This window comes from Xenopus laevis, chromosome 9_10S (genome assembly GCF_017654675.1).
Source record: "Xenopus laevis strain J_2021 chromosome 9_10S, Xenopus_laevis_v10.1, whole genome shotgun sequence".
NCBI classification, from domain to species: Eukaryota; Metazoa; Chordata; class Amphibia; order Anura; family Pipidae; genus Xenopus; species Xenopus laevis.
This window is the reverse complement of record NC_054388.1, coordinates 41,654,891-41,758,578: the sequence shown is the minus strand read 5'-3', so window position 1 is coordinate 41,758,578 and position 103,688 is coordinate 41,654,891. Positions and strand designations below refer to the sequence as shown.

The following is a 103,688-nucleotide window of genomic DNA, read 5'->3' as shown; positions in this document are numbered from 1 at the left end:
CGCTCCCAAAATGGCGGCGCCCATGGCCGCCACGTGGGTAGCGGCGCCGGCCGCTACCCACGTGGCGGCCATGGGCGCCGCCATTTTGGGAGCGAACGCCGGCAGGGAAGGACGCGCCGCCCGGAGCTCCTGGACCTGCTCCGGGCGGCGTCACAGACAGTCCTGCTGGGGCCGGGTCACAGGGGGTCGCACTGCTGGGCATATCTACGGTATCTACGCCGGCAGGGAAGGACGCGCCGCCCGGAGAGTGGACACAGTGAACCGTCCTGCAGCTCTTTCACAGGGCCCCTGGCGGCCATTGTTAAAAGGTCCTAAAGCTTGATTCCAAGTTTGCCAGCAGCAGAGTGCTATCTGTGGAGCTGTACATGTACATATAAATTGCCTTGTCACTCCCCTTTCATTCTGTCATCAGAGGGCGGAGAACAATGCTGCCTGGCAAGTTCTTGCTGTTGTCAGATAGAAACATGCCAAGCTTGTGACTTATGGTGGGAGTCACAGGGAACTCCAACATTCAAATGTACTGGGTGCCAGTATGTGAGGTTCAATGGCTATTTATAACCTGGCCCACACTGATCCTTCTCAGGGTAAGCATATTTTTGCAGTGTCATGTTCCTGCTGATGGAATTATGGGGAGGCTCTTTTAAATAGTTTTAGATAGATTTCTATGCCATAAAACATGATTACACATTTACACATTCACATTTTGAAATCTGACATGGGGCCCCTAAGCTTATACACGAGTCAATACATTTTTCCAGTTTTCTTAGGTAAATTAGGTACCTCGGCTTATACACGGGTCGGCTTATACACGAGTATATACGGTATGATTACCCAATGGTACAAACTACTAGAAAATAGTGATGGGCGAATTTGCGGCGTTTCGCTTCGCCGAAACATTTGCGAAATTCACGAAATGGCGAAAAATTCGCGAAACTGTGAAATTTCGTGGGCGTTTCGCTAATTTATTCGCTGTCGGCGAATCGAGCAAATTCACCGCGAATTCGTGCCTGGCGAATAAATTCGCCCATCACTACTAGAAAAGTATATTATTATGAAAATGGTTTATTTACATGAAGCAGGATTTTACATATGAGCTGTTTTATGCAATATCTTTTTATAGAGACCTACATTGTTTGGGGGGTATAGTTTTCCTTTAATTTGGCACCCATAGAAAGCAGAGGTTGGCAGATCTTCTGAAGATCTTGAGTTTCTTTCTATGAAAGATCTCTAGGTCTATGCCAGCTCTTTGTGTTTGTAGGCCATGTTTACTCCATCTTTCCTTGCATACAGTATGTTCTAACCATGTTTTTTTTTTATGCAGTTTTTTGGGGGATTAGCGTGGGGTGTATCCCGGGGTGGTGGGCAGAGAAACAAAGGAGAATATTGCCAAAAGAAAGAGGAAACACTGTGTGGGCTACACTTTACTGTACCTTTCAAAACTCTCTCACACCGCTGGATTGTAACAGAGACAACCATCTGAACTGGATCTCAAGACTAAGGTGCAAATTCACTAACCGGCGAAGTGGCTAACACTAGCGAAAATTCGACAGCGTTACGTCATTTCGCCACTTTGCCAATTTACTAAAAGTCTCCCTGGCAAAAATTCGCTAGCGAAGTAAATAGACTAGCGCAACTTCGCAGCCTAATGCCAGGCGAAGTTGCACTCTGGCGAAGGGGCGAAATGACGAAAATTTACTATGTTTTTTTTCCTGAATGTTACCTCTTTTGCCAGAATTTACTTTGCCAGGTCAGGCCAGCGAAGTGCAAAAGAGAAGATAGGAGTTTGTAAAAAAAAAAGTTGAACATTTTTCTAAATCCCAGAAAACGCTGGCGTTTTTTACTTTTTATAGGGTGATAGGCTGAAAAAGATCGAAAAAACTTTTTAGGGTACCCTCTTTCCCCCTTCTTTTGTTAACATATGGCACCTAAATTATACTGTGGGCACATGTGTAGGGCATTAGAACACCTCTATATCATTTTATTAAGTTTCCCTGTGCTTGTGTAGTGTTATTTATTTGCTGCAGCATACACGTCCATTTGGTAACTTGAGTGCAACTTCGGATCTTCGTGAATTTGCGCAGCCCTGGCGAACCTACGCCTAGTGAAGTGTGGCGAAGTCAACTCTGGGGCAACTTCGAAGGTTAGTAAATTTGCCCCTAAGCAGAGCATCTCCTTGGTAAAGACACTGGAGGATTGGAAGTGGTGAACCAAAGCTCACATTTTTTATGCTTTTAAACACCCTGTCCATTCTTATGCATGCTAATCATTCTGCTCTGCTGTTTTCATCCCATCTCTTTTGTACATTCTGCCTTCCCCTTTGCCTCCACCATAGGGTTCATTTAAGAACTGAATTACAATTGTGAAAAATCTGAAAAAATAGTGAAAATCGGATGAAAATTTGCAAATGTGCCCACTGTTTATGAATGACCCTCAGTATGTTTTCAGTGCCAGTCCTATGATTGTGGTTGGATGTGATTTACAGTGCATATTTCTCAAGAAGGAAAAAAATACAAAATCCCTTTACTGCATGGCTTTATGGTATTTGTTCCATAGCTAAATATCTTTTTGTTGGACAAGCCCTTTGTTAGCAATGTTAATAACATAATTAGAAATATAAGAAAATTGAATATAATTTATTTATGTAGGTCTTTTTCTTTTCTTATAAATAACTTTTTCCGGCACGCACATTCCATCTGTAGAGGCAGGAATAAAAATCTTTTGTCCTTTCTCTTCCAATGTAGAGTTTCCAATTACAACTCAATATCTTATATACAAAATAGTTTGGCCCTATATCTTTATAACTGTAATAACAAAAACATTTAAAAAATAAACAGATTTCCAAATAGTATGTACAGTACGGACATCTCTTGAAATGATTTTGGCGATACGTGTGATAACAGTAAAAATTAGGCTAACCCGGCATCCTTTGCCATGCCATAAAAAATTCCCTTTGAATCTATAAGATTGGTCGGAGTGTCAAATTCCGCGATTTTCCCTTTGTCTAAAACGAGCACTCTGTAAGGAAGCAAAAAAAACAAAAAAAACAAGAAGATTTTGTTATAAAGATGGCAATGAAGTGTTCACATTTTTAATTACCCCTTTTTTTATGCAAGTTTGAGGGCAACTTAAAATAAAAAACAAACTTGCATACGATTAAAAACATTCTTGCCAATTCACCATTTAGTTTTAATATTAATATGATGGAGTGAGCCAACAGAACACCGAGAAAAAAACCAGGGGTTTTGGAGTCATTTTACTTACTATACATTTCACAACTTGAATGCAAAAGCATTCATGAATTTATTGCTAAAAGATGGATAGCACAAGCTTCTTTGTGATGTCAGATTGGAGCAACTGGGGCATTCAAGAACTAGATCAAGTATTCATGTAGTGGTGTGTTGGAGACTTCCACTATTCTAGGGAACACATCCAACCACAGGCATCTAAGCAGACAACCTTGCCTTCAAACATGAACCATTCATTGTGGCTAATAAAGAGATTTAGATAACAATGAGGCCTAAGGTTTGGCTTTCTGCAGGATAATGAATTTCGGTTATAGAAAGATGCAGAACAGAAAGTATCACATGTTTTTAAAACCCCTAAAAGAAATCTAAAGTAATCCTTTTCCCTTTTGAGAAATAGCAAAGCTTTTGCAGAACAGTAAATATTTAATAACAACTAATAAAATAATAACCTGGTATAATCCATGATGGTGTTGAGCCGGTGGGCGATGGTTAGCACAGTGCAGTCATCAAACTGAGTCCTAATAGTCATTTGTATGAGATCGTCCGTTTCCAAGTCGATAGCGGCTGTGGCTTCATCTAGGATAAGGATTCGGGTTTTGCGTAGAAGAGCCCTTGCCAAACACACCAGCTGTCTCTGCCCAACACTGCAAAAGAAAAGTGCAAGAGGATGTTGCATATTTTATATGCATCAACTTTATCTCCTACAAAGACATGGTTTCATGAGAATGAAGAAGACTACCGATACATACTTTGGGGAAACTAGTGGTGTGAACAGGTATGCAGTCATATCTAATATAAAGGGCTCTATAGATACTCATATCTATAGATACTCATGTGGATGGATACTTATGATACCCATGATGGATGAGTCAGTTTTATATCAAACTTGGTGGGATTATAGAAAGACAAGTCTAACTTGGAAAAAAATGTAAATCTGGGAGTCTATATAGATTCGCTAGTTCAGAATTTCATAAATCTGCACCCAAATTTAAAGCAAAGTTCATGCAACTGAGGTTTTAAGAACCCTAAACACAATGACAGCAGTGTGCAAAGTTAAAGAACATCTGCACCATGTTTTTTTTACCAAAATGAAACATTCCTTCCCAGAATTCCAGTATAATAATATGGGAGCAACATTTTGCACCGAAGAGAGAAGCAAAGACTAGAGCCAAAGGTATGCTAGTGCTTTAGGGTCATAATTGTGACGGACGGGGCAGCAATACCTAGTTGTTACAAATAGGTACTTTTTTTTATCACATATACAGTAATTCCATAACAAACCTCAGATTTTCTCCACCCTCCGAGCATTCAAACTCTAGTTGGGAAGGTTGTCCTGAAACAAATTTCTTCAGGTTTGACAGCTCCAGTGCCTTCCAGATCTCATCATCACTGTACTTGTTAAATGGATCGAGGTTCATTCTCAAAGTTCCAGAAAAGAGTACCGGGTCCTAAAATGTAGCAGGATATATTATACAAAGCAACCCTTTATTATGGATCTTCTCTGTCTTTATTGTTGATAAAATTCTAATTTAGAGCTTTTTTTCAGGAAAAAAAAAATCACAAAATCTCCTGAAAGTAACCTTCTCTAAGCAAGTCTAGGGTCTGCTGAATGCATGGCCTTATCTTGATATGGGTTTTTTTCAGAATTTAGAGGACTCCATGAGATATGGTATTGTTGTATCTTGTCGCTATCTAGTTAATTGCTTTGCATACTGTATATAGGGTTGTCTATATTGGTGTGCCTTACCTGAGGAATGATAGTAAGCATGGATCGAAGATCATGGAGACCGATCTCTGCTATATTCACACCGTCTATTTTAATGATTCCTTCTGCAGCTTCCAAAATCCTGAACAAACAAAGTGTCATTGAAGATTTCCCAGCTCCGGTTCTGCCAACAATTCCTACCTAAGATATGGTTTGAGACAAAAACGATTAAAAAAAAAAACCCAGATGGCTCATTTAATGACCCGTAGAAATTTAGAAAAGTGCAGGGTGCAATGTTTGAAAAATATGCTGGATTGCCCCAGATTTTTGCACTGTGCCCTGCACTTAGTAAAGAAGTGTTCTGCATCTCTCTGAGAAATATTATGGAATGTTTCTGTTGAAACTATGCCTATAAAATCCTATTTTCTATTGTCTCTATGCTGTCATGCCCGCTATGCTTTATGCAGCCTGCTTGCATGGGAATTAGGATGGTGGCACACGGCCAGCGACAAATCTATTCTTTGGGCAAATAATCTCCCAAAAATGCCTTCCCGCTGGCAAGAATTTTAATTGCCAGCGGAGTGGCATATGTCGTGCTTTGTTTTCTGAAGTCGCCCGAAGTTGCTTCATGCAGACTGCTTGTATGGGAATTAGGCTGGTGGCACACTGTAAGATTTGGGGGAGTTTAGTCACCCAGTGACAAATCTCCTCTTCTTCAGCAAACTAATCTCCTCAAATGCCTTCCCACGGCAAGAATTCGAATTGGCAGTGCGATGTTTCATTTTCTGGAGTCATCTGAAGTTGCTTCACAAGGAAATTTTGGCGACTTCGGAAATGCCATCCCGCATTCTTGCCGGCGGAAGGCATTTCGGGTAGATTAGTCGCCTGAAGAAGAGGAAGTTTGTTGCTGGCCGACTAATCTCCCCCGAATCTTACCGTGTGCCACCAGCCTAAAAGTGCCTGGGCCACCACCACAAAGCAAGAGGGAGTTGTTTATTCATTTGATTTGACCTGGAGATTAAAACTGAATGTCCCATTAAGGTGGAAATGTCTCTCTTATTCATAACATGCTCTACTTTACCTTTTCTCCTCCATTTACTTTGAGATGTAGGTTCTTGAGCACCAGATCCAGACCAGCTCTGTACCGTACTGAATAGTTTGTCAGTTCAACTTCCCCTTTGCTAGGCCAGTCCTCTGATGGTTTCTTATCTTCAATGTGCCAGGGTGCCTACAAATTAACCAGTTATTGCTTAGTGCAACTAAAACTGAACGAACCTGGGGGAGTGGGGTGTGATGTGTAGTGTAATATATGTACCTCAGTCTCGTTCTCTGCATATTCCTTTACTCTCTCCACAGCAACGATGTTGGTCTCCAGATCTGAAGTCATCCTCACCATCCAGTTTAGAGACATTGTTACCTACAGAGTAAATTGAATAAAACCATTAAGGATTAAAGCAGTCAAAATATTGTTCTGTGGCAATTTCAGTTGCATTTTCTGGGTTAATTTAATCTAATGCAAAGGGCATTTCACTGGGCCATGGTGATGAGCCCTAAAGAGCAATGTAACCAACATATTACAGAAAACTGGGCTAAATAGTAGCATTCCTTATTTCAGTTGCATCTTATGCAACTAGTGACTGTTAACTATTGTTTTAGGAATTAACAGAAAAAACAAGACATACCTGTAGCGCATAGGACACTGACAGCCCCACCAGGCCAGGGCTTAGGTGCTCCCTGCCAATCACTGCAAACAGGGCAGCAAACAGGACCACACAATTTCCAACAAACTCCACTCGGACACCCAGCCACCTGTGGAGATATAAGGTAAGAGCACAGGTCAGTTTATCCCCACTGCTACTATATGACCCATCTCTCCCTACTATACCTGCTATCCCACAGTCACACTCCCTTCCCAGAGACTATTATCCCACTGTTACTATAGGCACCATCTCTCCCTACTTTACCTGCTAGCCCACACTCACAGTCCATTCCCAGAGATTATTATCCACTGTTACTATAGGCACCATCTCCCCCTACTATGCCTGCTATCCCACAGTCACACTCCCTTCCCAGAGACTATTATCCCACTGTTACTATAGGCACCATCTCTCCCTACTATACCTGCTATCCCACAGTCACAGTCCCTTCCCAGAGACTATTATCCCACTGTTACTATAGGCACCATCTCTCCCTACTATACCTGCTAGCCCACAGTCACAGTTCATTCCCAGAGATTATTATCCACTGTTACTATAGGCACCATCTCCCCCTACTATACCTGCTATCCCACAGTCACAGTCCCTTCCCAGAGACTATTATCCCACTGTTACTATAGGCACTATCCCTCCCTACTATACCTGCTATACCACAGCCACAGTCCCTTCCCAGAGACTATTATCCCACTGTTACTATAGGCACCATCTCTCCCTACTATACCTGCTAGCCCACAGTCACAGTCCATTCCCAGAGATTATTATCCACTGTTACTATAGGCACCATCTCCCCCTACTATACCTGCTATCCCACAGTCACAGTCCCTTCCCAGAGACTATTATCCCACTGTTACTATAGGCACCATCTCTCCCTACTCTACCTGCTATCCCACAGCCACAGTCCCTTCCCAGAGATTATTATCCACTGTTACTATAGGCACCATCTCCCCCTACTATACCTGCTATCCCACAGTCACAGTCCCTTCCCAGAGACTATTATCCCACTGTTACTATAGGCACTATCTCTCCCTACTATACCTGCTATACCACAGCCACAGTCCCTTCCCAGAGACTATTATCCCACTGTTACTATAGGCACCATCTCTCCCTACTATACCTGCTAGCCCACAGTCACAGTCCATTCCCAGAGATTATTATCCACTGTTACTATAGGCACCATCTCCCCCTACTATACCTGCTATCCCACAGTCACAGTCCCTTCCCAGAGACTATTATCCCACTGTTACTATAGGCACTATCTCTCCCTACTATACCTGCTATACCACAGTCACAGTCCCTTCCCAGAGACTATTATCCCACTGTTACTATAGGCGCCATCTCTCCCTACTATACCTGCTATCCCACAGTCACACTCCCTTCCCAGAGACTATTATCCCACTGTTACTATAGGCACCATCTCTCCCTACTATACCTGCTAGCCCACAGTCACAGTTCATTCCCAGAGATTATTATCCACTGTTACTATAGGCACCATCTCCCCCTACTATACCTGCTATCCCACAGTCACAGTCCCTTCCCAGAGACTATTATCCCACTGTTACTATAGGCACTATCCCTCCCTACTATACCTGCTATACCACAGCCACAGTCCCTTCCCAGAGACTATTATCCCACTGTTACTATAGGCACCATCTCTCCCTACTATACCTGCTAGCCCACAGTCACAGTCCATTCCCAGAGATTATTATCCACTGTTACTATAGGCACCATCTCCCCCTACTATACCTGCTATCCCACAGTCACAGTCCCTTCCCAGAGACTATTATCCCACTGTTACTATAGGCACTATCTCTCCCTTCTATACCTGCTATAACACAGTCACAGTCCCTTCCCAGAGACTATTATCCCACTGTTACTATAGGCGCCATCTCTCCCTACTATACCTGCTATCCCACAGTCAAAGTCCCTTCCCAGAGACTATTATCCCACTGTTACTATAGGCACCATCTCTCCCTACTATACCTGCTATCCCACAGCCACAGTCCCTTCCCAGAGACTATTATCCCACTGTTACTATAGGCACCATCTCTCCCTACTATACCTGCTAGCCCTCACTCACAGTCCATTCCCAGAGATTATTATCCACTGTTACTATAGGCACCATCTCCCCCTACTATACCTGCTATCCCACAGTCACAGTCCCTTCCCAGAGACTATTATCCCACTATTACTATAGGCACCATCTCTCCCTACTATACCTGCTATCCCACAGTCACAGTCCCTTCCCAGAGACTATTATCCCACTGTTACTATAGGCACCATCTCTCCCTACTATACCTGCTAGCCCACAGTCACAGTCCCTTCCCAGAGATTATTATCCACTGTTACTATAGGCACCATCTCCCCCTACTATACCTGCTATCCCACAGTCACAGTCCCTTCCCAGAGACTATTATCCCACTGTTACTATAGGCACTATCTCTCCCTACTATACCTGCTATACCACAGCCACAGTCCCTTCCCAGAGACTATTATCCCACTGTTACTATAGGCACCATCTCTCCCTACTATACCTGCTAGCCCACAGTCACAGTCCATTCCCAGAGATTATTATCCACTGTTACTATAGGCACCATCTCCCCCTACTATACCTGCTATCCCACAGTCACAGTCCCTTCCCAGAGACTATTATCCCACTGTTACTATAGGCACTATCTCTCCCTACTATACCTGCTATACCACAGTCACAGTCCCTTCCCAGAGACTATTATCCCACTGTTACTATAGGCGCCATCTCTCCCTACTATACCTGCTATCCCACAGTCACACTCCCTTCCCAGAGACTATTATCCCACTTTTACTATAGGCACCATCTCCCCCTACTATACCTGCTATCCCACAGTCACAGTCCCTTCCCAGAGACTATTATCCCACTATTACTATAGGCACTATCTCTCCCTACTATACCTGCTATACCACAGTCACAGTCCCTTCCCAGAGACTATTATCCCACTGTTACTATAGGCACCATCTCTTCCTACTATACCTGCTATCCCACAGCCACAGTCCCTTCCCAGAGACTATTATCCCACTGTTACTATAGGCGCCATCTCTCCCTACTATACCTGCTATCCCACAGTCACACTCCCTTCCCAGAGACTATTATCCCACTGTTACTATAGGCACCATCTCTCCCTACTATACCTGCTATCCCACAGCCACAGTCCCTTCCCAGAGACTATTATCCCACTGTTACTATAGGCACCATCTCTCACTACTATACCTGCTATCCTACAGCCACTTTTTTAAACACAGCAATGTAGCACCCAACAAACAATAATCAACAACAATAATTATTATCCTTTAAGAATATATAGTGAAAAACAGCCAGGGGAGAAACTGCTTACAAATAGTACAGCTAATGGCTCTTAAGCTAAGAACTAAGTACTATACTGCAGAAACCCAAACTGAGCTAGTCCATTACTATAATTTAATTTTATCGGGAAACACTTAACGTAGAGATGATGACGAAGTACATAAAAAAACCATTACAGAGAGCTACAACCTTGGAAGATGTTACCCATGGAACACAAGGCAGCAGCACTACTTACTGAGCCACCATCCTTCTTTATTTATGCAGCCTCAACATGCTTACAGAGAGCAAACATGGGGAGAACATTCCAATTCATGCAACCAAATGGATGGGGAGCACTGTTGGTACCCTGTCTTCAACATGTTAATGATCTCATGTTAAAGAGTAGCAGAAAGATGTATCATCTATATATTGTACATATCTGAATATATAGATGTAACAGCGAATGGTAAGGCCCCCACAAATATTGTCCTGAAACTGCGTCAAAAATTCACTGCAACAAAAAAAATTTATTGCACGTCAAAATTGCTGCATGCATAAAGATTGTCACGCGTCATAATTATTCGGACGTCCATTGACTTTTATGCATTTCGACAAAATATTCGCCCATTGACTTCACTGTGTTTCTCAAATTTTTTCGTGGTGTCGCTAATTTTTGGGCGAAGCGAAACCGGACAGATTTGCCCATCACTAGCACTGGAATTAAAAATAGTGTTACACCTGTAAAAAACATTTCCATACATCAAAACATGGACTAAACAGGGGGTCTATCTACTTTATCTACTGCCTGGAGCACAATAAATTATAAAATCAAAGTTGTGTCAGGTGCCAGGGAATCATGGGAGTGAGTTACACAGCCAGACCAAAGAAGAGAACAGAATATTTTGATTCTAATATTTTGCAAAAGTTAATTGAGTGTGGCTTATCTGCATAATGAACCTGCTCAGCTTTCTTACCCAAGTTATTTTTAGAATCTTCAATTAGAAGACTACAGTTTCCAAATTAAAATAGTTTTTACGGCTAATGGCACATGGTTCTTTGAAGGCCACTCTTTTAAGCAGTCTAAAACACATAATTAACAGGTGCTGGTACAATCTTTATCGGGAGCTTTAATGCATTTGGATGATTTACAGATTTACAGAGGGTGATGGTGCATGGGCCACTTTGTCACTCCTGTGGGAAATCGCACTACCTGCATCTCAAAACACTGTTCTCGAGGGCGGAATGGCTTTTCCCCTTTCCCAAAATAAAAAGGTATTTTTCAGGTGATTTATCACAAAGTGCCATGTGTTCCGTCACCCAAAAGCACAAGGAATGTATGTATCTATGATAGTGTTATTTATTACATCATGTTGTAGTCAGTGCCTGATTGGTTCAAATTTGCTCAGGGACCTGGTATCATCGCAGTATAGCTATTTCTCTTATATAAGTCTTAAAATGGATAAAATGTGCTAATTATATTTAATTACTTGTCCCACAGACAAGATGAGAACTGCCTTGCCCAAGAACCAACATGGGGAGTGAGTCATTAACCACAATAAGATAATGGTTTACCTTTTGGAACATTATAAAAATCACACTCCGGGTGGGTAGAAATTCCCAACAGGCATTAGGGTAGTTGCAGAAAAAAGAGGAGCAGAGGAAAGATTTCTGGGATCCAGAGGGTAAGAAATACAGAAAGAAGCTACTGAGCAAATAAAGAAGAAAAGGGGAGAGTCAGAAGAAAGGGATCAAACTCACTTGCCACAACATAAATTCCTGTTAAATTCTTGTGTCATGCGAATAAAAAAACATGTAGAAAGACTGCCTTGACTAATATTCATACTGATATTGCTTGGGCCAGTTAAATATTATAATTATACTATATGTAGACAAGCAGGAGGCCATTATCCCAGGCTGTAGATTTTCTGTACATTTTCTACTTTATCTATGGCTACTTCTAGGTCTATCTGTAGGATTTGTTTATCCCATTAATACCTGCATATTTTGAAAGTCCCACATCTCTACACTGAATCGTAACAACCTACTATCCGCCCAAACGGCTACTTTGTCCAGACTGCCCAGCATGGATGATGCATCCAGTATGGCTCATATTACGCTCTATAATTCAATTTTGAGAATGTTTGCGTTATTATTATAGAGGGAGTAGCAGTTGTGGGGAGTTATAGGGCCTAGTAAGACACAGACTAAGTATAGTTAATATAATAAATGTATGTGTAGAGACCCTGAGATTTGGGTGTATTTATCTCAGGCATTCCTCTTTAGTATTTGGACACCTAAGGGTCCTTTAGTTAACTCAGGCAGCTATGTCCCTAGCTGGGTCCACACTAGTACCTGGGGATTGTCCACTAGATGGCACTGTTTGATAATATAAAAGGGTTTAGCACCATGCGGTCTGGGTCTGTCCTGGGACTTTGCCTCAGTGTGAGGTACTACAGGTCCAGGTCTGCCAGGAACGTTAGTTAAGTGTAAGATAGTGATAGTATTACAGTAATAGTCGCTCTAGGAGTGAAAGTCAGCACAGGGTAGCTAGTGAGCAGATGTGGCTCCAACGAGGAGAAATAGTGGGGTTAGGACCCCGTGGTATTTGAACCACTAGTGTAGGGACTACAGTGGGTGAGTTGAGGACCAGATAGGATACCAAGACCCAAGATCCCAGGCTGAATACAGTGGGTGAGGTGAGGATCAAGTCCGGTGCCAAGATACAAGACCTCAGGCTGAGAAACCCATGCCTTAATGCTTCACCAAAGGGATAGTGCCCAGTGAGAGTGGTATCTATTCCCCAAGTCTATTGTTGCTGTAACTTTGATATATATTGAATATTAGCCGTCTGCTGCACCTTGCCTCCCTGGAGGGAATACTACTGTTTGAAGCTACTCTATAATTACTGTGAACATCGAAGTGCTTGTGAACTACAACCTTGCCACTGTTCTCTGTTAATAAACAAGTTATAGTTTACTGCAAAGAAACTGTCTGGCTGAATATCCTGCTGCATTGATCTACTCCAGGTACCGGGAGTTGCACGGGTACACTGGGGGTCTGGGGCACACTACAAGCAGTGTTAGCCTGGTCACACACAGCCTTAATACACAGCAAAAGTACACTCAAGGGTGTGCTACATTTGGGGGCTCGTCCGGGATCATCTTTATTGAACTCATTGCTGTGTGAGAGAAAGTGTGACAGGCGCTGCAGTGCCGGACCAGAGAGGAAAAAGGCATCTGGGGCCTAGCGCAGCTTGCAGCCTGAATTCCGACCTCTCTAAATTACTGTTGCCTTGTGGAGGCAGAGGCTGATTGAAAAGCCTGTGATTAGACTGGTGGGGAGAGCCAATCCGGATTGTGTAAATTGGCGCCAGAGGAAAGGCGCGAAACTGTGGTGAGTGACGTGAGCCGAATAGACAGCCGTACCACCCTGTTTAGCCACCCCTCCCCGAGATCAGGAGGTGTGTTACCAACCAATGACAGTACGGGAAATTTTGGCGCCTAGTGGGAAGGAGTGGTCTGGCTGTTGGTGTCACGGCAGCCATCTTGGAAGGGCAGTGTGAGACCAGCTAGTGAGCGGAGCAGACGCAGTATCAGAGCTCTGTCTACGGTGTCATAGAGGCAAGTCGGAAGCCAAGATGTCGGATAGTGACCAAGCCAGTTACCGGTCACTGCCGGAGAGACCCACTGGAGTCATGCTGCTGGATGCCGGCTATCGCTATTTTTGGGCAGGACTGTTCGCGGCTGATATGACGGATGAGGGGGACCCTACCTTGGTTCCTATTTGTGGCGGCTGCAGCGCCGTGGTTTATGCGGAGTTGAAACAGATTGCCTCCGTATGCCCAAAGTGTCAACGACCTTGCTGGATCGGGCCGCTGCTGGACGAGTCAAAGTCAGGTACTCCCGGAGCAGTGATGGCCCTCCTGGCGACTAGAGTGAGAGATCGAGATGCTGGGCCGGAGAAGGAAAGCGACACCAAAGACCCGGTTGTGTCCAGGCCTAGCACTCCGGGCCCGACTGATCCGGTGCCATCCCCAGCCACAGGAGGAGATGGGAAGGTGAGCGGGGAATTGTCCGCACCCGAGCCCGGGTTAGCGGAAGTCCAGGCCAGGGCACCCCTAGTGAAACCCTAGCCACCAGCAAAGGGGAGGAAAGTGCCATTGCCCTACCCGCGCCACCCGCGCTTCCTATCTCACCCTCCACTCCTGTGAGCCAAACTCCAAAGGCTTTGCCCGCTACTACCCCCGCCTCTGCTGAAGTGCGGAAGCCAGCAGAAGGAGACTCTAATGCTCCCGTTAGCCAGAGAGTCCGGTTCAAGTTCGGGGTAGGTCCCCTAGGGCCCGGGGACCACGTGGCCGCTCTTCGACACGGGGGGTGTCCAGCGGAGGGACAAGTTCAGATGGGGGGATGCCTAAATCCACCCTGGCATATGTGGAATCCGGGCAGGAAGAGGTGCTGGCCCCGATATTCTACCTGAAGGGGTTAAAGGAAGGAAAAGTGCCCACGGGTGGTGTACCCCTTTCGGCCGAAGGGGGTAGTGTATATACAGGTGAACCGGCACCTGGCTGGGAGGAATATGAGGCGGAACCAGAGGAACAAGGAGGGGCGGCAGCAGAGCCTATGTTTAAACTTCCCCCAAGCTTCTGGGCCCCGCCGAAAGTCAGTCCTGAGGAGGAAAATAACTTTTGGGTGTTGCCTGGTAGGGCTGATCCCACCATATTCAAATCGGTGTCTCGCATCCAGAGAGTCATCAATTTCCGGGTGAACCGACTCTGGGGGTATTACATGCCATATGCCCCTCTTTGGGTATATGAGAGGGTGGAAAATGAGTTGGATGACTGGGTGGTGGAAGAAATCACCATGAAGGAGAAAATGCCCCCTAATATTCTGTTACACCCAGAAAGGCCCAAGAGAGTGCAGGCTTGGGAATATGTCCGCATGTTGGAGCAGGAATGGTGGTGGGGCCGCACCGTGCTGAAGCACGCAGTCCACAGCAGCGGCCGGTACAATCCTATCCCGAGGCTGTTCAGTGTGGAAGTCACTGGGGATCAAGGCCAGAAGGTGGAGAAGCCTCATGCCAGATATTACACGTCTTATGAGGATGTTAAACGGCGTTTCATGTACCTGGTGTAAGTCCTCAGGGTGATCAGGGACTGTAATAGAGTTCTGTGACCTTTGGTCCTGCCACACCCAGGAGGGTGCTGTTTTCTGTTGTGGGGGGAGGGTGAAGTAACCACCCCCAGCTAAAGTTAAAGTTGACCACTGGAGGTCTTTTTTGGTTGCACTTTGTTTATTGTTTCAAGTGACTTCAAGGAATGGAGCTGTATTTTTGTTATTAACCTCTGGGTTGAGACACTTCAAGTTGGGGAGGCTTCCCCTGGAGTCAGGACTCATAAAGAAAGGAGATTCAGGTTTGACCTGCAGCATGACTGAAACCATGTTGGACTCTGTAGTGGGTTCTTTATTTTAAGCCACTCTAGGGGTGAATCGCACCCACCTGGAAGGAGGACTTTGGCAAACAACCCAAAGACTGTAAATAGTTAAGGGACACTTGTCCCAAAATCCCAATTCCCTTTTTCCCTCCTAAGTGCATAAATAAAAGAAATGTGAATACACGATTTAAGTACAGTGTTGGTAATAGTAGGGTTAATCCCGAGGTAATAGGATTTAGGGCCACGGCCGTGGACCCAGTATGAGGTTGCATTTTAAGTATTGATACAGTGCTCAGGAAAAATGCATGTTTGCAATATTTTGTTTACGGGATCCATTGTACCATGGGCAGTCCTCTGGAGAGGCTGTTGAAGCGTGATGTACAAATAGTAAATGTTATTTAAAATGTGATTTATTGTGCACTTGAGAGTAACTGTTTAGTTTGTCAACGGGGACGTTGACGTTTCTAAGTGGGGGGAGAATGTAGAGACCCTGAGATTTGGGTGTATTTATCTCAGGCATTCCTCTTTAGTATTTGGACACCTAAGGGTCCTTTAGTTAACTCAGGCAGCTATGTCCCTAGCTGGGTCCACACTAGTACCTGGGGATTGTCCACTAGATGGCACTGTTTGATAATATAAAAGGGTTTAGCACCATGCGGTCTGGGTCTGTCCTGGGACTTTGCCTCAGTGTGAGGTACTACAGGTCCAGGTCTGCCAGGAACGTTAGTTAAGTGTAAGATAGTGATAGTATTACAGTAATAGTCGCTCTAGGAGTGAAAGTCAGCACAGGGTAGCTAGTGAGCAGATGTGGCTCCAACGAGGAGAAATAGTGGGGTTAGGACCCCGTGGTATTTGAACCACTAGTGTAGGGACTACAGTGGGTGAGTTGAGGACCAGATAGGATACCAAGACCCAAGATCCCAGGCTGAATACAGTGGGTGAGGTGAGGATCAAGTCCGGTGCCAAGACACAAGACCTCAGGCTGAGAAACCCATGCCTTAGTGCTTCACCAAAGGGATAGTGCCCAGTGAGAGTGGTAACTATTCCCCAAGTCTATTGTTGCTGTAACTTTGATATATATTGAATATTAGCCGTCTGCTGCACCTTGCCTCCCTGGAGGGAATACTACTGTTTGAAGCTACTCTATAATTACTGTGAACATCGAAGTGCTTGTGAACTACAACCTTGCCACTGTTCTCTGTTAATAAACAAGTTATAGTTTACTGCAAAGAAACTGTCTGGCTGAATATCCTGCTGCATTGATCTACTCCAGGTACCGGGAGTTGCAGGGAGTTGCACGGGTACACTGGGGGTCTGGGGCACACTACAAGCAGTGTTAGCCTGGTCACACACAGCCTTAATACACAGCAAAAGTACACTCAAGGGTGTGCTACATTTGTTTGTAAAAATGTCCTATCCTATTTTGATCTGAAGGGTGTTGCTGGTTGAGCAGTTAGTAGTTCACTGTTCAGAGTGCTGTGAAAGAGCAGAAGCTCCATCTAACATGTAATAAAAACTAGTGCATCTGCAGCGATATTACTTTCCTTATCTGATACACAACATGTCTGTGCCTTATTTGTTTAATACTAAATGAAAATGTTAAATGCCACCCTATAGCATGTTCATAGATTTTCTGCAGTAATGCTAAGCTTAATATTTATTAATCTTATGTTTATTTTCTGGTACTAATTCTATTCAGAGGATTGCATGCTATAAATACAGAAATATTCAATTGGAACATGAAGATACGTTTCAAATCAGTATTAAGCTTTAGCAGGAGAAGCAGATTGCTCACTAGCTTGAACGTCTTTTGTGAACGAGAAGGAAGGTGTTTCAACCCTTTATGAGAGACATAAAACACTTCTATGAGAACAAAACCCTTAGTAATAACTTCCACCCCCTTGTGCCCTCCCTTCCACTTCTTGAACTGCACCACATAGGTCCCTCTAAACAAGGTTACCTTGTTCTATAAAGGCCATCTCTTGCCGCTTCAGGTCTTCTTCTGAGCAGTCACAAATACTGAGCATGCACAGGTTCACATTGGCTTTAGCTGTACATTCTCCTACTAAAATATTTCAAGAAAAGGCCCTGAAGTGGCAAAAGGTGGTGCCTGTCAACCCTGCTGCCCTACAGAACAAGGTAGAGAAAACAGCATTGTTTAAGCGGTCCACGTGGTGCAGTTCTGGATGGGGGCCCAGTTATTATTAATGGTTTTAGTCTCCTTTTAAGAAAAGAAGGTTGGAAGGCATAAAAGTTAAGAGCAATAGAGGGTCAAAGAATCAAGGAAATCGACAGAAAGAAAGTGAGGTTATGGGGGAGACAGAAATAGCAGGAAAGAGTAAGACTGGATGGGAAATGGAGAGAAAAGCAAATAGGAAACACACACGACAGAAAATAAATGCAAGAGGAAGACTGCAGCAAGGAGGAGCAAGAAACAGCCCTTGGAAGAAAATAAGACAACAGAAAACTCAGCAACAAGTAGTTCTACAAAACTTTTTATTTAGCCACTGTTTCCCCAAGAAAACAAAGCAAAGGTAACCTGAGGATAGCCAAGGGTAAATTGCACTACATGTACAGGATTAATATTAAGTGCCGTTGGAGTGTGTCCAATAGAACAAAAACTTCCTGATGCTGAAATGAATGCGCATTCAGATGAAAAAGTATTCAAAATGCAAATTCACCCATGATTCCCTGATTAATCGTCTGCCCCAGGACATGTATAATTTATTTTATTAACACCATGCTCCATTTACATTTTTATTGCACCTAGACAAACAAATTACCGCTCTCTCACCTGTTTGATACGATGCCTGGATAGTAACTTTTTTGGTTTTCATCAACTTTGTTATCACTTAGGGAAATGAAGCTATTTTGCCTCCCGTAGGCCCGGATAACGATGGCTCCTGTGATGGTCTCAGAGAAATGAGAATATATAGGAGATCGACTGACAGACTCTAGACGCTTTAGTTGCCGCGATGTTGCAACATAAAATCTCTGAAAGGTCAGAAAGAAATAACACACATTAGAAACTAACATCATTACCACAGACTCTTGGACAGGAAAATGACTGAAGCCTTTGAATTTTGGTGCTGGTGAAGACTTTGACCATGTCAAACCTGGCCTTCTACTTGAAGGACAAATTACCATATTGGAGCTGTCTTATTCTGTACAAATTATGAGAACTCACTGAAAAGGCAATCATGCCTGATGAAAAAAAAGATTACACTTAGGGGGTTATTTATTAAGTTCCGAATACCCGAAATTCCAAAAATTCAGATTTTTCTGTCCTTAAAAATTTTTTTTTTCCAGGATTTATTAAAGTCCGATGGTATGAAAACTCTCAAAGCACTCGTGGTCCTGTATTAGTCAATGGGGAAGGTCCCAGTGTCTGCGCTGTTGTCAGTACTAATATTCAAAGATTTTGGGCCAAAAAGTCTGAAAACCACGAAAAATGTGTCTGAAAACTTTTGACTTTTCAGGCAAAGGTCCGAAGTTTGCCAGAACCTATTTTTTTGAATGATAAATAAGGTCCATTCGGGCTGCTTAGAAATACTGAGATAAATTCAGAGCTTCATAAATTACCGCCTTAAAGTAATCCTGAACATGAAGCCAGAAGGCCCAAATAGTAGACAAATATAGGATACCAATTTGTATTATATATTCAGATTGGAATGACACCTGTGATTATTAGCCTCACCGAAATCCCTTTTGGTTAAGTCAATCCAATATCTGCCAAATATTGTCCTCAAAGTTACCCAAGCCTAACAACAGAAAACAGCCCAACATCAAGGAGGACAGGATAGTGGATAGAATGGAGGTTTTGCTCTTCATTGATTGTTAAGGCAAGGCAAGCAGCATCAAGCTATATCTATTTTCTATAGGTATCAATGCAAGTCCCAAATGGTGGCTAGTTCTGGACACCTCCAACCTGATCTTTGGGAAGAAAGTAACCAAGGAACAAAAAGTAGAATAGAGAAAAAAACAACTGTTTTGGAACAATATTTGGTCTTACAAAATGCATTAAAGTAAATCAGTGTGTTTTGAGGTGACCATGCAACTTTTTCAGTGCACAATACATTGGCTTCTAGGATATTTTAGTGGTGAGAGCTAACAAGAAATTTCACTCGTTACTGCTCTTAACAAAGTTACAGATATATAGAAGTATTGGAGGTAACCATTACCCCAAGCCTAGTTCAGGGGTACCCAGGGCACAAATAAGCATTCACCCCAAATCTCACCCTAACTGGGTTTCAGGCTGGCCCCCTTAGCTTAAGATATATAGAAACATTGGGGAAACAGTCACTCTGCTATAGTTCAAGGGGAACCCAGGGTAGAAATAAATACTGACCCCAAATTTCCCCCTAACTGGCCTTCAGGCTGGGCCTTCTTAGCTCATAACAAGGTTACAGATATATACAAATATTGATTTAAGCCTTTTAGTTTACATGGATATGGAAATGGAATGTGTTCACCCCATGTCTCACCCTGAATGACCTACTTAGTGGGCTTCTGGAAGTGGCTAGGAGAACAAATAGATATTCTCCCAATTCATCACTAAAGTGGCCCTTCACCACTGCTCTAGCCTACCATGGAATAGGAGATCTGCATCCAGGTAAACTCTGAAAGGGATATTGGACTTGCCCTGAGGAAGAAAGCAATATGCTTGTTTCATTCCTCAAATGACTCTTTAGTGATGGTTGAACTTGAGGACTTCAGCTCTGACTCATTCTAAACATCTAATGTCTTTTCAAATGCGTTGGCACTTGTATTTCAATACCACTGATAAACTTCATGTATCCATCTAAATCTGCTTTGTCTAATTCAGACAAATACAAGAGGTCTTCTGCACTCAACCCATTAACAATATATTTAGGACATTTTGTGCCTTAAGCTACTAAAAACACCCTCCCAGGGATTGTTTGTCCATATATTGCAATATATTTAAGATGCATTGTAATTCAACTACGTCAAAGTCATCCCTGGTCTGGCCAGTCCTATGGTCAACTTTCATGTTACTTTTGTCTCATTCCCATTGTCCTGCAAAAAACCTACAGCACTATTATAATGTAATATGAAAGGATTTACCCCCCATACTACACTAGCCTAACTTCCAAAAGGCAGATTAAAAGCCTGTTTTCTATAGTTAACTTAGTAAAGTAATTTCTATTATTAACTGATTATTAAGTTGGGGCAAATAGAAGTTCTTACAGAACAGTTTAACTTCACAATGTGAAAGACCTTTTTACCTTTAAGTCTCCCACCCTACTTTAAAAGTGTAAAGCCAATATCTTACCTGCACAAATATATATGCAAATGCAAGTGGGAAGATCACCACCGCAAAAAGGGGCGTGCTCGCCACAATTACAATCATTGTGGACAGCGATGTGAAAAATGTTGCCAGGAACATTAAGATAGTTCCAGGTATCACTTCATCAATCACATAGATATCTTTGGAAAACCGGTTGATAATGCGTCCGATAGGTGTTGTGTCATAGAAAGACTGGGGCGTGTGCATTTTGTTGTCCAGGAGAGCAGAATGGAGTTTTCGGGCTGCTCCTATTCCAGCGATGGCCAGAGTGAAGGATGATGTCATGACCAGAAGGCCTGTTGATAAAATGAAAACATGAGCATTCCATATGGCATTTTACTGTTACACAAATTAACACTTGATGAAGGGCTTCGATCACAAACATGTTGCGTAACCACCACCCAGCATAAATTCACTGCGGCCCTTCTTCATTATTGGATTTTACTGAAGCAAGGCATTTGTTTTTTACACTTTTTAAACAGCTCACCAAAACGTTTACTGTTTGAATTTGCAAACTAGTAATTAAAATGAGGTGCCCAACGACCAGCCCATGAGTTCACTGAATGGGCTGAGCCTTGTTCATTGGGAATGAGGGCAAGAAGAATTTTCATACTACAAGACTCCAAGTCTTTGGGCACAAGAGACCTTAACAATTGTTAATGATTTTTTCTTCATCCATAGATATGTATTCTCAAGACCAGTGATCCCCAACCAGTAGCTTGCTCACCAACCCCTTGGATGTTGCTACCAGTGGCCTCAAAGCAGGTGCTTATTTTTGAATTTCATTTCTTGGAGAAAAGTTTTAGCTGCATAAAAACCAGGTTTATTGCCAAACAGAACCTCCTGTAGGCTGCAAATCCACATAGGAGCTACCAAATAGCCAATTACAGTCCTTATTTTGCTTCCCCAGGAACTGTTTTCATGCTTGTGTTGCTCTCCAGCTCTTTTTTGAATTTGAATGTGGCTCATGGATAAAAAAGGTTGGAGACCCCTGCTCAGACAAACCCAAACACTGCCAATAGTGGATGAAAGAATATGAGTGATTATACAAAGTCATACAATTAAAATAGCCCTACACAGAGGCTGTAGGAAGTGAGGGAAAATGTAATAATGGACCACACATTTACCTCATGGCAGGGCAAGTAGGCAAAGTGGTGGCAGTAGGAATGGAGAGCTGTATTAGCAGTAGCAGGTGTTGTACAGCAAGATGACAGCAAGATGCTTTATAACCTGTTGTTCCACAGGTGACAGACACTTTTTTACATGGATCCAGTTACACATTTTGCACCTGAACTGTAACATCTTTAATGATTGGCACCTAGTAGCTATTTCACCTAAATGTTCACCCAGCTGTTACTCTTACCTTGTAGCAGCCCCAGAGCAGCATAGACCCCAACGCGCATTTGTGTGTTCTGCTGAGTCTCATTTATTACTGGCTCATTGGTCCAGTCGCTAAGCCACACATTCGCACCTATGGCAGCTGCATTTTGACAGCAGTACAGGAAACATATAAATATAGCAACTGCCAACCCAACTGCCTTGATATATTGCCAGAACACCGTCATTTTTACCTAAAAAACAAAACAAAACATGTATTATACATTTTGCACATTAAGACTAAAAGAAAACTCTCTTTATCTCTTAAATCTATGTCGGCATAGGTAATCCCCTGTACAGGTATGGGATCCCTTATACGGAAACCCGTTATCCAGAAAGCTCAGAAGTACGGAAAGGCTGACTCCATTTTATCCAAATAATCCAAATTTTTAAACATGATTTCTTTTATCTCTTTAATAATAAAACAGTACCTTGTATTTGATCCAAATTAAGATATCATTAATTCTTATTGGAAGCAAAAACAGCCTATTATTTAATGTTTAAATTATTTTCTAGTAATGCTAAGGTATGACGATCCAAATTACGGAAAGATCCGTTATTCGGAAAACCCCAGGTCCCAAGCATTCTGGATAAAGGGTCCCATACCTGTACTAAGCAATATAACATGGACTTTTCTTTTTAATATTTGCTAAACCTACCCTTCCTGTCTCTGCAGTTTCTGTTTGAATGAGCTTCTCTGCTGGTGGGTGTTTGGCCACGAGGTTCTCCGGTGGCTTCTTTTCAGTAAACCTTCTTCTAGTTGACATTGCATGGGAAGGTTCTCCATCAGACAGGATGCTTATTTGCCTGAGAATAAATGAGTAGTCTTGTTAATTATATATATAATAAATGCAATAGTTGTTTAAGTTGTTTAAGTGATGCCAGTCTGCAGCAGGCAAAGCCAGTAAGTTGCTTTTGACATTAATACTATCCTTTGGGCTTTCTTTTACACAAGTGCATTTGAACATGATTCAAATGGATTTTGGCCTTGCAGCACTAGGTATTTACTCCTCACCTAATGAAATTCCTGCGGGCTTCATTGACAATAGGCTCATTATCTGCCAGATCGGTGTGATCGCTTAATGTTTCCTCAGCCAATAAAACTTCTTCTTCATCTGGAACTAAAAACAAAAAATTGGCAAAATGTTGCAAAAGATACATTTTGACAAAAGTTTGCAAACCACTGTGCCTTAAAGAAGTCGTACAAAAAAATGTTTACAGCAAATGGTTTAGAAAACAAAAATAAAACATGAAAACCAATAGCAAAGTGTCTCAGAAAATCAATGCATGTGAGATAAATTGTGTCGTTTTGTGAAAATGATATACACGTACTTATGGAAAGGTTATATTTGCTTTCTTTTGCTTCTGTGGGGGATGTACTTCCTGGTACCCATGTCAAAAGGTACCTGGGTATTAGGAAAAACACACCTCAACGGAGGCCAAAAAAACATTTTCAGAAGTATATCATTTTCATAAAGCAACTTCTTTTCTGTCTTGCTTTATTGCAGGGATTCTAAACAAAGGCTACTGATGACACCACAGTTTTATCAAACAAATCATTACAGAATTGTGCCCCATTGATGATGATGAACCTACAATGACCCATTCATTACATTACCGAAGTAAGTGGTCTGTTTTGGTTATATTAATTGTTTAGACTTGCCCAAAGAATGACTGGACATACTAACTTGTTATATCGTCTTCTTCTACTTCATCTTCAAAAGCATAATTACGCAGGAATTCGGAAAAGGCTCCGTTTTGCTTTAGAAGCTCTTGATAAGATCCCATTTCTGTCACCCGACCATCCACCATTACAACAATATGGTCCACTTGGGGCAGGAAACTAATGCCATGAGTGACCAACACTCTTGTCTGTAATGTAAAACACAAGCTGTTAGTACTCTAAATACAACCCTCTAGTTATTCTGAGATCCTGGCTTTTTAAACTCCCATTTTCATTGTATAATATTAAGTGTTGTCCTTCAGAAAAAGACAATAGTATTTTTTGTGGTTTTGTGATGCCATTTATTGGCTAACTGAAAATGACTTCACTTTATCATTCTGTCTCTTAGCTTCTGTCCTGTTTCCCCAATATACAGTTCTGTAGTGGGACATTTCAGTCATGTAACAAGGTAGACCACATTTGATGAGTGGCAGGAAAACAAGCCTTGTACCCGGTGTTCCATTTGGGATGTGGTATCTGTACCCTATTAGTGCTGTATTTGTTGGTCCAGTGTCCACAGTGGGACTCCCACTATATGCAAGTGTTTCTGGAGTATTGGTTGTAGATTCTCCTTAGGTGAGGGTTATAAGTAAACATAGGGCTTCATGATTTGTATAAGTGTTGTCCTTCAATAACAGCTGAAGAGCCATCTTGGCCAACTGTCACCATCTTTCCTTACTCTTGCACACAGCTTGCAGCATTTATAGGTTTCATTTCACTATTGATCATTTCTCTAGCTGTCGCCACAGGAGGTCATTACAGGGCACTTTGGGAGAACTTTATGATGCAATCGAACACCATAACTATGTTCTTATGTCGACATCCCTTAAAGGAGAACTAACCCCACCTACCAAAAGCCCCCCAATAAACTTCCAGACGTTACCCCCCTCTCCCTCCCTGCGATGGGCTTTAGTGTAAAAAAAAAAAAACCTTTAAAAATTCTGACTCTTAAGTGCAGAGAAACGGATCGGCGCTCCCGGTCAGGGGCGCTCCGCCAATGAGGCGAGCTGAGCCGCTCACCTCAGGCGGCAGCGCCAGAGAGGATTCCAGGGGCGGCAAAAAGCCGCTCCTGCACCTTTAAGAGCCGAATTTCCGGTTTTTAAACCGGAAATTCGGCTGTGCTATTGCGAGAGAGCGCAGTTGCGCTCTCCGCAATCGTGTTCCTGCCTCCCCTCCCGACAGGTAAGTTGGTGCAGGGGCGGCTCCTTCCCCAGAAACGGCGCTGCTCCCGGTCACCATCTTCCGGCTCTTCATATAGTCTTTGGGTCTCAACGCAGACTGCGAATCTGCGTTGAAGCTGATTCCTGACTTGGCCCAACTGCACATGCTCCGGCAGGCTTCGTGATGACGAAAAGGCCCGAAGACTAGCGATGAGCCGATTAATTCGACAGGCACAAATTTTCAGCGAATTTCAGTGTTTTGACGCCAGCAAATAAATTTGTGAAACTGAGGTGAAAATTCGCCCGCGAAAAATGTGCTGCGATAAAAAAACATTGTCGCACATCAGAATAGTCGCGCGCATAAAATTGTCGCACATCAAAATTATTCAGACGCCCATTGACTTTAATGCATTTGGACAAAATAGTCATGCATATCAAAATTGTCGTTCGCGTCAAAATTGTCGTTGCAAGATATTTTCGGTGAAGCAGCACAGATTTTTCAGCAAAGCGGCACATATTCTTCCATCACGAAAACTATACAAAGAGCCGAAGGTGGCGACCAGGGGGTTCCATTGCGCTTTTCTGCATTTATGGGTGAGAATTTTTTTAAAGTTTTTTTTTAACACTAAAGTACATCAAGGGGAGCAATGCCTGGACGTTTAGGGGGGCTTTTGGTAGGGGGGGTATGGTAGGGGGGGTATAGTTCTCCTTTAAGAAAGTTTCAAATAAAAACCTGCTGCTCACAATGTAGGCGTTTGAACCTACTTTTCCACGTAGTAAACCATCGGGTCCTATGACGTTGTCAAATATGTGTTTTGCCACATGAGCGTCCACAGCAGAAAGAGGATCATCCAAGAGATACACATCGGAATTGCTAAACACAGCCCGGGCAAGACTCACTCGCTGCTTCTGGCCTCCTGACAGATTGATGCCCTGAGAAACAATAAGACACAAACATATTACTACCCAGTTGAAAAGAAGAATATATTTAACATTTCTAACCTTCCTCAATTGTCTTCTCTCATCACATTTAAAGCGCTGCATAACTAGCTGGTGCTACATAAATAAATGATGATGATGATATGCCGGAAATATTACAGCTTAGAAACCACAAAAAGATACCAAACTGAATTTATATGTCCCACATCGGGGGATCTCGTTTTCTGACTTTTCCTGTCAACATGCATCTAATTATCTGTGATAATATGATATATTTTACATTTTTTAGCCCCAAAGCTAACAGGATTAGGTTTATTTGTTTAAAAGAAGTTCCAGTTATGTTCTTAAAAATTGTAAATTAGAGTGGTTTACCTTGACGTGGTATGGTGGCTTTTCAATTTTATGATCATAACTTTGGTAAATAAAAACCCCTGTTTTGTAAACATGCACTTGCATTTATACTGAATTATTTATGAGACAGGGGCCCAGGGAAGTGCATTGTAAGTAGCACTTCCATTATATTTAAATATATTTTGATTTAGCCTTGAGTGCTTCCACTATTTCCCTCCCTCTTAAAAATTGTAAAGGCATGTGCAGTCTGAAAAGTATTGCAATTTCATTGAGTTTAACAGGTACCTTCTCTCCAATCTCAGTCTGGTCCCCACCAGGAAGGACTTCCAGATCCGTCACTAATGCACATGCTTCCAAAACCTTCTTGTAGTTATTTTCATTTGTAGGTCTGCCAAACAGAATATTGTCTTTCAGAGTGGAATTTTGTATCCAGGCTTGTTGAGGAACATACGCTACAGAACCCTAAAAAACAGGAAAGCAAATGTACAAAAGAAGATTATGGGAGATCTTTAGATGGCCTTGCAAAGCATAGATGTACAATCTTTTATAATACAGGCATTAAAAGAGGTAACTATAAGCAACTAATGTTCCATTCAGTAAAGGTTGAATAAAAAGGTAACATACCCTCACAGACACCTCCCCTTCTTCTTTTTCCATTTCACCAAGCAGGGCCGACACCAAGGAGGATTTTCCACAGCCAACCTGGCCTACAATTGCCACCAAGGAGCCAGTTGGAACCAACAAGTTAATACTGTATATGGAACAAAATGGTTTAGAATTAGTCCTGTTCCGATTCACCAAATAAATTATCGAAATGGCGAAAAACTCACAAAACGCATTACAGTCAATGAGCGTCAAAATTATTCTGCCGCTATTCAATTTTGATGCATGACGCCGGCGACAATTTTTAAACACGCGCCTAGTTTGTCCAAATGCATTAAAGTCAATGGGCGTCCGAATAATTTTGACGCGTGACAATTTTTATGCACGTGACTATTCTGATGTGCTCTCAAATTTTTTTTCGATGCAGTGGATTTTTCGCCAGCGAATTTTTGCAAATATTTAGAATGAAATGTCAACACACTGTTCAGCACAAAAGATGCGACAGCCATAGAAGATTATCGGTTAAGTAAGGGAAGTGTCTTGGTCACTTCTACCTAGTTTGAGTGAAAGTCAAACCTGAGACCTAAAATAGGTTCAATTGACTGTAAGTGGAGTCAAAATCAGGGCCACCAAGGCCCGGGCCTACGGCGGCAGGATTTTAGGGGCGGCATGCTGTCCAACCACACCCACATTGGTTCAAAAACACTGGGAATGTGCTGGAGATACAATAATTTTTTAAATTTCCCATGCACCAATCCCTACCAAGGGACAGGGGCAACATTAGTGAGGCTAGGGGTGCCCACTATGTAAATCTGGCCCTGGTCAAAATCAAGACTGGCAAGGGGCTTGTGGGCTCAAGAAGTGTTGAGTCTTGAGAGAGAGAGAGCGAGCGAGGTGCATTAGGAAAATAGTGCAAGATTGCAACAGTAGGAGGAGATGGAGACAGCAGGTCAACATGCTCACAGCATGGCAAGAAGGCAAGATGAAAGCTTCAGACCATTGTTCTTGTTGGCTTCTTACTTTTGTAGTATTGCTCCATTGTTCTTAGCCCAGCTGAATGTCCCATTCTGTACTGTGATAGCATTACCTGAAAAAGGGGGAAAAAACAACAACATTTTGGTTATCTTTTCCTTTTAAAAATACACAGTACAAGTATTGAATCCGTTATCCGGAAACCTGTTATCCTGAAAGTGGCTAATTACTGCACTGTCATCAAATAATCCGAATTTTTAAAAATGATTTCCTTTTTCTCTGTAATAACAAAACAGTACCTTCTACTTGATACCAACTAAGATATAATGAATCCTTATTGTAAGAAAAACCAGCCTATTGGGTTTATTTTTGTTTATATGATTTTCTAGTAGACTTAAGGTATGAAGATCCAAATTACAGAATGATCTGTTGTCTGGAACATCCCAGGTCCTGAGTATCACTTCTCAGGTGATCACTTATCAAGTGATAAACATCCATGAAACTTACCTTAACTGTAAATGATAAAACTTTATAGCATTAAAATAATTAAAAACCACTAAACATTTTTTGTTTTCTTCACCCTTACCAGGTAATGTTTTGTCTTTCGTCACTGCATTTGGGTCTAGTTCATCGTTTGCCAAGAAATTCTGAATTCTCTTAATTGAAACACTTGCCTGAAAACCGATGAAATCAGCTGTTAATATTGGCATGTAGGAAATTATTATGAACCGATAACAAAAGAATTTCCCTGTCCATCTCTGGTCTGCATTAACTCTCAGGTAAGCCCTCCCTCCCACAGATGTGTCCGTAGCAACTTTTAAATCCAAGTGCCTCTCACAGCTTCCCCTGTATCTTTTCCTAATCTCCCGTCTGAATTCCATTTTCTGCCACTCACAGTAGGTTTGTAGGTTTCTGCCTAAGCGCAATCACCAATGGAGGCATCGGTGCAATTTGGTTTACTCTACTTGGCTTGGTCAAGTAGTAACCCTTGTTGTTTCAACCTTGATTACATTTGACTGATCAGGGCTAAGCTGCTGGTCAATTGCTAAGATTTACTAATTCAAAGTAGTATTTCATCAGCTTGTGAACTGCCCCCTATGGAATAATCATTCCTTCAGACTCTAGCCCTGGAGAGATCAAGAATGGTTTGCAGCTCTTACCTGTGCCAAATTGCTGATAACCTGAGGCAGCATGTTCAGGGGGAATCTTAAAATATTAAATAGAGAGAGGGATACAAAGGCTTTCTCTGCATCAAGGATGTTTTTTTCATCAACTGTAACGTAAACAGCAAAAGTGGTCAGGGCGACCTACAATTGTTTGAGATAAGAAAAAATTAAAGGGCAGTAGCAAGAAAAATAGAAAGCACATAGTGCTCATTTAGTTTGTACTATTGACAAGATACCACCATGCCTAGAAGTTTTTGGAAAAAACTAAGTAGAGCCAGGTCATGAATAGCGACTGGCGAATAAATCTGGCAGACACAATTTGCGGCAAATTTCGGCGTTCCGCATGAGAATGAATTTGTGAAACTGCGGCTGCAATTCGCCCTCAAAAAATCCACTGTGTCGAAAAAATTGAAGCTCATCAAAATTGGCGCACGCATAAAAATTGACACGCCCGTATTTTGACGCCCATTGACTTCAATGCGTTTCACAAATTTTTTGCCGTTTCACGAATTTCGAAGGAAATTCACCGATTTTTCGGCGAGGCAAAACCAGTGTTGGACTGGGACACCAGGGGCCCACCGAAAACCCTTGGACCAGGGGACCACCCAAACACCTTTAGACCAGGGGCCCACTTTAAGTATTATTTTCTTCCTTTCCTTACTCTATTCTCCTATTCTCTGTTTAGAAGCAGGAGGGCCCACTGACACCTTGGCACACCGGGAGTTTTCCTGGTATCCCTGTGTGCCAATCCGACACTGGGCAAAACTGCACAGATTCGCCCATCACTACACTAGTCATGAATATGTATTAAATTATTGTACACAATAAATTGGGTAGAGCTAGGGAAACATCAAATATGGCTAAACACTGGAGATACAGTCCAAAGAACAATGAGTTGAAAAAAATCAGTTAATGCTAAAAAAAAAAAGAATAGGGACAAAAAAGTTCTATTTATTTGGCTCATATTGCAAAAAGGTATATATAGATAAATACAGTAACATAAAATAGCAAAACACCAAAGAATTAAATTCTCGAAGTCTCACCAAGAATGGTGCGCTTGTCCAGGCAAAAGTCGAAAGTGCATTGAGATAGGCAGCCCTCTTCAGGATATTTAGTTCTTTGTTTCGTATTTCGAGGACTTTCTGTTTGAACGATGGTTCCCAGGCATACAGTTTTAAAACCTTAATTCCATTTAAGATTTCATTCATCAGTTTGATCCGGGAGTCTTTATACTGCATTTGCTCAACCTGGGTTGATAAATAGAAACAGAAGAGAAGCAAGTGGTAAGTGAGGTGTTTGTGTTGCTGGATGCACTGCTGTTGACGCATAAATATGCCATACATTTTTTAAATTTAAATTCTAACCTAAACCTACTTCAAAGCTGGTTGCACACAGAATGTAAAAAATCAGTTACGGTACACTAGGGACCTGTGGAATGTACCTATAAACACATATTGTATTCATCTAAGTGATTTATATAGAAATGAATATATATATATATTTAACGTAAACCCTCAAAATAATGTATATAACGTTGTTTAGTGCTCTCTACTGAGTCCTTTTGCAATTTATATTTGTTTTCAAGTTTTAAAGATATTAGCAGTTTTTAAACTACTAGTATAATCCATTTGAAACAACCAGTGTGGGACTAGACCAGTCCTTGCACGGAAGCCGGAAGTGGCTTCCGACTTTCCTCCCTGGCCCTCAGCGGCTGAACGAAAAAAGAAGGTAGGCGCAGGGGCCAGGGGGGATGTTGCAGCTTGGGGAGGGGGGCAGAGGATAGTGGAAACAACAGCCCCAGCCTCATTTTGGCTTACTGGCTAGAGTCAGCTAAAAATGTATTTCCTGAGCCAATAAACTTCTTGTTATGTTTGAAATTTCAGATACGGACATTTATCTGGTCAGTTCTAAGCAGAGAATTATTTATTGTCTCAATAATTTCATTTTGAGCTAACTGTAGCTGAAATGAGTAGCAGGTGGCACAGTTGTGTCAAATTTATTTTTTTAAGCTGCTAATAGCTCGACAACTAGTAAAAAAAAATGTATGTAAAGTGCAAAAGTATTTTGAACAGTGCTCGAAGCAATGCAACTTTTTAAAAAATGTTTGGAGTTATAAAAGATGTGATCAAAGTGGTCTTTGGAGATCTTGGAACTGTTTGGGTCAATAAAATCTCTTGGAGGACTACATCTGGCATTGGACCTCCAATAGAACAGCCTTATCATTAAGGATGTTTACTAGACTTGTACTATATATTTTTCTGCTCCTTCAACCTAATAAAATTTTTCTGGTGCAATCAAGTCATTCTGTTAGCCCCAACTAGGTTGCACCAGTGGATATATTGTTAGGTTGGGATATAATGAACATAGTCAGTAACAAACAGCAACCCCAAAACTATTGCTTCGTTTTTGTATTCCATGATAAAAATTGACCTGTTTCATGTTGTTGGAAAACTGTAAAATTCCATTTGTTTTTATTTTGCACCTACTTGGAATGCTCTAGTTTTCATCGCTATAAAGGCATTGATAGGAATCAACAAAATCATCACAGCCACGCCAGCTAACACGGGCGGTCCCAGGGCCTACAAACAAGATACACTTTTATTTTATAGAATTTCCTTAAATATCACTCACGTCATCATGTAAATTGGTAAATCGAGCAAATGATTTAATCTTTCAACTCAGCTCCAATAAACTGCTTTGTATATCCATAAAAAAGTGAAAATAGCTATCTTATATGGGGCCTCAGCATTCTGGAATTTCCAGGTTTTTTTTTTAATTTTCAGCTCTAGCCTTGTTGGCTTTAACGCTTTATAGCTGGAATATTACTAAAAGAAGAGAAATCCAATATGGCCACCCCATTGTTCAGCAGAAAGTTATGTTGTCAAATAGTGAATTAAATGGAGGCCTTGGCTCTTTCCTTTAATATAAATGACTCCAGATCTCCAATTATTATACATATGGCTACCAATAACCAATCATAGTTACCTGCCAGAGGAAATAAAGTGCTAGGCATATCTGTAATGGGGCAGACCACAGCATGTTGAGAAACGTTGTCAGATCCTGGAACCGCTGTGCATCAACCGACATCAGGTTCACCACTTCTCCAACCGTGGAAGAGCGTTTTGCAGAGTTTGTTATTACCAGTGACTAAGGGGGGAAAAGATATTGAATTATTCAGTCTCTAACTGAAAATGTTATTTAATCAGACCCTATTTTATGAATGCATGTTTTCATTTTTTGCAATTTTTATTTGGTTTGGATGGTTTAGGGGCCTGCTCTAAGTAAAAACTGCGATGCTTTCAGGGCAAGGAGTGCAAACAAATCATATCTTTTACTTATTGAACATTGGTTACTATGACTCCCTGTGGAGCTGGATGAGGAATTGTGGGCAGATCTCAGCAAAAACACACCTTTCTGTATATTATACCAGTGATGGCACTTCTAAGCCTCATGCCAGTTACAAAGCAGTACTGAAAATGCTGATGGAGGATTAAGGTCTGGACCAAAGATGAGAGGAACATCAGGGCAGCAATGCAAAATCCCCACCATGAAGGAGCATCTTTGTCCTTTATGAACGTTATCAGAATACTAAAAGAGAAAGAAACAATAAATAAACAATAAAAGTGCAACTTATTTCACTTCAACTTTATGTGTCACTTCCTGGTTCTACTGCAGTTGCTGTTTGCAGAGAAGTACATAGTAAAACAGAGCAGTCCACAGCATTATGAACTACTCCTTGTCCTAAAGCTTGACAAAGAGCTCATTACCTTCCTGCTGATCATAATTAATACAAGGGATATGAGTGGAAGCATTCTTCAGAAGTAAAAGGTAGTGATTTTTAAAGCAATTCAATTGCTTTGAGACAACAAATCTCTAGGCAATCAGCTTGTTTAAAACTGCCTTTCATCTCTATGAATTTCTGTATGAGTTGGTATTTTATATATGAGAAACCATGAGTGTTGTTTTGTTGTTCCAGCAAGCCACGTAGAACATTATGTTGAAATTACCTTAGTAGCTGAGGGTTAACAAATGAGAGGAGGTCCTGGAAGAGCTTATAAAAGGAGCCAATGAGAAAGAAGGGCCCGAAGGTTCTGAGCAAGACTTTCAGGAAAGACGGTTCCTTTGGTTTCTTGTTGTCGACAATTAGAATGTCAGATTCATTGGCTTTCTCATCTGTATGATTGAGAACCGTTTCTGGCTTCTTACTGTACTTGACTTGCATCTGCCTAAAATATAGATGGTACAGAGGGCATTAATAAATGATTATGACACAGACCTGAATATAAAGTATGTAAAGTATTAATGAGTGATGGGCGAATTTATTCACCAGGCGCGAATTCACGGCGAATCTGCACGATTCGCCGTCAGCGAATAAATTCACGAAATGGCGGCGAAATTTTGCTTCAAAAATTCGTCGGCGTCAAAACATTTTTTCCGAAAAAAGGACCGATGTCAAAAACGGGCGCCGGTGTCAAAAAAAACGGGGCCGGCGTCAAAAACGAGACGCCAGCGCCGTTTCGCGAATTTCGCAAATTTTTGCTTCTTGCTTGGTGAGGGTTACCAAACAAGCAAACAAACAATCTTTGGGTTGACCTGTTTGTGTAGCCTTGGAGCCAATGAATGGATCACTTTACAGGCCAATGCAGATCTGTCGAGGTTATACTAGCCTGGTGGGATTTTCACACTAGTTTAATAGAATATAATCTGGCCTATCCCTAACCTGATATCAGTTGGAGCAGCTGTCATTGAGATGACATTCAGCAAATATGACATATGGATAGACGTTTATTGACACACACATCACTAATGCTCCCCATTTTGCTGCCAGCTATTGACTTGAATTGCCTTGGTACGAACATTAATACATGATAAGCACAGTTACTTACGCTAAATTACTTTTTTCCTTCTCCCACTCTTTGGTAAGATTTGTCACAACCACAGTGGAAGTATCGTCTTCATTTAGGGCCCAGAGATCTTTATCTTCTAGTGGCCTTTTGTAACCTAAAATAGCCATTCTGAAGGCAAGAAAACAAACTGTCATGACATTATATATAAATATAAGAAACTACAGGAACTGAAAGTCAGACATTTATGGATATCAGATGTATTGTTTTGTGCAGCAATACTGGTGGCTAGGGGTGGAGTTAAAAATGTAACTCTCCTTTATTCAATCCCGTATCTCCATAATTTTAGGCCAGGAACTTTGTATTCAGTGATATCTGAGCATATTCATTTATGTCAAAATCCCAACCACAAACTCCTACAAATTTCTGCTTCTTTTTCAGTGAGTGAACATTCAAATAAATGAGAGATGGCAGATTTAGTACTATATAACCGCCAATAAAATTAGATCACAGAGTTTCATGCCAGAATGATTCCTGGCTAGAAAATCTCTCAGCGCTGATGTATACTCTATTTTTAGGATGATGGTGGTTTGTTGCTTTTTTGAATTCTCTTTGATTCAGTCTAACCGGCTCATCTTTCAGTTAATGCAAAACAGGCTATTGGGTGGGATTGGACTTTAACTCTATCATCAGGCCAGCTCAGCGATTCCCCTTGGAAGTTATTTCATGAGAAGCCTCACAACACACCCTCTTCTGCTCAAACACACCTCCATCCCACCCGAATAGACATTGAACATGGACCTTAGCATCTTTTGGTCCCCTCATTGTTGGTCTCATCATTGTGGCAATGCCCCTGACTGGACTCCCAAAGGTACCCCCTGAATGCAGCTTTGGTTAGGAAAATAGCCTGTATAATAAGGTAATATGCTAGCCTAGGTTGGGTAGGAATAGGGAAACAGTAGGGAAAGATGGTGACATAAGGCAAGATGGCAATAGAATAGCAGCATAATGGCAAGATGGCATCAGTAAGGGGAATTTTCAGGAACAGCACAAGAGGGTGACAGCAGGATAATATGGTGACTGTAGAGCAAGATGGCAACAGTATGGTAAGATAGTGACAATAGGCAAGATAGTAAATGTAAGGCAAGATAGAACGAGTAGGGGATAATGAAAATAGTAGGACAAGATGGAGACAGTAGGACAAGATGGAGACAGTAGCACAAGATGAAGACTGTAGTTCAAGATGGAGAAAGTCAGACAAATAGGGAGAGCAGGACAAGATGGAGACAATAGGAAAACATAGAGACAATAGGGCAAGTTGGAGACAGTCGGACAAGATGGAGACCATAGGACAAGATGGAGATAGTAGGGCAAAGTGGAGAAAGTAGGAAAAGATGGAGATGGAGGGCAAGGTGGAGACAGAAGGTCAGGATGTAGAAAGTAGAACAAGATGGAGAAAGAAGACCAAAATGGCCACACAGTGTTTCCCAACTTGTGGTCCTTCAGTTGCTGAATTGCAGATCCCAACCCTAATTAACAGTGAACCCAATCTGGGCTCAATCAAGTAACTTTACATTTTATTAATGCCAAATTTCTGAATAAACAATTAAGTGAATATCTGACCCCACTCCTGACAAAGGTTTTGTAATAACGATGATAATTCCATCTACCCAAGGCTGATTACTTACTTTGTAAACCACCAAAATGTTAATCTTGAAAGGAAACCAGCATCTGATTCTGGACACGGACTCTGTAAGTGGAGGGAAAATATAAAACAATTTCCTGATGTTATATTATTTTAAAGCTTTGTTATACCTGTGGGGAAAGTGTCTGAGAAATGGGCTGAATCTGTGTTAACAATGTACACCATGATATGTTTATGTCAAAGAGAGAGGGAGAAGAAAAGTTAGAGAATTTACTTCTGTTACATTCCTGGTTACATCAGTGATCCAGCCATGTGTCTTGTCAGTGGAGATATTAGACCAGTGATCCCCAACCAGTAGCTCGTGAGCAACATGTTGCTCTCCAACCCCTTGGATGTTGCTCCCAGTGGCCTCAAAGCAGGTGCTTATTTTTGAATTCGGAAATTGGAGGCAAGTTTTAGTTGCATAAAAACCAGGTGCACTGCCAAACAGAGCCTCAATATAGGTTGACAATCTATCTAGGGGCTACTAAATGGCCAATCACAGCACTTATTTCGGTCCCCAGAAACATTTTTCATGCTAGTGTTGCTCCTCAACTCCTTTTACTTCTGAATGTTGCTCACGGGTTCCAAAGGTTGGGGATCCCTGTATTAGACTATGAAGACCATGAAGGACCGGAGCAACATAATGGTCTTCTCCCTCAGGTCTATTAAAAAAATTCTCTTTGCCCTAAGACTATAGCTATATCCCTGCCATAAAGCTAAAGAAGATTGCTGTTTTTGGCAGCAAGGAAGTAGACCTAGTTACATGTGTATCAAGAAATCAAGAAATAAGGGCTGATACTTACTATTTCACCTCTGAAGGGGGAGAAAAATGGTCTTGCTTCTTTGAAACAGGACAGTAGAAGCTCTATTACCAGCAGAGAAAAGTAAAGGAAAAATGTTGTAAAGCGGAATTTATCCGTAATTTGGCCCTGGGGGAAAAAAGCATAGAAAGCTTGTTACATTTTTCTGGTTCTCTTGCCTTTGCCATTGAACTCCTATCCCATGAGGCAGGTGCTCCCCTTCACTAAATACGGCATTGAGACAGCATGGAAATAAGATGTTCAGGTCCACATTCCCTTGCGAGGGTCCAGGACCATGCACATAGTGTGAGCACTTAGGCTCCCATAGCCATCTCACAACATTGATGACAATTAAGACTATGCTCTATGCTCCACTGCAATGTTGGTTATTTACTAACAAAGTCAAAATTTGCTCTGGTGTAGTAACCCCTAGCACCAAATCAACCGCTTTCTTTTATTGGCTACTGAACATAGAAAAATGAAAAAAGCATCTCATTGGCTCCTTATGTTCTTACATAACTGGCAATATCTCTAATGTCCAAATTTACACCTTACCTGCCTTGCTGAGGCCATAACCTTGGAGCGGAAGGGGATGATTGCACACACTGTTGCCAGGAACCAAAACATTATTAGCACCCCGGAAGACTGGACTCCCCTAAGCCTTTCAAACTGAGTGAGTACTGTCGCTGTGATCTGGGAGGAGAAACCATTCATATTCAAGCAATAAAAATGGTGCAAGAAGTGTGCAGCAATTAAAGGAAATCGAATTCATGCATAAAAATAAATTGTTTTCCTTGTTTAAGCATAAATTAGAAATGGATTTGGCCAACTTGCAAATGATCAAACCAAAGTCTTAAGCCATTTTTTCCCAACATGAATAAACATTATTTGAACCAAATCTAGAAATAAATGCGTGCCAGAACATGATTACACTTAGTTTGGACAAACCATTGTGATTCCAAGTATCAGTGGGGTTACAAAGTATACTGGGGGTGGGCTCTGGTTCTGCACAAGTCCATGGAAGGAGTAGAAAAGGTCAGCCCAGCATACACACCATAGCAGCACTCCAAACACCTGGAAAACAGAAACACAAAGGGAACACTTAGGAGTTTTTCCAAGCGGAAAAGTAGTTTGAAAGTTAATAATTGCCACTCCAAGTGAGGTAAAGTAATTTGAAGCCAAGTATTCTAATACAGTTCATAACAACATTAGATAATAAACTTCTTACTATCTTGGCCTTGCTCAGCATAGAGAGCACAATATAGCCTCTTCTGTTGTATTTCAGATACAAGAGATAAAACGGCAGTGCCATCCACAGGTACGCGCAGGGAATCCATGCCAGCACTGTATTTTGAAAACATGGAGTTAAATCTGGATTATCAGTGTATAATGTGAGGTTGGAATCCTGTAAGAGAGAGAAAAACATCATTTAGAATTTTCTCTACAGGTCCTATTGATAACAATAAAATATATTCATCACACATACATTTAATTACTAGAAATATCAACATTTTAACATGAAATAAGAAGACTGTAGTAGTTCTTACACACTTTATAGCTATATGTATAGGTTACAATAAGTTTGTACTCTTGGTATCACTTCCCCTTAACATCAGGGCACTAGGCAGACCCTCAATGTAAGTGAGCGGTGCAGTCTGGGGAAAGGGACTGGAGCTAAGATGGAGTGAGGCTGATAGGGGTTCGGAGAAAGAGAACATGTCTGAGCAAAGAGTGAGTTTTTCTAGCACCAAAGGAGTCTGAGTCTGAGTTCTAAATAAGGCAGTTTGGGGTAATGGCTTGGGGCACTGAGAAGGGACTACAAAAAGCTACCTGTAATAAATAGTAGGGTTATATTCTCTTTATTTTCCTCATTTGTCCCTATTGTTGGTTTTTACTGCATGCTCCACTCAGAGGTACTATGGAGTAATACACAAGTAGGGAAATCTATAGCCTCAAAATGAATTATCGGAAAACCATGCCGCTGAACAATGCAGGTCTCTGTAAAGATTGCATAAAATACATTATACATACAACCATGCTTCATGTAAATAAACCATTTTCATAATTATGTACTTTTCTTATAGAATGTGCCATTGGATAATCCCAAATAGACATTTTAAGAAAAAAGGGTCTCCCTCTGGGATCCTACAATTTACTGTGTACAATTTACCCAAACAAACCATACATGTTAGGTCACATGAGCCAATTAATGGACAAAGTTCTGTCTTTTGCTTCCACACTTCTTCCTGTTACAGTTAGAGCTGCAGTATTTCTGGTCAGGTGATCTCTGAGGCAGCACATGGACCATCACAAAATGGTGGCACAAGGTTCATAGCACTTTTTGCCATTTGCAATTTTTTTTTCTAGTTTTCAAGATATTATCAGTTTTTATATTGTTAATATTTAACTTAACACTTGCTGTTCATTTTGGCCGATCCATTAGGAGAAAATTAAGATGAGCAAAGTTTTGTGATGTTGCAAAATATATTTTTATTGTCCTTTCATATCAAATGTATTGTAGAGAGCAACAGGGGCTCCTCGTATTTATGCAAAAAAGAACTCAAGGATGAAAGTTCCAAGTATGAACGATAGATGGTGATAGAAACAAGCAAAGTTATACTATTATTGAACATAGCAGTAGTAGAGAAGAGAGCCCACAAAAGCCCTACTTTTTTATCAAGTGTGGGGCCAGTCTGGATGAAGAGCCTGAGTTCCAGGTGTGGGTTTGGGGATAGGTGGATTCAATGGATTTAATTTCAAACTAGCATGACGACAGCAAGGGTTGTACTTTTGCAGTACAAGAGAAGGCCAAGAGTAGCTTCCTGTTCAAGGAAAATGTTTGTCTATATGTATCAGGCTTCAGTAGTGAGTCTGTTGAGTAATAGTCTCCCCTATTCCTCTCACTGGGAACTCAATGCCCGAGTAGGTACAGGAATGAGCCCAGGTAAAGAGCAACAGAGGTGCCGAAAAATAGCAACAAGTTTGTGGGCACTTCACTGATAGCTGAGGTGGAGAATCAGAAGGGAAATCATAAATAGAGCCAGGCATGGGTCAAATCAGAAGCAGCAGCAGTCAAGGGAGAATCAGGAGAAGTCAGGAACAGACCAAGAATCAAACCAGGAACCAAAAGCTAAATCAGAAAGCTCAGTGTCAATCAGAAGACAATCACCTCCCACTGGATTGAGGGGCTTGGCGTCTATTACCGTGATGTTTGCATGCATCGAGATTTGTGTGCGCAAGTGAGTCAAAGCGTGCGCATGTTGAAACGTGTGCTCTGAAACACAAAGAATGTTGCAAATTTACATACGTGTGCAGACATCACTGACCAGCGTTACCAGTGCCAGAGGACTGACAATATGCTTGGATATTGCACCTTTCTACCAGCCAGGGGGCAGGTGGCCATACACGAACCGATAAAAGCTGCCGACAGACTGTGTTAGACTTGCACTTATCCCTAAGGTTTATATTTTGGAAGGGACAGTTCCATCAATAGGTTTATATTTTGGAAGGGACAGTTCCATCCATAAAATGTGGGTTGCCATAAACAACAGGGCAGGGTTTCTGCTGGAGTAAGATGTAGCTTGGGGTAATTAATAAGTCAGATCAGATTTCCCCTTGCAAATTTACTATCTATAAAGAAGACAGGAAAGCTCGCTGAATAATTAATCTTTTTGATCACCTTAGTCCCCTCCTCCTGCCAAGATTAGATTTTAAGCTCTATGGCACAGGAACTAAAAGTGGGGTATGTAATAAAACATTAGCCATACCAGCCTTAACAGCATTTAATAAATATTAAATATGCAGCTTCTTATTGAGTTTGGTCACCAGAATCTATAGATAAGTTGTGCAAAAGGTGCAGTATGGCAGTCATTTCCCAGGCAATATCAGCTAGGCCAAATTGTATTATAGACAATTATTAGTGAATGAAATTAGTGTAAGCATATTCACCCTCTCTAACTTCCAGACTGCATTCTTGCTGGTGTGAGTCCGTGCCGTGTAACAGGGATCCACTTGATGCTTAATGGGCCAAGTCGTTGTTTTGGTTTGAACATCCGCTCCAGTCATTAATGCAGAGGGCAAGTATATTTCCATAGAGTGTGTCAATGTGCCTAGTGTTGCTCTAATAAAAAGCAGATCTGGACTGTCATGCGGCCCAGGAGCCCCACTATGTGCAATGGTAATACCAGCGCCTGCTAATCAGACATCATTTAACAAGATGCATTGGCCCATGTCTGCTAAGTAGTACTTTGTCTAAAAATTGTCCATTCTATTTCATATATATATATATATATATATATATATATATATATATATATATATATATATATATATATATATATATATATATATATATATATATATATATATATATATATATATATATGTATATATATATATATATGTATATATATTGCATGCGCTACATAATTATATATATACACATTGTATCCTCTCCAGTGGAGCGCTCTATGTGGAAGTGACAGGAGTCAGACAACCGATCCTCTTTGGTGTATTTATTTCACACTGGAATAGGGCAATAAATCATTTTGTGGGAGAATAAATTGAAGCAGATGGAAGCAAAGGTAATTCAGTCAGCAGAAGGGGGCCGCTGTGCAGACACACAGACAAGCTGAACCATGGGTGATACAGAGGGGAAATTATTTATCATATTATACCACTTTATTTAAAGATATCATTTCCATCCTGATACATGACTAGTCTTCATTGGATGAATAACTGGAGGCTAAAGTTGGCACATTCCATCTCATAACATATTGACCAGGACAAAACTAAGGGCCCTCCAGGGTCCAGCAGGGTTCACTAGGGCCAGGGTCCACTGGGTTTTTTCCCGGTGTCCCGCTGGCCCAGTCCAACCCTGGAAGAGAGGATGGCTGATGAAGGGGAGAGGGCTGTGCTGGAAAGATGGGACAAGGATTTGGTGGATGGGGCAGGATTATAAAGCAGTTGGGAGAGGAAACTGGGGCAAATGAGGGTGGGTTGGGGCAAAGTAACTATGGATTGCAAATTTACTAGCAAATACTGGCCAGGTGGTAAGCTCTAGACAAAGGTAAGCAATACAAGTAAGAATAAGTGTAATCTCACATTTAGCTTTTGCTGTCACTAATCTGAGTCACAAAATGGCCTTTAAAGCTATTAAATAACCCACCCAAAATTGCAACCAACTGCAACAAGTCTGCAATTAAGTAGAATAGTGATAGCAGATATATGAGTGCTGGTATAGGAAACTTACACCTACAGAGAGGGCGCTTGGCTGACTGGCTACAATGTTAAAACTAGGGATTCACCGAATCCAGGATTCGGCCAGGTTTCAGCCTTTTTCAGCAGGATTCGGATTCTGCCGAATCCTTCTGCCTGGTCGAACCAAATCCTAATTTGCATATGCAAATTATGGGCGGGGAGGGAAATTACGTCACTTTTTGTCACAAAAAGTGGAAGTAAATTTTTTTTCCCCTTCCACATAAGTGGCCAAATATCTGATAGTCTGGTTACCTAATGGACCTTTCTATATATTATTATTACATTTACCGTATTTATAAAGCTCCAATATTTTCTTCAGCGCTGTTTGCATTGATACATAATTATTGACATACAAAGAAGCAATTGCAAAAGTAACAAAAGCTTACAATCAATAGGGGGCTGTATATGGATAGCAACACTCTGGCTGCATGGCATGGATTCTAGCTAGTCCAAGCCAGTGAAGGTCACAGGAAAGCAGGATCAGTTACCCTTTATTTAAGTGGCTCATGGACATCTACTGCACTGCTGAACAGAGAGGCCTGAGAGTAAGATAAGGAGGCTTTCCTGAGGCAAAGTAAATAGATATAATGAGCCACATATATACATGAAATAAGGCAAATAATAACAGAATAACACTGAAGCTCATAATATAATTATAACATGGGTAATAATATGATGACAGCATGTATAATGGTTCCACCTTATCTGTCATCTGTGGAAATGAGTGGAGTATTTGCAGTGCTGAATACACAGATGATCATGTAGTCCCAGCTGCCTTTCTGGATAAAAACTCCAGCACCCATTTAACTTGTCTTTGTCCCCTGACTGGGACAGGGGTTCACATAACTGTGAATATTTGACTGTGTTTATTGTCCAATCTTGCTTATAATAACACTGCACCCATGGTTTATATTATCTTAAATGGTCTCTGTGTGTGATTAGCGTCTGGACAATAAACAGTGGTGTTAAGTGGAAGTTACAAGGACCTGGCAAAAGCAAATATAGCCATTATGCTTATTGTGGCTTCTGTGAAGGGTCACAAACTGTTGCAAATAAATGTGCCTACCCTGCAGTTGTAATGGTGCCCTCATGTTGTTTTCATTGGCTGTTGCACTTCACTGGCAGCAGGCACTTAGCCTGGCAGGGGCAGAAAGATTTAAAAGTGACCATGAAGCTGACATCACAATAAGTCTCTACATTTCCACTCAACAAGGCAAGGCACAACTGGCAGGGCAACCACAACTGCTGCAGCCAGCTGTCATGTGATAAGTGACAGTCTGAAATGCCAGACTCCCCTGCAGTGTCATGCCTTCCTGATCTGCGCTGACCTTCATACGTCAGGTGAGGGAGACTTATCCTTAACTGAAATTGGCTACAGATCACATGTTCCTCTATTCTTATAGTGGCAATGTACTCTTTGGTTTATTTTCTGTTTATTTCCCTTTTTCATGACCTGGCTTATTAAAAGAGAGCTTGACACCCATTTTTTTTTTAATAGGGTAGAAAGGAAAAAAAAAGATGATCCTGTTAAAGTTGAGAGACATTAAGTACAGTGTGAGGGTTTAGCTTATTGTGTGCCCAAAACGTTCCTTCTCTGCATATTTATTGCAGGTAAAGTTGCTGTACCGTGTTAGCCAGTAAAAATGTTATAGGGAAACCTTTTTGAAATAAAAAATAACAAAAGTGGTATAAAGGTAATACCTTTATTGGCTAACTAATATAATCATAGCAAGCTTTCAGAACATTTTAGTTCCTTTTTCAAGCGGATTAAGGTGGCCATACAAGGATAGATCCGCTAGTTTGGCGATGTCGCCAAACGAGCGGATCTCCCTCTGATATGCCCACCTTGAGGTGGGCAATATCGGGCAGATCCGATCGTGGGCCCTAGGGCCCAACGATCGGATCCTAGCATTCGAACAGATGCGGCCGCGATCCTACGGGATTTTTAAACCCATCCGATCGAGATCTGGCCGACTTTCGGCCAGATCTCGATCGGGGAAGCCCGTCGGGGGCCCCCATACACGGGCCAATAAGCTGCCGACACAGTCTGTCGGCAGCTTTTATCGGCCCGTGTATGGCCACCTTTACACTGAAGCTGTGTTGTTCTCTGGTATATATACAACATTCAGCTCATAGGTCAAATGACCAACAAAAAGGAATATCAATCTATGTGTAAGGTGTCAAAGTAATTTATGAGGGGATTTGCAAGAGACAAGTCCAAAATTACTATTTTTTATTAAAGCATTCATAGCTGTTGTAAGCTCATTTAAACATCTCAGCTGTCAATCAAATATTGTTTGCCCCTCCTCTATGCCCTGGGCATAGAGGCGGGGCAGACAATTACTTTCACTTTCCATTCAGCACTTCCTAGATGTCACTGCTCTCCCCACATTCCCCCGTTCTCTTCACCATTTAATTGTGTAGCCAGGGCATGGGCATGGACATCAGGTCCCCCATTCTGGTGCACAAACAAGATTCTGAGATGATACAAGGCTTGAATTAATAAGTGTCCACAAAATGGCCCCTGCCTGCTTGCTGTATTTATGAATCCCCAGACTGAAGGAAACAAGATTCAAATAATTTATATAGTGTAATTAAAGTTCATTTTGCTTGACTGATGTGATAAAATAGGATTATGAATAATTTCTTTGGGTGACGGGTCCCCTTTAAGAGATGCAGTGAAGCAGAAAAGAAGGGGAAGTGTGTGACACAGAGGGAATGAATAGAGCAGAAAGCAGGAAAAGCAGCTGGAAAGAAAGAAGCCAATTTACATATTTGAAATATATGTATACATATTATATGTTCCAGCATGTTAGTGTACAGAACATCCATCCCTGTGCAGCGAGGCATTTTAGCTATTATTACCCATATTTCTGTAGCACATGACAAGGAAACAAACGTCTGCCACTGAGTTTCCTGCAGGCAGAACCAATATAGCAGCCAGGTCTATCTGCCTAGACTTTATTCCTAGAATTCTCTTATCTAACACAATGTAGTCTCTATGGGAGAAGGGGTAATGATCTCAATAGTTTCTGCTCACTGTCCTTCCTGTTCTGTGTTGGGGGGCAGGATAAGGCTACACGGGCCCCCTGCAGGTCCATTTGAACAGCCTGAAGATTATAGTCCAAGGGGATCCCCCTCTCTGGGTATTTTAAAGCGATTCATCCCTGACAGTCGGGAAAGTGTTAATAATCTTGTTAAACCGCCAGACTCCCTCTGGATTCCCCAGATCGATAGTAAATGTGCCCTTTACCTTGATAGATGTTTAGTGCAGGGATACTGCGCTCCCCTGCGTTGCACTTTTTTGAGTACAGCCTCCTTCACAATAATTGAGTGTCTCTACTCCTGCGTCCCCTGCGGCTGAATGGAAAAAAGCAAAACGCAGGGGAGCGCAGGAAAAACCGCCCGTGTGTAAAAGCCCTTAACAATGGACATATATTAAATTCACATGCTTCATGGCCGATTAGCAATTTATTTAGATGCCTGCTGCAGGCTACACTAATATCTGTGCTGCCATGCAGTATGCATATAAGAAAATTTCCAGTTTGCCATGCAGTGCTTCTCCTGGAATCTCCCGTGCCTAATCAGATATTGTTTTTAGTAGCAGTGTGTGCCTGCAGTTTATCCACAGGTGGTGGTGCTGTTCTGTTGCTTTGTATGGGAGCAACTTGGCTGTTAGTTAAAAGTGGTACAGGTATGGGACCTGTTATCCAAAATGCTCAGGACCTGGGGTTTTCCAAATAAGGGAACTTTCTGTTTTTGGATCTTTATACCTTAATGGGGTTATGTAATAAAAGGCACTAAGTTTGCCTAGGAGCAGTAACCCATAGCAACCAATCGGCACATAGCATTAACTGGTCATCTGCATATTATTGGTTTGTATGGGTTACTGCTCCCGGGCAAACTGAGTGCCTTTTGTTACATGTGTCTGCTAAAAAATCATGGAAACATTAAATAAACCCAATTAAAATAAATAGGCTGGTTTTGCTTCCAATAAGGATTAATTATTTTTTAGTTTAGAGCAAATACAATGGAACTGTTTTATTAATACAGACAAAAATGAATAATTTTGAAAAATTTGGATTATTTGAATAAAAATTAGTCTATTTGACACGGCCTTTCCGGTATTCTGAGTTTTCTGGATAACGGGTTTTGGGATGACAGATCCCCTACTTGTGCTGCAAGTTCCATGATAATATGGAAACCACAATCATTGTTAAACTGTGCATATCCCAGAAAAGGGGGGGGCATAATTTTAATCAGCTAGGGGTCCTGTTTATACAGATAGGTAAGAGAAATAACCCGGAAACCAGCAAGTCCATCATACGTCACAGAGTGGGAGGCGCAATGTTGGCCCTTTTCCTGAAGCCCAGAGTGTATAATCTATTTTAGTTAATATAGATTAGTTTAGCTTGGCCTGCCTTTTGGATCCAGCAAACTCTCACAGTGACAGACCTTGGGAGAGTAAATAAAGAATAAAAAGCGATTTCCTTAATGGATTATGAAATAACCTTGCCAAGTATAGGGAAATCAGCCTTTAATGTATATCTGTCTAACAAATATTTTCTCTTTCTGTCAGAAACGGAGCAATGTTAATTAGCAGTTCACTTTTATACACATTAATAAGCGAACCTTGCTCCCAGCTTGTCTGCACATAACATTTCTCTATCTTTTTACTTATATACACACACCCCCTGCTCGCCGCCCATGCGTAAGTGCCAGCAAACGGCGCTATTGAATGGGGACGCACAGGTCCCCATAATGCGGCTGGGCGGCATGCCGCCCTAGGCCCGGGCCTATGTGAATGCACAACATTTGCTCTTTCCTTTCTTAAATAGGTGCTGAAATTGACACCTGCTTTTTCACAAAATGAATGACCTCACTAGTTGAACTTCTCACTGCTATTATTTGGAACAAGCATTGTGCAGATAGTCACAGGCCTCTGTGCTCTTTTTCAGAGACTTGCAGACTTTGAATATAGTGTGAAGTGCAAAAGTGGGGGTGGACGAAGGCACAAAGGCATCCCCGTCTATCCACACTCACCCCTAACTTATAAATCATATGCATATGCAAGTTAGGGAGTGGAAGGATGTGCAGTCTACATCAGTCTACATCAGGGGCCCTGTACTTACTGCCTACTCTTAAGGACAGGACTGGGTTCAGCCTCCTGATGTTGGTCTCTGAACAGAAAAACCTCTGGGGGCACAAGTTCTGGTAAATGCGCACAAAATCACTCTCTTGTGCTCCTTAGTGGTCTTGAACTTGCGCCCCAAGTGTTGTACCACCATATGTCCACCACCTATGTTCTCAGCAGTGGATACCTGTGCCTCTAGAGATGCCCTCATACTGTTTCTCCACCTTTTTTTTGCAAAATCTGAGCTGCTGTCACTTATTTGAGCTTAGGGACTGATTCATAATATCAAGTATATTTGTAATATCAAAGTCATAAAACAGGACTACTTTGTAATGATTTAGTTTATTACATGGCAGCTCAAAAACCAGAGAATTCTGCATATGAATTTAATAAACTGCGCCGTAGCAATAACTTTTGTGACAAACACAATTTTCTACTCAATGATTTCTGCTGACCCCAAGGTTAGCTTCCCAACAGCAGCCCAGATCACACTGAGCATGTGCAGTGCCACTGACACACAAGATAAAAGATAGGGAGCTGCTGGGGCAATTTCAAGGTCTGGATTATTACTGCTACATGGCTGCAGAATCTCTGGGCTGGTACAATAAGGCTTGTATTAGAGCTGTAAAGTGTAGGCATATTAGAGCTGTAAGTTGTAGGCAGAATGTCTCTGTGTATATACTGGGAATTACTGACTATATAAAACCCATCAACTAGAGGATTATATTGCTTCACACTCACAATGAAAACTATCCTACAGATTTATATAAATAGTGCCAACCTCTCCCTCAATCCACAGTATCAGATGCAAGAGTACCGACCCTTCAGCTCCAAAAATATGGCTGGCTTACCCAGAATCCTCTGGGGAGAGATCAGTAACTGTCTGCAGCGCTGACCATTTGGCTTGGAGTGGAAGAAACGTGTAAAGAAACTCTGTATGAATCATTGTTAATTAAAACCTTTCCACTCAGTGTCTAAAGTCCTTCTCCCTATAGAGAGGTTGGTTGAGGATGCTGAAACTTGACTAATAAGGGCCATAAAGCTATTTCTCTTATTCTCTCTCTCTTGAGTTGATGATGAAGTCATGCATTGTTCAAGTTTGCAGTTATACATACAGTATGAGCTGAAATTGCCATATTGCTTATTTTGGCATGTGAAATGTTCCATAGAGAACATAACAAAAAAGGAAACACTGGGGCTCATTTATTAAAGCAGCGCAGCGCATAAGTGGACGCAAAAGGTTGTCTGCGCCATCACAAGCGTGATCGCTAATATATTTGCGTGATATTGCGCATAACACAGAGCTTTTGCGATGGTTTTGTTTATGCGCATTGCGCAAAAGATTGGGCATTTATGTCGCAAACGATGCCGTGGTTGTTAGGGGCGTGGCTGTGGGCGTGGCTACAATGCGCTTGCACTGCGGCCGTCGCAGATTTGCGTCTGTATATGTGCAAAACTGCACCCGGGCAACAGCACCACAATTTTTACGCCTGCCTCTTCGTGGCGTAATAGTAACGCTCTTCAAAATGCGCATTCCTGCCCAGCTGCGCTAGTATATTCAAGATGAACAACCCTTGTAAAGTGCATATTAACCACGCCTTCCACCCAACATGTTTATATTGACCAAGGTTCCTTTAAGGGTATCAGGTAGGCTAAACACCTTTGCAACCAAACAAATATTAGCACAGAAACAAATGCAGATGCGTCTAAGTGAACGCAATATGCGCAATATGTGACGCAACTAATTAAAGCAGCGCATTCATACATGAGCACAACTAATCCTTACCTTTGCGGTATCTTCCTGTGCGCACAATTTATTATAAGCACTGCGACAGCTGATACGCAGTTTCACACGTCGCACCTGTCTTGTGTCTACATTAGCGCACAAATCGCACTGTTAAGGTATCGTGCGCTACATTATTAAATACTCGCATGCGCTGGGCAAATGTCTGGCCACTGCGCTCTTTTTAGCGCTGCGCTGCGTTAATAAATGAGCCCCACTATCTTTAGGACCACATTGATTGTTGTTGTTATTCCAGTCCATGTATAGTGCAAGACGTATGCTTGCAATGGGTCTGTGCCAGTATGACAGAATGCTGCGTTACAGAGATAGCTAGAATCTCAACCATAAAGCAGGACAGGATTGCTGCTTACAGTGGGTATCTTATTGACAAAGTCACCATACGTTTTTAATGTGGAAATCTGTAAATCTAAGAATAGATCCCTCAGGTGATACGATATCTAAATGGTGCAATTAGCATTTCGATTTTATCTAAATTCTAGCCGGGTGACAATGTCTCATGATAGTTTCCTTTGCCTGACAGATATATTTAGATGTTCACAGCAGATATTCTGTTTCTCCAGTTGTTACAAAATCAGTCTATACAACAATAATAGATTTTATATTAGGCAGTGAATTTTAAATGATTGGAACAACCATACAAGATAAATATGTAACTATTTAAGCAAAGAATGATTTAGGTGGATATAGATTTTTTGGGACAGGTTATTGTTCTGCCACTATTTGAACATCAGGTTTGGAGAAAGGCCCTTTGGCTCATGAGGGATTCTGGAAGATGTAGTTCAACGGTAGTCGGAAGAGATAAATGCTTAGAGTGGGCATTTGTTAGCTTTGTAGGCAGGGGCCAAAACACTAAAAAAAATGGTCTCCTCAATTCGTTTTCAGGGGCAATATCATGAAAATGCTGCTTCATGTCCTTGATAGGTGACTATTGACCAAAAATGTACCCAGCAGGCTTTGTTTTGGCTGCCCTAGGTAGTGGACCTCTTTGAGTCCATAGGTGACATACGTGGAAGTGACATCTTACCCACGATGCACATGTGTATGACATCATGAGGTTTCCCCTAACTCCTAATCTCAGCCGTGGGATTTCGTGAGAAAGTATCTAGAGGCAGGGGAAAAATTTTAACTTAAGTTTTTTAAGTATTGTTTACCATATAGACGCCCTTAAAGCTGCTGCCCTAGGTACAGGCCCTTTGAGTGCCTATATGTAAATATGCCCTTGCACAGAGCGATAAGTCACCTAAAATGCTCAAAATGTGCATTTGCCCATAATGGGTTATACCACATGGGGTATTCTGACCGTTGTTGCCTCCTTGAAAATTCTAACAGTTGTCTGTCACAAATCCTAAAAGCATTTAATGAAAAGTGCCCTATTGGATGCCCATGTAACAAGAGGGACCTCCATGACGCAACATTCAAGCAAGCTTTTTGCCCCCCATGTCCTCCTGTCACTACTCAACAGATGGGATGCTTAGTTCAGTAGTCAGAGCAGAGACATTCGCAATATGATGGTTGTTGTTTTCTGCAGGACATCAGCTGTGAATAACATGGCCGGTGTGCCATTACCCCTAGACTACTATCTGGTATCAAAGCCGGCCTGGGTGTGAAAGGCAGAATGAGAATGAATGGGAGGGGTGAGTAGAGTAGAGAATGGCCGAATAGAAAGATAAGAAACAGTAGTAATGATGCTAATAATATCTACCCCACATTAATCAGCATTCCGGTTGCCGGGGTCACTGACCGACATTAAGATATTGTTAATAGTAGGCAGGAATGTCAAACATTTGTAAGGCATTGTAAGATACACTGCTAAGCCAAGCAGAATTTGTGGAAAAATGCTGGAAGGAAGAAGCTTTGACACTCTTAAAGGATAACTAAACCCTAAAAATTAAAAATGGCTAAAAATCGCATATTTTATATTCTGAACTTATTGCACTAGCCTAAAGTTTCAGCTTGTCAATAGCAGCAATGATCCAGGACTTCAGACTTGTCACAGGGGGTCACCATCTTGGAAAGTGTCTGTGACACCCACATGCTCAGTGGGCTCTGAGCAGCTGTTGAGAAGCTAAGCTTAGGGGTTGTTGCAAATCCTCAAGCAGAAACTGAGGTTTGCCTGTAATATAAGCTGATGCTACACGGCTGATTATTAGATTCTGATGCTAGTTGCACTGGTTTCTGTGCTGCCATGTAGTAATTATCTGTATTAATTACTAATCAGCCTTATATTGTGACATTTTTATTCTATGTGTACTGTATATTGTGAGTGGGTCCCTAAGCTCAGTAAGTGACAGCAGCACAGAGCATGTGCAGTGAATCAGCAGAAAAGAAGATGGGGAGCTACTGGGGCATCTTTGGAGACACAGATCTTTACTGCTAAAGGACTGTGATTGCCTTGGGCTGGTACAGAAGCACAAAACATAATGTACAACATGTCTAGCCTACTTCTTTAGTTAAAGGGGACCCGTTGTAAGGGAGCCGGGATGCTCCCACCAGGGAGGTTGTCAGGATCAAGGAGGAAGCCCACAAGGGAGTCAAGGTCGCGGTGTCCAACAAGGGGTAAATCAGGAGAATAACCAAAGTCCAGGCAAGGGTTCAAAGGCAGGCAGAATATCAGCAAAGTCCAAAAGTACAGGCAAGAGGTCAGCAACAAACAGGAACAAGATAAGTCTTCAGCAAAGCAGACAGGAAACCCAGGAAACTTCACAGGAATGAATCCTATACTTGGGCGCCATTCTGGCGTCTTGGTAAGGCTTTTATATTTGAATTTGGCGCCATTCTGACGTCATCGGCGTCCTTGCGCCGACGTCGAAGCGCTGATGTCATCGCACCGGCGCCGCTACCCATGTGGCGGCCATGGGCGCCGCCATTTTGGGAGCAACGCCGGCAGGGAAGGACGCGCCGCCCGGAGCTCCTGGACCTGCTCCGGGCGGCGATCGTGACACCCGTCACCCAAAAAAAATATTCAAAATCCTATTTTTTCACATTAGTCAAGCAAAATGAACTTTAATTACACTATATAATTTATTTGAATCTTGTTTCCTTCAGTCTGGGATTTCAAAATTATAGCAAGCAGGCAGCAGCCATTTTGTGCACACTGTTATTAAGGCAAGTCTTGTATCATCTCAGAATCTTGTTTGTGCACCAGACTGGAGGACCTGATGTCAATCCCCATGCCCTGGCTACACCATTAAATGGTAAAGAGAACGGGGGAATGTGTGGAGAGCTGTGACAGCTATAAATGCTTTAATAAAAAATAGAAATTGGATTTCATGTTTATTTTGAAAAGGACTTTTATTATACAAATTTTTGTGTCTGGGTGACAGGTCCACTTTAAGCTTAAGTTCTCCTTTAAGGCAACAGAAGCCTTGTGATTATCATGTGCTTCTGCCTTTGTTAAAATATTAAACAGCCAGGTTAGAGCTTTAAAGAGCAGTAAAACTGTCACAGTAACTCGCGATTTTCATATAGTACACCACACATAACAACTATGTACAAATGCCTTGTGTTTTTTACTATGTGTCTAAAATGTATGTTTTAAAAATCAAATGATAAACGATTTTCCCTTCTGTTTCCCTGTAGCAGTAGCAGCCCAGTAAGCCTGCCCACCAAAAATTGCTACCGTTTCTTACATTAGTGACTGTTGTGGGGCAATGCTTTCAGTTTAGGAGCATTTTAGTAGGGCTGAAATTGCAGCCAGTTTGTAGATGACAGTTGGTGACCAGACTTACTGAGATGCTACTGGCAGGGGCGATCCTGGCCCCTTGGCCGCCTGAGGCAGCAGCAGTTGCTGCTGCCCCCCTTCCCCCGAAATTCACTTTAAAGTACCAGGAGCAGCATTTTTGCTGCCCCTGGTACCTAGTGGGGCGCTGCCGCCTGAGGCGATAGCCTCAACTTGCCTCATTGGGGAAGCACCCCTGGCTACTGGGAAACATAGGGGGGGGGGGGTGAAAACTAACATTTGACCAATAAAAGGGGAACAAATTAAGAAAAGAGAAAAAAAGTAATTATTTTTGGCGTAGTTGGAAACAATGTTAGGGATGTAGACGGGTAATCATTTCTATATTAAATGTATTAATAGCAGTATAATTATTTTAAACGTCTTAAAGCGGGAAGAGGAAGGCCACAAGCAAAACTCAGATGTCAGCACAGATTTTATCGCACAATGTTTTTCTAGAAAAAGATAAAAATGTACATAAGGAGCAATGTAATAATGATGAGAGTATTAACATTCTCTCTGCTTACAGTAACATTACATAATGATCTCTTAAAGTGCACCGAGCTACAGGCGGAATTTGACTTTTACTTGTATGGAATAATCTCTTAAAGGAGAAGTTCTTTTTACTTAAACTGGGGATGCCAAAAGTTAGGAACCCCCAAGTGATCGCATTTACTTACCTGAAACTCTGGCCCGGTGCACCTAGTAGGAGAAATTTACTAAAATGCAAAGTTTTGTTCTGGACATTGGATGCTGACGAATTTTCGCTAGCGTTACTTCGGCAATGCGAACAAATCAAAGCAAAGAGCTAGCGTTCAATTCTGCCTAGCACAACTTCGCTAGAGGTCTTTATGTTACATGCTGCATCTAACACATAACATTTACACTGATAACTACACATGCTAAGGGAACCCTAGTATAGTCAATTGAGTTGTTATAATGCCCTACACAATAGCCCAGTGTAAAATAATGTTCCCATATGTTATAAAATGTATGGGGGAAACCGGTTACACAAAAAAAAAAATTTAAACACTTTTGCAGCCTATCACCCTGAAAAAAGGAGACTTTTTCCACTAAAAAATATGATATAAGTAACAGAAGATCTATGCACTCCATTGCACTTCGCCTTTTAGTGAATTTTGCAGAGTAATGTCCATTCGTCAGAGCGAAAAGTCGACTGGTGTTAGAGTGTGAATCACCGATACCGTTTATCTCCGTTGCGAGCGAAGTGATCCATTAGTAAACCAGAGAAGTCCCTGAAAGCGGTAATGCTGGTGAATTGATGCCAGCGTTAGCCACTTCGCCCCCGAGTAAATCTGCCCCATGGTTTCCTAATTATTCCTCATACAGAATGTTCAAGGGCCTGGTTATAGTAACATGATGATGCCATACATTGAGGAGTCACTGAGCAGAATGGGGGTCATAAAGATCCTTTAAAGAGCCATATCTGGTTTGTGGGCCTCCAGTTACACAGCAATAGTGTAAGGGATTCAACAGATTCAGGATTTGGATTTGGTGCTTGTTTTGGTTCTTAGCAAACCTTTCATATAGATGAATGCTAAAATAATTTTGGTTCCAAAAATACCCCGTATACAATATTTTATGCACTCTAGAAATGCTCCTTTCAAAAGATACATTTCTGGGCAGATATATCAAGGGTTCGAATTTCGAGTTCATGGGAGTTATTTAAAACTCCCGTAAACTCCCATGAACTGGAAATTCGACAATTAAATTTTTTTAAATAAAATCCCAATTTTGCAAACTTGGGTGAGTAGGATTGACCCAAAAATTTGAATCAAATTCAATCCGAGTTTTTAAAACTCGATTAGAGTCTTTTTTTTTTCCAAAAAAAACTTAGATGTCAGGAAGGCTGAAAACAACTCCTAGTTGATCGCAGAAAGTCTTCCATAGGCTTAAACAGAAACACGACAGGTTTAAGGTGGCGAATAGTCGAATTTGTGTTCTTAAAGGTCCATTGTATGATAAATCTCGAAAATCGAATTTAGAAAAAACTTGAATCACATTTAAACAATTCCCTAGTCGATTTTCATAGTTTTGGCCATAAAAAAATTCGAATTTGAAAATTTGAATTTTCACTTAGACCCTTGATCAATCTGCCGATTACTGTGAATTACTTAGTAGATGAGGTTGATGAAAGACTCTGACACAGATGAAGTTCAAATCTTTTGGCTAGATCCCTACTATTCTCTCACCGTTTGGCAGCACTCAATACTACACCATCCCAAAGCTGCATTTGCTCCAGGCAAGGAAGGCTTTAATAACTATCTACATATCATTTTACCATGTTTATAATCAATTAAGGAAAAACATATTGAGGGAAAACAAACCAGAACCCGTTCACTCAAGGTAATCCATCCTTTCTGGTTGCTTTAACAAACAGCTTCTCCGACAACCTTTTTCATTTCACCATGAAGCAGAATGAATTTGCTACAGTATATTTACACAGGAAGTAAAAAATAAAGTAAATACTGCAGTTTGCCTTGAAATAACAGTTGACTGCGTTGTTTTTAGGCTACAGCTTGTGGAATGTGGGTTTTTGCTTGTAAGCATCTGTGCCTGATTTGGGTCTTTTGGGGTGACTTTGGGTACTAATTATCGGTAAGTACAAAAAAAATCTGAACAGTATATTAAACTGTTACAATATGACTAGTGCAACAACCTGATACAAGCAGAACAGTGTGCTAGATTGATACAAGAGCTGCTTTTTGCCCATACACTTACCCAGAACTGGGACCCCAGATATCCAGAACCGCAGAATGTCTCCATGCCTCCAGGTGGAATGTAGATATGGGTTTATCCAGACCGGTCCTGTCTTATAAAACATGAAGTCAACCCTGGATGGTGTAATGTACAGTCAGTGTCTTCCCGCAAGTGTGCCTGAAGTCTCTATTCTAGTCTAGTGCTCGTGGGTGGATTTTGCAGGTCATTGTGATTACTACAATAGCAGGGAGCTGCTAGGCAAGTCTCAATGTCATTGCCAATTTTAAAGGCACAGAAACATGACTGGGGAGGCTGTAATTTTTGCTGTTTTCTTGTTTGCACAAAATCAGCAGCTTTAAGTGTAATAGCAGCAGTCAGAATTTAGTTGTGAGGGAAAGGGGGCCCCTCCTTCCCCCTTGTGACCTCACCAATTCCCCACCCTATGTACACACACACACACACACACACTCACTCACACACACTCACACACACACACACACACACACACACACACTCACACACACACTCACACACACACTCACACTTAGTGACACATATGAAAGCTGCAGCCAAGGAAATGAGAAGGTTGTAAAATCCCTTCCTTTTTCTGTTTAAAGGCAGCGGAGTGTGTTCTTTTCACATATTAAGTTCACAGACCTACAGAACTGTTGTCTAAAAGGCTAACAGCATCCATCCAACAGAGCTGGGTTGTATAAGTCGCTTCCAAATCACAGATGGTTTCTCTGTTAAAGATCTGAGTTATTTATCTGGGCAGTGACATCACAAGGGAAATAGTTTTTTTCTGTCAGTGCTACTATGCCTATAATAATGCACTAGATTTTCCTACTTACCTGTGGCTTTCAACTAGGGATGCACCGAATCCACTATTTTGGATTCGGCCGAACCCCCGAATCCTTTGCAAAAGATTCGGCCGAATACCAAACCGAATCCGAACCCTAATTTGCATATGCAAATTAGGGGTGGGAAGGGGGAAACATTTTTTACTTCCTTGTTTTCTGACAAAAAGTCACGCGATTTCTCTCCCCACCCCTAATTTGCATATGCAAATTAGGGGTCTGGTTCGGTTCGGCCTGGCAGAAGGATTCGGCCGAATCCGAATCCTGCTGAAAAAGGCCGAATCCTGGCCGAATCCCGAACCGAATCCTGGATTCGGTGCATCCCTATTTTCAACATGCTCAAAAATTGATTGTCTTTGCATCTTGGAACAATAGGCATTACATCTGTTGATGTCACAATTAAACCATTATCATCTACCTATCTATTGTGTGTGCATTTTTCTTTAAACGGCCAGACAGTACACTATGGGGGTATAGCTTATTGTGTGCCCAGAACATTCCTTCTCTGTATATTTGTATTTATACATATGGTTAGGAGGTGCCAAATTGTTTCCCTTAGCTAGTACAGTATGAGGGCATATCTTATTGTGTGCCCAGAACATTCTTTCTCTGTATATTTGTATTTATAGATATAGGCAGGAGGTGCCATTTTGTTTCCCTTAGACAGTACAGTATGAGTGTATAGCTTATTGTGTGCCCAGAACATTCTTCTCTGTATATTTGTATTTATAGATATAGGTAGGAGGTGCCATATTGTTTCCCTTAGACAGTACAGTATGAGGGTATAGCTTATTGTGTGCCCAGAACATTCTTCTCTGTATAGTACAGTATAAGTTTATAGCTCAGAACATTCATATTCACTGTGCGTTGTATGATTCTCAGACAGGGAATTTGCTAATAAATGGGAATCAGTATCAGGCACTACCAGTTTATGTATTATTGGCCAGCAATTTACTAGAAACCCTGTCTGTTTCTCTTCCACCCAGCTTATGCTCTGCTCACCTAATCTCACAATGGATACAGTTAGTCAGCTGGGCAGATGGTCTCCGTGTGTGTTCCACTATTGGATATGAGTTTGGCATTTATGGTAATCATAGAGAGCAGAGAGATTTCAGTGCCGTACTGCCCATCGGATAAATATGAACCAGCCATTGGGCTTATTGTAACGGAAGATAATGAGCTCTCTGTGACGATCACTTTAAGGAGAGAATATGTCTCTCCCGCCCTATAGAATCACCAGAATTAGTGTAAAGGGAGATAATGAGTTCTGGATACTAAAACTCCCCCTTCCTACTGGAATCAGCAGAGTTGAGTAAATGTTAGCATTGTATTATGAGTTGCTTTTGCACTCCTTAAGCTGGCCATAGATGCAAAGATTCAATCGTTCGAATCCTTGAACGATCGGACTTATCAGACTTCCCCATCTCTCGACCTGCAACTAACCTTTCAGATCAAATAAAGTAGAAAAAGAACAGATCAGCCAATGTTCTGCCCCTACAGCAATCGTACCAAAGTTATGTCCGACAAAAGTTGGTGACAGTCTCCCACTGAAGATTGTCTGATCGGCAATACACGCAGAGATCGGCAGCCGACAGAAATGTTCTAACCTGTCCGATTGACTGAACGACTGATCGGGATGGCAGGACAGATTTTGGGACACTCCACACACACGATCCGAAAATCGTACGAATCCTCGATCTGGATCTTTGCGTCTATGGCCAGCTTAAGTCCCACTAGTGAAAGGAGAGGGAACAACACCTATAAAATATACCCTCTACCTCTGTATAATGAGCTCTACATAATGAGCTCTACATTGTCTTTGAGTGCTACTGTGACCCCACACACGTGCCAATATGAGCTGGCAGAGTTTTAAAAAATTCCGTTGGATCCAGGACTGCATTGGTTTGTTGATACGGTACTCGATCAGACCGCTCGTATGCTCCTCATTGAGATCCAATTGTTGGGCCCTAGGGGCCCCATGATCGGATCAGCCCTATATTGCCCACTCCAAGGTCTCTGTATGTATGGCTAGATTAAGATTTCACCAGGAGGGACAATCTGACTAAGTACTTTTCACACTTGTACTGAAGAACAACATCTATCAATGATTCAGTAGTTCCCAATAGTAAACTTCCCCGGAAGAACACCATTCCTGGGGAAGGAGGGTGCTATTTTTGATTGGGGTGGTATCAACAGAAGGTTTCCCATATATGGGAATAATAAATTATTATAAGCTGTATGAATGTATATCAGTTCTCTTCTTCGGAAGAGGCTACACCTCACTTAATGTTCATAATTCTCTGCTTAATACTGTACCTTTCCACGCACAGCTGATCCCATCTCACTCTCCACCATCCCGACAGCCTCCCCATCTCTCCATTTTAGCATTACTATATAAATATGCCTTTTAATCATACAAACTAAATTATAACCTTTTATGAAAAATCGTATGAAAAGCACCAGTGTTTTATCTTTTGAATCAGGAAATTCGATTAATTAAAAAGTATTTTTTTGTATCCCCCAAATAAAAAATAATTGCACTCATTCTCAGTCCCGAAAAGCTCCCCCACACGTGGTCTTAGATTTATCGTCCCAGGCTGAGTCCGTTCCAAGTGAAACAAGGCTGTTTAAAAACGCATTTTACTTTTGATCAGCCAGAGTAAAGAATTGGCAGGGAAACGTCCTTTCATTAATCTTCGATAGATGTGGGAGTCTGGAAATTGTGCAACCGCAAACTGGAGCCCACAAAGCAAAATGTATCAAAAGAAGCAATCACCCTGCATTCTGGGATTGACCCACATATAATAGTCTTGTTAAGGTCCTGTCATCTGATATGTAAGTGGATTTTCCGTACATGAAACAGGGTAGAAAGATCAGCTTGCAATGCTTTTTGGTATCCGTAGTCCTGGGGACCCTCAGCATAGGGAATAAGAGGTATGACAGTGCAGGGAAGTTGCTTTGTCCCTAACATACAGTTCAATGAAGTCTTAACCCTGCCAGTGGTTGATCCAATTGATATGTTAGGAGTAGAGTTTCATGACTGCTGGGTAATGGGGAAGGAGTATGGTAGCAGGCCAGCATGGTAGGTTGTGGCACAAGTTTTTATTTAGAGTTTTGGAGTTATTTAGGAGTTAAAGGTGCAGAAATTTTGAAAAAAAGTTTTGTACTGTTCATGCACTCGGCCAAGCCTGACGGGCACACATGGAAGACCACAAGAAGATTGAAGCACAGCACTGCAGTCGTCTAGGCTGGTACTCCTTGGGCAAAACTAAAAAATAAGCAACTACAATCATTGTGACTAACAACTTGGCATCCCCAGTGACTTTACCTTTTCTTCTTTTTTAACAACTGTTCGGCAGTATCCTGAGTTGGGGTAAACAAAGAGTACAAAAATCTCAGTATAGTCCCTGTCCTGTTCCACCTCCTGCTTTTGAGTATCAGTGCTATACTTGGAGTTAGTGATGGGTGGAGAGCACCGTGATGCACAGGCCCTTGAGTGCAGTATGAATCCGTTTCCAATATACAGCAATTATGTTTCCATTTTGAATTCTGTCACTTTAGCAGTTACCCTTATGTAACAATGAGCTGTGAAAGTGCACCGCCATGATTAATCAGCAGATTAGTATTTTGTGCTTGTACGGCGAATGCTTCCATTCAGTAAAGAAAATAACAGACATTCCGGACAAGCTATGGGTAAATTCAGCACTTGTTCAGTAACTCATAGCAACCAAAGAGCAGTTAGTAGGGCCTGGCCTTGGGCAGTAGAAGCTGTATAGGTGCTGTTGTCAGAGGCAGGCAGGGCAGGTGGGTGTGGGTGCATACTGTAAGTAAATGGAGCACATTGGGTTGGGTAGGAAGAGGGTGGGTTAGGGTTGACATGGGTGAATGGTTTGTCAACCCACGTATAACTAATCAACATGTAAATTTCTCTCTCTACAGAGAGAGAGAGAGAGAGAGAGAGAGAGAGAGAGTTAAACTAATTACAGGCAGGAGCAGCCTTGAGGGAACGGTCACTTAGAGCACCCTGCAGGGGGAGTATTATAAGGGTGAGGCTACAGTGGTTCAGCCAGTACAATATTTAAATGTAAACATATAAATAGAAGCAAGTCTGTGCCTCAATCCAAACAGGTTTAACTATGCAATAACACTTACGTTTATAGTCACGCATTGGTCACATATTATAAACATTCACATAATCTGTATGCTTAATACTTAATACAACCCACTGATATATATATATATATATATATATATATATATATATATATATATATATACTCTATATATCTCCCAGTGCTTGTAGTGGGAGGGGAACTCCGTTCAATAGGTGCTTGCTAACTAATCATAGCATTGTGGCAGCTTACTGCCTTTTAGTATGCTTAAATGAATGCGGTTCAGATATTTAATTCCCTGCATTGCTATAGTCAGTGGTGTAACTTTGTATCAGTTGACCCAGCAACTGTTGGGTGCAGGATAGGGGATACAGGTCCTTGCATTGACCCCCTTACCACTGGCCCTTACCAGGGTCTGCTGACACAAAATGACATTTGACCATTCAGCTGCTGGCCACTTGTATTGAATGAGTTTGTTAAAGCAGGGCTTGTAACTGTGCTGGAAACCCTTTACAAGGAGATAGCAGCAATCTGCCCATTAATTTCCTTCCTGATCTACATAACAATTGCTTCCGGAATGTTCAGACATAAAATAAAACCCCCTTTTGTACTTTTTGCTGACAAACCCAACCTGCTGCACAACTCAGATTTCTGCCTTCCTATGGAGGAGCCCCACAAGTTAAGCAACCTTTACATGATAGCAACCAACGTACAATTAAGACAATGTCCCTGGTATGTCTGTTTCTGTTTAATAATTTGTGAAGACCCCTAAGCTTAGTGTCACAGACACTTTCCAAGATGGTGACCCCCTGTGACAAGTTTGAAGTCCTGGATCATTGCTGCTATTGGGAAACGGAAACTTTAGGCTGGTGCAATCAGTTCAGCATATAAATATGGCATTTTAAGACACATTCATTTTTAGGGTGTAGTTCTCCTTTAAGGCAGTTTAATGGTTTCATGCCAGTTGGTCTACCGGTCATGGTTTCCAAATAGGCTTCTAAACTGTTCTCAGATGACATCACACCTGGTTTTATGATGAAGTCAGTGTGGATTATGGGTCTGCATGGAGCTTACTTGATTTGCAGAGTTGGATTGGGCCGCCTAGGGACCACCAGGGAACCTACCGTAGAGGACCCACTTTCACAATAACTTACTGGAACGACTGTAGATATCTAATTCCGTTCCGCGCATTTCTTTGCACTTCAGACCCGAATATCTCACGTAGAGTCATTATGCAATCTGCTGCAAGAGGCAGAATGCAGTTTACACTGTTTGAAGAGCTCACCAAGTATTGTGTGCATGGAGATCCAAGACTGTCATTTTGTGGCCCTTAGCACACCCACATTTGCACTGAACTCTTCATAAATGCCCTCACATATCTGGTTTTAAAGGCATTGAATGCATATTTCGAGTTAATATATAGAAGCCATTGTGCCTCTGAGCCTTGTGTAGAAGATCTTAAGTTTCAATCGTAATAAAGGGAAATTACGTAATGTTCCTACCCCCTTCCTTTCACCCTAATCAATACAAACAAGCCCAGGGAAAGTACATTAAAATAAATCGCTTTTGCTATATTGTAGGTAGAACAAATCTACATGTATCTATTGGGTGATTTGGTGTTCCCTAATTGCGATCTCACTTAAAGTGATTGAACAGACAGCAGTTTTTAATGGAAAAGGAGAAAAAAACATAGCAATTGCACAATGATGAATTAAAATCCCACACAAAGATAACAAATCCTATCCTGGCATTCAGGCCTTCTTAGGTTACTAGCCTGAATGACCCTAGCAACCACATGTCAGGCTAAATGTCATTTCTGAGGAGACGTTTAATAAATGAAAATCAGCACCTGTAATTGATGAGTTTTTCTGATCCTAAGCCATGGGGTTCCAAATGGAATGCAACTCCCTGCACGCTTTATCTTCTTATCATATTTTGAAGAATGTTTGCCCAGAGTATCTCAGGAGCCAAGGTTATGAAACAATGTTTTAAGTGGAAATGTAACAACAATTACAAAGTTTGCACTGGATCTGTATAACTGATTTTTTGCAGGGACACTAGTACCAGAGTTACACTTCTCTTTCCTGACTATGAAGATTTTCATTCATCCAGGTCATAGTATATCTAGTATAGGTCAATGTAAAAACAACTGGACTTGCTGAGTAATCAATGAAGACGTTTCACTACTCATCCGAGCAGCTTCTTCAGTTCAACTGACTGGTGTGGGAAGTTCTCGGCATATAAACTCTTCCACTAATCCATTTACGAGTTGAGGACATATAAATTCTCTCTGTGAGTGCTTATATAAAGGAAACTATATACTGAACAGTACTGAACAGGTAGATATGGTATAACAGTACCTGAGTTGGACAACAGACAATAGCCATACTGATAATTTTGAGGTTAATGTTTAGCTTACTGATGTCATAGATGGCAGTGCTTATTGTGCCAGCTTTACCTGCACAGGCTTATCGGCTTTAACTTTTCTATGTCTTTCAATGTTAATAGACTGGCCTGGCAGGATACTGGGGAATATTCCAGTGGGCCCCAACATTCTCCTCTAAAAATGAATCTACAATGATCAACATCATTATACCCAAGTGGTGTTTTGGGGCACCTGCTTGGGTAAAAAAGATGTGTGGAGGGTATAGTATTGAATAAACCAAAGGGTGCTGAGCCACAACCAGAGATTTTGTGTTTTTTAATTGGTGACCAGATGCTGCTATTGTGCATCTATGTTTCCCTTAATGGGAAAGATGATTTAAAATGTATTTTTTTAAATGTCAGAATAGAAAATGAACGGGAAAGAGAATCAAATGCGGTTTCCGGGGTCAGTGACACCCAACAACAAAATAAAAGGAAAACAAAAACAAAAAAATAAAGATCTATCGAAAAGTTGCTAAGGGCTAATCAGTCTAAATGGAGTAAGGAGCAGGCAAAAAAATATGAGAAGGACAAAGTACTCAAAACAATGAAATAATATGCATGAGAGAAAAAAGCAACGGGAGCCCCCCTGTTGCAGCGTGTGTATTTATCCTGGTTTAAAGCTCATTTGAATTCGTTAAAGTCAGTGCTATATTGGCACAAAATATGGAGAAAAAACTGCAGAAAGTTGAATAGACAGTGATTTTATTCTCTGCTCAGAACCTCTGCTAAATGTCTGGTTTGGCAATGGGCATAAAGCAGATTTATGAAAGAACAATCTGCAGCTCTCAGCCATTCAGAAAATATTTGGAATGCTTTGTCAGTGATTTCCCAGTATGCTCGCTCTGACGTTCTCCATTCGTTCATTTGGCCATACTAATGGCATGCCTTCAGACAACCTGCTTTGCTCATGATTTTATGCCTGGTTTGAAAGTCGGGAATGCCAGATTTGCCTCCTGCAGCCTCCACTTACAGTACACCACCCCAACGTTAACATATAGAATTCATGTATATATATATTAGGGATGCACCGAATCCAGGATTCGGTTCGGATTCGGCCAGGATTCGGCCTTTTTCAGCAGGATTCGGATTCGGCCGAATCCTTCTGCCCGGCCGAACCGAATCCGAATCCTAATTTGCATATGCAAATTAGGGCGGGGATGGAAATTGCGTGACTTTTTGTCAGAAAACAAGGAAGTAAAAAAAAAGTCTCCTTCCCATCCCTCATTTGCATATGCAAATTAGGGTTCGGATTCGGTTCGGTATTCGGCTGAATCTTTCGTGAAGGATTCGGGGGTTCGGCCGAATCCAAAAAAGTGTATTCGGTGCATCCCTAATATATATATATATATATATATATATATATATATATATATATATATATATATATATATATATATATATATATATATATATATATATATATATATATATATATATATATATATGTGTACTTTGTCTTGGATTCCCCTCATGGAACACGATAGATATGTGACGCCTAGGGTAAAGAAAAGACCCAATTCAGGCTTAAGAGGAGACCTCTGTGGGAAGTCAGGAAGAAGGAATAAGAGGGCTTAATAAAGGAACTCTAGTTATGTAATACAGTGAGGACTATAGTGGAAAGCCTAAGGGCAGAGACACACGCTCAGATTCTGGAGATTTAGTCGCCCGGCGATAAATGGCATTCGTCTCGCTTCGTTTTCCAAAGTCGCCCGGAGTTTCCTCGTGAGGCAACTTCGGAAAACGAAGTGCTCCGAGTGCAATCCCGCCGGTGATTTACATTCTAGCTGGTGGGAGGCAGTTTGGGGAGATTAGTTCCCCCGAAGAAGAGGAGATTTGTCGCTGGGTGACTAATCGCCCAGAATCTGAGTGTGTGTCTCTGCCCTAATGTTGCAAAAAGGGGTCAAGAGAGTTAGTTGTCTCGGTGTGTGTTTTATCAGCAAAGGGACGTAAATTTGTACATTTGTCAGCATATTTATTATGCTGTGTAAAAAACAGTGGGATAGTACACCACATGTCATCAGGATTCGATGTGTAAAAAACAGCGTAAGTATTTTACACCTTTTTTCTTAGATTGACTTTTGCCGGAAGCAATGAAAATAATGGCGGTGATTCTGCCATTCACATGGTGTACATTTACACACACCTTGATTAATTTGCCATTGATTTTAAATAGCTTTTTTTTTTTTTCAGTGAATAATAATAAATAGGCTGAATGATGCCACAGACAGACAAACAGGGGAAGACTTGTACGATCCCCTATATAATCATAATCATTCTTTATAATGCTTGCCAATATTCATATGTGAGGAGCAAATGCACCAGTAAGGACTTTAAGGGACAGCGCTTCCTAAATGTATATCTTTACTGTAATTACAGCAGAACAAGATGGAGGTAGTAGAAGAAGTTAGCAACTGTAGGACAAAATGGTGACAATAGGAGAAGACAGCAACAGTAGAACAAGGTGGTGACAGTAGGAGAACATCGCAACAGTACAAGATGTAGACTGTAGGAGAAAATAGCTACAATGGAACAAGATGGAGACCGAAAGAAAAGTTAGCTACTATAGAACAAGATGCTGATAGTAGGAGAAGACAGCATGAGTAGAATAAGATGAAGAAAGTAGGAGAAGACAGTAACAGCAGAACAAGGTGATGATGGTAGGAGCAACAGTAGAACAAGACTGTAGGAGAAGATGACATCAAAGAACAAGATGGAAACTTTAAAACAAACCAGGACAGCAAGAGAAGATAGTTACAGTAAAACAAGGTGGCAACAGTAGAAAAAATGGTGACAGTTGAATAAGATAGTACCAGCAGAAGAGGGTGGGGAGTGAAAGCAGAAACTACAGTAGAACAAGCAACTGTAGGAAAAGTAGCTGCAGAAGAACAAGAGGAAGCATTAGAGCAATTTCCATCATAAGTAGGACTTCATACTTTGTATTAATATTGGGCAGTAGAAAGTCTGATATGCCAGACTGTTTTGATCCACTGTCCAGGCTGGGCACTAGGTTTAGCCAACTGGCGGCAGTAAACCCCCACAGATCTGTAAAGCAGACAAGTATAATCCTTATACAAAGAAAGGGTTACACACAAATGCACATACAGTATGTATTTAAATATACATTCATAGCATTGCATCACTCCCATGTGATTATATTAATCTGATTGGGGTTTATGGTCTAGTTCACAATACCATCAGGAAATGCAAAGCTCTGTATCTGGACTTGGAAATCAGACAAGTACTTTTTCAATTTCCTACAACAATTTCCTTTAGATGTTATTAATGTCACCAATTTCTTTAATTCAGTTCCTATTAGTTGCAGAAAAGATCTGAGCAATAATTACATTTTTTCTTTCATGATAGGTTTAGCATGTTCAGAGGAAATGTAATCCCTCTGAGTTGAGATTGAAGCACGTGGGCAAGACACACTTTTCTTCATTAAAATGTGGAAATCATATTTAAGAAAGGTTTGTTTGAAATGATCAAGGGGGATTAAATAACTTAAATCAATAGGGCATCAGTCGTGCTTGCCAGGTAAAGCTCTCCCGTGTATATTCATCAGCAGGGAGAAAGTGTGTAGTGACCTGCTGCAAAGCACTGGTACATTATAAAGCAACCCTATGGTCTGGAACCCACCAGACCACCAAAGCACCATAATGCTAAGCAATTTCACTATAGATCAGCCTCCCAGTAGAGGTTAGTAGGAATAGGAGTGGGATAACTAAAAAAAAAATGTTTTTATGATGGGCACAGCATAATTAGTCAGGTACTACAGGGCTTAAAGTTTTGTTTTCCTACTGCTCAGGAAGTCCCTGGATTCTAAATTGATGCCCTGTGGGAGGGAAGTTTGGCCTAAGGGTGTATGGTAAATTCCTGTTTTTTATGTATATAAGGAACAAATGGCTCATAAGACCCCAGGATCAAGCTTTAAGCTCAAACAATATTAGAGAAGTCAGTATTAGCAGTAGTTAAGTCACTCCTAGGAGACTAAGATAAGTCAGTTTATAATTGTGCTCCACTGGGAAGTAGTAGAGTGTTAGGTTAGGGAAAGATTTTGATCTTGGCCTGCAGAGAAATGCTGGCAGGGATTTTTGGGTAGGCCATAAAGGACTGAGCCTAGGATGTTGGAGGTGGCATGTCCCCCGCTGGCTGTAGCTGCACCTGGGGCAGGGCCAAAGATTTTGACAGACATTTAAATCTCCCACCACCCAGTCCCTGGTGAAGAAGAGCTCAGTGAAGAAAATCAGAGCGGATTGGAGCGGGTGGTGGTAGTGGCAGATAGGTGATGTGCCGCAGTGATTGGGGGTTGGTGCAAGCAGTTGGTAGTAAATGCAGCTTGGGGGTGAAAGCAGCTGGGTGGCCTATTTGAATTTTTAAATCAGAGTATTCACTCCTCCACTGCTGCTCTGCTGCCACCCGAATACATTGTCTTGGCTCGGACACAGACAGGGGGGATTTTGGAGATGGCATTTCACTCCAAAATCCTCCACTTCTGCCAGCGCCTGAGCCGAGGCAATGTATTCGTGTGGCAGCAGAGCAGCAGTGGAGGAGTGAATTCTTGGAGATCTGCAAATAGCACACAATAGTAAAAATCCAAGCTCCACATGACCCCTCCTGTTACACTGAGTAGCAGAAGCAATAGGTTATCTGAAAGCAGTTCTATTATGAAGTGCTGGCTCTTTTTGAAAGCACCGAATCAGACACAATGGCCAGAGATGGCTGCCTACATGCCAATATCACAAATTTTATTTGGTGGAGTGGATTTTTTGTAATGTAAACTGAGTACTTTAAAAATAAAAACGACACCATAAAAATCATGACAGAATGTCTTAAAGAGGTAATATAGTTTGAGCCATTTAGATATAGACATTCAAGGCTGTCATTTTTGGAATTTCTGGTTGAAAGATTAAACTGACATTAATTATTAAGATGTGTCAAATATTGTCTTAATATTTTGTGTATAGTACTATGCCACCATATTTTCCCCAAGCATTCTGTGTCCTATTACATAAACAGCTAAATAAAGTGGAACCCTATCCACTAACGGATACCATGACGCTTAACTAGGGTTTCAGTTTCAGGGCAGAAGATTCAGAGGTGCAGCTAAAGTGGGGGCCCTGAGCTTTAATTCACATATCCAGTTTGAGGTCCAACCAATCCCATGCGGCTATGTCTGAGGACTCCTTAACCTCTCACCCAAATATAGTATTAAACTTCCCACTCTCCAGGCCTACAATTTGAACTCTAAGTTGTACCCCCTTGAAGACCCTTCATAGCGCTAGAGTTCTTCCTGCGAGGAAAGGCGTAATCAGAACCTTTGTCTTGTCATGGCACTTACGCTTTACAGGAAAAGAAAGACTATTAGCCTGAGAGTGTGTGGATTCTGGGCTGCTAATCACATTAAAGAGATATATCCCTATAAAAGGGATATTCATTGATCTCATGTCCTCTCCCTCGACAGTAATATAGAACAGTAGCCAACTCACGAGTAGCATCATGAGGAGCAATGTCATATTACAGTCCCAGCTGTTTATGGATGGAAATACCATAGTGGCCCTGGCATTTCAAGTATAGATCTACAGAGAATCAATGGACCATTTATTCTGGCCTATAGTCCATAGGGCATTGTAACCAAAGGCACTGCCCTTATAGATCCATGGCCTTGGCTGTGTCTACCAGGTTGGTCATTGTAAGCAATGTGGTGTTTGTTTGGATATTGGACATAATGTATCGCCTACTGTAAAATATTAGAAGTCACTGAGGGGTTCTGTGACCATATAAAGGCATAAGGCTGCAGGCTGAGTTATACAGGGAACTCTGAGTATCACTCATGTAGTATAAGGGATAATGTACCCCTACTGTAAATTATAAGGATATTAAAACACTGAGGGGTTCTGTGATCATATAAAGGCACAATGCTTTTAAGAGGGGCTTGGATGATTTTTTTGGACAAGCATAATATCTAAGGCTGTTGTGATACTATAATCTAAATATAGTATAGGTATGGGTATATATAGTTTTAGTTAGAGTGTATGGAGGGGTCAGTGTGAGTGAGTGTATGTATGGATGTTGGGTTTCATTTGAAGGGGTTAAACTTGATGGACTTGATGAAACTATATAAGACTGCAGGCTGAGTAATACAGGGAACTCTGAGTATCACTAATGTATTATAAGGGATACTGTACCCCTACTGTAAATTATAAGGATATTAGAAGTCACTGAGGGGTCTGTGACCATATAAAGGCACAAGGCTGCAGGCTGAGTTATACAGGGAACTCTGAGTATCACTCATGTATTATAAGGGATAATGTACCCCCTACTGTAAATTATAAGGATATTAGAAGTCACTGAGGGGTTCTGTGACCATATAAATGCACAAGGCTGCAGGTTGAGTTATAAGGTAACTCTGAGTATTACTCATGTATTGTAATTGATAATGTACCCCTATTGTAAATTATATATACCACTGAGTTTTACAGGGAACTCTAAGGGGCTGATTCACTAAGGGTCGAATATCGAGGGTTAATTAACCCTCGATATTCGACTGGGAATTGAAATCCTTCGACTTCGAATATCGAAGGATTTAGCGCAGATAGTACGATCAAACGATCGAAGGATTATTCCTTCGATCGAACGATAAAATTCGATTAGAAGGATTTAAATCCAACGATCGAAGGAATATCCTTCGATCAAAAAAAGTTAAGCAAGCCTATGGGGACCTTCCCCATAGGCTAACATTGACTTCGGTAACTTTTAGATGGCGAACTAGGGGGTCAAAGTTTTTTTTAAAGAGACAGTACTTCGACTATCGAATGGTCGAATAGTCGAACGATTTTTACTTCAAATCCTTCGATAGTCGTAGTCGAAGGTCGAAGTAGCCCAAAAAAAACTTCGAAATTCGAAGTTTTTTAACTTCGAATCCTTCACTCGAAGTTAGTGAATCGGCCCCTGAGTATCAACAAACTTTAAGCATGAGCATGGAGTTCACTGGTCTGTTTGGGACATGTGTGGGGTTCTCTCGGCAGCACGTTCCCTTTACAAGCATCATATATTTCCCATTAATCCAAAACTGCAAATGGCACATTACAATATGACAAATTAGTGACGCATACAGGTCAGGGAACTCTGAGAAAATGGAGTATAAAAGCCAAACAGTGGCACAGCACACCAATTCAAAGCTGTATATGCAAGATACAACCTTATTTTCAGTTTGGATACAATGACCTCTTATTCTCCAAAGCAAACATGCACATAAATTAATTTAGTGACAGGTGAGAGGAAGTACAAAGTGCATTCAGTAATAATACCTATAGTAGATTTGTATTAACTGCTTGTGGTTACCAGTCATGGAAATATTGGGTCATTCCATAGAAAGAATTGAATGGTACCCCCAGTTCCCATATTTTTACTCTACATGACCCAATTTAAACCTAAAAAGGGCTGGACTTATCAAAAAGTTTAAAGTATATTTGAATCTAAAATCTTGAAGTAAAGTGACAAGAAACCTCAAAACCTGGTTGAACAATACAATTTAGTTTTCATTTATCTACTCTATTTTTTTTTTTAAATTCATATGTAATTAGGTTCTAGGAGTTCTATTACTGTAGTTATCCTAAATCAGTGGATGCTCCATTGTTTACAAGAAGATTAGGTACTTTTTTTATGAGCTACGTAGGAAAGTACCTTTACTTTGAACTTTGGATAATAGCGGTTAATACACCAAAATAGGATGCTAATAATATAAGATGGTTTAAGTGTTTATGAAACACCAAATGTGATGATAAAATAGCCTTTGAGTTCTCTGGTGGAGGAGTTGCTGCTTCCTTATTGGCTGCACATCCCTCCATAGAGGAACCATTCCCTTTATAGAACAAGGAGGGGAGCCCAAGACTCCTATCTCAGGGGCAATTGTTTTTGATTCTCGTTAAAATTAGAACTTAGGAGGACAACCCACCTCTATATTTCAGGCCCAGGGGAAAAATGTGTACTGCATAAGCAGCTTGACCACACTATAAAAGAGAAATTGGATCAAAAACTCCAAAGTTCAGTACAAGTTTCTAAAGTATTCTTCTCCCATTGGCTGAAGGTTTGGGGCTTGGTACTCAAAGCCAACTTATATACTGATGAGCCTTCCCATTGGAATTTTATATTGCTCATACACTATAAAATAGAACAATTCAGTGCCTGCACTGGAAATTCAGTTTAGTGGGCAGGCTGCAATATCATTGACTTGCTGTTTTGGGCATCAACCTATAGGATGCAATTAGCAAATATCCCAAGGTAATTTTCAGAAAAAGAACACTTACAAGCTCTAACAACTACAAATTATTGGTTGATAAGGTTTCTAAAACCTCATTTGTCCCCAGATTGGTACCACTAGGTACCACCCTTGGTAATAATTGTTATATATAAAATATATTTACTACCCTTATCAGACTGTGTGCAGAGCATAGTTAGACCACATAGCTAACACTTTACAAGCTTAAGCTTAACTTTTTTCATTTAGAATTTGTTCTCTTACTACTGGATGTGATTTTTCCCTTCTCTTCAACCAGTGTTGTGCAACTGTCATTTCACATAGCTGCCTGCCATAAGCACGATGGGACTCAAGCAATGAAATTCTATGTTTATGGTCTAAATTTCCCTTAAATAGACAGAACAATATGAGGGTATGGCTTATTGAGTGCACAACTTTATCTCTGTTCACATTAATAGTTATTGATTGGAGTTGGTTGAAGTGTTCTCCATAGATTTCAGCTGGGCACTACAATAAAATCTTATTGATCACTAGGGCTACAGAATGGAGTATGGCTCAGCCAGGGGACAGATGCCATGAAGGGTTGTTTAAGCAGCACATCAAAATAAAAAAAAATAGTGAAAGAGAATTTTATTCGTGTCATTGTATACCTTTGCCATTCAAATCAGGTCAATGAATTTGCAAGCCGAGCTGTGTAGAACAAAGCACCGGGCAAGAGGCTATTTCACAAGAAGTTGATATAATTCAAAGCTGTCTGTGTCACTCATTATTCTCAATGTAAATGCGTTCCTCAGAACAATGGCAGAACAAAAGGCAAACTTTCCACCACCTCTATCAAAACAGACAAATAACCCGTTATTGCCCCACCTCATTGTATAGGGTTACTGTAATTGGGGCACCCCTGGTCTCAGTAGTGTAATTATACAAGCAGCAGAGCTTGAACATAATTCAACTCCAGAATGTGATTCAAAGTAAGCGCTTATATTTCGAGCACAGTGAAGCCCAAACAGCTCATTAAATAGTGACACTCAATTGCATTTTCTCTGCTATTTCACATAATCTGCAGAATACCAGTCAAGGCCTGGCTCCATACATTGCACAGCCTCTAATTGATCCATTCCTGTCCCCACACAGGAGAGGAAGGTAAGGCTGAGTCAGGACTCCTGGGGATTCAAACCCCAGCTTGCATGGTATTCAGGGGGTATTGTATCCTGCTGAGCCACTTGGAGCTTACTGCTCAAGATGTCCATATAGACACCTGCTACCTCTGTTTACTCTGTCTACACTCTCATTAAGGCCAGGTGTCAATAATCTGGTCATTATGGGCTTATTTAAAACAGTCCCCTCCTGCCTCCCAGTGCTGGATCATTAAATTAATGCTGGTGATCTTGGTCCCCTTGATCCTGTTCCATCCTTGTTTCTGTCCTGCAGGACTAGCAGTGAGGAGCCAGGGGTTAATGGTAGCATGCGAAGTGCACCACTAGCAGACGATCCGCACTGACATAGAGGCGGGGCTTATGATCCGGTAATCAATATGACACAGAGTAGGCACGAGCGGTTGGACGCTGAGCGCACGTCACAGCCACGGATGCGATTGGGGTAAGGGTTTGCCGGCGCTGTATGTGGGAACGTCACCGTAAAGGAGGGCGATACAATGCCGATCACCATCCTATGGCTGCATATGTGACCTCAGGGTAAGTATTCTTTTTAACCTGCACCTGTCACCTTTTCACGTTGTCAGCACCGATTGTCACACAGCTGTGACTATACGTTTGGCACTGTATTAACATATTTCATTGCACTGAATATATGTGGGGTAAATTGGATAACACTTGCTACATAGGTGCATGGGGAATACATTACCACTTGAATATACACTCGATCACTTGTTCACGTATACAGGACTCAATGACGTCACAAGATGGAGTTTTTGGCGCCAAAATGGGATTTAAATGTTTGGTTTGTACAATGCACTGTGTTCACTTCCTGAAGAAAGCTCGAGTGTTAGAGCCAAAACGTCGGAATAAAAACCACTTTGTTTGCACGAATCAAGCCCTGTGAGTGCGGTTTTTTGGTTGCTATATATATATATATATATATATATATATATATATATATATATATATATATATAGCCTCCGTGTAAGTCCGCACACGTCACTTCGTCTATTACTTCGGGTGCAGTGTGTAGATTGTAGTAGACAGCATTCCAAGGTTACACGCACACCGTATTGAGAATCAATAATTTATTATGTGCTAATAAATAAATTATTGATTCTCAATACGGTGTGCGTGTAACCTTGGAATGCTATATATATATATATATATATATATATATATATATATATATATATATATATATATATATATATATATATATATATATATATATACTTGCACCTAAAGCAATACTACTTGGCGTGTTACCCTCTGCTTACTATTTCTTCCTCCTCTTCTTACTGCTCTACCCCTACCTCACTCTCACTGCCCTTTCCCACTTGTAAACCCCTGTCCCTCATCCACGTACACACCCACATGCCAGCCTTTTCCTTCAATCCCTCCATTGGAACTGAATCCCCCTAGTTCTAACTTTGGCCAGGTGGAGATTTACAAGGGCCATTGGTTCTGGAGGGATCCAAAGGGTCTAGCAAATATGCAAGGGAGGTGTTTCTATTAGTGGTGAAAGTATTTCTGAGAACTGTAGTCCTTAGTGGAATTGGGCGGCAGTATAGGGGAGGGCTGGTTATTTAAAGAAGGGAAACACCTAACTTGTTTCCTTTTCCCATCAGGAACTTGAAGCACTGGTGGAGCTCTGACACCTACACCATTGGTTCTGGTATTTTTGCTGATATACTTCTGTGTGTTGTCTTAAACTTGTTTTACTCTCAAATTCACTTGCTTTACTTCCAACGGTATCTATTTTTTATGTGTTAAGGAATTGGTATGGTTTTGTTACTGGCATAGTAATTGGGTGGGTATAAAGTATCTTCTTGCCATTTGGCATCTGCTTTCTTGGTTAAAATTACATGCCCACTGCTGCGGCGGTGGCTAACATTTGGAAAAATGTATGGTTGGTTATGTAATGGCAAAGTGTGTTTATTTGGATAATAAATATGTTCAATAAAGCTGTGGCTGGCCTCCACATATTATAAGGAAGCTATTGGCTCAGTGTCTTCTTTATCATTGGTGGGTTTGTTTCAGAAACAGTATGACAGTGAATTCACTATGGAAATCCTGCATGCCTCCCCACAATCTAGGTGGGATTGAAAACAGTTATGATTATATAAGGGAAAGAGACCAGAGTTTGAACCTGAATACAGAAGCAGATGCCAGCCAGTTTGACATTTGATTGGTCAGATTGGATAAGTTCATCATTCTCAGGTCCAGAGGGGCTGCTGTACGATGCCATAGGCAGTCACTATTTATTGGGTTGTTTGGGCCTCTGTGTACTTGAAATGCCAGGGCATTTAGACTGCTGCTAACTACCCCAGAGAAAATGAATCACATTTCTTTTTTATTTGAATATATAAATAAAAATCCATTTATTTGCTAATTCTGGCATTGAAGTCAATTTGCCCAATAATGTACAATCTTGCAATATATTAAATTAGTATAGAAATGTGATATATTGATCTGCCAAACTTGTAACTAAAATTACTATTTAATACAGGTATGGGACCTCTTATCCAGAATGCTCGGGACCTGGGGTTTTCCGGATAATGGATCTTTCTGTAATTTGGGTCTTCATGCCTTAAGTCTACTAGAAATTCATTTATACATTAAATAAACCCAATAGGCTGGTTTTGCTTCCAATAAGGATTTATTATATCTTAGTTGGGATCAAGTACAAGTTACTGTTTTATTATTACAGAGAAAAAGGAAATCATTTTTAAAAATTTGGATTATTTGGATAAAATGGAGTATATGGGAGACAGCCATTCCTTAATTCGGAGCTTTCTGGATATCGGGTTTCCGGATAAGGGATCCTATACCTGTACCCAAATGTAATTTAAATGAAAAAAAGAATCACCTTTATCTTGAAACTTGAAATAAACGCATCTGACCACTGTAGGATATAAAATAAAATGGGATACATTTGTGTGAATAGCTGTGCATATTCATTGTCCTTAAAATTCAGGAAATATTTATTTTCTCACTTTTTTTTAATCTGCCATGAATTTGTAGAATACTGAAATATAAAAAGGCTTCAAACGTCATGGTTAAAGTGATTTATTTATATACAACTATTTGGCATATGGTACTATTGAATCGGTCACTGCGTTGCTGTTGTCTGGCCGTGAGAAATTGTTTTTAAACTGTTTGGCCTCTTTATTTAAATAAACTGATTTCATCAGTGAAATAAAAATGAATGTCCATTTATATAATAAAGTTTAAATATGGAAACGGTAAGATCAATAAATATGAGGTAATTACACAGACACGATGAGAGGAACGTAAAAGTAAATGACTGTGTCTTTGATGGTTTTGTACACAAAAATTACATTTATTTTCATAAATACTTGGCTCATGTTTGCAATGGTTGCTTGAGATTGCTCCAATGACAGTGGGATTTTATGCAAGATATTAAAAATAAGACAATAAAATAAGAAATGAGCTGCTACTATATGTATAAAAGAGGGATGCACCAAATCCAAGATTCAGTTAGGGGTTCAGTATAATCGTAACAATATTTGTAGGATATGGGTAAATCCCTCATTCATGACCAAATGCTGTATTTTGTATACTAAACATGAACTTACTACACCACAAGCCTAATCAAACAAATGATTTACGCTTTCAAAGTTGGCCACAGGGGGTCACCATCTTGTAACTTTGCAAGACCAAGACTGTGCACATGCTCAGTGTGGTCTGGGCTGCTTAGGGATCATCATAAATTATTAAAACAGCACAAGTCAAATAATATCTGTCAGAAGCCGATACAGCAAGACTGATCAATAATCAGAATATGCAGACTGCACTGTGTTGTCATGTAATCTAATGTGGTTTTTATAGTTTTTGTATAGTTTAATACAAACTTTCTCCAATTCTGCAGAACCAGTTGCTGCAGCAAAAGAATCCTCCAAATACAATCCCAGTTTATCTGTTTAAATCTGGTTCCATGATCTTTGTCCCAGCAGCTGGAGTTGGAAACAGTCAAGGGGATGTAAAGGCAAAAATAAAATCCAATACTAATCTCTACACAGTCGTCTACTGCTCTACAGGGAAACAAACAAAGCTACTTGAGTTCTGTATGGCTGGGAAGTAAGGTAGGGGCTCCCCCTGCTGTTCATAAGTATGATTGTTTCCCTGCAGAGCATTTAGGGACCATCTGACAATTTCTATCCAGAGCAGTAAATGAAGGGAGAATTTCACTGCTAACAGTCAGGTGTTTCTTTTAGAAACGGTAAACATTTTTTAATTAAAGTATATTGGAGATAGATTTCTTTTTCATTAAAGAAATTTGCATTTACATGCCAATTACAAAAGGGGGGTTGTGGGAGCACCCGCATTGCTAAGTAAAAATATATAGAAGTATAAGGGAAGTGCTACTGACATAACCAAATGGGTCAGTGCACATTCCCTGGGCCCCTGTCTAAGTAATTCAGTAGATATGCAAATGCATGTGTTAACAAAGACAGGGGTTTTTAGTTACAAAGTTATGATCATAAAGTAACTGTCTTTGTTAACACATGCATTTGCATATATACTGAATTACTTAGACAGGGGCCCAGGGAATGTGCACTGACCCATTTGGATATGTCAGTAGCACTTCCCTTATACTTCTATATATTTTTACTTAGCAATGCGGGTGCTCCCACAACCCCCTTTTTGTATTTGCTCTTACAGCCTGGAGCTTTGGCTAAGCTTCCTGTGGCTTGTAGCACCCCCCCATACCCACCCCTATCAATTAATTGTGGCCCTATGCTTTTAACCGCACCACATTAATACACTTTTTTTTAAAAATGGGCATTGGTTTGGGCAATCACTCTCTCTTAAAAGCTGCAAGTCAGCAGCGGGGGAGGATTTAGCCCTCAGACAGAAACCAAGGTTCAGCAGACTTTTACTTTAATGCTATTATGCAGAGAGACACAGGATCCTCAATACTATGACTGGTAGGTAAACAAGTTAGGGACCGCCATATGGAGTTTACCTTGACGTGGTATGGTGGCTTTTCAACTTTATGATCATAATTTTGTAACTAAAAACCCCTGTCTTTGTTAACACATGCATTTGCATATCTACTGAATTACTTAGACAGGGGCCCAGGGAATGTGCACTGACCCATTTGGTTATGTCAGTAGCACTTCCCTTATACTTCTATATATTTTTACTTAGCAATGCGGGTGCTCCCACAACCCCCCTTTTGTATTTACATGCCAATCAGCCTGTTATATATTTCAAATGTAATGTTTTTTTCCTTTTTCCACTCTACCTCATTCATTTATTATTTCTGACTATTATTATGTAAAATAAGGTAAAATAAATTTGCAAGACATGGGATGCAGAGATTTCTTGGCTCATAACTAGGAGTAGGAGGAGAACAGACATGGCTGATGTTCCCTCTGTACATAATTCAAGGCTTCAAAATGTACCTATTTTTAACAATCTGAATAAAATCCCCCAATTTATTGAAAGACAAGAGATTTTGCATTTTTTGCTGGTTAAAATGTACAGCAGATTTATTACGAATTCATACACAGATTTCAAATGGCGTAGAGCCCAGCATGGCACTGGCACTGCTTTCTTTAGGTACATCCTCGTAGCTGCTGCAGGATGAGAAAGACAAACTTGGACTCGTATCTGTTTTATTGCTGCTTAGAGCTTCACCGCCGATGAACGGAAGACCTTGTTGTTTTATATGAATGAAGACGTCGCCGTTTGTTTTTGCCTCGGAAGTGGGAGAATCGTCTTTATTCACCAGCCACGTCTTGCCAAAATACCAGAAAATATCCTTAATGGCGCATCTTTTCTCTGGCTCAATGGAGAGCAATTTACTAAACATTTTAAGAGCATGAGGAGAAAACCGTCGCCACTGTGAAGGTATAGCGGCACTTTTGTATCGTTGCCATTGCAAAAACTCATAGTAGAAGGAGTCTAAATGAAGAGCTTTTTCCCAAGGGAAGTTACCAGTCATCATGCAGAAAAGCAACACCCCAAACGCCCAGACATCGATGCTGTGTCCCACTAGGAAACCATTATGCTTTGACATTTCACAAAGCTCTGGGGCTGTGTAAGGTATGGTGCCACTAACGCGTTTCTCTGTGGTGCCAGCGATCCTGGTCATGCCGAAATCAGAGAGTTTGACTTTCCGACATTCTTTGTCAAAAATTAGGATATTTTCTGGCTTGATATCGCGATGCACTAATTTATGGTTGTGTAAGTAATCCAGCGCCAATGCAACTTGATAGATACAGCGCTTAGTGGTATGCTCAGAAAGGCCAACCTGGAAATGATTAAGAAAAAGAATTTGGAGCAGTTTACAGTGAAATGTAGCCAAATAATATAAAAGTCAGAGTCCTTGAAAAATCCCTGAACAATGTAGGCCACTATAAAAAGATATTGCATAAAACAGCTCATATGTAAAACCTTGCTTCATGTCAATAAACCATTTTCATAATAATATACTTTTTTAGTAGTATGTGCCATTGGGTAATCATAGATAGAAAATTTCCATTTTAAGAATAAGGGCGGCCCAGGGGATCCTATGATTCACGTTGCACACAAACATACCATACATAACCCAATTAATGAACAAAGTTCTGGCTTTTGCTTCCACACTTCTTCCTGCGGTATTTCTGGTCAAGTGATCTCTGAAGCAGCACAGAGACCACCACAAAATGGTGGCTCAAGGGAAAAGATGTAAAACGGCAATATTTACTTAAAGGGGAACTATCGTGTAAATGAAAATTAAATATAAGCTTCAGCATACTGAAATAAGAAACTTTGTAAATACAATCAGTTAAATATATTGCATCAATTCTGAAATAATCAAGCTTTTGTTCACAATTCCTCTCCCAGCATCTTCATGCAGCAGTTGGTGTCAGATAATCATTGACAGTTAGATCCAATATATCTTCTGGGGGATCCTTTTGCCTAGAAGATGTATTAAAGCTCACTCAAATAACAGAATCCAGTACAAACAAACTCTAAGAAAGTAACTGCTTTTTGCACAATCCTGCATGTAGAGAGACATGATGTTTGGTGATTTTAATAGCGTCATCTTCTAGGCAAAAGGAGCCCCTCTAAAAGATAAATTGGATGTAACTGTCAATGGTTATTGGACACACAACTCCTGAATGAAGAGAGAATGAAAATAAACGGATGCTGAGAGTGGGATAGTGAAGATAAACTTGATTATTTCAGAAACAGTACCGAATACTGTAGTTAATTGATTGTATTTAGAAAGTAACTTATTTCAGTATGTTGAAGCTTATATTGAATTTTCATTGTGGTGATTGTTCCCCTTTAAATATATATATACCAGTTTCATAAGATTCTTTAATATGCCACTTAATATGATGTACAGGCCTAGATTTGTGGAGAGGCCACCAAGGCCCGAGCCTAGGGTGACAGGATTTGAGGGGGTGACATGCTGCCCAACCACACCTACGTTGGTTCAAAAAAACTGGGGATGCGCAGGAGATACAATAGTTTTTTAAATTTCCTGTGCCCCATTGCTCTGGTGCCAATGATGAAAATTTGAGTGAATAAAAGGAAGGGGACAGGGGCAACAAATGGGCCTAGGGGCCCGCTATGTAAATCCAGCCCTGATGAAGTAAACTATTTGCTGATTAACAGAGGTATTCTGAAATATTGGCTCACATATTGTTTATTGTGGGTCACTGTGACCCCCCCTGAATACCTAGAAAATTTCAAAGGTACAAAAACCGATTCACATTCTTGTCGGTGGGAAAGAATTTGGGGAGATTAGTCGCCCACAGAAGAGAAGATTTGTTGCTTGGCGACTAATCTCCCTGTGTGCCACCACCCTTAAGACAAAGAAATTTACAAGCAGCCATGAAGGTCAGAAGATAAGAGGCGAGGCATTTATTTTTAAATGGGGAAATAGCTGTCTTACTCAACACAGGGGTTCAAAAACAAATATATAAAAGTCAAGTGTAGTTATGTATTAAATGTGCTTATGTACTAAAATAGACTCTTTTGGCCACACATTCCAAAAACATAGCACAAAATGTATAAGTTGACCCCAACCAATATCTACGTGCTACAGTGGGTTTGTTGACTGGACAGATCTGAAAATGTCATCTGCCGATGCACCATGTCATCCATTGGCAGATTTGGAGATAAAGATATACTTTACAGATAATTTGAGATACCTGTGGTGGAATAATATCAAAAAGATCCCCAGCGACTGCATATTCTTGGGCAAAGACGTAATATTCCTCAGTTTCAAAAGCAATGTCATACATGCCAATAATATACGGACATGCAGACAGATATCGGGAGATGCAATATTCTTGAAGAAAGCTCTTCTGCTTTGTAGTTTTCTTCCTGAGAAATTTCAGGGCCATCTTTGTACCTTTGGGGTGAAGAATAAAAAATGTATTCATTTCTATTTATGAAAAAATATAAATATATTAAAACAATTGTATATATATATTGGTACACCATGCACCAATAAATGAGTTTTTTGATACATGCTTGATGGCGATTGCTGTGAGTGCTTTCATGGATATATATATATATATATATATATATATATATATATATATATATAGCAACTGATGATCTAGAGGTCGGAAACGGGCATGTATACGACCCTGGTCAGACCCGGTAGAAATGAACACAATGAGGTAGGGGTCATACCAACTGTAAGAACCTACCCTGGTGGTCTAGTGGGCAGCGGGGTCCACGCCGCGTCCTTGGCGTGGACGCCCGCTGCGCCACTCCTGTCCTCTCCTTGCCATTTTGGGTTTCCTAGGGCGCGCGTCTCTCAATGCCGCGAATTTGCGCACGTTTTGGCACGAATTGGGACCCTATTTAAGGCCCATTCAGATACATAGCAAGTGCCCATTATAGGATCATATCATGAGGTTTCCTGAGCCTTGTGCTACCTGTTTCTGAATTACTATCCTGATTGTTCTATCCGTGTTTGACCCAGCCTGTTCCTGATTATTCTGACCTCTGTATCCTGATCCTGCCTGTTTATTGACTACCAAGCCTGCCTGATCCTGTTTGTCTGATTACACGGTTTTGACCCTTTGCCTGCCTAACGACAACTCCTTCTGCCTGATCCAATCTGTCTGATTACCTGGTTTTGACCCCTGGCCTGTCTGACGATTCTTTTATCTGCCTGACCTGATCCGGCCTGTCCTGTTTCCATTTCTACCAGACGCCTTGTACCTTGACCTTCTGCCCAAAGACTCTTGCTATTCAGCCATGCCCCTTTGCCAGCCAGAACATCTCACCTTGTACCTCTTGTTAAGTCCAGGTGGCACCCAAGTAAGCTGAGGGCTCCTCCCGAAGCCCAACGGTGGTCACACTACTGGTGAAGCCAAGCCGAGACCAGGGTGCTTGGCACTTGTTCTGGTATTGGGTGCCGGTCGTGACACCAACACTCCGATAAGTGAGTGGTACAGAGAGGAATTACCCATAGCATGAACATGTGAATGTGGGTTTGATGCAAGTAATTTAAACAATCAAAGCTCCCAATTTTCCTTAATTCATATGCTCTTTAATATAGTGGGAGCACTTGTGAATGAGTTCCCCAGATTTCTGAGCAGAAACAACACTTGTTTTCTTCGGTGATTGTCCAGTATTTTACCATACTCCTGTAAGTGTGCCAAGAATTCTTTTGGTATACGGCAATTACTTATACTTCTTTATTCACACTTGTTCGTTTATTCATGTAACGCTTCTACAGATTTCTCTCTGTACGGTGGATTTGGGTTCACTACTCCTTCTTGTGTATTTATTTACTTCTATGTTCACTGGGTTGGTCTGGCACTTGTCCGCTCTATATGTCCATAACTATTTTTTATTTTCAATTTTTGATCTATTTTTTGCCATAAGTCTGCTTTTTCTTCTTTAAGACTCTTGGCTCAGTTAGCCGGAACACAGACCGCTACATTGTTAACTATTTTAAATACAGGTATGGGACCTGTTAATTTGGATTATTTGGATAAAATGGAGTCTATGGGAGACAGCCATTCCGTAATTCGGAGCTTTCTGGATATCGGGTTTCCGGATAAGGGATCCTATACCTGTACCTCAATTGAATGCATCGGGTTGATTTTTCGCTACAAGGAGGGGACTTCAATAGGTTTTTTTGTGTATATTTATATTTTGATGTTGACACACAGTTACACAGCTGATTGATTTTTATTGCATCTTCACTGAGGGGTCTTTGAGTCACTTTTTAATAACTTACAGGGGATATTAATAACACCAGGGGATATTTGATTGCATCAACGGTGGCAACCACATGAGATTGCTATTGTGGAAATCATATATTAGTAACTATAAATTATAGTGTATTTTATTAATTATATTTTACTACACAGATCAAAGGTTGTAGTGTATGCATGACACTTGTGTTAATGTGGAGATGACAAGATGTTCACTCATCGGTGGGGGTTTAATGGTTTGATGAATGAAAGGGGTGGTACACGTTTTTACACTTCAATTCACGTGAGTGATGTCACTATATCTATATATATATATATATATATACATATATATATATATACTGTGTATATTAGTGATGTGCGGGTCGACCAGATACCCGTGGGACTCGCGGGTCGGGTGGGTTCGGGTCGACCTTGCAGGGCTCCTCGCGCTCTCCCCGCCCGCCACCTTCAAATGTCGGCATCCAACTTCCGGTTTTATAGTCTCGTGTCTGCTCTCCCCGCCCCTTTTGTGATGTCATTGTGACGTCATCGGCGGGGCAGGTCGGCGCGGGTCTATGAAAGGACCCTGGACCCCGGAATTATATACTAAATATTCATTTAGTATATATTCATTTGTAATTAGATGAAGATTTTATTATATCCAACAGAGCAGCATATGATTCATTCTTAAATATTCACGAGTGAATTATTTGTTTTGGGCTGAAATGATCTAATGGGAAACAGCTTTATACCGGTAACTAGATGATGTAGGTCACTTTTTTTTCTTTCATGGTTTATGTTTTATAAATTCTACTAAAGAACCACATACTAACCAGTCAACAATATTAAAGCAATTTATCAAATGATATAGTTAGGCAATTTTTTCAAATGAAAAGTAGGCAAACATTATTCTGCACATATCAACCTTGTCTGCATACAAGCAGAGGTGTCATACTACTCCTGAGTAACAGTGCCCCCCAGTGGCCAGACTAGTAGAATACTTTCTGGGCAATAACTTACATATTGTTTATTCGTTTCTAAATCCAGAATTGTTTGGCAGAAATGTACCAATTTAACTACAAAAATGTAACTACAAAAATGACTTCTTCAGCACCTGTAAAAAAAAATCAGGTAGAATAAAAGAAAGGGAATGTTAACCCAAGAATAAAAATCTGCCAAATCAACTTTGTGACCCAAAATGTTTTAACTTGGTTTCTAGTTCTTCCCAATCCTCTATGTAATCATTATGATCAGTTTTGTATGATTTGTAGAATGCAGACTTCAAGGCTGGATCTAATTGGGCTTAAGCTGTTCCCTTGAGAATTTAGATGAAGGGGTTTTTTTTCTCCAGAACATGGGCTTATCCTGCAGGTATCAGTGTATTACATGCTTCATGCTTAAATGTATATAATATTTTATTTGATGCATACATCTCTCAATTGTCTATGATTATTAACAGACCTGTAAATCTCCAAAAATCGGGCTGAACCCCTGCCCTGCCGTTCAGTGATTACCTCTCACTTTGTGAATAGCAAGATCAACTCTTCCATAGGTCCCTTTCCCCAGTTCCCGGATGGTGTCGTATTGTTTTGCGATATCTACTTTTTCCATCGTTTTCGCCGTCAGCTGCTGCAGCTCATCCAGCATTTCCATTGCTCCTCTTGACAGCAGTGGAGAACAACTCATAGCAGCGGCCTTGTGTGGGAGGATTCGCTCACTGGATATGTCTGACTTTCATTAGAATCTTGGGAATCTGTTAAAATAAAAGATATACCGCCTTGCTTAGAAATTCAGTCTCTGAGCATGCAAAATGGTCATAGAATGGATTACGAGCCTATACATCTATATGACTCTTGATTCCTTGGTTGGAACATCACTGGCTGTACACAGACCCTCTTATGATCCTTTATGTATACTGGAACTGGTATCCTAATTGCTCCTATAGGGGGCACATACACCATTAAAGGATGTTAAAAGCTGCAGTCTTCTGCATTTCAGTTGCAGGAAACAACATTGTGCTGGGATATATAGTAGGACCAAGCAGATAAAAATGCAGGTTGCATGCCTGGGTGTGGGCCAGAAAGTGAAGGTTTGCCTTATAAAACCAGAAACCTTCGCTTCTACATTTATCTTACACAATAACCCACCAGTAAATGGGGTTGACTCCATTTATATTCTCTCCACTAGCAAGTTGACAGCTTGGCCCTACCAGGCTCTTGCCCAAAAAGGCTCACAAGTATCTTTCAGTAAAGTCAAACTTTTGCCATGTAGTGCTGAGATGATTCTTGCTGCATTCCTTGGGGGTGGGGGCAGTTAGGCAGTTGATTATTTCATACCAAATAAAATCTTATGCGATTACAAAATATAATATGTAAAATCCATCTGATTACAGATGTAAAGCCCTCCTTCATCTGACTGTTCAGCCATCATGGCATCTTACTGACATGCATATATGTGGCATATATTTAACTACAATCTGGTTGATACATTGGAGGGGGGGGAAAGCCTTACTTTTTATGATTTTAGGTACATGTATGTTGAGAAAGGTCCCAACCCATGAATATCAGCTAGTCCATCAATAGGACACACTTGGAGCATCATCAGATCAGTGTTTCTTGCTGATTTACTGGTTCCCATTTCTGATCTTGCTGATTCAGCTGTTTCTGACCCGTTTAATTGCTGCCAGCCCCAACCATTTGCCTTTGTATTGACCTAGATGCTGTAACCCTCTATATACTGCATATTGGACTTTGGCTTGTCTTGCAGAAACCAGCTTCCTTCATGGCCCTGACTTTCCCCTATAAAGGCTAAGTGGCTCTGACAATGAGGTGTGGTGTGCTGATAATTTTCACCATTTAATGCTGTTCCAATTGTTTTCTCCTGAAAAGTTCCATGTATAGCGAAAGCCATCCATTTGGCCCACGCAGCAATCCCTGGAATACTGAAGAGTATCAGCAAATGTATGGTCACCTCTTCTGAACATATATGACAATTTAATATCTTGGGGGCAGGTCTGGACTTTTCAGGTACACGGAGGCCCACTCAGCCCACACAGAAGCCCAAACAGGCCCCACCAGCCCACTAAATACTGACTTTCTATGGCAACTTATAGCAGCCCCTCTGGCATTTGCCAGAACCCAAAGATTGCCAGTCCGGGCCTGCTTGGGGATTGCCCTTAATGTCCTTTCTATATATTATTAATCTGACAAGAAGCATTAATCAAAGCAACATAAAAACTTTTGCAAGACGTGTTTACTTTCAATTTACATTCTCTGATTTGTTTAGTGCTAAAAAAATGGCAATAGGTTTTTCCACTCATAGGAACCTTATTACTCTGCCTAGAAACTGCAATTCAGGTGCCATATTGCCTACCATGGCTGTCCATAGGATTTGCATACAAACCGCCATGTAGGTGATTTTTACCAGAAAGTATTGCGTTAGTCTCCTATAGTCTCTATGGATATCATAAACATGAATCATTTTAAAAATCTTTATCATTTCCAAATGAATTACCTCCCCAAAAAACCCTGCTAATCTTGTTTTCATTGCCCTGTATGGTTTTTGGACTTTGCACACACAACAAATAAGGCGAGCGAGTGGGTGGTATTCATCAGCATAAAAATAATAATGTGCACACGTAATAATAAAGCTGCCACGTGTAGCGATCTGCAGGCTGGCATCTGGCTCGTTAGGAGACTGCCGCCTGCTTTATAATCCCTGAGAGATAATTAGGAAAAGACGGGAAAATAACGAGTCTCATTTATTAGACTGAAAAAAAGAGAATACCCCTTGGAGTTCAAAGATTATAATTATTCTCTTTCTTCTTCCCCCTTTTTTTTTAGTAAGTAGAACCATCAAAGGAAAAATGGCAAATGGCAATTATAAAATTCAGACATGAAGGGGAAATGTTTTATTTAAAAGACTTGTATTTTTAAAAGTCAAAAAATAAGCATGTCTCTATAGCAGTCATCATCCTTTTTTTTGTGGGCACACAGTAAGCTGTACCGTAATACTGTACTGTCTAAGGGAAACAATATGGCACCTCACACTCATATGTATAAATACAAATATATACAGAAAATAAATATTCTCGGCACACAATAAGCTATACCCTCATACTGCGCTGTCTAAGGAAAACAATATGGCACCTCCCACCTATATGTATAAATACAAATATACAGAGAAGGAATATTCTGGGCACACAATAAGCTATACTCTCATACTGTACTGTCTAAGGGAAACAATTGCTCCTTCCACCCATATGTATAAATACAAATATACAGAGAAGGAATATTCTGGGCACACAATAAGCTATACTCTCATACTGTACTGTCTAAGGGAAACAATTGCTCCTTCCACCAATATGTATAAATACAAATATACAGAGAAAGAATGTTCTGGGAACACAATACGAAATACCCTCATACTATACTATCTTAGGGAAACAATATGGCACCTCCTTCCCATATGTATACATTAAATACAAATATACAGAGAAGGAATGTTCTGGGCACACAATACGAAATACCCTCATACTATACTATCTTAGGGAAACAATATGGCACCTCCTTCCCATATGTATACAATAAATACAAATATACAGAAAAGGAATCTTCTGGGCACACAATGCGAAATACCCTCAAACTGTACTGTCTAAGGGAAACAATATGGCACCTCCTACCCATATGTATAAATACAAATATACAGAGAAGGAATGTTCTGGGCACACAACAAGTTATACCCTCAAACTGTACTGTCTAAGGGAAACAATATGGCACCTCCTACCCATATGTATAAATACAAATATACAGAGAAGGAATGTTCTGGGCACACAATAAGTTAAACCCTCATACTGTACTGTCTAAGTGAAACAATATGGCACCTCCTACCCATATACAAAAATATAAATATACAGAGAAGGAAGTTCCAGGCACACAATACCCTCAATGAGGAACATCTACACAGAGCTGGGTCAAGCACTTTGGTGCCCAAAGCAAATGTTACTAGGCTGGTCCCCCTGCTTGCTGCCCTCCCAACCCCTAGCTGCTCACCCACATCTCTCCCCTCTGTGCAGCCACCAAACCCACTAACACAGCTCAGCTCAGTTCGCACAGCCCTCCTGCAGCTTGCACCCAGTGCCTTTTGAAGAGCACCCGCTAGAACCCTAGGCACTTCCCTTTATTGTCTACCTCTAGTCCTGCCCCTCATACTGTATATGTACATGTAGAACATCTCTCTCTCTCTCTCTCAAAATATACCAACCCCTTCGAAATGTACTGCTCAATTACTACCTGGTTAATTCTCTTAAAAAAATGTCCTTCCAGATAATAGTGACAAAGTGGTCGGCATGCCTTCTAGCACTGGGGTCCTAAGCTTGGTTCTAGCCAGGGCACTATTGGCACAACGTTAGTATGTTTTCCCATATCTTTGTGTGTTTCATTTGGGTACTTTGGCTTCCTCCTACTCTCCAACAACATACAGGCAGATTGATGGACTCCTGATGATAAGAATATATTTGCTCAGTGCTTATAAAAAAGTAATTTCATGAATGGTTGCCCAGCATGTTATTTTAAAAGCTCCTTTGTTTTTAAGATATACATTTTTAATTATGTTTGCTGGAGGGAATACTGAACTAAGTAACCTCAGGTAACCTCTTTGTCTGGCAATCAGGGCACTAAAATATATTCCACTTATTACATAATTCAAAATAAAAGTTACAAAAATGGTGTTTTAAAGGGATACCGTCAGCATGCCATTGCCCTAATCAGTTTCATTTTTTATACACAAGATTAAACACATCTAGGTTAGTGAGATACAGTTTCAATATATTCATTTCTATAAAGGCTTAGTTCCTTTGATCTTTATTCCTTCAGCCTTTCTTATGTTTAAGACTCTCCAGTCTCCAAGTTATATTAGCCAACAGTGCTGTAAATAAGAATACACTAAATCATTGTTAGGATCCTCATACACTGAAAGGTTGAGCCAAATATTCTCAGGGCCTCAATTTTAGGATTTCAGATAAAAACCCCATCCCCCACCCTTCATATGAGATATTCAATGTGCCTTAGCTTTAGGAGGCCTGGTACTGCTGGTAAAATGGTTAGTATATATCCGTGCTATTTGCTCTCCTAGATACACCTGAAGCGCATGATAAAGGGCAAGCATGAGATCTGGGTAAAAACTTAACTGCTGTACTAGATATTCTTGAAACTTTGGCTGAATGGCTGATACACCAATGTTTTCACATATCTGTAACCTTGCTATGAGCTATGGGGAAGGCCTGACCAACAGATGGACCTCTTGAATTAGGGCTGGAGCGGGCTGGCGGAGCACCAGGAGTAAATCCAATAGCAATGGAAGTGGGGTAGTGGCTGTCCTTCTGGTTGCTTTGGTGGGCCTCAGACCCTCCAGTCTGACACTGGTGAATTAAAAGGTCATGTGGTAACTGTCGGCTGCGGGTAATATCTCTGCGTGTATTGCCGATCGTACGATTTTCAGTGGGAGACTGTCATTAGCTTTGGTCGGACATAACTTTCGTACGATTGCTGTCAGGGGCAGAACATCGGCTGACCTGTTCTTTTACTACTTTATTTGATTGGAATGGTTAGTGGCAGGTCGGAAGATGGGGAAGTCCGATCGGATCTTTGCGTCTGTGGCCAACTTTAATCTCTCAAAGAGCAACATTGGTATTGCAAAACAACACAAGGTCACTGATCTTTGATGTATTATATTGAATTTTTGCAGTAGTATCTCTTATGGCAGGTGGTATTCATGGTGGAGATTTATGGTCTTTAGTGCTTTGCTGAATCTTTAGCTTCCTCCCTGAAACTGGTTTGTGTTTGTCTAAAGGGCCTACAGTGCTTACATGGCTTCCAGCGTATCCATATCAACAAATCATGCTGTGCTTTCTGCTCATTTGTACCAACCACCTATTGGGGATCATGTATAGAAAAGGGCTCCTCTTGCATAAAATTAAAAGCAACTTGGATAAATAACCTTCTGTGAAGCCAAACACATTTTGGAGCAGATAGATAGGTGATGACTAGATAGACAGATACATGATAGACAGATAGACAGATAGATACACTAACTATAGATTTTATTATCACAATAGCCTTGGATATTATGCTTGTCCAATAAATCATCCAAGCCTCATTTAAAGGCATAGATGCTAGATGATAGAAGATAGATAGACAGACCTGCACACACATATATTTCAAGATTCATGAAAATGTTTTTTTCATGCATAAAAGAAAATGTATGTAAAAATATATATTGACCTGGTTAAACATACAGTACATGGGCATAGACAGATCAAAACTGATATTGATAGATGGAATGTTGATGAATATTGGCATAGCAATGGTTATGTCCAGCCAGAGCTAGACAGAAAGAAACCGACATATTGATAAGCATAGATTCTGATAAATCTTAAAATCAAGAATTAGATGAGGAAATGTAATATGTCAGTGTTGTTAATAAGGGTAATAATACAGGTATGTAGAAGATGGACAGATGTATTAGTTCCTAATACAGTATAGTACCCTTATACTGTGCTGATTTATATTATATTGAGATAAGGGGAAATAGAATTATTTTTAGCCCTGAGACTATAATGATGATGAGACTGGGTTATTTCTCTGTTCACATTCCTGTGCACTTGTCACATCCCTTAGAATAAATATGAATATACAGAGTGCATGCAGTACTCACCTTGCCTGGGTGCCTGGCACATTACAGGGATCCAACTTCCATGCCTGTCAGTCTGTAGTGGGCAGCGCTGGAGAGATCTAATAGCATCCGTGTCTTTGTTCCACTATAGCTGCCTGTGTCATTGTTGTTTCAGCCCTGCAGTCTCTGCAGTAGATTCCGTGCATAAACAGACTCTGCTGCTGATGATACAATGGGTCCTCCCATCTCTCTCCTATTTGCTGCTGGCCTCCCCTCTTAATCCTTACATTTGGAAGCTGCCTACCGTGGATAAATCGGTTTAAAGCCCGGATATAGGATTTCATTTTTATTTCCAAGATATTAAACTATTTGCTACTAAATTTAGTATTTATATAGTAATTTTTTTATACCCTGGAATTATATATATTTACTCGTTGATATTAAATTTAACATTTGAATGCAATTTTTTTTTTGTTTCTTTATGTTCAGTTTAAACGTTTTCAACTGCAAAAGATCTATCTGTTTATTAAAATACATACATAACCATAGGTGAGATATTCTCATGTGTTCATCTCAGCTTTGATATAGAATTTGTTACAGTAATACAGGGAAGCTTTCATTCCTACAATGGGGTTGTCATGCATGGTGGCAGAGTGATCAGTTACAGGAGAATCCTTATGAAGTTGTTGTATCACACAGCAATTCAACTGCAGGTTCATTAGGTCCTGATAAGCATGGCCCTTATGTGAGTGTGTGAGTCTGCATGATTGGCAGGGGAATTAGATTGTAAGCTGTTCTGAGGCAGGGGCTGATGTGAAAATCTCTTTAAAGGGGTTGTTCGACTTTAAATTAACTTTAAGTATGATATAGTCAGTTTTTGAGTTATTCAGCAGCTCTCCAGTTTGCAATTTCAGCATTCTGGTTGCTAGGATCCAAATTACCCTAGCAACCATGCATTGATTTGAATGAGAAACTAGATGAATAGGAGAGGGCCTGAAAAGAAAGATGAGTAATGAATAGTAGCAATCATAATAAATGTGTAAAAAAAAAAAAATAATGAATACCAATTGAAAAGTTAGTTACAATTGCCCATTCTATAACATACTAAAAGTAATTTAAAGGTGAACCACCCCTTAAAGTGGACCTGTCACCCAGACACAAAAATCTGTATAATAAAAGTCCTTTTCAAATTAAACATGAAATCCAATTTCTATTTTTTATTAAAGCATTCATAGCTGTTGTAAGCTCATTTAAACATCTCAGCTGTCAATCAAATATTGTCTTCCCCCTCCTCTATGCCTTAGACAGTTGGGGCAAACAATTACTTTCACTTTCAACACTTTCTAGATGTCACTGCTCTCCCCACATTCCCCCTCTCTCTTCACCATTTAATTGTGTAACCAGGGCATGGGGATGGACATCAGATCCCCCATTCTGGTGCACAAACAAGATTCTGAGATGATGCAAGACTTGCCTTAATAACAGTGTCCACAAAATGGCTCCTGCCTGCTTGCTATAATTATGAATTCCCAGACTGAAGGAATCAAGATTCAAATAATTTATATTGCGTAGTTAAAATTCATTTTGCTTGATTAATGTGATAAAATAGGATTTTGAATAATTTTTTTGGGTGACGGGTCCCCTTTAAAGTGCAGGTTAATATGTTGGCTCTGTACAAATAAATAATAAAAATAACAACTTAGATTGTAAGCTCTACAGGGCAGGAATTTCCTTCCTCTTGTCTTTATGACATTTATCTCTTAATCTTAAGTAACTGTACATTGCATTTTTGTATTATTGTAATTAACCCTGTTAATTATTTATTTACTGTTCTAGGGAAGATTTCCAATGCCGCCCCCCTCCCACTCCGTGCTTAAAACATCAGCGTCACAGGGGGGCCGCATTGCTAGAGCACAATATTGTTCTCTGCACTAGTGGAGCCAAATTTCTGGGTTAAAACCTAGCAATCCGGCTCTTAAAATTCCAAGAGACTGCTTTTTGTCGCCCCTTGTTACTGGCTGCTCTCTGCTGCCTGAGGCAATGTTCTCACTTTGACTGATGATAGGAGCGGCGCTGTACTGTTCTACATAAGTAGCACTATATAAATAAAAATATACATACATGCAGCACAACTTGACCAAAACTGTCTAAATTAGGGTTCCCCAACTGGGCCTATTCACCTGGCTAGTCTAGTGCCGGGGGAGGAAATAGCCAGTAGGCAAGTTATGGTAATATTTTGATATAAAGCTGTCTCTTTTAACTTCCAGTAGTTACTAACTGAACAATCAAAATGTGTCCATATAAATGTATAGCCCCTACTACAGTATCTGTCTGTTCTGCCCACAGGCTGATTAATAGGCCTTGAGTGTTCTCGTGTGCTGTTTGTTCTCCTGGATACATCTGAAGCCCAAGTTGAAGATCAAGGTCAAGAGATTCGGGGGGGAAAACGTACCTGCTGTACTCGATATTCTTGAAACTATGGATGAATGGCTGATACACCAATGTTTTCCCATATCTGTAACCTTGATCTATGGTGAACAAACACACTTAATAAAGGAAAACAACATTTTTAATGAAATGAAGGATTTTTTTCAATGTAAATGTTGGTAAAAGACCCCTAAGTGTCACAGCAACGCATGCAGTGTCTCTTCTGCCTAACCCTAGTTTAAACCCTTCAACCTAACGATACAATGTTCTGCAGCCTGACATTTCTGTTCCGTCTGCTTGCCCCTAGTTCAGCTCTCATTCCCCCACTAGTACTCATCATTGTGCACTCCCTCCTCTGCTACCTGATTTCACTGTGTGTGAGCGGTCATTTGGAGGACGGAGCAAAGTGATTGCCTAGTTTGGTCCTGCACTTTTGTAAAGGAATAATCAGGATTTGAAATAAGGTCCATTGATGATACCTGCTATACCAGTTCAGTTATGATAACATATTTTTAGAGTTCATCACAAAGTTCAGGTGTTATTTTCCAATTATGCTTTTCTATTATCTCTTAATATTGCTCCTGTGGAATTCATTCAGGAAGACCTTATTATTATACTTTATGTTTTATTTGTTCATAATGATCAGGTTAACTCCCAACAGCAGCCTAAATCCAGTAGATGGCTCCTGCACGTGTCCGCTTCCACTCATGCAATGTAAAATGGGATTGAGTTAAAGAAAAAGAAGCTTTAGGACTGCCATTTTTACAAGGAAAGGTGGGACTGTGGGGAGGCAGTCGCTTGTGTGTAACATAAACATTACCATTACAACAGATCTATATGACATTAGCAATAAAACACGGGACTCAGTTTTCCCTTTTAATGGGTGGAGGTCGGCCACAGTTTTATTGAAACCATGTTTTGACAAACAACAGATAACCCATCCTTGCCATGTTATACCAAACTTAGGTTACCCAGATGCCAGTCACCGCAGCCGCGGTGGGAATGTAAAGAGAACCCTATTTACAAGACTAAATGGCAAGGACCAAAAAACAATTTCATAGCAAAACACTTCTAATAGTTCCCTCCCAGCACTTCCCCAAAGTCCCGGACACCCTTTGTTAGCCACTTTAGTGCCATACAGGTCCTATTAAGATGCCATGCTGAAATTCTCCAGGTGCCTTATCACAAGCAGTTCTACTACCAATGGTTGCTGCTGAAAATTGCAAGACTGTCAGGGTGGCAGTAGCTCCAGAGCTCCCATGGTCAGTAAGTACACTTGTATACATCTTTAATGAATAGCATCAATAAGCAAAATATTTGCATTTATTTTAGTGATTAAATGACTCCTAAAGTGTAAGCTCACATGCAGCTCACATAAAGGGATATCTGCTTACCTCTATTTTATTTACCATATAGGCACTCAAGGGCCTGTACCTAATGCGGCAGCTTTAAGGGAATTGCCCTCGGGTGCCTTTTTCCAGGGGAAAAAAAAATACTTCCTTTGCTGCCGGATGCTTTTCTATTAAATTGGGCAGCAGAGGTAGGGTGGTAGGGGGTCCATCCAGCAGCATGCAAAGGAAGGGATGTCATGTGTAAACTTGTTACCCCGTGACATCACATCTGCTGATATCACACAGGAGAGCTCACAGGTCCAGTGCCTATGACCTGAAGATACTACTGCATAAAGCAGCACAATGATTCTTTTCTTATGGCTTTGGTTGAGACTGTTACCATTGGCTGAAGTTTGTTTACAAGCTGGGCTTGGTAAACTGCAAATAGAAATGACAATATTATCTTTCAGTTTTTTTAGACTTTGTCTTAAAAACTATCCTATATATGCTACATGAATAAAGTATTTGCTGAAACCGAACCTTTTAGAAATCACCCCTCCTCTTTATTCTCATTGATTTTTCTCTGTCAATAAAAAGGCACCTTAAGGTCAGAGGAAATTCCTTCGTTAGCGATATTCCCTGCACAGTACGACAGGCTCTAATATAATAACATCTCCGCACTGAGTTGGCACTACACAAATGCATGATATTCGTCAGCACAATATATGTGGCCACAGCTCTATTTTTATTCCTAATGGTGCCCTGGCAATGAACATTGACCCAGTTGTACACCCCTACCCCTCTGTAACAATATTCTATAGATATGAAAATGTCATGGAAAATCAAGGGAAAGACTGACTTTCATTACCTGTGTTGCTAAACATATATTGATGCTCTGCAATGCAGTGCAGCTATGGAATACTCATTAAATTATATTAACTGTCATTTTTTTGTGGGCACTGCACATTTTTATGATTTCAGTTGCACTGGTGTGCATCATGGAAAATACCTTTATCGAACATACCGTAAGAAGACTTTATTGAATAATGAACCTACATCCTGGTTATGGAGACAAAGGTTAAACTATTGGGGATACAGTGGGCCTGAGTGGACCCCACAGGCATAGGCAGATTTTAATGTAGACTTGTGGAGACTGAAACTCCCCCACTGTATTTGTCCTACAAAGTGTTGAGGGGTTGTGATACTGACACAGCTTTCATCCAGTTATGTATTCTGGGGAATTATAGATTGAACTTTTTATTGCTATGTTTTCTGCCATTATTATACATTAATAGTAATGGGTGAATTTGTGCCGAAAAATTAGCGAAACGGCGCCGGTGTCTCGTTTTTGATGCCATCGTCCATTTTTGACGACGGCGTTAGTTATATTTTACGCCCGCACGCATTTGCCAGCGTCAAATTTGCACCTGGCAAATAAATTCGCCCATCACTATACGTTAAACTCAAATGATGTTGATCTTGTTATGCGGTCTGGGGTATGATACATGAAATTAGTATTATATCCCTACTACTATGTGTTTTGTGGTTAATAGACATGGAACTGGCACTATATCCTGCTACATATTATGGGATTATTATAATAATAAATTCCTCTACTTGTATTAGGGAAATATAAAAGGAACATTTAAAAATAAGGGTACTATGTATTTTAAAACGGCACCACATATTTTTTGTTGTTGGGAGCACAATTCTCCCATGGTGGGAGTGATGTTATAACTGTAGTGTGTAACTTATGGATGTCTAAACATAGAATCTGTATAAATGTTACTGTAAGAAGTGCAGGGAGATCTGTGTGTTCCCTTACCTCCCACCACGTACGTCCTCGGTTCAGACGGCGCATCCACGCTCGACTCACTCGGTTCCGGTCTCGCCACGGGCGTCTGACATTCACATGCGACATTGGTTGCTGCGAGATACATATTTGCCAACAAAATCTCTTTAAAGGGTGTTTTCCTTCCTGTAACAGTGCCCAAGCTGACTTCTGTTTACAAAAGGGCATCGGTGAACACCGGAATTCGCAGGGGTACTCTTCTGCATCTAAGAATGCCAGCTGCCATTAAGGTTCATGACTGATGAGATATTACAGTTACATTGGGAATAATTGACTTCAAGTCTTTCTTATGCTCAGTTTCTGTGTGAAGGCTGAGATGGCTTTATTCATGTAATAATCTATTTAGTGTCAACATTGGCATTTCTGTTGTCCCCTTAGATGTAAGGGAAATGCCAAATAAGTAATTTATGCCACTGACCCGCTGCTCTAAACAGATATACTGTATTTTGGAAAAATCTGCTACACTCTGCATATGCTGAACATTTTCCTAATAGTGTTTAAAGTACAGATCTTCCGTACTTTTCCGTTCTTTAATTGCCACAATGTTTACTGTGCTGAAGCTATTTTTGTGTTCAGTGGGAGTATTTATAAAATAATCAGTGTGACTTGTTCATGGTAAACCATGCGAACCTGCCCAGCAGAGTGTATGTTATATAAATATATACTCAGCTGCTTTAAGCTGGCCGTACATGTGCACATTGGTCAGATATTAACTGGCATGAATGTTTATCTTAAAAGCACTAGTGTCCAAGGTCTGGATGCTCTGCACCCCTAGTGCTGAATTGGATAGGTGCAAAGCACAGGGCCAGTCACAGCCCTGTTTCTATCAAATGCCATAGAGCAAGTGGCAATTACAAGACTCTTTTACTTACCTACTTACCTATGTGCCCTCTCCCAGAAGCTCCTGATGAATACAGTGCTGACAAACACAGATAGTGCTGTAATCATAGGGAAACACAGGTCTCTGAGCTCCATCTTGGTTTGTAGGGGCCTGTGGCAATTAAGAAAATACAGGGCAGGAGTTAAAGTCGTTCTGTGTCTATTTCTGCCTCTTTGCATTGTGTTTGAATATGAACCCTAGGCTTTTTAAGATACACTAGGCTCTAGGACCCTGTAGATGTCAGTATCAAAAGTTTTGTGAAGATTGCCAAATTACACTCATATAACAGCAGTACATTTGTTAACGAATTTGGATTGTTCTGCTAATTCTACACATAAATGATTAAAGAGGTGTTTACATAGGGCAAATCGGTGCTCTAAACTTGTAAAAAAAAACGTGACTGATGTCTGTTTAAAGTAACCAAACTTTTCATGCAATATTTTAAGATACATATTCAACAACTTTATTCAGAGCCATCCTGGAATGAGCTGCGTTGGAGGGTTTATCCACCACCCATTCCAGGAATTCCACTCATAGTCTGACATTACAAAGTGTTATTTAAGGTGCAACAGGTTCCAAAGTTTATCAGTGGGAGATGGAAAGGCTCCAATCACCGGGAACTGAAAGTTTTCATCTTGCACTATTGCAGCCCTCCTCCCTACCATACCTGCTTAGTGTATAAAGCTAGGCTTGTCTTCTATCATTACTTTATTGATGATGAAAATTGTATCAGGTATGTGGAACGTTACATTTACCAAGGAAATACATCCCAAGGTCATTCATTGTTTGGATCTTAGCTAAACAACAGATATAGAGAAACCACGGGGTGGATGGTAATAAGTATCTGAAAGAAGTGAAAATACTTCAGGAAAGGTTTAAGGAGAACAACTAGACTAAAGTAACTGAAGAACAAGGAATAGATAAAGTAAAAAGATTTCCTAGAAATAGTGAACTGGTTGAGACTAATAGCTCATTCATTACCAAATACAATGCAGAGTCAAATTAAAAATGCAAAATCATTTGAAACTATGAAAGGTTACCAGGGACAGCAAAAAGCCACTTCTGGCAACTTAAAGAGTCGAAAATCTGATTTTTAAATCAGAATTTCGGCTCTTCTACTGCAGAGACTACAATTGCATTCTCAGCACTAGTGATAAGGCCCAATCCTCGACCGACTCCGGCACTCAGCCGGGTGTGAAGGGGGCAGCATCTGAATGGCTGCTTCGGGCAGCGAAAAGTCCAGAATCACCCCTATATGGAGGTGCAGCACTGAGAAACTAAGTTGATTTGAAGTTGGAGGGAGCATGGAGACAAGAATGGGAAACTGCTCGCAATGCTAGCTAAGGAATAAGCAGCTAGTATGGCAATACCAGCTGTAATATTATCAAATGGGGAAACGGTTTCCACCCCGAAAGAGATAAATCAGAGATTTACAGATTTTTATTAAAATTTATAGCAGAGGAGATACACGAATATTTGGGTAGCATAGACATTCCAGAACTAGAGGAACAGTCCAGCAATGAACTTGCCAGGGAAATTACACAATTAGAGGTAGAAAAGGCCGTAGCTGCTTTCCCAGCAGGGAAGACCCCAGGCCAATGGAGTGGTATAAGCAGCATGTTAAATTGATAGCACCTCTGTTGACAAAATTATACAATGGGGTACTGGAGGGATTACCACTACCACCTTCCATGAGAGAAACACTCATTATTTTAATATTAAAATCTGGGAAAGATCCTCTAGAATGCACCTCATATAGACCCATTGCACTCATTAACGCAGACGCCAAGATTTTGGCAAAAGTTCTGGCAACACGTCTGGCTCCACTTCTTTCTACCATAATCTCCCCAGATCAAACTGGCTTTATCCTGGACATACCACAGACATTAATATTAGAAGGCTGTTCACAAATATTTCCATAATGCATGATAATCAGGGCAGTAGAGTGATTGCCTCCTTGGATAATGAAAAGGCCTTAGACTCTGTGGAATGGTAGTACCTGTGGGCCACGTTGGTGAGAGTGGGCATTCCTTCGATGTATATTAGTTGGATACGTGCACTTTACCAGTTCCCAGTAGCTAAATTACGCATGAATACAAAACTTTCTCACCCCTTTTCAATTAACAGAGGTAACAGACAAGGTTGCCTTGTGTCTCCTTTGTTATTTGCAATAGCCATGGAGCCTATGGCGTGCTGTATCAGGGCCTCAAGGGCAATAGCAGAGTTTAGATTAGGTGACCTAACCGAGGTTATCTCAATGTATGCAGATGACACCCTCCTTTATCTGTCTAACCCAAATCAGGAGCTGGCAAATGCGTTAGATATTATTAACAACCGCACAAAGTACTCTGGTCTTAAAATAAACTGGTCCAAGTCAGTACTTTTTCACATAGACGCCCCACCACCCAACACTCCCCAACAAACTTAAAAATGGGTAGACACCTTCAAATGCCTTGGGATATGGATACATGTGGACCTTTCCAAATATACTGAGCTCAATATTCTCCCCCAGTTGAGATTTCTAAAAGCCAAGAAGGAAGCGTGGGCCAACTTACCACTCTCTCTGATACGGCGAATAAATTTAGTGAAGATGATGGTATTACCAAAACTAAATCCCAAGCTCGCCTGTGGCACTTTGCAGTTACCTGTTCATAAAGGTGTTCTGGCAGCCCCCAATCTTTTCTTATACTAACTGGCATCGCAACTGGTGACTGTGAGGAACTGGGCTACCTCAGATAACACTAATGCAGCAACAATCTTAGAGGCAAAGCTTGCGGGATCCTTTGAAGGTCTGATGAACCTATGTGTACCTATGTGGCCAAACTGTCACCACTGATGAAAGCCACAGTAACAATTTGGCAATCCGCGCTGAGGTTTTATCCCAAACTACAAAATCATTGCTTTGGCTTTACCCCACTATGGTGTTAGTTACCCTCACCTGAAACATCTAGAGGGAATCCCAGACCCATAAATTTGGGGAAGGTACAATATAAAATATATAGCGGATGTTTTTACAAATGGCAAACTATTATAGTTCCAAGAATTGAAACAAAAGTATACACTTCCGAATGTAATGCTATTCAGGTTCCTAACACTTAGACATGCCTTAGAGACTCAATTTAAATGTGAATCACTAGACATCACGCCAAACTGTCTAGAAGAGGGGGTACATAGACTAATACTACGTAAATCGTTGTCACATTTCTATGCACTGTTGCCTGTAGCACTTCATTGAATAAATTACAAGCTAAGTGGCAACAGGACATTCCTGATGTCACATCGGAAAGCTGGGTTGATATTCTTGACTCCACTTTTGATGGAATAATTAGTAACAATGATAGGATGATGCAAATAAATTATCTGCATAGAATATATCTCACTCCACAGCGGCTACATAGCATACACTCTACAATCAGCCCTGAGTGCCCTAGGTGCCAACACTCCTCGGCTGGGTTTTTCCACATGGTTTGGGAATGTCCACTTGTATACTCATTTTGGAGGGAAGTCACGCCTCATTCAGGTAAAAACAGACCTCTTCCTTCCAATGGTGCCAAATGTATTGTTATTGAACCAGGTAGAGGAAGGGGCCCCAAGTAGGGCACAGCATACCTTGTTGTCCATTCTATGTATGTATGCCAAGAAACTGATTGCTATGAACTGGAATTCAAGTCAGGGGCTCACAGTGCAGAAGTGGGAACGGTTCATAGAAAAATATATCCTGCTTTATAAACTCACCTACATGAGAAGGGGTTGCCCAGAGAAATTTAATAAGGTATGGGGCCTGTGGACAGATGATAATCCACCTGTGCATTTATAAATAACTAGGAATAATTAGACTGGGGCTCTCTCCCCATTTTATATAATAACAGACACTGTGCAAGTTAGACGGTCCATTATGGCAGCATTGAGTATTGTAGGTTTAGATACTGTGAAAATATAAACAAGGGTGTTGAGGGTAAAGGTGGTACTGCTCTCTAGCAAAGAATTGCAACACAAAGACACCAACTTTGATTGTTTAATAAAATTTGACAATCCTGTTTGACATGAAGCAATGTAAATTGTAACAGCAATGTTATTTTGTTGACTGCTTGCACAATAAAAGAATTGTTAAAAAAAAAAGAAATGGTGGACAAACAAAATTAAGCCTCTTTGGGTTGTGTAGTTGCATTTGTAATTGTCAGCTTGAGACCTTCCAAAAAGATCTGTCCCACCAGGTGCTTCTCTCACGTAGGAGTAAATTAAGTTGAATAGTAGGTACCAGCTAACCAGGGGAACCCAAGTGGTTTAAAGTCTTACATTGTAGTGAAGCTTTGATTCTGTGCTCCCTGGGAGCAGTACAAGAATATATATGTGGATTGCATGGGGTGAAAGAGATCAATGGATTTAGTGAAGTCAGTGCAAGGATTAGATTTCTGTTGTAGGAGAACAAGCTACAAATGGAAGCCTTGGTCACAACAAGGCATGTTAAGCTGGCCATTAATTGTGAAATCTACTTGGTGAAGTCAACAAATAAGTGGATCTCTGCTTGATTTGGCCACTGACACTCAAATTGGATAGATCCAACAATTGTACATTTTCAATTCACTTGTAGGCTGGCACAGAAAACTGAACTTCACTCCAAAATATGATGCAAATAAAAAAATTTTATTACGCAATTTTGCATAATAAAACAATTTTTATTTTTATTTGCATCATATTTTGGAGTGAAGTCCAGTTTTCTGTGCCAGCCTACAAGTGAATTGAAAATGTATGATATTACCTCCAAGGAACAGTAACGTCAAAAAATAAAAGTGTTTTAAAGTAATGAAAATATAATGCAGTGTTTCCCTGTACTGGTAAAACTGCTGTATTTGCTTAAGAAACATTACTATTGTTTATATAAATAAGCTGCTGTGTAGCAATGGGGGCAGCCATTCAAAGGAGAAAAGGCTCAAGTTACACCGCAGATAGCAGATAAGCTCTGTCTGTCTAATGGTGTTATCTGTTATCAATTAATTAACCTGTGCCATATAGCCGTTTTTCAATTTCCGCCATTGCTCCACAGCAGCTTGTTTATATGAACTATAGTAGTGTTTCTGAAGCAAACACATCAGTTTTACCAGAGCAGGGCAAGACTACATGATATTTTCATCACTTTAAAAAACTTAAATTTTTTGGTGTTACTGTTCCTAAGGTCTAGGGCTTGAGCACCTGGACCCCCTGTTAGTATTGGTAAGTGTACCTAACTGCCTACAATACTGGATATATTTTCCCTAACTCCCCATTTCCCTTGTTACCCCTTCAAAATTAAATTGTACAGTCAGCATATGGAGACCTGCTGCCTAGATATTGGGCAGTCCCTCCTGAGAGCCCCACATATGGACCAATAAGTGGCTGTCCCTTTTAGAAGGTATTACTGCACCAAATTAACATCAAACACAAGGCAAGGGGTTGAAAAGGCCCCTAACTGGCCTTAGAGACCAACTGTCTGCTATTTGTTGTTTTTTGGATAGCCATATATCTTTGATCCCTTGGTTTGGACTAGATTTCTTTTAGCCTGATGTGGTGGAGGGGTGGCTTGAAAAAACTGCCCCCAAGGTGAAAAAAGATGCAACCATGGTCACACTGAAGCTTAAAGGGATTAGGGTTACCACCTTTTCAGAAAAATTTTACAGACCAGTGGTGGGGGCAAGAACAAAATGGGTGGGCTGTGATGAAAAAGGGGGCAGGGCCACGGTCCAAGGCACAAAAAAGGCCAGAACCACATCACGCAATGGGCAGAACACAGAGAAAAGGTATGTTTCCAGCGGAGGGCCATGGGCTTTTTTTAAGGGTATTACAAATTTATCAGAAACTACATTTCCGGTAAATTTGTAATACCGCCCCCCGGCCTTGGCAGGTGTTTTACCGCCGAGTTCTGTAAAATACAGACCGGGTGGCAACCCTAAAAGGGATACTGTCATGGGAAAACATATTTTTTTTCAAAACGCATCAGTTAATAGTGCTGCTCCAGCAGAATTCTGCACTGAAATCCATTTCTCAAAAGAGCAAACTGATTTTTTTTTATATTTAATTTTGAAATCTGACATGGGGCTAGACATATTGTCACTTTCCCAGCTGCCCCCAGTCATGTGACTTGTGCTCTGATAAACTTCAGTCACTCTTTCCTGCTGTACAAGTTGGAGTGATATCACCCCCTCCCTTCCCCCCTCCCCCCAGAAGCCTAACAACAGAACAATGGGAAGGTTACCAGATAGCAGCTCCCTAACACAAGATAACAGCTGCCTGGTAGATCTAAGAACAGCACTCAATACTAAAAAGCCAAGTCGAATGAGACACATTTAGTTACTTTGAGTAGGAGAAACAACAGCCTGCCAGAAAGCAGTTCCATCCTAAAGTGCTGGCTCTTTCAGAAAGCACATGACCAGGAAAAATGACCTGTGATTGCTGCCTACAAAGTAATATTATAAATTGAAAAAAATACACTTGCTGGTTCAGGAATGAAATTTTATATGGTAGAGTGAATTATTTGCAGTGTAAACAGTGTAATTTAGAAATAAAAATGACACCATAAATCATGACAGAATCCCTTTAAATAGATCAAATTGTCCAACCACAGTATTAAACCTAAAGGCACTTTTAAGGGAAATCAATTCTGGCAATTAAAACTGGCCACATAGCTTTAGAATGTTAATGATATAAGTTATATTTACAGCAATTGAAACTTTTTGTTTCCCACAGAAATTGCGCCTGCAGTGCCGAAGACAATTTAAATACATATTATTTTCCTTTCTTTCTTTTTTGAGCCGCACTCGGTACAGTGTGTTCTGTGAATATGGAACAGTTCTGGCAAAAATGCTTTGAAATAAGATGAAAAGAAAGACATGGTTCTGTTGCGGCATTCTGCACACTTAATAAAAAGAAAATTGGATTATAAAAATAACTCTCATGTAAATAATGAAAAAAACTACTATTTTATTCTGAAAAGTTGAACTTGAACAAGGCACAAATTGTAAGTTCCAGCCTATCAGAGCACATCTGAAGAAGACAGAAGCTCCCCCAAAGAATCCAGGTGTGACATTTGCCCTAGAGAGCATTTATGGATCTGTAGTTTGCAGTCTGTTTGTTAGGGTCCCCATTCTTCTTTGATCACAAGGTATTTTTAAAGGTTTTTTGCCAGTGGGGGGAGTCGATCTCCTGTAGGTGACAGAGCTGCATCTGATATTGCCCTTTATGTATTAACATGGACATCGGAGGTGTCAAAGTATATAGCAATTTGCAACAGTAGCTAATTTAAAAACATGTGCTTATCAGACCATGCAGTTATTCATAACAACTGATCAGATCTATGTTTTCATTTTTCAACTTACATTAGACTAAACTAATTACTGTCCTAGGCCTAGATTGGCCGTTATGGTAGATACAATCATAAATGAAACATAAACCTACCCACTAGCCCTCGTTCTAAAGAATTAGGTGCATATGCAGTATTTTGATGATTCATTTATTATTATATGTATGAAATATTGTGACCTCTGCTGTAAAACATAAACATATAAGTAATTGGTGAGGC

General features: G+C 40.8%; 2 protein-coding genes across 4 annotated transcripts; both read right to left on the bottom strand.

Moving 5' to 3' along the window:
• Positions 1-2,233: 2,233 nt before the first annotated feature.
• On the bottom strand, positions 2,234-55,369 carry abcc3.S (ATP binding cassette subfamily C member 3 S homeolog). 3 transcript variants are annotated; one of them, XM_041578717.1, is made up of 31 exons: positions 54,994-55,368; positions 37,568-37,744; positions 37,288-37,413; positions 36,895-37,032; positions 36,343-36,468; positions 35,541-35,602; positions 33,895-34,023; positions 33,016-33,234; positions 32,419-32,596; positions 31,994-32,155; positions 31,495-31,587; positions 30,052-30,255; positions 29,003-29,149; positions 28,429-28,516; positions 27,891-27,957; positions 26,892-27,018; positions 26,553-26,729; positions 25,743-25,910; positions 23,783-23,966; positions 23,110-23,215; positions 22,754-22,901; positions 22,081-22,288; positions 20,703-21,013; positions 18,204-18,403; positions 6,633-6,759; positions 6,266-6,367; positions 6,032-6,178; positions 4,993-5,151; positions 4,527-4,693; positions 3,695-3,889; positions 2,235-3,015 (listed from the first exon to the last, which is right to left on the bottom strand). In XM_041578717.1, exons 1-31 carry the CDS (start codon positions 55,036-55,038, stop codon positions 2,907-2,909), a joined length of 4,596 nt encoding a protein of 1,531 aa, XP_041434651.1. In that variant the 5' UTR covers positions 55,039-55,368; the 3' UTR covers positions 2,235-2,906. The 3 variants fall into 3 exon arrangements, with proteins under 3 accessions (XP_041434653.1, XP_041434651.1, XP_041434654.1); XM_041578719.1 differs by lacking the exon at positions 31,495-31,587 and having other exon boundaries at positions 2,234-3,015; positions 54,994-55,369; XM_041578720.1 differs by lacking the exon at positions 36,343-36,468.
• A 21,906-nt stretch (positions 55,370-77,275) lies between these two features.
• bsk146.S (brain specific kinase 146 S homeolog) lies at positions 77,276-89,882 on the bottom strand. The gene is made up of 4 exons (XM_018238546.2): positions 89,689-89,882; positions 83,490-83,728; positions 79,963-80,165; positions 77,276-78,068 (listed from the first exon to the last, which is right to left on the bottom strand). Exons 2-4 carry the CDS (start codon positions 83,659-83,661, stop codon positions 77,316-77,318), a joined length of 1,128 nt encoding a protein of 375 aa, XP_018094035.1. The 5' UTR covers positions 83,662-83,728; positions 89,689-89,882; the 3' UTR covers positions 77,276-77,315.
• Between the last annotated feature and the right edge of the window lie 13,806 nt (positions 89,883-103,688).

Bases quoted from the DNA above. Each gene is read 5' to 3' on its own strand.
- abcc3.S (XM_041578717.1), bottom strand. From the start codon at position 55,038: ATGGAGACATTCTGCGGTTCTGGATATCTGGGGTCCCAGTTCTGG. The intron at 36,469-36,894 runs GTAAGGTGTAAA...TTTTTCCCCCAG, and splicing joins TTATGGCCTCAGCAAGGCAG to GGCCAAATTACGGATAAATT. The intron at 21,014-22,080 runs GTAAGAGTAACA...TTTTATCAACAG, and splicing joins TGCTCTGGGGCTGCTACAAG to GCCTTCTGGTCATGACATCA.
- bsk146.S (XM_018238546.2), bottom strand. From the start codon at position 83,661: ATGAGTTGTTCTCCACTGCTGTCAAGAGGAGCAATGGAAATGCTGGAT. The intron at 80,166-83,489 runs GTAATCACTGAA...TTCACCCCAAAG, and splicing joins TGCTATTCACAAAGTGAGAG to GTACAAAGATGGCCCTGAAA. The intron at 78,069-79,962 runs GTATCTCAAATT...AATCATTTCCAG, and splicing joins TTGATATTATTCCACCACAG to GTTGGCCTTTCTGAGCATAC.